The sequence below is a fragment of the Eulemur rufifrons genome, chromosome 1 (assembly GCF_041146395.1).
Source record: "Eulemur rufifrons isolate Redbay chromosome 1, OSU_ERuf_1, whole genome shotgun sequence".
NCBI classification, from domain to species: domain Eukaryota; kingdom Metazoa; phylum Chordata; class Mammalia; order Primates; family Lemuridae; genus Eulemur; species Eulemur rufifrons.
Genome location: NC_090983.1, coordinates 51,512,052 through 51,635,000, shown reverse-complemented (window position 1 = coordinate 51,635,000; position 122,949 = coordinate 51,512,052). Strand labels below are relative to the sequence as shown.

Here is a 122,949-nt window from a genome sequence, read left to right as displayed (position 1 = left end):
ACCAAATAAGATACTTTAAATCTTTTGTGGAACAGGGTGGCAGAATAGCTTGGTTGACTGATTGATAGACCAATACAGAAATAAATGGTTTGGATAGAAGAGGTGATGTCACGTTCCTGGAGGGTTTTAGAAACAAGGCAATTTCCTGACTGTGGAGTGGCTTTAGCCAGGCAAACCAGAGCCGCACCAACAGTCCCATACTCACCCGGTCACATGCCACCTCTTCAGCTCTGCTCCTAGTGGCTCAGCAGTTTCTAGTTATTGATTTTCCAAATGATTCAGTTACAGTATCAGTTGTGGGACCTGTTCTCATAGACAAAACTGTCAGTGGGAACAGGCAAAGCTATGTGGCCAGAAGTAACTAAAAGCTACACTTGGTGGGGGAGAAAAGGAAGGGATGATGCTAAGAATTCTTGATGAAAATTAGAGAAGGCCCTGAAATTTACAAAAAGAATAATCATAAATTTTAACAATAGGTGCATCATTGCTGATACAATCCCCAAAATATTGAAACTATCTATTGGGAAAATAGGGGGGTTTTAATATATTTAAAAATTTTGTTCTTATTTGGATTCCTCAATATGATATAATTATAGTCAAGGCTGTTTCACCAAAATCACCAATTGCTTTAGTCAATTTACATATGTCAATTAATACACATTTATTGAGCATTTACATAGCTAAATGTAAAGAACTAAGAATACAAGATGGATAGATGCATGAGACATGATACCTACCCTCAGGGTCCCCACATTCTAGCAGGAGACAGACACTAATAGTTACAACATAGTGTCTCTAACAAAGTACAAACCAAGCTTGATAAAAAGCACAATAGAGGGTGGGTTAGTTCCATCCTGGGCTTGGGGGAAGGGAGAATCATAAAAAGTTTCATAGAGGAGTTGAAATTTGAACTGGACCTTAGGAATAAGGAGTTCCTCAAGCATCAAAGCCAAGGAGGGCTCAGCTAGAGCAGAGGCCTAGAGTCATACAAGACATCTCAAGTTCAAGGACAGCCTGGCATTTGGCACAATTGAAGTTTAAATAGGGATGGGGAAGCCTTTACATACCCTTGCCATGTTTAGGGGTTTGGCCTTTATCCTATTCATGGTGAGGGGCCACTGGGCAATTTTAAGCAAGAAACTTACATAATTAGAATCATATTTTTAAAAACTAAGTTTTGGAGATATAGGGAATGGACAGCTAGAAGTACAAAGTTATGGGATCAGATGTTATTTGTGACCATCTAGGTTCTGGAAATACCAAATTTGGAGTTATGAGCATGGGAGTGCGCATGTTATAATTAAACCCATGGCAGTGGGTGAGTTCACCAGTAAAAGAGGCAAGAACAAGACAAAAAGCAGTGTCAACCACTAATGGTTAGGTGGCCAGAGGAAGGTGAGACATTGAATAAGACAGAGAAAAGACGCCAGGACTAGAAATGATCTTGAAAGAAGAACATGAAGTTGCAGATGGACCAGATGGAGCAGGAGTTGCCAACAGTGCCTAGCAGAGTAGGGCAGTAGAGAAAGGCCTTTGACCAGACATTAGATGGACATTGGTGACTTTTGCAAGTGCAATTGCAGTAAACAGTAAAGGCAGAAGCCGGACTCTGGACTTAAAGTGGAGAAAACAGGAAGAGAGGTTTTCTTTTACAGCAACTTAACTAGGAAGAAGCAGGAACCAGGTTGATGTAAGAGAGGCAAGGTAGAGGAAAAATTCTTTGGGGATGTTGAAAGTTTGAGTCTCTAGGCTGATGGGAAAGTACTAGTGAAGAGGAGAAAGTGGAAGGTAGAAGAGAGTGGAGAAGGCATTGGGAAGAGAAAAACAGATGAAACAAGGTCTTGGGAGTAGAGCTAGGAGATGCAATCAAATGAAAAGATCAGTTCTAGAAACCATCAGGTCACTGGGATAAAAGACCAGGCTAGCAAATTATTTGTCACTGAGAATACAAAAAAGAAACATGGCATGCCTGATTTTTTGAAACGTTTCAGCCAGTTCTGCTAAACTTTTGAAGACCCAGCCATGGTGACCTATTTCAAAGCCAGCCAAAAGAAAGAAATCATGGTTTAAAATATTTTGGGGGTTTTTTTGTTTTGTTTTGTCTTTAGTAAATCATCATGGAAAAATTCAGCAGTGCTTAGGGGAAATCTTCCTCCATCCTTTTTTAAAAATGTTTAATGGTTTTGATGTAGACATTGAAGTATTAAAAGCACACTGTTTTAAATACTTAGACATAACATCCCATTAATCAATGCTTACTACTTGTGGGATGGGAAAATAAAAGCTTGCCAACAATTAAACAGAAAACTTGGTACTTGTGAAGGAAGCTTCACAAGTGGCTCCCAGGCACACACTCCCAGATCCCATGCCTTCCAATCTGCACCAGACAGACAATATTTCCTCTTTATTTATGGAGACGAACTGGACTCTGTAGAGAGGACTCTGGGACTGGAACTAGAGCCAATTCCAAGTTCTTCCCATCACCATCAAATATGATGTCTCCTGTTGGGAAAAATGACCACCTGCACTTTCATACAGCTTCCATCCATAACTCCTCCATAACTAAGGGCACCTAGGACGTTGGCTATCCTCAGTTGTAATTCTCATTTCCAAAATTGGCAGCTGGGCTTTTTCTACAGATTGCTCACTATGTTTTAATCTGATCCCCAACACCTACAAGGAGATAGCACAAATCATAATTTATTCTTTTTGGCAAATTTTCTTTTGGCTTCTTAAGATTATTTGGCTTCTCTATGCATAACAATTTGAATTAAATTAAAATCTAATAGAGTCAGGAATGAGAATTTCCAATTTATCTTGTAATGGGATAAATCTTTTAATAGGCCCAATATTTTTTTTTTTTACCAAGAATACAGCAAGTTCTAAAATTAAGTATAAGAATTTAAGAAATAAGAGGACTCTCTGCTGGCTGTAAGGTATAGAGCTATGTTTAAAAGTACATTAAGCTTGGCCAGGCACGGTGGCTCACACCTATAATCCTAACACTCTGGGAGGCTGAGGCAGGCAGATTGTTTGAGCTCAGGAGTTCGAGACCAGCCTGAGCAAGAACAAGACTGGACAACTAAAAATATATAGAAAAAATTAGCCAGGCATGGTGGCACATGCCTGCAGTCCCAGCTACTTAGGAGGCTGAGACAGCAGGATTGCTTGAGCCCAGGAGTTTGAGGTTGCTGTGAGCTAGACTGATGCCATGGTACTCTAGCCCAGGCAACAGGGTGAGACTCTGTCTCAAAAAAAAAAAAAAAATACATTAAGCTGGTATTTTTAAGGCAAGCTTGGTTACATATACTCTACCTACAAGCAAAGAGGTTTGACTACATGAAGTTTCTTTCTACAACTATAAAGACAAAACCTCTACATCCCATTTATTTTTGGGAAAGCCAATATCTACAATGCACGACAGTGCCACATGACTGGGGAGGAAAGTGTGCTGAGAGTGTGGAGACCTGGATGGGTGGAGGGAATCCTTTGGTAAGGGATCTAAGAGGATGCCTTACCAAAAATATAGCATTTGAGCTGGGCTTTGAAAGGTTGTTAGGACTTCAGTAAGCCAAAGATTGAAGGAAGAAATTGTGGGTAGAGTAGCAGAGGTAATGCCAACAAGACAAAATTGAAATGTACATTCTCAGTTATCTCAGCAAAAAATTGATCTCCTCTTAGCTACTAAACTCTGAAAATATGGAAATGAACCAGACACGTCCATACTCTCATAGTTCTCACAGTACACAAGGAGAGTGGCATCAACAATCCAACACATGTCAGTGTTTTCTTCCTTTAGGATTCTTTGGGCAACCAAAGGAGCAAAGCTGGACCTATGGACTATCTGGAGCTTTGCATGTTGACAGAGTAGGAGAAGGGCCATCCCAGCAAAAGGAGCACCATATGCAGACACATGGGAATTTTTCCTGTAGAGTATCTTTTTCTAATTATATAACTATCAGAGTAATAATAATAACAATAGCTAACATTTATTAAGGTCTTAACGTTTTATCAGGTATGAATATTGAATCCTCATTGAATCCTCAGATATTCCTCTGAAGTAGGTACTATCTTTATTTAACAGATGAGAAAACTGAGGCACAAGGGCTTAAGCAACTTGCCCAAGGTCACTTGGCCCAAAGTATAGATTGCAATTCAGGAAGGCTGGCTCCAGGGCCCATATGTTTAACTTCAGTTTCATCACAGATAATTTATGAGCTGAGGTTAAGGACATGTAGGAGATTTTCTCCTACCAATTTTATAGTTTGGAGAATAGTTATATTTTTCAAGCCCTAAAAGTTATATGGAAGGCAGTCAGTGTCAAACATGCGTTGAGCATTCCAAACATTGTACTTGAAACACTACCACCTCTATTCCTGGGGCATTTGCATTTCTGGTTGGAAATTATGGTTGACTGCTTCATGTTTTCTGCCCCAAACCTCCCTTCTCTTGAGAACTTCTCTTGCCAACACCCTTCTTCTTCAACCATGTGATCCCAGTGGGAACTGCCATATTCGTGCATGCCCTCTTTGGCCACAGTTGATGGGTCCAGAGGTGTGCCTGGTTGAGCTGCATTGAACTAGAACTGGGAGATGACAATTTGGTGAATCTACTGGCAGGAGCTATGATTATTAGGCTTGGCATTATTGGCTGTGTGCTCTCCACCATGTCGAGTACATTGCACTACAGCTATATGGGGTAAATCCAACTGGCAGAGAGAAACACAGCTGAAAGTTGAAGACAGCAGTTCTAAGAGCATTTGAATGCCTAGATCCCGTTGCCCCTAAGGTCTAGCCCCATGCCTCCCCTGCCTAAATTCAGGTAACATGAGATAAACCTGTAGCCTTCCAAAATAGTTTTTCTTTCTTAAGCTAGTTGGGGTTCTACCACTTGGAGTCAAAAGGAGTCTTGACAAACACAAGCATAAAGGATTCGTACATATTAAAATACTCAAAAAAGGTTTATAAAATAACATGTGAACAAGAGCTGCTGTATCACTATTTTAAATATTATGTAAATATATATAGTAGACAGTTTGATCAGGGAACACTTCCCTGAAGGTAGTGAATGGCAACTGACAATTCAATTAACATTGCCAAATGCTTCAGTTTCATTCACAGTTCTTAAGAACATCCCTCTTCTCTGACCCCAGAAATTTTAGGTCTAGGTGATCCTATATGCCTTAAACCATGGCCATTTCCCAACAGTTTCCTGAGCTCTGAAAGAGATGTATTCTAAGTCAAAATGGTACACAAGATATGACTCCACAATAAAGCAATTGATTTTTCAATAAATATGGTAGAGTCTAAACCCCAAGTATGTGCTTTTCCCTTCAAAGCCATCAGTCTAGGACTGTACATTTAGCCCTATGAGGCTGGCATTTCTCAAGGCAACATTGGAACTCCATTTTGGGGATGGCCTTCACAGCTTACCACCTATTCCTCAAAATCTTCTCAATGGTACCAATTCTTTATCCTTGAAGATAAAAGTGTAGACTTTTGAAATAAGCCAAAATATTTGGAGCCAAGGTTGTGGATTAAAGTGAGTAATCAAGCTTAGAAAACCATTTGATGTCAAACATAATATTTGAATATGAATATGGAGACAGATGTTTCTGTTGTCATTTACAAACTGTCTCTAACAGGTGGTTTTGTTCAGTTATGTACTGTTATGATTTTATAATACAGTATAGTTTGCCTACAAAGTAAAAGTTAAACATCTTGTTTATATTATTTATCTAATAAGATTCATAAATGAAAAGGAAAACCTCTTCTCCCTAAATCCAAGATCTAACTATAAGAGCAAAAGATATGCTATCAAAATTGTTTGCTATATTATGCCAACTTATAAAAAAAAAATCAGGTTTGATATTACAGAATCTTCACTTCCAGCCTGGACAACACTGATTTATCTGGACCATCCTCTAGGCCAAGGGGGAGGGACATTTATTACCCAAGGGACGAGAAGTGACAATATGCGGAAATTCTTTACTCTAAATGGGATTATTTTCTCTTTGAAAAATATAGCAGTTAAAATATAAACGATGAGGTTTTTGGTTTTGGGGTTTTGTTTGTTTGTTTGCTTTGCTTTTTTAAAAATTTTCTTTCTCTGCAAGGCATTCTTTTGCCCACCCTATGAGACCAATGAGTCTGCTGAAGACACTCTAAGTCCCCAAGAGACAAGAACATTGGAGGACACCCTTAATATTTTCAGAAATGCTACCACCATAGAGAGCACTTCTGAAATCACCTTTTTACAGATTCTCTATGAAGTTATACAACACAAGTATTTCAAAGCAATCTGCCAAGTTTTCCAGAAAATAAATACATCTGATTCGAAAAATCTTACATCAGCAAGATTGTGCAAATATTATTTGTACCAGTTATTTCCTTAAATAAATAAATAACCCCCCAGAAAATCTTTTTAAACGTCATTCCGAACGCTACAAATAGCACCATGACATGCGTGGCAGGGCTGGCTGTTTTACTTGTACTGTTTTACTATTTCATATTCTGAGCAAACAGAGATTTTCCCCAAAGGGTTCAGGAGGGCATACGATTTCATTTCTTCAGAAAATTGTTTCTCAGGATTTCAATCTTCTTAGCTGAAGATGACAAAACATAATATCAGAAACACTTATGCTTTTTATCTGCTATATTTTCAAAGCATAAATAAAAGCTCAGTATACATGTAAGACAGGTGGATTCAAACTTAGGGATAAATCACATACATCTTGCAAAGTAGTTTTATAATGTAAGAATATTTTAATTTTAACGTGTTTAAGAGATGATCAATACTGAAACTAACCCCTTTGAAAATGTTTTGCATTGTCACTCTTATTTGACTCAGGTAGCATTTAATTGTCTAAATCTTGGAGTTAATGAGACAAGGAATAAAAAATTAAATTAGATTTTTAGAAAAAAGAATTCAAATGGGCACCATTCAGCCAAAGCTTCTTTTTTTCTATTTCTCTGCACAGTGGTGAGCACTATTTTGGTTTTCAGCCTCATTACACATCTATTTATAAAGCATGGTATAAAAACTTTCAACCTCAAATGTTTTAAGAATAAAACAAATCATGCATCTATGAAAAGATGAGCATAATGGCCTTTTTGTAGCATGCCTGGTGCACTTCTCAACTGGTCTTGCACAGCATTAGCTGAGCTACTAGCATTAGCATTAATATGCTCTTAAGTTTCTACTGTACTATCATTTAAGCAATAATTTGAGGATCAATTCAATTTCATGGGAATTTCACTATTCCAGGCTGCCTTTGTGGCTTTGTGACATAGGGAAATTTAGTTGTTGAGATCACTTAAGCTTTCATTGTCTTTTGTGGAGTAATTGAGCACATGCACACACACCCCCACAACATACCTGTCATTAAACAAATACCATGGATGAGACAAGTTACAAAATAAGGTAGCTTCTGAGGTATAGATGCCCATCAGTCTCCCACCCTTCCTCTTTCAGTTACCAGCTTGTTTGCAAACACCATAGCAAAAGGTTATCCAGCAAAATATCAGGGTTAGTCCCTTGAGGGGTTTAAGGGACACCCTATTCCATTATCACTGCTGTCTTGGGTTAAGGCATTGCTTCTAGGAAGTCTCTGGTCATACACCGATTTGTGATTTAGAACACTTAACATAGTATCTCATTAGCTGAGTTCTCTACATGTAGTAGGTGTTCAATATGTACTCACTGAATTAAAATAGCATTCATAAGATCATATCTGGGTACACCTTACCCTCGGATTCTCATGAACATTCTCACCTAGTCCACTTGGTTAAATGTTTCATGTCCGCTGACATGAGAAGGATCTGTTTATGGGAGTATCCAAGGCACTGGAAAAGTAGCTCTCTTAAAATAGTTTGGTCTCAATTCTCAGTAAAAGAGTAGTTGAAAGAAGAATCTCCTCCTGGACCTAAACTACCTTGTCCATTGCCCCTGCAAAAGTCCCGGGAAAATCTAGCCTACTTACTAATGCTTAGGTGCTCACAGATTATTTCTAGGGAATTCAAATATTTATTGCTGACCTATTGTCTTGCAGGTATTTGGAATATGGCAGGGAACAAAACACATCTGTGTAACTGCTTTGCCCAATTAGCTATGAGCAGAAGTGGCAGAGGACAGAACGAGAGCCTTGAGTGCTGGGTGAGGGTTGGGAAAGGGGCAGGAAATCAAATCTCACCTGAAAATCCAGAATTCTTATATAACTAAAAAACATTTAGAAAGCGGCTTCAGTGTATCTTCCTTTCCAATTCAGATGCCCTTTCTTTCTTTCTCCGGCCCAATTGCTCTGGCCCCACCAGTCTCCTCTTGACCTTCCTGGCAGGCCTGAGTCTCACAGCCTGGAACTGCTTCTTTATCTACCTTATCAAATACCTGCAATGACGTTGGACAGGAAAATGTGTTCGTAGAAGTCTGTAGAATGTATATTTTTTGTGAATAGGACTATCACAATGCAGGAATTACATATAATAGAGAAGAGTCATGGAAAAGCCATAAAGAACTAATAAAAATGTTGATACTGAGCCCAAATGCAATGAAAAGACATGCAAAGTATAGGAGATGAAGGCATCAGGTGAGCACAGGAGGGTCACAGAGGAAGGATGCACAGGGAAGGACAGGGTAAAGAGCCAGACAAGGCCGCTGACTTTTATGGGTAGAGGCAGTGCCTCTAAGTAAAGATTGAGTGGAAAAAGTCAGTTGGTTGTCAATGCCTGTGCCTCAGGGGATAGAGAGCCGCAGAGAGCAGAGTCCACACACCCGTCTCTCCCTGGCTTCTATGATGCCACAGTAGAAAACCTAGAGGCACAAAAACATCCAAAGTCAAGATTTCTTTGTTTGGGTCACGTGCCTCAAATTTCAGAGATGGTGAGAATCTGATACCAGGACACTTATCAGTATCCTGCTAAGAAAAAATTTAATTCAACAAACATGCGTGGAGGAACTTCTATTTGCCAAACACAGTTCTAAGTGGAGAGTTGAAGGTACCTGTGTGTGTGTGTGTGTGTGTGTGTGTGTGTGTATAAACTGGGTTTTGTCCCTGTTCCTGGATTATAACTCCCATAGCCCCTTGTTATTTCTTCCCAAGGCAGACCATAGAAACTAAAAATTTAAACTTCCTCTGCCTTTCTGTCTTGAAGCTGGCCATAAAGAAATTCTCTGACCTACCTGGTCTGATTGTAGGTCATAAGACCCTCATTTCAGAAGGGGTCCTGCCCCAGACCTGTGAGGAAGGAATGCTACAGAGAGAGGCCAAGAAGAATCTGAACAGTCAGGCCTTCCTGGTTCTGCACTCAATGTATTAGTATTAGGTCATACACTTTTTGTCTAGTCACAATTCTACAGGATTACCCATGCTTCAATCATGCCTATCCAATGAAGCCTCTATAAAAGCCCAAGAGGACTGGGTATGGAGAGCTTCCAGACAGCCAAACATACAGAGATTTCTATAAGGTAGCATCCAGGGAGGACGTGGAAGCTCCCACATCTTCCACCATACCCCACTCTCTGCATCTCTTCATCTGTATCCCTTGTAATATTCTTTATAATAAACCAATAAACATAAGTTTCTTTAAGTTCTATGAGCCGCTCTAGGAAATTAATCAAACCCAAAGAGGGGAAACCCCAACTTGAAGCCAGTCAGTCAGAAGTTCTGACAAGTCTGGAGAGCCAGACTTGTGTCTGATGTCTTGAGGGGTCAGTTTTGGGGACTAAGCCCTCACCCTGTGGGATCTTCAGGTAGATAGTGCCTGAATTGAATTAGAGGACACCCAGATGATGTCTGTTGTAGCACTGATTGCTTGCTTGGCAAAGGAGGAAAACCTCTCACATATTTGGTCACAGAAGCTTCTGTGTTGATTGCTATGGTGTGAGAGCATAGGAAAACAGTCTGTTTTTCTACTCAGCACCTGAGACGGTACCTTGGTGAACACCCGATCAAGGAAGAAGTCTGCAATCTTTTGTGTAAAATCAAACCAGCATTTGATGTGTACTTTGAACAAACATTTTGATAAACAAAAAACATTAGATTTTTTTTCAATGTTTTCAATGATAATCTCAGTGGAGAGACAATTTCTTAAATGGGACAAAAATCAAAGAAATTAGCTGTTGGTTTTAAAAATTCACTTAGTGCTGAGAATAGAAACGGAATTCATGCACATCTTTTCTGCTGTTGTTACAAATCAACTCCACTCTGCATGGTATCACAGAAGAACCACAGTCAATGGTGAAAGCAGAAAAAAATACACAGTGCTCCTTACTAAGTGGAGGAGAAGCCAGTAGGAAGTGTGATATTTTTTTTCAGGTTCTTAAATAATAGTAAAATCTCCAATAGTGTGTCATAAAATCAGGCCAACCTAAGAGAGGGTGATCTTACTAAAGGCATTTTTCAGGATAGTCTTCCTGAGGGTTGGGAAGGGGGCAGGAAATCAAAATATTGAACAAATATTACTATGAGACATTTTTACAGGATATTTTAATCACTTTAAAAGTACATATGGTAAAGTACATAAGATAAATGTTGCTGGTAAAAAGCCCACTTTAACAAATGCATAAGAATGTAGGTTGTGTGATACAGTGTAATGTTTATGGGCTTGACAATCAGATCAAGCTAGGTTCAAATCCTGCCTTTGCCATTTACTAGCTTAGTGACCTTGGATGAGTTACTGGACTTTGAATTTAAGCTTCCTTATCTACCATATCGGGATGAAAATCATCTATTTCAAAAATTCCTTCTAAGGATCAGATAACACTATTTATATAAACTGTCTTATAGCAGGCTGGTATACATTAAGCATTGGGTCAATTATGGTTTCTCCCATAGGAAACCAGCACATCAGAGTGGCCTCCACTTATGCTGCTGTTATTAGACATTTAAAATAACTACCATTTAAGTCAATATTTCTATAAAACCATATATATACTATAAATTTACCTGAATTCTAATCTTCTAATAGTGAAATTCATTCTCACATCTATTACAAATTATCACAAATCTCGATTTGTGAAGCTTGAATCAGATCTTGGTATAATTGGTGTCACAAGACAATTCTAGACCAAACTGCATTAACATGCATTACTGCATGCTGTATTCTGATCATTTTTAAATGTGTTTCAAAACCTTGGTTTAGGAAATTATTTGAACATCCATAAGAAGCAGTCTCAGTATGAACTTAGTTGTGAAATTTCCAAAGAAATATATTAAGGGAGGATCAAAGATTATAGTGCCATATTGACTATAACAAAGCAAGTACTTTTTGGAAGGCAAAAGCCTTGATTCATTTCTCTTAATTAAAGGAATTAATGATCTGTGTATGTCTATATATGTGCATATAAAGGGAGGTAGAGAAAATATGTAAATGTGTGCAGGGAGTTTTCATACTACTTTACAAGCTGAGAGAGCTTTATTTAAACTGCTGGAAGAAAAAAAAATTATCTAAGCTTCTCAGATTCCTCCCTAATTTTTAAGCCCATATCATTCATAAAGGATTCATTCTTCTTCTCTATTTCCAAGGCAACAGAGGTCCCTATATTTTGACTGCTCAGAAAAACTTTCTTCTTCTTTTTCTTCTCAGGCTTTGATTCTCCCGTTTGAAGCTAAATTTCAGTCAACTCTGTTCCAAAAGACTTTGCACATATGGAAATGTTCTGAATTTGGAAATAACTGAACTATTAACTTGAATTAGAAATCTTTCTGTAACATAGTGATTTGTTGTAAATTATTATTCTAGATTTTTGATTTTTTACTCTAAAAATTAGAATTTCTGAAAGTAATATACATCTCTGATATTCAATTTAGAAAGTACAGGGAAAAAAGTAACCCGTATTCTACAACTAAAATGTAATCAGTTAAAACATTGCCATGTTTCTAGTTCTTTATATATATGTATATATACATGTATATATTAAATACATGTGTGTATTATGGTCACATATAAGACCAGATTGTATATACTGTGTAATATTATATCCACTTTTCTCCTAATGTTAAATCATGAGCATTTTCACTTATTTTTTAAAACTTCAAAAATATTTTAAATGCATTATTTAAACACCCTCCTGCATTCCTGAACATTTTGATCACCTATTTTTTTCACTACCATTAGTAACACTGTGATGAACCTTATTTTACCATGCAACAGGTTTTGACCATGAAAACATGCAAACTCAAACTCAAAATCCATTCTGAGGAAGAAATTAATGAGGAAATATTAGAGAAAGGGGCAAGATTAGGCATCTAAGTCCTCAGCCTGACTGAGTATGAGGGTAAAAAACTCATTACCATTTGACAGCTGCTCTGTGTTCTATAAAAAGTAAGTTAAAGGGATCCAATCTCTTCCCAACGACCAGATGTTCACATGGCTTCAGATGATCCCAAGTAGTCAGTAATGAATGACTCGTGGGTTTGCTAACGGCAATTCATGTGAGAGGAGCTACGGGAAGCAAGTGTGATGATTCCACACACAGAGTGCCTCACTCAGACACAGTTTTGGCTTAAGAATACAATTGTGCACATATCAATTTATAAAGCATATAGGCTAAAAGGACTAAAGACTCAAAGGAAACCTAAGGAAGGGAAAACAATGTGTTACAATGATAGAATGCAGTAAAATAGCTTTTCGAAACTTTTATCATTGTGCTTTAGATTTTTTTTTTTTTTTTTTTTTGAGACAGAGTCTCACTCTGTTGCCCAGGCTAGAGTGAGTGCCGTGGCGTCAGCCTAGCTCACAGCAACCTCAAACTCCTAGGCTCAAGCGATCCTCCTGTCTCAGCCTCCCGAGTAGCTGGGACTACAGGCATGCACCACCATGCCCGGCTAATTTTTTCTATATATATATATTTTTTTAGCTGTCCATATAATTTCTTTCTATTTTTAGTAGAGATGGGGTCTCGCTCTTGCTCAGGCTGGTCTCGAACTCCTGAGCTCAAACGATCCGCCCACCTCGGCCTCCCAGAGTGCTAGGATTACAGGCGTGAGCCACCGCGCCCGGCCAAGATTTCTAATATTAAAAACCAAGAGAGAGAAAAATGGGCAGACATGGGTGAAAAAAAAACTAACTTTATGACACCATTACATAAGCAGGAGATTCCTGGGAGGGGGAAACTGGGAGACTAAGCTGGGGGGCAGAAATATAATATTGATAATATCAAATCCAGTATGATACATATGATTCCTTGCAATACTCTCATCTTATTTCCAAAATTTATCTTCACTAACTAGCATAAAAATTTTATGCTAGTTTCATGTTTGAAAGTTATCACTGATAAAGCTATCAGAAGTCTAAAAACACTCAATACTCATGCACTAAATGCACGTTTATATTAATTTTGCTAGTGTAGCATTGCTCCTTCTGTACCTGACAGTATGGCTTCTGGCCATGAGAATACTTTGAAAGATTCTTTAATGCCTGAAGAAAGGGTATTTGAGGTTCATTTGATTTTTTTTTACATCATCAGTCCAAATATTAGAGTAATGATAAGTGATACCTTTGATAGTTAGCTATTCTCCTAGAATAGAGCTACAACATTCCTCCTCTACTGATGGTCCCCTCTGAAAATTAGACGAGAGCTATATTTTCTCTTCCTGAAGAAATGTGCATGCGCACATACCAAATTCTGCAGACAATTTCCAGAGGCCCTTGGACTCCCAGAATCTCTGTTAACAATCTTTATACCAGAAAAAGAGCAATTTACGGAGAAATAGTAAACTATCAGACTGAGAGTTGCAGAGAGAGATAATGGAAGGATGGGAAGTAGAAAAGGAAGTTTCCCATCCTGGACCAGACATGGCCTAGACGTTCCCTCTCACTTTCTTTTCATAGCGGCTCTGTACGCTACATTATTTTTTTTATAGTCAAGGAAACTAAGGTTCAGAGAGATTATGTAACTTCCCCACAAGGTCATATTGCTGGAACGTGGCAGAGCCAAAATGTGAACCTGGTCTCCTGACTTTAAGTCCAATGGACACTTCACTTAGCACTTACTAAGTGAACTTACTAAGTGAACTTACTACGTTTTCCTCTTGGGTCTTTTCAAGATTGAACTGAACTATTAGACTAAACCATCTACTGTGAACTCCCTGAGAAGAGGGTCCATGTCTCAGTCATTTTATATCTTTAATGCCTGGCACATAGAAGACATTCATTAAAGAAGAAATGAATAAATGAACACACTGGGGCAACAATCCCATAGACAGTGGCAGAAGCTATATGTAGCTGTGTGTTGCCACAACATAACCACTAAGCACAGACGTTAGTATATTTTAAAACACAGATATTAAAACTCTTGTGTACTAGAACAGTGTTTACTCCTCTTGAAAAATAACCTATTCATAAAACACAAAGTAGCTTTACATCAATCTGCTTGATATTATCAGAACAATTAACATCCTTTGTTAGTGAAGTATTGTATCTTATGAAAACCAAACTTATGTTGAAAACAAATATGTAAATTAGGACTATTCCTAAAGATACATAATTTTACAAATTTCATAACTAGAACTTAAATGCACTTTTTTGTTTTTGCAATAATTGTTCTGAAGATGAAAACTAAAGCACCATTTCAACGTAGTAAAGGTAATTGCTGCATTTACTGCTCATGTCATGTTGATGTATGACTATGCATCAAAGGTCATCCTTCTGTACTCATACATTATCAAGTTTGAAAGCACAATATTTGATTCTGACCAACCTTTAAACTGCCCACAATGTGTTTGAAAAATAGATGGAGTTCTACCTTGGGTTGAAAAAAAAAAAAATGAACCCATGTTTCGGAAGCAGAAGGGTCAAGAAGCCAGTGGCAAGGTTAGATGTCAGCACTATGAATCTCTTACTGTCTTAGCTTATCAATGAGTTCTAGTACAATGATCACAAGCTAAAATTGCTGTACTAATGAAGACAAAGGTCTAAAAAATTAGATAGTGCAGGCCCTCTTTCAGAGGGCAGTACCTGGTGGACAATAATGCAGAAATAAGGACATAAATCACTCTTTAGAGATAATAAAACCTATAATGTACAAACTGAATTGTTCACATGCTTATTGAAGGCACTGTTAAAAACAGAAGGGTTGGCCACCAGATCTCTTGTTACTCATCTGGAACGAAGCAGCCCCAAATTCAGCTTCTTTACTGGTAGGCAAAGCATCTATCTGCTTCCCAGTCTCCTCTTCCAACTCCAAATACAGAGCACTACCGTGCCAACACACAATTTAGTAGTCTTGTGCCATCCTGACCTTAAATGAGAATTGGATATGTATGCACTGGCTTCAAACAATTGCTTACAATTGTTTTCTGGGTAGATAAATTGTTCTTATCAGAATCTACTAAAACATGAAGAACTGCTGTTCTCTCCTTTGGTGATCAGGATATGGGGGAGGCAGCGGAAAAGAAAACATTCCCCTTCTCCCTTTTTTCAGTAGTGATTGTGGTTGTTTTGAAATAAACAAAATACAATTTAATTTCATCAAGTCCAACTACAGGAGATTGCCTTATTGAAGAGAAGATCATACAGACTTGCAAAAAGAATCCAGGTCTTCAAAAATCAAAAGAAAAAGTTGTGCTGAAAAGGACCAGGAGGAATCCACAACATCCACCCAAAATGTATCTTCAGCATATCAATTTTATTTGTCTGTACTCAGTTTATAAAAATGACAGCATCTTATCTCAAAAATCCATGTATTCTTTGGCCATGTGAATACTCATATTGAGAATACAAGTTCATCTCAAATATATTTGATTCCTTTTTGTTGCTAGAAAAGAGTTTTTAAAAAGCCAACCACTGTAATTTAATAAAATATGTCAACTCTTAGAAGGTAGGCAAAGACTTTAAAATTCTTGCTATGGACAGTAAGGCACCAGTACCCAGTTTCATTTTTAGAAACACAGCAACTTGATTGACTATAATTCATAAAATATACCACACTAGTGTAAGTTCTAATTATATGATACTTGCCATGTACAGTACACATTTCCTTGAATGGTTTTTTGAGGCAAGTATTCAACTTTAAGGTCTGAATTCCTATGGCCTATATACTGAAAGAGAAAATATTCTTAAATTATATTGTTTGCATATATGTGTGTGCATGTGTGTTTATATCTAGGCCCCACAGATGTCAAGAAAAGCAGCAACTTTATCCAGCTGATTTCTAACTTAATGTCAATTATAACACTGCATGGATCAGAAATCAGACAATGAATAAAAATCAATACAAAAACATATTTTTAAATACCTCATTCCATACGTATCTATGGGAGCAGGGAGTGTGGGCTATTGGGAGCTTCAAGAATGGGAGTTTGTTAAACAAACACAAATTATTTTATGTACAATTTAGAAACTTTACCCAAATCGTGGATTTGTGAGAATTAGGGAAGAGCTCCTGCACTATAATCCCACCTGAGCACATGTGCTCCGAGGTCACTTCCAGTTCAGTTCATCCATGGTTACTGAGCTTCTCCTGTCAGGCACTGAGTACAAAACGAATGAATCCTCCCACCTGCTCACAGTTGCCATATTCTTACACCTTTAGCTAGTCCTTCTCACTTTCTAACACCAATTTCTTCTTTTGTAGGTGTTTCAGGTAGAAGTAGCACACCAACCACTGGTGCTGACAAAATCAGATCTAAAACTTATTCATATGAATCCACTCTCTAAACATACATGTAGCAGGCACCATGCCAGGATTTTTTTGTTGTTGTTTTATTTCATGTTTTGTTTGAGGACAGCAAGAGTTGGAAAATAAAAATTGAGAAAGATGGCCTATCTTCAGTGTTCACAGTCAAATGGGGGATAGACAGAACAAATAACAAGAGGTCAGGAGACCATAAGTTACACAAAAAGTGTGTAAAGTACCATGGGAACAAAGAAAGCAAGTAACTGTTTAGGAAAGTTGAGGAAGATGTCACTCAGATTACAGATAAAGCTGTGTCTTAAACGAGAATTTAACAAGAACAGCATCACATAAGGGCAGTGCATGACATCTCTGGCAAGTATGAAATACCCATCTGTGGCCAGAACACAAAAGAGAGTACTGGGAAACAGGATGGAAAGGCAGATTTTTGATTCTGAAGGGCTTCCTTGCAAGCTGCCTAAGGAGTCTGCAACACACAAATGAGCCTTAGACTATTTTTAAAGATTTATGTTTTAGAAAGCTCCAAGAGCAATGTGGAAAATGGATTAAAAAGAGACAGAGGAACCAATTGGACTTTGCTTAAACTGGGAGGAACAAGTTACCTGGCTTTCCCTACTCAATAGTTCAAAAATTTTGAGATTTGCAAAATTCCCCACACTATAATACCTGCACTAAGTCCATGTCAATATTTACCATTCTATGTGATCTGTGTGCGTGCACACTACCTATTCAACAGATATTAAGTGTCTTCTTTATGCTGGACACTGGGAATAAAATGATGAGCAAAACCAGATACGGTCCTGCCTTCAATGAGTTCATAGTTTGGTGCAGGAGGCAACATCATAAAGAAATTTCAAGGGCAGGGTGTGTGGGTGGAGAGTCTGGCAAGACTTAGGTTTAGGGAAAACTGCACTGAAGAAGTAACATTTGAGTTATCACAAAAAAACACGAGAAGCCCAAGAAAGCATTAATCTATGTTTTTTCAGCTACCAAAGGAGAGGGATCGTAGGTACTGAAAAGAACAGGGACTTAAAGATCCTAGCTTCAGATTCCATTCACAACATCCATAAATGAAACATTCATTAACTAAATAGTCTTGGGGAATGAATTTAATCTCTGATAGGATTCTGTTGTCACAACTGTGTGAAAGTACCTAGAGCACAGTGCCTGATCAAGAGAAGGTATTCAAAAAATGTTCATTTAATTTCCCTCTTTCTTCACCCTTCAAAATCAGACTAAGATAGAAATATTTCTTTTCATGAAAGTAAATGATTTTTCCCAGTTTTCCTAAATGAAGTGCCAGGGATCTGGTAAAAATCTTTGGCAGCTGAAAATTTGGCCTATTCTCACAGAATCCTGGACTAAGAACTTAAAAATCTAATTTACGAGGGAGATTTTTTAAGAACACCTTTTAATCTTCCCAGTGTACTTCCAACTTCTGTCAATACTGCTGCCAAAGAAAAAGGAAGATATAAATGCTTAAAAAAAAAAACTAGAGAAAAAGCAGAAAATATAGGTTTTAAAAAGCATCAAATAATATAGACCTGTATAACTGGACAGTGTTTTCTTCTGCTAATGTCCATGAGCAGTATAAATTGAACCACGTATAACAGGAGCGCTGGAGGAGAAAGAATAGAAATTAAATGGAATCTAAGTTTTACACAAACGCAAACTGATAAAAATGGTAATTGGGGGATACTTACTATCTAATAAATAAAACAATTTTTAAAAAGTCATTTTAAAATAGTATTAACGTAGAAATGTGCATTAGTTTCTCAGGAGGAAAAAATTAGGCTGAGAAATTAATAGTTTATGGATTGCTGTAACACAGCTTTAATTCTATACTCATTTTAATTTTTATTCTTATGTTTGTATTCTAACAAATGTACTTTTATTTATATATTTATCTGTCTAAATTCAGAGACTGAATATATGTACTTATTGACCAGTAGAATATATTTAGAACTTTAATAATTCAGAACAAGTCAAATTACAAAGCTATAAGATTTAGCAGATCATCAACTCAAAACCATCGTTACCTTGGTTCATTTTTACATAAGTACTTGAATTATTTTTAGTGGCCCTTTAGGAGTTCATTAACTGTATCTAGATCTATAATTTTTACAATGAATTGAAGTTATACTAAATAGGACCTCACTACATTATTTTCTCTCAATTTTCTAAAGCACCTCTGTTCTCCATGATCATTTCAAAACAGCTATCCATAATTCATAAATTATCATTTCTGACCCTTCAACTAGCTGATTTGCACACAAATACAAGTAATACTGTAAAGTAGTATAATATTGTGAAGTAATACTGTAAGAAAAAAGTTTTGAAAAAGTAGTTGCTGTCATCTGGAAATAGAAGTAAATTTGTATTTTTGAAATAATCTTAAACTCTAAACCAGTAGTGAGAGGCAGTATAAAATTAGTGGTTCAATATAAAGTATCCTGCATTAAAGAGTTGAGATCTGAGTTCCAGCTTGGCTCAGGTGTCTGCTACCCCTATGACTATATATAAGTCATTTAGCTTTTCTAAAACTCAGCATGCAATATTTAATGTAAATCGTATATTTAGAATCAGTTGGCTGGGTGTGGTAGCTCACACCTATAATCCTAGCACTTTGGGAGGCCAAGGGGGGAGGACTGCTTGAGGCCAGGAGTTTGAGACCAGTGTGAGCAACATAGTGAGACTTCATCTCTACAAAAAAATAGAAAAATTAGCTGTGCATGGAGATATGCACCTGTAGTCCCAGCTACATGGGAGGCTGAGGCGGGAGGATAACTTGGGCCTAGGAGTTTGAAATTGCTGTGAACTATGATGACACAACTGCACTCTAGCCTAGACGACAGATCAAGACCCTGTCTCAAAAAAGCAAAAACAAAAAAAAACAGCTTCTCTCTCCCACACACACCTCTCCCCAACACAAACAGAAAACTATAACTATCCTGATACAATTTCAAGAATAAAAGGCATAGTTTAACAAGTTGCAAAATTTCCAAACTTGGATTCTAACTGGAACTATTCCAATTCAATTCAACAACTATTTTTATTGAGTTAAAATAAAGTATCTTTGGGAGGATATCTCAGGCAGGTGAAGAGCTCAAGAAGGCTAGATTAGAAAAGACTTTGCATATGTGAAGCACAAAAATCATTAGTATAGATTAGTATAGCTACATTAAAAATGTGCTACATTAAAAATGCATCAAGGGGGAGGTGGCAGTGGCAGTGGCAATAGTTGTGGTGAGAAGATGCCAGAGGAACAAAATAATGCAGGGTTTTCTAGGCCATAATACTAAGTTTGACCTTCAGCTCAAGAACAGTGAGGAGTCATTAAGGGTCTAAGCAATGATGTGGCATAATTTGTTTTCCATTTTTGAAAACTTACTCAGGCTGCAATACACAGAATAGACAGCAAGTATGTAAGACTGGAGACAGGGAAACCAGATGAGACAGCTTTGTTAAGCTGAAATGATGGAGGCCCAAATTAGAAAGCAGTACAACAGCAATTTAGAGTAAGGTCTCTGCATTTGCCTGCATTCAAAATCCCAGATTTTCCACTTATCAAATGTACAACTTTGAGCAAGTTGCTTCCTGCTATAGTTTGAACGTGTCCCCCCCACAAAAAGCATGTTGGAAACTTAATCCCCAATGCAACAGAGTTGGGAGGTTGGGGCCTAATGGGAGAAGTTTAGGTCATGAGGGCTGGACTAATGTCAATTATAAAAGGGCCTGAGGCTGTAAATTCAATCTCTTGCTTGCTCTTCCCCTCTCTTGCCCTTCTGCCTTCTGCAACCAATGAGGCAGCACAAAGGCCCTCGCCAGATGCCAGCACCATGCTCTTGGACTTCCCAGTCTCCAGAACTGTGAGCCAAATAAATTTCTGTTCATTATAAATTATCCAGTCTGTGGCATTCTATTAAACCAGCATAAATGAATTAAGACACTTACTCTCTTCATCTCAGTTTTCTCTATGATCCAGATAAAAATCTTCACAGGATTCTTGCCAAAGAATAAAATATTAAATACATAGCAGTTGCTTGATACAGAGTAAGAATGCAAATTTTTATTATTATTAGTGCAATGGGAATGGGATGGAGAAATGATAATATATAACTGGAAGGTGTTTAGGAGACAGAAATTGACAGTTTGGATATAAGGAAAAGGATGAATTTACACACTCTAATTTCTGACTTGGATGAGATGGGAAACATAGAAGGTTTCAAGGTTCTGCAGCAGGTTTTAAGGAAAAGATAGTGTTCGTTCTTGAACATACTGACTGTGAGATATGCCAGTAGATGGGTGAATATATAGCTCTGAAGTTAAGGAAACAGATCAAGGCTGGAGATTTGAAATTCAGAGAGACAGATGGTAATTAAGTTCATAGGTACTGGTGAGAGTCCCTAAAGAATATGCAGAGTGAAGAAATGACACTAGGTAGAACCTAAGGAACACCAACATTTAAAGTATGGGCAGAGGAAGAGAAACCTACAAAGGATACTGAGAGCAAGAGGCCAGAAAAGTAAGAGAATAATAGTGTGAAATGTCAAAAGCCAAAAGAAAAAAAGTGTTTCAAAGAAGCGGAAGTACTCAACATCATCAATATTGCCAAGCAGTGAAACAAGAACTGAGTTTTCACTGGATTTAGCAACAAAGTTATTTATTCACATAATAAATATGTACCAAACATTGTGCTAGGCCCATGAGATACAGATGTGATAAGAAAAATAAGACACTTGCACACATAGACTTTATGTGGTGAAGATAGACAGTAAACACATAAAATACCAGCAAATTGTGAGAAGGACTGTGAGCAGAGACAGAGAGGCAGGATAGTACAAGGCAGAGGCCAGCTTTAGACAGGGAGTTTGGGAGAGCAGCTCTCTGAGGAAAGAAAATTTAAGCTGAAACCAAGGCAAGAAAGGGCTTAGAGAACTGGTCAGAGAATTGAAACAGGCCCATGTGGCTACAGCACAACAATGGAGGAGGGATGGAGAGAGAGAGAAGCTAGATCGTGTTTGTAGATCATGCTTAGGGTACAGTGAGAAGAGTTTAGATGATGACCTGTAAACATCTGAAAGTAAGGAAGTTCAGAGCACTCTAATAGTACTTAATAGTTTGGCATTCCTCATTTATACTAGTCTTAATAATCAGAAATAGGCAATTTTACTACTCTTTTAACAATTAACTACTCACTATAACAATATCAAAAAAAATTCTATTTAAAGGATACTACATGATTATAAGCATGTCACCTGTTGTAATAATTTTACTAATCCCCCTTTAAACTTCTTCCATAGATATTTCTCAAATCTGCTTGATTCTGACATTAAATTATATCTGAGGTACTCATTTTCCAGCAATGTACATCCGAATTTGAATGTTTTATAACAAGACTCTACAAGGTGTTAACTAAGATGTCTATGGGCCAATAACACAACCAAGAAAAGCTGATTAAATTCGTTTCTTTTAAAGATTATATTTCGTAGTTTCAGCTTCCTGTTTCCTTAACGTGTATTTATATACATACATATAATAAAGAAAAGCTGATGAGAAAAACTTGGGCTTGATTCTGAACAGCTGAATTACATGTTCATTTTATTTTTTTTAATTACGTGATCTGCAAGAGGAAGAATTCATGGCCCATATTTCACAAAGATGTCTATAATACCAAATGCTACCATTTACTTAGTATCTATTAGTTATCAAGCAGTGAGCTAGGCACATTACATGAATTATCCCTGAAAAATAGGTATTCTGCTTCCCATTTTACAGATGAGGAAACCATCTCAGACAGTTTAGGTGACTTGCCCAAGTCTGCAGACCTAGAATTTAAGCCCAATTCTGCATGCTCAGAAACTCTGGTCACTATACCAAGATGCCTGAGACTATTAATAGACTGGGTTCCTTAAAAATATCTATCGTATACAAGATACTAAATCATAAAAATGTTATTAAATGCTAAAAAATATTTTATTTGATTTTTAATAAACTATGTACAATGTTGAAACATTAGTCAGACACACCGTCTTACATAGGTATAATACAGTCCTCCCTTTGGCATAACTTGATTTCAATTTTTTTCAATATTGGAGAATAAAGATAAAAAGATGCTATAAAAGATAATCACACTGTATTTAAGGTCCAAGAATTACCATTCTGGTTCAAAATTTTTTCCCAGTTATTCCTTAGTACAAACATTAAATCCAATGAACTGCCAAAAACTGCCTGTTCTCACAAAACTTGTTTGTGAAAGTTAAAAATTACAAATTGGCCTAAGATGCTCCTGAATCAGAAAAACCTAACCTCTGATTAGAACCTCTAAATGTTACTATTTCTCTGAATTTGGAAGGCAATGAGTCTGAATAAAAGCATCAGAATTTGCTCTAAGCAAAATCTACAGGTTTATTGTATTGTGAGCTCTTTCTACTAAGGTTTGTCAAGTAGCCAAGTCATCCACCAAGATACTGTTTGAAGAAGTCTAGATATTTAACAAAAAGAAACTGCTTCCAGATTATCTTTATTTTCCTTAACAAAATACACACAAGAGCACAAAATTCACTTGTATATCATCATTTTACAAGTATAAATAATGTTCAGAATTCAAGTACAGTCAAGTGCAGAGATATTTCCTATGTTACTATGTAAACATAAACTAATTACATACATCATGTGCCTCTGGCCCAGCTGCAAAATAAAATATATCAAAAAGAAATATTGCACTTGACTGTACAATTGCATTCTTATTAAGAATTCATACCGATGTCTATGTAGTTACAGTTAGAACTTTCATACCACTTAGCTTAATGTAAACACCTAAAATAGACATCTCCCCCTGCTAGCAAATATCTTAAGAGTTAAAATTCTATCCATTTTTAATAATGAAGTATTCAAAATCTTAATTGGGTTTCATTTCTTAGAACAAACACTATTAGAGAACTTATTCCTAATCAAAGTTCTTCCTATGTCAAAATGGATATTTACAGGCTATACATATAGAAAACAAAAATGTTGTTATGTTTGTTTACTTTTAGAATGGACAAAAATATATCTAAAAGTTGTCTAAATAGTGTGGGTCTCTGTACATTGAAGAGGATCTTAGTTCACTGATACCACTTGCTTTTAATCTTAATACCCAGTAGATATAATTTTGACATGTTCAAATTAGCTAGGCAATCTGAATTCAAATGATAGCAAGCATATTCTTAGAGGGGCAGAAAAAAGAAAGAGTACCACTTAAAAAGCAATAACGGACATCAACAAGACTATAAATATCCAGTTGAAGGCACATAGAAGCATTTACTACTTTGCCATCAAAGAGTCTTCACTTGGTTCAGAATTAGGAATAGAGTCATCTCTGGAAACTGTTGATTTGGCTTCATTCATTGAGGTTTCCTCATTCTCGGTCTCTTCTTGTTTCTCCTCTGGTTCCTCTGAGCCAGATGCTTTTTCAATCACTTGGTTTGTCTGCTCTGTGGCTGACATTTTGTCATCTGTCTGCTCTGTACTATTATCAAGAACATCTTGTTCTTCTACAGATTCTGAAAAGATAAAGATTCAAAACTTTAGGAATACCTAAATATTAAAGCTGCTAAATAAGGCAAGCAAAAGATAAATACACACACATACATACACACACACGTGGACTAAGAAACAGCATTGTCTAATATTATCCTTAAAATCTTTAAAAATAAGTACCTAACTCCATATATAGCATACCATTTATGAGTTAGCATAATTGAAGAAAAAATTTGGAGGAAATAAACCCATAAACATACTTTTATCTAATTTCCCATACTTTTATACAAAATAAACTCTTAAAGACAAAGTCCCAACAGAATTATTAATATTTACTGTAAGAGAACAGTCCAGCATACAAAGCAAATGTATTAACTCCCAGATTATATTTTCCAAAGGAACTGTTTCCCTTGTGTCCTGGCCACCCCGTAAGCAATGTGTAAATGTATACTTTTGTGTGGAGGAGGCGAGGGGGACAGTGCTTTCTCACACGGATGTACATCTCTATTACCCAAGGACTTGGAAAGTCAGATTCCACCTTTCCTAAAGGCATGACAAGTCTCCCCTCATCCTTTTGTAACACAAGTCCTCTGTGTTTAACCTCTGGGTCAGAGTATGCTACATACCTAGCATCCTAGGGAAGGAAAAGGATGGGTCATTTTCCCCCATCTCCATAGAAGAAGCTAAGTAAGGGTCTTGGTCCCTATCTGAAAATTTACTCACTTTATACTCTCTTTTTGAGTTTTATTAAATTAAAATCTCTTATTAATAATTTAATAATAAGAATTTTATTAAGTAAACTGCCTTTAATTCTTTGAAATTTAAAGAACAGGATGGGGAAGGGAATGACAAGAGCAGACAAACTTTGAGTCACCCAATTTCCAAGTCAGAGATAAAAATCTAGCTTTGAGGTATTTGTTTTGTTTTTGTAAGAGATAGCAATTAATATCCTTGCTAAGAGAAATATGGCTAAACCATGTCAGCTAAGCAAAAAAGCAGATTTTCCTACCCTCATACAAGATCCCTTACGATATATTACAAATGTTACTGATTCAAAAAATCTGGAGGGAAGACCAGCCTACTTAGTAAAAAGTTCTAGTTAAGTTCCTTATACAGTACAGGCAAGAGTTTGCTAAATAAATAAAATTAATAGCTTTACAAAGAAATTATGGTTATATGCACACATGTTAACATGGAAGTCTTAGAAATTCATGGTTTTATCATACCAGTTTTAATAAATACAAATTATCTACAACCCACACATTCTATGCCAAGACTTTAAAAATATTTAAAGAGAACTACTTCCTTAGCAGATACCCTGGACTCTGGTTTGCAGAATTAATTATAACCACCTTCTTCCTTTTTATATGTAGAATAAAGGCCCAAAGTCTACAATTAGGGACATCCAACTTAATGAGGTTTTACTGTATAAAAACTTCATGTAATCACAAAGAGTAGTGAGGAATGTTTATAATCATATTTGTGCCAAATTTCATAAAAACCCTGCTTGTATCTTAATAAGGAACTTAAAATGGCATTGCTGCACAACTTGGAATCTTAAAAAAAAATCCAAGGTAGAAAAGCAGTTAAGTCACTCAAGTTTTGTTATTTCAATGTTCCAGGACACAAAGGAAAAGCAAAAAGGGCAAATAAAACTATGGACATGTACAAATCATTTCTGCTACAAGAGCAAGCAAGTTCTTCCATGGAAAACTTCAGGAGTCACCAACCATTTGTAATTCTACCCTCACAGAATATATCCAGGGTAGAATTTAAGAGTCATGGTTTTCCACAACTCTCTGGCCATAGAGCAATATTTACTTGGCAAGGACTTAACAATTTGTTATAGTTTAGTAAGCCTTCTGAAACAAACCAATAAAGCCACAAGAAATAGAAAAGCAAAAAGCTCAGAATCCAGAACTCAACTCACCAATAAACACGTTTAACTGAACAAAGGCCCACATAGTTTGTCATATTCTAACAGATTGCCTCAATACTGTACTGAAACAGGAGATGTATCAAAATTCAAGGCTTATCATATTAAAGTTTTGTGATGTTACTATTTGCCAAAATATACCCTTTACTACTCAAAGTCAATTTAATTTAAAAATTATGGGGTCTAAAGAAGCAGTTAGTGAAAAGAAGAGAACTATAACAGTGGAATTTTTAAATGCCTGTAATATAAGAATTCAATGTGCTGTTGTAATTAGAAAACAACAGGATATACAAAGTTTTCTGGTCAATATTGTACTGTATTTCAGAGAATATGTGGAAGACTAAAAAAATTGGTGAAATGGTGGGTGGAGCTTGAAAATAATCAAAGAGCCTATTAATGACTACTTTTCTTCCTGTGAGTTAATTTGCAGTAAAGCAATTTTAATAGCAGTAATGTATGTGACATGATGCCTATAATGCAGATATTAGCTAGTCTAAATAAGATAGGTACTTGAAGTTTGGATGCCAATGACATTTTGTGAGAAGTCATCAAACAAATTCTAAACAACTAAGTGTAAAAGATTAACAGAGAATTATATAACAATTTCATAACTAAAGCTGAGAGCTTTATAAGGTTATTTAACATATTCCAAAGTATTTATTTTATTTCTGTGGGAGAATATCATTTGCCTATTCTAACAGAAACAGTAAATTTTCTCTGTGAAGTCGTAGTTTAAAATACCTTGGTGGTATAAAATACATTTCAGAAGATGTTAATATTTGGGGATGAAATACTACAAAAGAAACTAGGCTTTGTGTTCACACTAATTAAACAGCCCTACTCTTCCCTGTATGGCCCAGTTTAAGATATGAAACAATTACCTGATCTAATTCCTTCTGTAAGAAAAATTTTAAAATCAGTTTTGGCATCTATAATGCCAAGAGAACAACATACCACAATGTGATAAAACAAAACTGGTCCATGGAATTTCTTTCCCTACTCCTTCCACCTGTCCCACCCCCATCCCAATATTCTTGAGAGAGAAGTTTTTCCTCCCAAATAATAACAATTATCTTCCAGTTGTTTGGGCAAAGTCTCACCTCAGCTAGAGAACTCAAACTCACAAAACTGAGTATAACTGTATAATGAATACCACTGCTTCACCTCTAAACCACATACATGCAAAAACATGTAAGAACACCACCACCTTACCTTTAGATTTTTATTCCAGCTCTTGAAAGAGTAATTTTGTAAGAAAATTAAAGAATAGTCTAGCAAAATAACTTTATATATTTTTGCCTTGCTAAAACATCAAAATTTTGCCTTAACATCTTAGTGCTCACTACATGTGTAGACTATAAACTTACCCAAAGGAACTTTGTTAAATTAAAATTCACAATGTATCTTTGAATGCACAAATTTTAAATAAGGCAGTTTTTACAAGATTTTCCTGCCTCAAAGAAAATGGTCAACTTATTAAGAAACAAAGGCATGAATTTTATCCCAATTCAACCCAATGACTCTGTGAATAAAATTCAATTAAATGATAACCACCCATGAGAAAATAGGTAGTATTCAACACAAAGAATACCATTTAATTATTTACCATTGTTAAACAAATCAATTAGGCAAGTTAAGAGTTTCTTTATTAAGCAATGATCTAAAACTAAACTATTAGGTGAAGGTGTTTTAGAAAAGGGAGTCAGAAAGCCAAAAGATCTCTATCTAAAACAAACACGCAAAAACATACTACAAGCAAGTTTACATCTTGAGTAAATATAAACAAAGATATAAGCTTTTTGGATCTGGTATATACACAGAATTCAACAAAATTTACGTTGTCAAATAGTTCAATTCCTAGAGCATCATAATGAAAATACTAAAAATAGAATTTTCCCTGGTTCTACACAATTTAATGGTAAAGTATTGTGTGTAAAAGAAAAGAAGGACAGAAAACAGATTAACAAGATAAATTTCACCTACTGTAAATTTTACTTGCTATTTTGATGGTATTGATTAGATGTCATGAGTTTTATTATTAGTGAGTTATTTCCAGTTGGATTATAAACTTATTTTATACTAAAATAATTATATAAGACCTAGACAAACACAATCAACCAATGAAAACATGATACTGACATTTTTTAAACATAAAAGACAAAATCACTGTACTAGTATATGAACAATGTAGAAATCTAGTACTTTAATGATTACCACATATGACAAAAAGAATGCTATATACCAGGTATTTCAGACAGCACATGTTGGTTTAAAAAAAGCAAAACTGATAAACCACTTTAATGTAACTTAGCGGAGATCCAGGTATTACTGTACTTTAATTTAATCATAAAAGAAACTGAGGAACCCAAAAGCAGTTCATTTCTTGGCATACCATATCTAATATGCTCTTAGAGAAAAAAAACAGTCCATATCCTTAATTTCTTGTGTTTTGCTAATAATCTATTACCAAAGCTTCTGGATACAAAGTTCTAGAAAAAATGATTGCTTCAGTTTTCAGCACTATGGAGTTATCAGACCCTCCCACAAGTTTTGTCTTTACCTATTAACATTACCTTATTGGGGTTGAGTTTGAGCCAGTTAGACTTCATTCTGGAGATTTCAGACAGAAAAGGAATTCAAATGAGCAATTAATGGGAAAAATTTCTTCTAGGTCTTCATCTTTGATAAAAACTTTCTAAGATTCCATATGTTTTTATGAAGAGTGGTCCAGAAATTATAAAAGCCTTGTGCCTCATCTTAAATGCAAAATCTTTTAGTATCAGAATCCAAACAAAACTTAATTTCCAGTCTTACATCATAGATTGAAAAAAATGCTTCTTCCATTAATTCTAGATTATTCATATAAATGGTTACTGATGCTTGTGGAAAGAAAAGTTCAAATGGAAGAAAGTTACCTTTTGGTTCCATCTGTAAATTCAATAACCTAATCTCTACAGTTCCTGTTAGTATCAAGGAGCTATTTCAATGTTTTTAATAATACATAGATTAAAGCAGGAAAGGTTTTTTTCAGATCTCAAGTTTCTGCATCATCTAATAATTTAGAAATCAGAAATCTAAAATCCCAGTTACGTTGGCTGTTAGCACAGAGTAGATGGTTGAGATGATACGGTCTTACTTATAAGTTCCTTTTAATCAAAAGAGTATGCCACCAGTGTTCAAAACAAATGCAGCTTCTTCTGTTCATCAGAAATATTTCTAGCAATTTACTAAAGGAATCCAGCTTGAAATCCATAACTCTGTGTCACAGTGTTGAGATAGGAGTCTTGAGAAAAATTTCAGTCTTCTGGAAAGCCAAAGAAGAAAAAGAAGCTCATGGCCACTTTGGTGAATCCAAAAAGAAGTATGAAAGTTACTACTCTAGAAACTATCTCAACCAAATGGAATGGTTGCTTCAGTTTTTAGCACTATGGAGTTATCAGACCCTGCCTCAAGTTTTGTCTTCACCTATTAACATTACCTTATTGGGGTTGAGTTTGACACAGTTAGACTTCATTCCGGAGATTTCAGACAGAAAATGAGACATCTGGGGTATTGCTCCTCCTAGATTAGATGAGAAGGAAAAGTATAGCTGGGTGTTGTTTGCTAACTATCCATCTTGACCTTAGCAGAAGATATAAAGCATGGGACTCATTATCAAGATTTTTATTTTGTTGGCCATTTTTTCCTTTTCTTTTCTTTTCGCCCCAACTATTGGCTTTCAAATATTCACTTTAGCTTTCATAAGCAAGGTTACTCATGGAAAGGACTTCAATTTTTTCCTTTAGGCATCTTCAGATGAAATCCTTTAGTTTTCAGTTCCAAGAGGCTGCAATGGCAAGGCAGGCAGTTTGCATGCGACAGCATGTGGCTCAGAGCATGACTTAAGCAAGAGAAAAAAACTTGACTATGTTTGGAGTTGATGTTGCAAACTTGGAGAAGATAAATGTACTGATTCAGTGTTGGAAGTATTACAGGCCTCTGTCATAGCTATCTGTATTCAAATTCATTTTCATATTTGTTAGTAAGCCAAAAGCCAAGCCCAATTCAACACACATATTTTAGGTTCATTCTTCCAAGTTTAAATAAAAAGATACTCAAATCTTATGCTAAATTTCTGATATCTGAAAATTCACTGCCTTACATAATATCCTCAGTTAAAGCAATTTTTGCAATATTCAATGTTTTTATGAAGAAGCAAATATATGTAAATAATTCCTAAAAATTAAAATAATGAATACTGACTGGAAAATAAATTGTACAAACTAAACTTCCAATATGCCATTTTTTTCTGTACCAGACATAACCCTGAAATATCATGGCTGTGTCATAATTTTAGCAATCTCCGTAATTCACAGCTGCTTAACAAAGAGTTCCTGACCAAATATTAATATTGTAGCAAGAAAAAGTTGGCAATTAATAGTCAAATCTTCCACCTTATCTTTTCCATTTTTTTCATGAAACTTCCCCCAAAATTCCTAAAACAGAATTGTAAGATGAATTCTAAAACCCAGTAAATTCTAATGAATTCAGTTTCTCTAAACTCATTACATCAAAGGCAATGTTAATCTTGTGGACCTATATAAATTGTTTGTTTCAGTGGAATACAAATTCTATTTATATAGTCATCCAAAAAAGGCAATGATGACTTTACAATTCCAAAGTTTCCTGCCTTCTGGTAATTTCTACCAATTCAAGTGGTAGATATAAACCTATTTTATCAATGTTAATCAAAAATCTTATAAGTATTTTATACTCTGAATGGCTGTTTCATAATTCCAATAATCTGCTTTACCTAGATGAATTGAAAAAATGATCCCATGAAAATACTGCTAATCAAATCGCCCAACAGTTTTTAGAAGAGATCATTCCTTAAATAATGTTTACCTAGCTTGTGCTAGATGCTGTTTATCACAATATAACCTGTATATTAAAAGTGAAACACATCATAGCAATCACACAGGAGGCTATAGTATCAGAACAATAGCTGATACATACATGCTGCAAAATCTGATAAATTAATCCATTCTTATCTAAAAGCATTAGGCTTTATTGTTAAATAGCGCACATTAAGAGTCAAAACTGTTTAAATATTCATACCTTCATTAGATTGGTTCTCTGATGAAAGCACACTTCCTGATGGCAAGGGACCAGCTGAACTTGAACCTTCCAAAGCCTGCCTCTTCTCAAAACTGAACTCTGGAAGTCTTGGAGCCTGGGGTCTGGTTTTTCTTGCAGGATTCAAGAAAAAACAGTAGGCACATCGAAAAGCTGCAAAGAATTTTTTTTAAAATAAGCAAAACCACAAACCAAAGAAAGTTCAAGGACTAACCAGATAACTCACATTATTACTTTTGCAGATGTTCAAAGAACACTTCAAAAGTTACTTATCCCTTGTGAAATTCACATGTTATTTTAATAATATTATGGTAGGTATTCTATCCAAAGCTAACTTTAAAGCATGCTTCCTAATTATTACTAGAATTACAATGTAAATTGTAAAGCAGAAAGGCAGAATAAGATATATAGTAGGTTAACTATGTAACAGGTTACATAGCAGGTTGACAGCAAAACAATATTAATTTAATATTAATATTACTAATTAATGAATTCATAATCACCAGAATCATTAGGTATTTTAAAATTCAGAACCTTGCTCATTTGCCCAAGAAAATGTAGTATGTCATATTTCAGACCATAAATAATTTACCACAGTTGTTTTTAATAGTGGCTACACGTAAGATCATCCATTGAGCTTTAAAAAAAAAGTTAATGCCTGGACCCCACCCCAGATCAATTAAAGCAGACTCTTTCCAGGTGGGTCCTGGGTACCATAATTTTTTTAAGCTCTTCAGGTGATTGTGATGCACAGTGAGATTTGGCCTAGAGATTATACATTATAATCTCTTATAATTATAATCACTTTGCTCTGTGTATTAAAATAAGGACAATATGCCTAACCAATACATAAAGAGACAGTATCTAAAATAAGATGATATTACATGGAAAGTGGCATAGAATAAGATATTTAAGAGTAAAATATTTAAATCTAACTACCCAATAATTCTTACCAATATATTCAAATTCTTCCTTCAAAGCCATGCCATTATGAGAAAAACACTGCTGACATATAAGGGCATACCTAAGGCGTAGGGGAAAAAAAAAAAGAAGAACATACCAGTTACAAATGCAAAGCTCGTGAAACTAATTTAGCCATCATGGCTAATTTATATTTTAACATAGTTAAATATGCCATAACAGATTAGATGTTACTTAGTAAACCATAAACAATACTCTTTAAATAAAAGCAACATTTCAACCATTTTAAAATATAATTTATAAATCAAATTTAAAATCATTTAAAATGAATATATCCTTACTAAGTTAGCAGAAACATATTTGGTAACAGAACACTTTAATTTTGGTGTTTTCCAATGTGTATTCCCGGGGATGAAATCCCCCAAATCTGTGGTTAGATAAGACTGGAAAAGATAGAACCCTTTTGGAGATTCACAATAAATATTATTAAAACCTGACTCTGAGAAGTCCTGCAGTAAAAAAAAAAAAAAACATTTAATTTTGTTTAGTCTGGTCCAAAGGTTAATTTCTATACATGATGATTCCTATACCTTTCCCAGTTATACTTAAACATCTTCCTCATTTTCTATTTATATACTTTCTCTGTTCTGTGTGTATGTATTCAACAAATATTTGGCTCTATCAAACATCAAGCTGTTTTTGAATAACATAATTATTATATTAACAATAAATTATAGTCTCTTCATTAAAATTATAATATTAACTGGTAAAGTTGTCAAATATCTACTATCCTATGAACTTTTTAAAAGTCTACACTTTGTCAATTGCTCTGCACATATCATACCTATCTTCCAAGAGTTATTGAAAGGATCAAATAAGGTAATAATTGGAAAAGCATTTTGAGAACTGTTAAGTGCTAAATACATTCAAATTGTTCTTAACATTATTAAAAGTATTACCATCACCAAGTCCAGTACTGATACCTATAAAACTCCATTTCTTACAACTCACCAGGTTTTTACTATTTTTGTGCCTTCAAGTTTAAAAGTTTCGTTTAAAAAATTCAATTTCTCTAAAAATAATCTTACAGCAGAGTTAATATTTCTTCCACATGGATTTTATCTAGACTATTTTGTCAAAATTCCTGCTATAAAACAACTGAATATGTACTCTTTTGCACAGCTATAAAATACTCTTATTATATTCTAAAATCAGGAAATAGAAGCCACAAAACTGTGGAACATATAGTACATACATGCACCGTGACCAATAAATCTTTTCATTTTCATTTATCTACCACCTTAGTAATCATTACCTGTTCTGTGGACCATCACCAACTAAATATTCAACAATTCTATCCAGAGCACCTCGTTCTCGGGGGAGAATGGGTCTTGCTAAAGGTGGACCTGGAGGATGAAGACCTATTAAATACACAAATACACACAAATTTACATGTATAAAACATATATATATAAATTAATTCAGCTACCAAGAACTACCTATGCTTGTTAGAACTCTTAAAAATTCTAACAGTAAAACATTAATTCTTAAAAATCTCTGTAGAACGTTCATATTTTCATTAAAAATACTGCCCTACGAAAATATATTTAAATATGTGCTATATCAGAACCACCAATATAATCTATTAGAAAATGAAACTACATTGGGTTCTGTAAAAACAAATTTTTTAAAATGCCCAACTCTTAAAAGCTTATGTAATACATTAGGGGACTTCCATTTTGGGCCATAATAAAGTAACAGGGGTCAGATTTACCTTCCCACAGAAAGCAACTAAAAAACTGTGCAGAACATATGAAGTAACAGTTTTAAACAGTGGATATCAGGCAATGTAGGTTAATGTTCCCTGAGAGACTAAACACAAAGCATGCCCTACAGTTGCCCCCAGCTTATTGCCTAGAGAGTGTTTGCAGGCATCTGCACAAGAATGGTAAACACAGGTGAAGTGTAGCAATCTCTCAGAGTAGCGGAGACAGAGCTGGAACTCTGGGGAGGCCAAGGTAGCTCAAGTTCACAGGAAAGAGTACCGAAGAAGAGAAAAGGCACAGAGAAAGAACACCATAGATCTGCAAAGAGTCTCCCATAGAATAAGCAGAATACTGATTGGCGCATGGATGTGATGAAATTATCTGAGGATCAAAACAGAACCACTCAAAAAGATTAAAGGAAACTGTTCACACAAGGGCAAGAATATTGCTTATTTCCACCGGCCAGAGTGGAAAACTTCTTAACATATATGTCATTGAGTCCAGTATTCAGAAGAATATCATGTAAGGGTTTAAAAAATCCAGCATTCAATAAGGTGAAATTCATAATGTCTGGCATTAGATAAAAAATTACTAGACATGCTAATATATGACAATACTACCTACAATAAGAAAAATCAGTTGAAATTGACCTAGAAATGATAGTGCTGATTGAATTAGTAGACAAAGATGTTAAGACATTTATTATATTAATAACTACATTTCATATGTTTTGAAAATCTAGAGGAAAGATTCAGTATTTTAAGTAGAGACATGGAAAAAATTTAAAACACCCAAATTGAATTTCTACACATAAAAACTATAATGTCTAAGATGAAAAATCCACAAATGATGTGAACAGCAGTTTAGACATTGCAGAAAAAAACATATTAGTGAACTTGAAGATATATCAATAGAAACCATACAAATGAAACACAGAAAAGATTTAAAATTTTTTTAATTGAAAAAATCATCAGCAAGCTATAGAACAACCTCAGGCAGCTTCATATACATGCAATTGGGGTCCATAAAGAAAAGGAGAGAAATGAAAAGAAAAAAATATTAGGACATAAATACACAAAAATTTTCCAAATTTGATGAAAGCCATAAAACTACAGATCCAAGAATATCAACAAATCCCAAGCATAAAAAACATAATTTTGCCACACAACAGAGCATCATCAAGTTGCTTAAAACCACTGATAAAATCTTAAAAGCAGCCAGAAAAAGATACATTATGTACAGAGAAACAGAGAAAAGAATGACAGCAGACTTCTCATCAGAAAGTATGTAAGCCAGAAGACAGTGAAACAATATTTTTAAAGTTATGAAAGGAAAAAACTGTCAAATGAGAATTCTCTATCCAGTGTAAACATCTTTGTCAAATAAAGGCAAAATGAAGACTTGTTCAGATATATAAAACTGAAAGAATTCATCACTAGCAGAACTGAATGCACTATAAGAAATATTAAAAGAAGTCCTTCAGGCAAAAGAAAAGTAACTGTAGACAGGAAGCAGGATCTACACAAAGGAATAGAGAATTTGAAATAGTTGCTATGTGAGTAAATATATGACTTTTTTTAATTCTTTAAATCACCTTAAAACATAATTGACTGCATTGTATTACGTATTATAAGTACTCTGCAGATAATTTAAAGTATACAGGAGGGGGGGCAGGTCAGTGGCTCACTCCTGCAATGCTAACACTCTGGGAGGCCAAGGTGGTAAGACAGCTTGAGGCCAGGAGTTCTAGACCAGCCTGAGCGAGAGCGAGATCCTGTCTCTACAAAAGTAGAAAAATTAGTCAGGTATGGTGCCACACACATGTAGTCCCAGCTACTCAGGAGGCTGAGGCAGGAAAATTGCTTGAGCCCAGGAATTTGAGGTTGCAGTGAGCTATGGTGACACCACAGCACTCTAGCCTGGGCAACAGAGCAAGACCTTGTCTCAAAAAAAAAAAAAAAAAAAAAAGTACATAGGATGATGTACATGGTTCATATGCAAGTAATACACCATTTTATATAAGGGACTTGAGAATCTGTGGATATTGGTATCTGCTTGGGTGGTCCTAGAACCAATCCCAATCCCCCATGAATATATGTTCTTTTTAAATGACCAGAAAACATTTACCAAGACATGGCATTCTGGGTCATAAAACAAGTCTCACTACATTTAGGAAGATTCACATAAGAAGAAGTATGTTTTCTAACCACAGTAAAATTAAACTAGAACACAGCAATAGAAAAAAATCTGAAAAATCTCCAAATATTTAGAGACTAAATCACGTACATCTTAAATAACCCAGGATTCGAAGAAAAATCAAACGGGAAATTAGAAAATATTTTGAATTGAATGAAAACAAAAAAAGCCTATCAAAATTTATGATATGCAGTAAAGCAGTACTCAGAAGAAAATATATAATACTAAACACCTATATTACGAAAGAAGATAGGTCTAAAATCCATAAACTTCAGCTTCTACTTTAAAAAACTAAAAAGAAATCCAAAATAAGCAAAAACAAAAATAAACAAAATAAAAGACATAATAAAGATCAAAGAGGAAATTAATAAAGTAGAAAATACAAAAATAATAGTGAAAAGCTGGTTCTTTGAGAAGATTAATAAAACTGATAAACCTCTAGACTGATAAACCTCAGACTAATCAGGAAAAAAAAAAGAAGATACAAAATACTAATATCAGAAATGAGAGAGACAGCATAACTCCAGATTATAAAGGTATTAAAAGGATAATAGGGAAGATTAGGAACAACTTTATGTCAATAAATTCTACAAGTTAGATGAAATGGACAAATTCCTTGAAAGACTACCAAACTACCAAAGATCACTCAAAAAGATAAAGATAACTATTTGATTTACTAAAATTTTGTTAAGAATTTTTATATCTATGTGTCATATTTGTCTATAGTTTTTCTTTAATGAAAGAAATTGAATCTTTAGTTAAAACAGCAAACAAACCTTTCCACAAAGAAAATACCAGGTCCAGACATTTCAAACCATAAATTCTACCAAACATTTAAATTAAGTAAGAAATAATACCAATTCTACACAAACTTGTCCAGAAAAATCAAAGATAGAATACTTACTCATAACATGAGGCCAACATAACTCTGATACCAAAACCAGACAAAGATATGACAAGAAAAAAAAATACTACAGACCAATATCCATAATAAGCATTGATGTAAACATTTTTAACAAAATGTTGGCAAATTGAATCCAACAATATACATATAAAACAATACATCATGATCAAGTGAGATTTATTCCAGGAAAGCAAGTTGGTTTAACATTTAAAAATCAATGTAATTCACTATATGAATAGAGGTTAAAACAAAGAAATAAACAAAACCCAATATGAACATCTCAATAGATTCAGAAAAGCATCTGACAAAATCCATCATCTATTACTGATAAAAATCTTCAGGCAACTAAGAATAGGAAGGCACTTTAACCTGATAAAGGGTATTTATTAAAAATAAAAACCAAAAACCCTAGAGCTAGCATCATGCTAAATGGTGAAAGAATAATAGCTTTCCAAAAAGATCAACAAATAGGCAAGGAAGTCTACTCCTATCACTTCTATTCAACATTGTACTGAAGGTTCTAGCTAGTGTAATACGGTAAGAAAAAGAAATAAAAGGAAACCAGATTGGAAAGGGGGAAGCAGAATTTTCTTTATTCACAGATAATGTGATTATCTATATAGAAAATATTATGTAATCTATAAAAAAGTTACCAGAACCAATAAATGAATTTAGCAAGGTTAGAGGATATAAGACCAATATACAAAAATCAATTGTATTTCTATATACACTAGCAATGAATAGTTAGAAATAGTTAATAACTTATAATAGCATCAAAAACATGAAATAATTAGATGTAAATTTAACCCCCAAATATGCAAAACCTATAAAGTGAACACCACAAAGCATTGCTGAGAGAAATTAACGACCTAAATAAATGGAGAGTTACACAGTACAGTACATCTAATATAAATTAGGCAACATCAGAAAAGACTAATGGGGATTGGAAAAAGAACATAGAATTCAGTTAATTCTAAAACAATTATCATATAAAAACAATAACAAAAATAAAGAGTTACACATTCAAACTTCATGAATTGTAACTCTATGACCCCTAAAAACCAAAAGAGAACTGTTTGCAGAAGAAGGCACTGAGAAGAAAGTAGTAAAATAAATAAAATACGATGCTTGCCTTTATAAAACAAGACAGAATGAACATAATAAAGTGGGCAGCAATGGAGGTTTACATGGAGACCTCACAGAAAACTGAAACAAAATGGAACCCCGTTGGAATATGTGACAGAAACTTTAAAACCTTCAAGTTTACTTTAGAACAGCAATACGATATTATGTTAAAGTATTAATGATTTAAAAAAGAGATTTGCTTTGTAAATAATCACAAACCTAAAAGGTCAACTGATATCAAAATTATAGCTATTAGTAAACAAAAGTTAGATTCTGGAACAAGTTGTTCATATTACAAATAAAGCATATTTTTAAGATTTCATCAGGTAAGTTATTGCTTTACTTGTGGTAAAAAGATTCAATTATTATCATTGAAAAATAAAGTTGAATCCAAACATTGTCATACCTCATTATCAAATTTTCAACTTGAATAAGCAAGCCACATTAGATTTTGAAAGCATTTAAGCCAACTTAACTTTTTGCTGGAGTATTTTACTTCTACATATTTAAAGTAAACATGCCCATAAAAGAATCTGTATACATAAAACAACAGAATCCAAAAAAATATCTTAAACTTCATGCACATTAATAACTTTCAAAATAATGCATCTTCATACCCATGCTGTTATGGACAACAGTAATTAATACAAACATCAAAAGCAAGCATTGTAGGAATACTGGTCATTTTTACACAGCTTGGCAAATTATCAAGTACCTGCTGGTTATTAATTTTCAGACATATGGGAGCCCTGTGGTAATACACATTAAATTGATTCTCTTCCACAAATATGGTATAATGAAAAAAATCAATAATAAATCACTTAACTCATTCATATTTTTGGCAATGTACAATTTAAACAGTCTTTCACACAGAAACTATTTAATAATTAAAAACTTCAGTAAAACAAGTTATATTTACATGATCATGAAATTTAGGCCATTGTTCCTTCTATAGCCCTATCCTTACATGTGCAATACAGTTTTTATTCCTATTATAAGTTGCTAAACTTTTATTTCTTTAAAATCATTTAGATACATAAATGTATGAGATTCATGCATTTTCTCCAAAAAAGGTTCTTTCATTAAACAAGCAGGAATTTAAATTTACAATCATGAGTATCTCAAATCAACCAGATAGCAACTGAAAGATGAGTCATTTTCAATTTAACTTTTCTCAATTTCATAAAATACATGCTACCTTACAGTGTTGTCATTATATGTCAAATTTAAAAGTATTTTTTAAAATAGCTACTTTAAAAGTTAATAAGATTTGTTTACATTTCTTTTGTAGTCAGATTTCTTAATTTGTTTATAAATTAAGTTTTCTAGTCTTCTAAAAACTTATGCTGCATTTTTAAAGGAAAACAAGAAAAAAATCTACCATAATAAGTAATATTTAAATTTCTTAGTGATTTTATTACATAAATGCTCTGATTACCTGACATCAACTAGCCTAGCCTCAAAATCATTATAATTTATGTTAGTAATTAGTCATGAAATAATAAATTATTCTAAATTATAATTAAATAACCTAAAACAAAATAAATAATTTACTATCATATGCAATAATCCAACACAGAAATCTACACAAAATAATGTGAACTGCTAAAGCAGTGGACTTCTATGCCCCAATCACACTCCAAAAGAAACCACAGGATAATAAAGTCTATTACACTCCAGAATGGGATCTTTCCCTAAAGAGCTACCAATAGAAAATAGAATCCAAGGAATAAAATAGTTAAGGAAATATGTTCATTTAATAAAACTTTATAAAGTATCTACCAGAAATACTAAGGTTCTATGCCTTAAAAAAAAAAAAGAAAAATGAAAAAAAATCTACCAACCCATATTAACAAAAGTAATACTGTACACTACAATGGCAGGAATATTCTTCCTGAAATATATGTGCAGGGTTTAGCAAAAAACATGAATACATTCCAAAAGTGTTCTCTCCCCGTTTTATATAAATCTGGAGTCATTCCAAAGTTGAATATAAAAAGATATGCTATACTGTTGACTACACAATACTACAAAGTTTTATTGCCATTTAAACAAAGAAGCCATAACAGCTAAATGAGCTCAAGAAATAGGTTTCAGTATCACAAGGTGCCAGCTGTAAAGAGTTATGGCTAATTGAATATGGAACTCCTGCTTAATCAGATAACTGCTCTGCTATTTCCAAATGAAATGCCATTTCCATACTGTCTGAAAATGGCCTGTTTTATTGGTAACCAGAGAAAACAATATAAACTGTAAATAACATTAAGTGCTCTGTTTACCCATTCCAGGCACTGAAGTAGCAGGGGATCCAAGATGTCTTGGTAACAGATTTGATGGTAGAGCTGGAGTAACAGTCCTTTCTGGGGGTCCACCAGGGGCTGAAGCATCCTTTTGTGGTCCAGGAGATACTGGAACTTGTGGAGGAGGGCCCTGGTTAGGGCTTGCTGGTGTTGGAGAAAGGTTTCTTTGAGCCGCAGTTCGCTGACGAATCTCTGCGAAGAATAAGTAGATACACTAGATTTAATATCCAATATACCATATTAGCCAATACCACAAATGACTTGTATTTATTAAAATTTTGTGGCACCAAAAGGCATTCCAGAGTCAAAACTGCTTGTAATAAGAAATCTATAAAATGTAACACTGAAAATAGAGTGCTACATTTCTTAACTTACAATTCAATTACACGTTTATACAAGCTTTTATCTATCTACTGGTATCATTTTTTTAAATAAATTTCATAAAATAAAATCATCACCAATTATGTGTCATGTCTTTTTACAGTAAACTTTCCTAATTATGATAAAGGAAAAAAATTATCAGAATTAGTGAAAACTCCAAATTGTAAATTTGTTTTTCAAGATTCAAAAAATTGACAAGTTTAAGAAATAAGTGAATAAGTATATTCTGGAATTATCAAATGATTTATAAAGTAATTAATCTAAGTAATCATAAAAATGCCAAAAAGGTATTCTTTACTATTAGGTACCAGTCCCATTCTCCTTTATGATATTGCTACTTTTTTTTTTTTTTTGAGACAGAGTCTCTCTCTGTTGCCCAGGCTAGAGTGAGTGCCGTGGCGTCAGCCTAGCTCACAGCAACCTCAAACTCCTGAGCTCAAGCGATCCTCCTGTCTCAGCCTCCCGAGTAGCTGGGACTACAGGCATGCGCCACTATGCCCGGCTAATTTTTTCTATATATATTTTTAGCTGTCCATATAATTTCTTTCTATTTTTAGTAGAGATGGGGTCTCGCTCTTGCTCAGGCTGGTCTCGAACTCCTGAGCTCAAACGATCCGCCCACCTCGGCCTCCCAGAGTGCTAGGATTACAGGCGTGAGCCACCGCGCCCGGCCATGATATTGCTACTTTTTTGGCAAATTTTTTTTTACCCAAACACCCAATAAAGGAAAACTTCCACTCTACATAAACAATGTTTCTTCATAAATAAATTAAAGTTTATAGTTGGAGAAATTACAAGATTCTCAATAACAGGGGTTGGCAAATGTGCCAACTCCAGGCTGCTGCCTGTTTTTGTAGTTTTATTGGAACACAGTTCCGCTCTTTTGTTTACATATTGTCTATGGCTGCTTTCAAAGAGTTGAGACCATATGACTCTCAAAGCCATTTACTATACTTACTACTTGGCCCTTGACTGAAAAGTTTCATGACTCATACTTGAGAATGTAAAATTTAATTCTATCAATCCTTATTCCCACCAATATCTTACTTGAATGTCAGTGGTAAAATTTCAAATAAAGAAGCCTTTATAACTTTGTTTTTTTTTTTTTTTTGGAGACAGGGTCTCGCCATGTTGTTCAAACTAGTCTATATTCACCAGCTCATCTCTTCACATCCTACTCATACTAAGCTCTTTCAAATTTGGCTTCTACCCTGTTTCTCTACTAAAATTTTTCTCTCAATAGGTCAATGGCTTTTTATTAACAAAAATGACTCTATAACCTCTTCCTTTGCATAGAGTCAAAGTTTTTAAAAAGGAAAAAAAAAATTCCTCCATATTTCACTTTTCAACCCAACTCACTCTGGATTTTGTCTTCCTTTTTAGCTATCACAGTATTACCCACTGAAAGTACCACTGCTTTGGTCACCAATAAACTTACAATGTCACCACTACTGTTATAATCATAGCTACTCTTTATCAAACCCCTGTACTCTGCTAGGAATGCCTAGCTTCGTGTAGTCCTTAGTATACTAAGATTGTTTATTTACATGCGTATACCCCTTTTATCCAGGAGCTAATAATAGGCAGGAACTGCATCTTGATAGCCTCAGGATGTGGCAAGGTAACTGGCAGAGTATGAGCTTAATAAAGGTCTAGGAAATGAATCTACTTTCCTCCTACATTTCAATATGAAATTTCCAACTATTACCTATTGTCTATTACCCAACTTACATGGTGTGATAAGCAGATTAATGGCCTCCCAAACATGTCCACATCCTCATCCCCAGAACCTATACACATGTTCTGTTACATGTAAGGTGAATAAAGACTGCAGATGGAATTAAGGTTACTAATCAGCCTGCTGCATTAAGAATCTCAGCCTTACTTCAGGAGACCATACAAAAAAGCTATCTTCAAACAGAAAATTTTCTAATAATATATACCATTTGCCAGCCTTTAGTTAAGTTTGCTATTTTGTTGTTCTATTTTTCAAATTAAGAATACACTTTGCTTTTTAGTACTTTATCTTAACATTTACTTTTTTTCATCACCTTGATGATTTATTTCTGGTCTGGTCTGTTTTCTAGCTCTTTCAACATTAAACAACCTGCACCATGCAGATCACCACAGTCCCATTTGGTAAATTACTATTTTATAACATTTAAATGAATACAGGAATTCTGTTATAAAATAAATATTTCCTTTTTTTCCTTCAACTCAACACATTTATTAAGCAACCACTCTGAGTAAAACACTAAAATAAGCATCACTGAAGAGGATTCAGAGTTGCATATAAAAGTGGCAAGCAAAGACAAGGCAAACTCACTAAATATTCTAATGCAAGCTAAGTGCCATAAAAAGGGAGCCAGCGAAGTATTACAGAGGGCACCAGAAGCAGGGATGAAAGAGTTAGTCATCTAGAGGGAAAAGGGTTCATGGTGATGGTGGCATTTGAGATAAACATTGAAAACGAGATGGGGATAGAAATGCCTTTGTTATCTACATTAAGGTACCTGTGGGAGTTTTAAAATAAGACTCCAAAATTCTATGATTCTCTTCCCAACAAATTCAAGTGGAGAGTGTCTATATACCCTCCCCTTGAATCTGTACTCTGTGACTGTTTGACCAAGAAAATACAGCTGTGCCAGTTTTCAGGACTCCTCCCTGTCTCCCAGGTTGTTTGGTCTGGCAACCATGTGAGGAGAAGGCCCAGATGGCCCCACAGAGAGGTCCATGTGGAGAGGAACCGACAGCCAGCACCAACTTGCCAGCCATGTAAGCCATCTTGATAGAACCCTACAGCTCCAATAAAGTAGCTCCAACTAGTATTGTGAGACAGAGATGAGCTGTCTTTGTCCCTGGCCAAACTGCAAATTCATCAACAAAATAGATGAATGTTATTTTAAGCCACTAAGTTTTGGGATGGTTTGTTATGCAATAGATAATTGCAACAGCACAGAATTGATACTTAAGTAAAGGTCACCCAAAAAAGTAAATTTATTATTTTATAAGGCATTTTCCAGATTCTCTTAAACACATACATCCCCAAAAAAAACCAAAATATGAAGTATCATTCTACTTGGAATGAAGATCAAAAAAATATTTATGATTTCCATAAGTCTTTAGTTTTCCATATATGCCATAGAACACAAGTGAGTGAACCCTAAAGCCTACTTAAATAGGAAGTTGTAACCCTTTTGCTAAAATCATTAAATTTTTCTGCAAAAATAACTGATTTCAAATTTAGCTATGGGTAGGACACAATTTTTCTTTCATAATTTTATTAATGAAGTTTCTAGGTTGTATACAAAGGCAAAAGAGAATGTATAGGTGATTTCCTTTTAAAAAAAAAGCATAGGAGCGTCTGTTAAGGATTCATTTTTAGCTATCAGATGGCAACCTCTAATAATCTGATCATTCTTCCTACTTCAATCATTCACTCCTACAGTCATAACCTATCCTAGAACGCTGCACTAACAATAACTGATCCCTCTCAAATTTAAGGATACTTTGCCTTATGAATTGATACAGCTCTCAAACCACACTTACCTCTCCGGCTTACTTCTTCCAACTCCAAGGGGAATCTATGATCCATTAATTATTAAGGTGTCAGTAAACTTTATTTGAGAAGAACCAAAAGTAAACATTTTAGGCTTTGCAGACCACACAAGTCTCTGTTACATGTTCTTATTCTTCTTTGCTATTTTTTAGAATGCTTTGAAAATGTAAAGCCATTCTAAGCTAAAAAGCCATAAAAAACAAGTCTTGGCCTACATTTGCAGATTTCTATATTAATATTACCAACACCTTTTAACTATCTACCACCTTTCATATTCTTATTTCCTTCATGATCATCCTAAATTCCATAATCCATTGTTATAATCACTCCCTTGCAACAACCTCACCTCTTGGCCCCTTTATCGCCTTATCTAATTCATGAGGCAAAACCCAACCTTGGTTAAAACCAACTATCTGCCTACTCCATGCCTGCACTCACGCAGGTGAACATAACTGGAAAACCACAAAGAATCATGCTTTAAACTCATGACTATTAATTTTAAGTGGGCTTTAGGGTCCTCTAGAATTCATATATTTCCCTAATTCATTTAGTCCCTCACTTTCCAAGAGAGTCATTTCATATCTTTCCTTCAAGCTCCCAACACCATCTCCCCTCAACCTCACCCTAACAAAACAGATACAATCAGAAGACAATTCCCACCATCTACCTCTATCTGCCCACGTTCTCAGACTTACTTTGTTATAGAGATGAACTGCCACACTCCTATCAAAAGCCAGCTTCTCCATTTGTACACTAGATTGCATCCCCTCTTGCCTACTCAGGGATAGTTTCAAATCAATTGCCCCTGCTGTCTCCCATTGATGTCTCCTATATCATCAACTATTCCATGTCTTCTGGGCCATTCCCAGTACCATACAAACATGCTATTATTTCTTTCATACAGTATGCTTGCCCATACACCCAAAATGTTCCCCCCTCCAGCCACCCATTTCTTTACTCCTTTTTACTCAAAAGAGTAGTATCTTCTCATTGTCTCTTTTTTACCCACATCCTTTCTAATCAGGATTTTGCACCCATCCCTCCACCAAAACTGTGTTTTTTTTTTTTTTTTTTTTTTGAGACAGAGTCTCACTCTGTTGCCCAGGCTAGAATGCTGTGGTGTCAGCCTCGCTCACAGCAACCTCAAACTCCTGGGCCTAAGCAATCCTCCTGCCTCAGCCTCCTGAGTACCTGGGACTACAAGCATGTGCCACCATCCCTGGCTAATTTTTTATATATATATTTTTAGTTGTCTATGTAATTTCTATTTTTAGTAGAGATGGGGTCTCACTCTTGCTCAGGCTAGTCTCGAACTCCTGAGCTCAAACGATCCACCCACCTCGGCCTCCCAGAGTGCTAGGATTACAGGCGTGAGCCACGGTGCCTGGCCCAAAACTGTTCTTTTCAGTGTCACTAAGGACCTCTACTTGCTACAATCAGTGATCAATATTCAACCCTCAATTTACTTGGCAGTAGTATTTGTCACATATGATCACTACCTTGAAACATTCTCTTTACTTACCATCCCAGGCTCCATACTCTCCTGCATTTCCTATCTCACTATTTCTTCTCAGTTTATTTTTCTGATTCCTCTTCATTACCCTAACATCTTAATGTTAGAGAGCATGCCCCTTGGTCCTCTTATCTTCTTCCTCTATACTTCCTTGGTAACCTCATCCAGTCTCATGGTTTTAATACCATCCACATACTAATGACACCCAAACTTGTATCTCCAGCCCAGATAATTCCTGTTTGCCAAACTCATGTTCAAATACTTTCTTGAAATCTCTAGTGGATGTCTGGCTAATAGGCATCTCAAACATAACATGTCCCAAATCAAGACCTGTTCTTCACCACCCTATCTAAGGCCCCCTCCCTTGCAATTTCCATCATCTCAGTAAATGGCAACTCCCTTTTTCCAGTTAACTCAGGCCAAAATCTTTGAGGTCATCCTGACTCCTCCTTCTTTAACTCCATATCCAATCCATCAAGAAATCTTTTGGTTTCTACCTTCAAAATATATGCTTGTAAAATAAGCACATCACAATTAGATTCATTTTGGAGGGCAGATACAGGTATACAGGTATATACCTATATCTTTAAGTACTTTTTCCCCAGTTTCTATTGTTTAAGTTCAGAAACAGACTAAATTCAAAAAACAAAATTAGAAAGAGAGAGAAAGAAAGAACAAATGAACAAACAGTGGTTCAGAAATGAAATAAAGACTTTAAACTCACAGAAACACAAAACAAATAAAATTAATGACTAAGTCACCTATAAAAATGATAGGAAACTAATAAACAAGATTAAATAAAACAACAGAAGTATAATTCTCAATAAGTAGAATAAAGCTGGGATATAATCTAGAATTTTTAAAAAGAAAATGCCAAAAAGCAATTAATTACTTACACACTTGGAAAAGCAAGAAATACTAGAATACTGTACCATAGAAGAAATATTTTTTAAAAGAAAAAAATTTAAGTCATAAGCTTCTTAAGGTCAAAAACTATGTTACATTCATCTCTTTATTCCCCATGGTGTCTGCACGTAACTGTTACTCAATAAATTTTTTTAAATGAACTATTCATTTATCTTATAGCTAAATGTTAATTCTCCCTAAAAGAATAATCAAAAGCAATGCTACAGGAATCCAAAGCAGAGACCAGGAATCGTTTTCCTGTAATTTCAACATGACATCAGACGGAAAAAATTTATTTGGGTTTCAAAAGTTACTAAGAAAAGATAAGTTTAGATTCTTAAAATAACTTATGTTGCCTAAATATTAATAAATACTTAAGAATATTAGTAAAAGAGGTCTTTTCTTTTTTAATAAGACAGAATATATTTTTTTAAAAAGTAATAGCTGTTACTTTAAAATATCACGTTTTAAATATATGTTCACTAAAGTTAATTTAAAAGTATTTTATACATTGTGAAATGATTACTAGTCAAGTAATTAACATGTGTATCAACTCACAGTTACTTGTGTGTGTGTGGTGTGAACACTTAAGATCTACTCTCTCAGCAAATTTCAAGTATACGATACAGCATTACTGTTTTCACCATGCTGTACATTAGATCTTTATAAGTTATTCACCTACATAACTGAAACTTTGTACCCTTTGACCAAAACTTCATTTCCTCCATCCCTACCCCAGCACTCCTAGAAACAGGCATTCTATTCTCTGCTTCTATGAGTTCAACTAAAAACATTTTTGAAAAATTAGTACCAGTTATACAAAATGCTTTATAAATTATAGAAACCTGGTCATTAGGCAAAAAAAAAAATTTTTATTTTTTATTATTTCTAGAAAGAAGCATAAATTGTAGAAAAATTTAAACTTGTTATAAAAGTAGGCATTTCATTGCAAGTATATATGCCTAACTTAATCATATGTGAGCATACTTATTTTAATCATGTGTAATCATCAAAAGAGCAGGCTAAAAAAACATAAAAGAACAGGTTAATATTTCTGTATTTCCATAAACCAAAATCCTATTTATGGAGGATGTGGAAGTGGAGAGGTTCATCACACATAGCCCTGCAAATGAGAAAAACCTAAAACCGTTATAATTTAATATCCACGGTCTTTGTGGAGGATCTTTATAAAAGGATAAAAGAATTTTGTAGTGTAGTGGAGTGGCCTAATCACAGCTCACCGTAACCTCAAATTCCTGGGCTTAAGTGATCCTCCCACCTTAGCCTCCTGAATACATGGGACTACAGGGGTGTGCCACCATGCCCAGCTAATTTTTAAGTTTTTTTTAGAGATGAGGTCTTACTATGTTGCCCAGGCTGGTCTGGAACTCCTGGCTTCAAGTGATCCTCCTGCCTCGGCGTGCCAAAGTTCTAGGATTACAGGCATGAGCCACCACACCTGGCCAAGGATTTCCTTTTGAAAGTTTAAATGTCATCCTAACTTTACAAACAGGCTAGAATTCTGATGAATTGAGAAAATTGACATTAAATTTTTAAAAGCAGTATATTCTACATTGCAATAAAAGCCTCACAAATTATATTATTAGATAGAGACAAGAACAAAGACAAAAGCCTTGCAAACTCAAAAATATCTTTTCATATACCAATCTTGGGAATATTTTATGTAACCACTTAAAATAATGGCTTTTAAAATTTTACATAATACTTAATGATGTAATAGTGATGGCTTTATTAATAATGGTAATGCAACCTCAAAAAGCATTAACATTATTATATAGCAGTAATTCAATTTTCTTTTTTCTTATTTCTAAATTATTTTATTCTTTTCCTAAATAAATGTCATTTTAGAAGAAACTTCAAATTTAACAGAAATCTTCATTACATTTCTCAAAAACAAACATAAAAATGTAAGGATTTTTGTGATAACAGATATTCCAAGAGATTATTATTTGAAAGGGGAAAAAAATCTTATAAAATATTAGTGAAATTCCTTAAATTTCAAAAGATTAAAGCCAATTATACATATAAAACCAATCAACAGATATTTGATATCCTAGCTTATCAACATATTCCTACATGTTCCCAAATTCCATAACATATTCCCAAATCAAAATGAAAAAAAAATTATTGCCATCTACCCCAAGTCAATCCCAAATTACCAAATATAAGCTAACATAAAACCATTCTATGTAAGTTTTTACACACCTCCAACACACTTTTGAACTCACTTGAGTAAATATGGATCTTTCCAACAGCAGCAGGAGTTTCTACAAAGTTATTTACCTTGTCCAGGTCTTGCAGTTACAGCTGCTCCAGCAGATGGCGGCTCAAACTCCTGTCAATTACAATCATGTTATTACAGTGACCTATTACAATGTGCAATTTATAATAAAATAGTAGTGATATCACAGCCTTACCTTTGCTTTCTTTGAGTCTGGATCAAACCTTTCAAGAATTAATTTAGCCGTCTTATAAGTTTCTTTTTCCATGACTTCTTCAAGCTATGAACAAAAATTTCCACAAATTGTCACATTTTAAAACACACATACTACTTATTTTTATAAGTCCTATTCAAAAAGCAGTCAAGTACAAGGCTTAAAATAAATAACACATAATATATCCAGATAGAATGAAAGATTTCCTGTATTCAAATAATTAAAATCCAGATTTTAAAATGGTTTCTAACCTCTAATATGTTACTTGTATTTAACAGCTTTACTGCAAGGAAATACCAAATATTGCTAATTGTTTACATATAATGAGGAGAATAATTACATGCACCAACTTCAATAATGGAATGTGCAAAAATCTATCAGCCATCATTATTGGAAGTTATTAGACATGACAAGCAAATGACAGGCAATTCCTCAGATTTATTTCCTCATAGCACTTAATGCTATTAATTTAAAGAAGGTCGTTAGCCAAGAGCTTTACAAAATAAAATCTCTGTGCCAATTAACTGCTGTCAGCATCGATTTTAGATTATTTATTAGCATAAGCAATTAGCTTGCTGTAAATGCAATGAAAACTCACTAACTGGGAGAACAGCCATGGAATTTGCTCAAATGACTTCAAAAGATAAAGCTCCCCCCCTTTTTTTTACTTAGATTCAAGCAAATTTAGAGGAAAAAACTGAAGGCAGTATTTAAGTAAAAATTTTACTGAGTTTTACACTCATACTAAGGACTGTAATTAAAACACTTTATTATTACAGCATTTTATTTACAATGTAATCAAATCACTTTATAGCTTAATACATGGGTTTAACTTAAAATATAATCACTAGTAAAGTATCATTTTAGCAGTTATGGCCTAACATCAGAAAAAGTTGAACTGTAGTACAAGACAGTCATAGTTATGACAAATTACCTAACATGTAGAATAAAGTGCTTTTACGAAAATTGGAACAGAACCTTTTCCTTCTCAGTGACCACTGATGGTCACTTAGATACATTAAATGTCATATTCATCCCAAAGGACTTTTATTTTAAAATGTAACCCAGAATACATTTACTGAGTTAAAAATATAGTTTAAAATATTAATATGCTGCCACAATAGCAGTTAACAGTCTCCTCATTAAACACTCAATTCAACATACAAGATGCTAGGTGCTTAGATGAATCATTTTTTAACCTTAGTTTAGTGAAACTAAAATATTTTCCTAATTATTTCAAAATTATGATAAATTCTCCAAATAAGTAAGTTGACTTTTCTGATGTAAAGAAAATGTTTACAGTATCACTTTAGAGCTGGGGGGAAAAAAAAAAAATCTAGGAGGAGGTAGAGAGAGGGCATGACAGAATACATCTCCAAATCACCACAATCTACATGAAATATCAAAATACCAAATCCCTGATCCCCACAAATTAGATGTTTGATGTTTTATACCCGTGTTGTGCAATAAAACTTTACATAATGATGGAAATGGTCTATATCAGCATAACAGTAGCCACTGGGCTACATGTGATAAATGAGCACTTAAAATGTTGCTTGTGAAACTGAGGAACTGAATTTGTAGTTTTATTTCATTTTAAATAAGGTAAATTTAAACAACTACCTGGGGCTAGTGGCCACTGATTTGGAAAGCAAAGCTCTAGACTAAGACTACCACTAGGTTTTAAAAGAAGATTAGACGCAACTGTGATCTTTAAAACAACACCCAAAACTCAAAACCAAAATGCTACCTCATCAAATGATTGCAATTTCTGGTAGATTATTCATGTGTCTATGTTTTATTTATTTATCTTAAATCAAATTTCTAAAAGCACTAAGAGATGCAAATCTATTCCCCTTTTCTTTTGCATTTACTTATGACAAAATGTTTTCACATAACAGCTTAATTAACACACTTATCCATACAAAATTTTAAGTTAATAACATATTTTAAACAGATGCTCTGATTAAGGGAAAGAACATGAACTTGAAATTTCAAAGTCAGAAAAGATCTAGGTTCAAAGCACATTTCCATTCTCAGAAAGATCGTGGGCACATTTGTTAGCCTCAGTTTCTCCTTTTGTAAGACAGATATATTAATATTTTCTTCATAACACTATTGAGCAATTTAAATAAAATAGTATACGAGAAAGAGTCCACAACAGCTGCTAAAACACTAACATAATTTTCAATGACATCTCAATTATTCAGAGTGGGTCTGAAACAAATAGTATTTCTTAATACTCAATATATTAATCACAAGATTCAGGAATGGAAATTAGAATTCTCAGGAATTCCCTAAGTCATGAGTCATTCTGTATTTTTTATAATATTGTATTTTAAACATAATGGGTGAATTATTTTTACACAAAGTGAATTATTTTCCTGTAGTATGATTATACTAAAAGTTTCAGGGCCCTTTTATTTAAAAAGCTAGAATAATAAATAAATGGTTGAGTATTACAAATCAGCATTATTATGATGAGATTATATATTTCAATAACATGTAAAAAATTATTTCTACTTGAAAATATCCATTTCATCATAGAAAATATTAAAAGAAAGGAACACTAACACAAAATAAATTTCAAAAAAATCTTTTAAATTTTTAGTAAGTCTATGAATTTTGATACTGAAATTATCATTCTTCAAATAAAATTTTAAAACACACAAAACATTAATTGTCCTATCCAATATCCAATATTTGTTCATGACAAATATTCCAGATATAGAAGACTTTCTTTCATTTTGCACTGACATTCATCAAATTATTAAGAGTGCATCCAAAAGCATCTTCAATTCAGAGTATTAGGGAACATGTTATATCATATAAACTCATTCTTTTATCATGCTGAAATATTTTCTGCTTACCCTGATTTTGGTTTTGCTGTTGAAATTGATAATGTTTTTACTAATTCAGATTTTATATCATTTTCTGATTTCATATAGGAGTATTCCTCAATAATAGTTACATCGTTCCTCTTTGCATTTCTTCTGTTACTCTATAGCCTATATCACTATATTCAAACACCAGAAAAAGCCAGCAACTATTACTGGCTTGTCATAAAAGTATAGTATTTGAAACTGCTAGTAAGGTTAACAGCCCTACAAAGAATCACATGCTAAAATTGCCAATTTAAAAACTTCTTTTGATTCTAAAACTTATTTCATGGAATATCATTCATAGGATTTGTATAAAGTATACTTTATAAATTTATATAAATTACAGTATGTGTATAAACGTACTAACGTTTATTTGCATGAATGACTCACCATTAATAAGAGAGAGGGCCATAAAAACACACTTGTAACATGGCCACAAAAGCAAGACTAACTGATTAGATTTTACCACTTCCCTTCTGCATGCTTCTGTCCTGTTCCCAGAAATGTCAACATTAACCTGTAGCTCAGCACGCCGGCATTCGTACTCTTGCTTTCAACTGACATGAGTGGCTTCCTTTGAACCAGTAACATCTGTAGTTGATTGTTAAGCTTTAATTCTCAGAGAATTACAACACTTTTCTCCATATTCCCAGATTCTCAACTGATTTTTCTCAGGATTCACAAAAATATAAATTTCCTGAGAAATGCCAGAAAGGAATTATCACATAGAAATACTACTCTGGAAAAACCACAGAATTTTCATGAAAGCACTTAAAGAGGTAATTTTGATTTGTGCATTTGGAAGGAGCTTGATTTTAAACTGTTTTGAAGGAATGCTCATGGATGCAGAGGGATTATCTATTGCACAGATTACTCAATGATTTTTCAAAGGACCATAAAATATGTGAGTGGTAAAATCTATACATCCAGTCTTGGAAATTTCTTAGATAACTAAAGATTCATTCCTAACTTTATTTTAATAAGTATATACTTATAGTAAGCTTTTAAAATTTACAACATTGTTAAGATGCTACTCATTTTCCTAATTCAATTTTTAAACAATTGATTAATTCATATTCATCATTATAAATTATAATTTTACAAATCTCAAATTATTTTACAAATCTATTCAAATCAAAGAGATGCATGCCTAAGGAAACCACATATAACAAAATAGTAGTAGTATTAATTGTATTAATTTTGTTAGTGAAAGACAAAGGTTGGGACTTAGATAATTTTAGACTGTTAAGAATTATTTTTCTTGCAGTCATTTCAATAATGACAGCATTTTAAAACTACAACTGTAGCATTTAAACCTAAACATCAATGAACAAGATCAGTTTTGATTATGTTTGGCTGTTCCTCAAAAGTAATGTCTTTTCTTTTGCTTCTCACTACTAGCATGATCATTAGTTAGCACTGTGCTCCTTACTAATTTATCCTCAACGCCTATTTTTCCCAAAGTGTAAAGCTACTCAAACAAAGCAGCTCTGTTAAGGGACTGAGTAGTAAGGACCAGGGACCAGTTCCAATAGCAACAGTATTATAACCAACAACAATCAAGTCAATGCAAATTGTGTTCTCTAATTAATAAAGTGAATTAGAGCCAATACATTTTTCTTTACTGCAAGAGAAATGCTATACTGAATTATCCTATAATACTGATGCCTCATGAATCATTTAGATATACAGAGCTACTGAACCTTGAACTGAATTTACCAACAGTTGTCAGACTTAGATGGAGCATCTTTTATGTTGTGATTCCTTCAAGGGCTATTAAAAAGTAGTAAATAGCTTGGGCTGCCCTTTCACAGAATATTCCAAGTCTTCTCTGTTACTCTATTGAGAGATTTTCCCCAATCATATGTTTTTCCACATTCTGTTTTCTGGTCATGTGATGTCACTAACATGGAGCTGCTCCTCATCACTTAAATTTTTTTTCTTTTTTTTTTTTTTCTTTTGTCTTCCTCTTTGTCTTTTCCACTTTAACCAATATTTTTCCATTTTGATACAACCAGGGCTTGGCTCTGGTCACCACTACAAGATCTTCTTTTTATTAATATCTCATCAGCAAACCAAACCAATCATATCACAACTTCTATATCACTAAGACCATCAGTACTCCCTCAATTTGAATTTATGGCTGTTCCGTAATGTGTAGAATGATAGAAACACAATAAGGTATTTCTATGTTTCAATTTAGGACTATCAAAATTGCCAATATAATTTTGACAAATACCTCACGGAATATCAAGGAAGGATCAAACAAACAAAGCTAAGGAATCCCTCCAGAATTAAAGTTCCTTTACTTTTCAGGTACTTAAAACTTTCAAGACCAGTGTCTTTTATCACCAATTTGCAGTACAATTTTTAACATTAGTCTTAACTGTCATAATTTTTATTACTTTCATACATAATTACTTGTTACATACTAGACTAAAATATATTGAATTGATCACTTGCATCTGATTTTCATTAAGTTTCCATATAATACTCTCAGCAATTATCATTTTCACATTTCAAAAATAATCATATCAAAAACATAAGTAATTCTAAGACCAATTCACTTATTATAAACTATTATACATCAACCTCTAAACATCTACAGCCCTTTCTCTCTGTCTCTCTCTCTTTTTTTTTTTTTTTTTAAGAGACTGGGTTTTGCTATGTTGCCCAGGTTGGCCTTGAATTTCTGAGTTCAAGGATCCTCCCACCTCAGCCTCCTAAGTGGCTAGGAGCACCACTGCACCCAGCCTGGGCCCTTCCTCTCTTACTGTTGGCCCTCTTTCCAAGGCATCCGATGGATGCATTTAACTAGCCCCGCAGTAGACATCCATGTGATCAGAGCTGCTGATAGAAAGTGGAAGACACTGAAGAAAAAAATTCTCTCTCCCCCTTTCCTCAATCTTTTCATGTTGAATTTGTCTCTTACAATCAATCTTCCTGATTCCCTCTCTCTTGGCCTTATGGTATCAAGAAAACCTGAGAACTGACATATATAGATATTTGGTCCTTTTTTTGGCTCTAATAAACAATCTAGGTACCCACACTTTTACGCTCTCTGCCTCATTTAGTCCTCCAATATGATTCATTTACTTACTTCCCAGCTTCCAACTGACACAGAGCCTCAGAATCTCAAAAGTCCAAATAAACTACTTTTTCCTGTCAATCATTATTAACTAGCAAAAATATTCATAATTTAGTTTCATCATTAAAATGCTATCTAAAAGTATACTTGTTCCTTGGACAGTCATTAACTTACAACATATAAACATTAATTATTCAGTTCTTATTAGTTTTATATAAATTAACTTTAAATAAAAGCTAACTTACTATTTTTTTCTTCTGGGATTTTAAATCATCCAATGCTTCATCTAGAAAACAAGATTTAAATCAAATATTAAGATTCTTAGATATAAGAAAAATCATGCCAAATCCTATAAATTAAGCAAACACAAGAAGACTTTCTCATTTTAGGATTTCTCTAAATTTAACTAATGTGTAAAGACAAAAATTATCTCAACCTTTAGCCACATACAGTTCATATTTTCGCCGTATTATATATTACAAACCATTTAGGAAAAAATAAATAGACCATATAGAATAACACACTTTTCCAAATTTAAAAATATATTTTTAAATGTTTCCAAGAACATTACCTTCTATTACTTCTCTTTCAATACCCTACCCACATTAATTTACAAAATTAATACCAAATCTATTTTTATATTTTATACATTGGTAGTAAAATGTTCTCTGTTTATAAGAAAAGAAATACATACTTTGTTGAGTTAGTCAACCCTCAAGATATTGAGCACTTAATAAAGAAAACCTTTTGAAAATCTATATTATTGTACCTGAGGCAGGGCTTGGAAAGTAATACTAATAACTTTTCTTTCTTTCTTTATTTATTTGAGACAGAGTCTCACTCTGTTGCCCGGGCGAGAGTGCTATGGCGTCAGCCTAGCTCATAGCAACCTCAAACTCCTGGGCTCAAGCAATCCTTCTGCCTCAGCCTCCCGAGTAGCGGGGACTACAGGCATGCGCCACCATGCCCGGCTAATTTTTTCTATATATTTTTAGTTGTCCAGATAATTTCTTTCTATCTTTAATAGAGACAGGGTCTCGCTCTTGCTCAGGCTGGTCTCGAACTGTGCTCAAACGATCCGCCCGCCTCACCCTCCCAGAGTGCTAGGATTACAGGTGTGAGCCACCGTGCCCGTCCCTAATAACTTTTCAAAATCAAACATTTCTAAGATTTGTCTGCTGCTATAGGTTGGCATAGTGGAACACTGATTTCAGAGGATACCATTTATGAATGTCAATGTCTGCTTTACAAATTTATTTAGGTTTCTGGGTTTTATCTAAAAATATTTAATACAAATAGGAATACTATTTCATATAGAAATAAAAAAAGTTATAACCTGATTTAAACATGTCAACACTCAAAAAGTTTTAGATTTTGCAGCATTTCAGATTTTCAGATTTGGGATGCTCAACCTGTTTAATAATACTACTTAAGTTCAATTTTTTGTAATTTAGGTCTACCAGTGAAAAGAATGGAATATTTTGGGGGATGGATAATATTTCACTTAATTGAGGGTCAAAGTTAAGGGTTCTCCATCATCAAAATTGATTGCAAATGATAATCCATTAATGCTGATCTGTAATGAGAATTTATACATTTGATTTTTTAAAATGTCTTTTCACACAGGTAAACACTGCCAAATATTGGTATCAATCCATGAGCAATGATTTTAACTGAGCAGATTCATCATTTGGAAGACATTTATAAAACTCTATTAGAGTCTTCTCTTGATATTTGCCTTTTAGATTGTCATTACATTGCAAATTAATCACTTCCAAAGATTGAAGCTCCTCAATTATATAATTAAATGGTTTAGAAATATGAAAAATTCCTTTGCACTTGCACTGAGGTCTAAAAAATGCTGCTGAGACTGTATTTTGAGCTCAGATAATACATCTGCTGCAAATTTGGGTGGGAATGGTGATCCTGCTTCTTGTTTTAACTTTTCATAGCACTTTTTTTAAGTTACTTTTTGTCATTACAATGTTAGTTGTTCTCCATATGACTTTATCACAGTATAGGTTTTGCATATACACATTGCTTTGTATTACAATTTTAGGTTGGATTCATTAAGAACCATTTTCAAGTCTGTAGCAGAAGCCAATTTCCAAGGCCAGTTGGTATTCAAATACAGTGGTTGAAGGTGGTTCTCATTCAGAAATATTTCAGTCTGGGCTTCTTTTTTTTTTTTTTTTTTTTGATGTGAAAGCATCTATTGATCCTTGGTCTTAAACAGTTAATTAAGATGAATACAAATCAAACAATTTTGGTTTTGTGTCTGTATTTTTTAACCACTGATTTTTGTCACATATAAGTTTTTACAGAATGAAATTTTTTGTTTCGTTTTGTTTTATTTCAGCTCATTATGGGGGGTACAAATGTTCAGGTTATATATATTGCCCATGCCTCCCCATCCCCCCGAGTCTGAGCTTCAAGTGTGTCCATTCCCTAGACAGTGCACATCGCACTCATCATATAGGTATGCACCCATCCCCTCCCCCCACCCCCATCCCCCCCAGTCAGAACTTCAAGCGTGTCCATTCCCCAGGCAGTGCGCATCGCATTCAGCAAATAGGTATACACCAATCCCTTCCCCCCAGCCCCCACCTCTGTCCAATACCCAATTGGTGTTATTCCCAAATGTGCACTCTTGGAAACCAGTTTGCTGGTGAGTACATGTGGTGCTTATTTTTCCATTCTTGGGATACTTCACTTAATAGAATGGGTTCCAACTCTCTCCAGGAGAACCAAAGAGATGCCATATCACCATTATTTCTAATAGCTGAGTAATATTCCATGGTATACATATACCACATTTTGCTAATTCACTGGATTAGCAGTCTGGGCTCTTGAGCTCTAAATATTATTATACAATAAAACTTTACTACTGCTAAGCCATCAAACTGCTGTGTGGTAGGGCTAGTCAAGATATTCAACTTCTAATTTCTGATAAAAGTTCACGTAACTGACAATGGTTAAGGTCCATGAGAGTAAATTAAGTTCCCCTTGATACTACTAGTTCAAAAACACAATGACAGATTCAAATATGCTCTGCAAAGTACATGGTGTTGAATCGTACAATGAATAACCATAGAATTTAACACCTTACAGTTTCATGAGCTTTGTAAATTTGTCCAACTAAGCCTTTTTCTGCTACACATACATTCTTACCACCAATAGTTATAACACATCTTTGCAGTTCCACTTCAGGTTGTAGTAAATTGGTGTTTTCTCAACTTCTTTAAAAATATTCTCACCTGATGGGGTTCCACATAGACTTTTAATAGTGGCTAATTCTTCAGTCACTTCAAGCTCAGAGTTGATGCCTCAAATAAACTATAATTGAGTGGTATCAGTAACATGTCAACCCATTAAGAGACAGGAAGATCACTTGAAATCATCTGCCTTGTTTTTTAATTGACTATTCACCTTGCTCCCAATTTTCTCAATTCATCAAGCAACTGTTCTTGCTGAAAGGCTACTAGTGTTAAATAAGTATACTTCTCTGAATGTTTTCTACTGCTGCAGCAATCACACACAATTTAATTAATTCACCATTGGTAAATGGCTTTCCTAAACTTCACAAACAAGCCACTCAGAAACTTACTTTGGCTAAAGCCCCATTTTCACTTTTTATGAAGAAATTCTGCAATGATGAGATATTTCATTTTAAATTTTCTAATTTTTATGACCATTGCTTTTCTGTGAGTTGGGAATATAATGATGAGAACTTACTTTGGTAATGTCGATATATATTGTATTCTTTTAGCACAGCTATAATGTCACTGCATAATAAACACAATGATTTACATTTTGATAACAAAACAGTACACACTCCATTGTGCCCTAAAATTGCAACATGCAAACTTCACTCTTCTCTTTTTTTCTTGTTTTTATATGATGGATCTGTACTGAGAATAAAAAAATAAAATAAAATTGTCACAGTTCAATACTCATGGCACTTAAAATGCTGTCAAGTTACAACAGCATCACTGTGATTGGTCGTGCAACAGTCTGAAGTGATGAGATGTGATTTGTCCAACAAGAGTCTGAACTGATAAGAGCATCACATACAGTCTGTCACAACTACTCAATTCTGCCATTGTAGAATGAAAGCAGCTGAAGACAACACATATGGGCGTCGTTGTGTTCCAATAAAAATTCAAATTTAAATTTCATATAAATTTTACATGTCACAAAATATTATTCTTTTTAATTATTTCAATAATTAAAAAATGTAGAAGCCATTCTTAGACCACAAGCTGTACAAAGCAGTGGGCAGCACTTGCTCACAGGCTGTAGTTTACCAACCCCTGCTTTAATTTATACTGGGTCCAACTTGCAAAACAGAAGAACTAAAACTAATAATGAACAAAGAGCAAGGAAAACACCAATAGCTTCAGGCTTTAAAAAAATACTTTTATGCTTAAAAAAGTATAAGACTAAAAGATAATCTTTTATAAAGTCTACTTTGAATGTATATACAATGCCTATTCAAATCAATTAGTAAGATTTTAAAAATAAAAAGGACCTCTAACAAATTTAAAGCAAAAAATCCCTTTATATAATAACCACATCTAGATCTGCCTATAAATTGAAATATTCATACACTTGATTTTCTTAAAGAAGTGTGCCAGACGACTCTTTGAAATAAGTCTTCTTACATCTTCTACTATTTTGTTATCCTTGACATCAGAGAGCATATTTGTCATAAACTTCTTATCCTCCCACCATCTGCCATCTTACTAAATATCACTGAAAACAATACCATAAGCTTAATTTCCTTAATCTGATAAAGTGTTAATATCTGTAAAAACCACAGCAAGCTTTTCTACTGAAATGAGGAACCAGACAAGGATATCTGCTATTCCCACTTCTAGTGAATATTGTACTGGGTCCCAATTTATTTAAGCAAGCAAAATGAAAGAATAAGGATTGGAAAAGAAGAATCAGTACCATCAGCTCACATTTGTATAACACTTTGCAACTTTTATGTTTTCACATATAGTTACATTTAATACCTGTAAGAGTCCTACTAAAACAAATATTTCTGTTCCTATTTTATAAATTAGGAAACTGAGGTTCAAAGAACTTGTTTGCAGGATGTAAAGATGGCCAGTGGTGTGGCTGGAGCAAAAGTGAAAAAAAGGAGGGTGGAAGAAGATGAAGTCAGAGAAATAAGCATAAGCCAGAAGTCAGGGTAAGAATTCAGATTTCATTCTGGCTGCAATGGGAAGCCATTAGAGAATTTCAAGCAAAAGACACGTAAGATCTGATTTATGCCTTAAAAATACATAGGTTGGGATGACAGTGCAGTTATAAAGCAAGAGATGACAATGACCTGAATTAGAACGGTAGTAGTAAAGAAGACGAGAACTGGTCAGACTCAAGATAATTCTGGAAGTAAAGATGACATGACTTGCTCGTAAAGTGGATGAATATGAAAGGAAAATCAAAAACGGCTCTCAGGTTTTTGGTCTGTGATGGTTAACTTTATGTGTTAACTTGACTGGGCCACAGGGTGTCCAGATACTTGATCAAAAATTGTTCTGGGTCAAACACTCTGTGAGGGTGTTTTGGTGTGAGATTAACATTTGAATCAGTAGACTAAGTAAAGCAGATTGCTCTCCCTAGTAAGGTAGCCTTCAATCCGTTGAAGGCCTGAATAGAACAAGAAGGCTAATCCCCCTTCAAGTAAGAGGAAACTCCCCATGCCTGCCTGCCTTGAGTTAGGACATCCATCTTTTCCTGTCTTCAGACTCAAACTGAAACATCAGCTCTTTCTGGGTCTTGAACCTGTCAGATTTCAGACTAGAACTTACACCATTGGCTCTGCTTGTTCTCAGGCCTTCAGATTCAGACTGGAACTAAACCATTAGCTCTCCTGGGTCTCCAGCTTGCTGACTATATGTCTTGGGACTTTTCAGCCTCCATAACTACATGGGCCAATTCCTAATAATAATAATAAAAATAATATCTCCTATTTCTGTTTCTCTGGAGAACCTCACAAGTCTTAACAGTTAGTTGTATAGGATTAACTATTTATAGAAATGGGGATGACACAAGGAGGAGCAGGTATGAGGGAGTAAGGGTAAAGTGGAGAAGCAACAATAATTCTATTTTAGCCATGTGAAGTATGAGATGTCTACTAAACTCCCAAGTGGAAATTTCAATTACACAGGTATACAAACCTGTAGCTGAAGGGAAGAGTCTTGGCTGGAGATTTAGATTTGGAAAACACTAACAAATACACAATATTTAAATCTGTGGGAATAGACAAAATCACCTAGAGATATACTGTCCAATACAATAGACACTGGCTACATGGGGCTATTTAAATTTAAACTAATTAATATTAAATAGAAGTTAAAATCCAGTTCTTCAGTTGCACTAGTCACATTTCAAGAGCTCAGTAGCCACAAACAGCTAGCAAATACCGTATTGGACAGTAGATACAGATTATTTTCTTCATCACATAAGATTTTATTACATAGCATAGACCTAAACAAATTATCAAAAAGAGAAAGCCATGGACAAACTTCTAGTAGAGGAAGTATATGCAAACAAAACTAAAAAGAAATGACCAGTGAAGTGCTGTCAAAGAAGCTTAAATATAAAAATGTCTCAAGAAAAAGAGCAGATAACTGAATTAATTCAAAGGCTATTAAGAAATCAAGCTGGATGAAAAAAGAGAACTGACTACTGGCTTTGACAAGACACTGATCATTGATGACCCAGAAATGAGCAACTACAGTAAAAAGTAGTGGAAACAAAATCAAACAAAGTAGTTTGAGAAGGAATAGGTGAGGGAAAAAAGAGATACTAATTATAGACAGTTTTTTAAGAAATTTTATTTTGAAGAGGAAAGAGAAACGAGTGGTAACTTAAAAGGAATATGGGGTCAAGATTGGTCCCCCTCAGATGGTTTATAGAGGCAGGATTGTATGCCAATAGGAATAATACAATAGAAACAGATGATGCTAAAGGGAAGATAACTGCAAAAGATAACCATAAGAACAAAGTTCTTGAGATAGCCAGAGTATTTAGAATTCAGAGCATAAATAAGGATGGCCATAGATGAGATCAAGGCTAGTCTTCCAGAATACAATGAATGATGAGAACATACTGAGTATGGTACTTTATTGATGCACAGTCAGCCCTTCCATATGGGAGAGTTCTACATCTGCAGATTCAACCAACCACGGATCAAAAATATTCAGAAAAACGAATAACAATACAACAATAAAAAATAATACAAATTTTAAAACAATAAAGTATAGCCACTATTTACATAGCATTTATATTATAATAGGGATTATAAGTAATCTAGAGATGATTTAAAATATACTGCAGGATATGCATAGGTTATATGCAAATACTATGCCACTTTTATATACGGGACTTGAGCATCTTCATATTTTGGTATCCTTAGGGGTCCTGGAACCAGTCCCCTGCAGATACTGAGGGATGATGGATTTGGTGGTAGAGGTAGCTCTCATCTGTTTACATCCATTTGATGTATAAAGTGAGACTATCAGTTAAGAGTGGCTATGTAGATGGTAGATTTTGTGGAGTTTTGCTTGTTTGTGGCTTTTCATTTTTTTATTAATACTTAGTTATTGGCTGGTTTGGTAAGATTTGATTTTTGGTTTTTGTTGGGGAGGTAGGTATTAGTGAAATGACGAGAAATACAATATCAAACAATGCGCTCAAACAGGAAATAAAAGTGAATTTACTAAGTAACTATAATAAGATCATACAGCCATATTGAATGTTCATTTGGTATCTGCAATCATAGATTTAAAACAAGTCTGGTCAGCATGTTGTATGGATTTTCCTCTAACAAATTTAGTTGTTCTGGTAAAATTAAGCATATAAATGTATTTCACTAAAATAGTGTTTTGCCAGCCATAGGTCAAGCATATAATTGTATTTAACACATTGACTGCCACACTAGAAAAAAAAATTTTTGCCCTAGGGCCACAGTGTTTTATTAAACAAAATGATCCTTTCTAATTTGTTATTTTTTATTGTTTTCTGTTCATAATTTTTTTTTGAGACAGAGTCTCGCTCTGTTGCCCAGGCTAGAGTGCCGTGTTGTCAGCCTAGCTCACAGCAACCTCAAACTCCTGGGCTCAAGCGATCCTTCTGCCTCAGCCTCCCGAGTAGCATGTGCCACCATGCCCAGCTAATTTTTTCTACATATATATTTTAGTTGTCCAGATAATTTCTTTCTATTTTTAGTAGAGACGGGGTCTTGCTCTTGCTCAGGCTAGTCTCGAACTCCTGACCTTGAGCAATCCTCCCGCCTTGGCCTCCCAGAGTAGTAGGATTACAGGCATGAGCCACTGCGCCCGGCCTGTTTGTGAGTTACATGTAACGCAATCCACATTTTTAGAATTAAATCGTCAATACTAACTGTAACAATAAGAACATCAACAAGTAAGATTTTCATGAACCAATGCAGGGTTTTGCTTCATGAGGCCCCAGGCTCAAAACTAGCCTAAGTTAAATACAACTCACATGGTAGTCAATGTGTTAAACAGGGTAGGCTTTGCCAGATTAAGTAGGATGGGAAGAACGGGCAAAAGAGTCAAGCAAATGGTCACTGGGTTAGAGCATAGGGCCTAAACTCAGTAGAAGAAAAGAGTGATCATGAGTAAGGAGGGCAATTTGAAAGTTATATATTTATACAAACTTTATTTGGATCCTGAGTCAAACAAATTATTTTTTAAAACAAATGATATTCATGAGATAATTGAAAATGTAGTATTTTTATATTTGTTATTTTATGATATTAAAAATTCTTTTCTAGGTATGAAAATGTATATTATAGACAGATATATCTGGCCTATACTTCAAAATAATACAGGGTCTGAAGAAGTGGGAGGTGGTAAAAATGAAACAAGATTGATCATGAGCTGATAATTGTTTAGGTTGGGTAAGAGATACAGGAAGGTTCATTAGACTATTTAGTCTACTTCTGTATATGTTTGAAATTTTCAATAAAAAATTAAAACAAGAAAAAACAAGTTATACATAAAATTTATTTAAAATGAAATGTGTATATGTCTGGTTAGTTATAATTCATAGTTTTAAGACCTGAAAATCTTTAAAACTTGTACATATATTAAACAAATACAGAAGGAGATTTTATCAAAATTTTCAATAAAAAAAAGAGGCCAATGGGCTGTGAGGTTAAAGAGAATGATGCAATTAATGGAACAAATCAAAAGATGTGTAACTGTATTCTACTCTATAATAAAACAAGTTTTCTATAAGGATTAGTTTAACAAATATAATTTCTCTTGATTTAAAGAAATGTTTGTTTTGTGTAAGAAAAATTCTAAATGAAAAAGATGGAAATAACACAAATTAAAAATAGAACCATTTTGATCATTCAAAACCTTTCTTATGTTTTACAATAAACAACTCTTCGTTATTTAACGACATTGTCATTTCAATATATTTTACAACCTGTCTTTATAAACCAACATACTATAAGATAGTTTTCTTTAATATTTATAAAAACTTGGAAATTAAACTTACTATTTCTTTCTGTTCTCTTGGAAAAGAAGAAAATAAGTACTGTTCTTATGCTCCAGATGCTAAAGGGGAAGCAAAATTCAGAAACAAAAACCATCATTAGGACGAGTGAATTAGAAGCCATATAAAATGAAAGCAAATATATTATGTATTTCCAATTAGAGTTAGGTACATTGTTTCCTTTTATATATCGAAAACCAAAAAATACTTCTGTCAGAAAACATCAGAAGTCTACCTGTGCTTTGAAAAGAGGAATTCTCAACATCAAATCCATGACCTTCTGAGCGTCCCCTTAAATTGTAAAATTGTCTTTGTGTACGTAAGTTCATTCCCCTAGAGAGAAGATTGCTTTCATCAATCTGAAGGGAGTCTATGAACCCTCCAAAAGATTGAGAACAATATAATAAAATTCCTTCTTACTAAGTAAGCATCAACGCCAAAAATTTATCTTTTCTATTCTTATACATTAAGGGAAAAGCACATTTTGCTTTTATAAACCTGAGAGCATTATACTAACCAACATAAGTTGCTACTTCTTCCCTATTATTTAATATTACAGAGATCTTCTCTACTCAATAGAATAAACTATGGGAGGGTGGGGGGACAAAAAACCTTACCTTTAAATAAATACTTGCTAAGTAAACTTAGCTACACACCTCCTCCCAAAGATTTTACAAGGATAATTCTTTAGGCCTTGCATTAAGACATCAAATGGTATGAAAAGTATTAAAAGAAATTCAAAGAATGACCCTAATCACAAACTTGTCAATTTCTTAAATTCAATGTAAAAATAGCAAAACAGCTCTTTCTCCATACAACATGGCAGAAGTAAGTATACAAACATTATTCATCATTTATAAAAGAAATACATTATATCAGGATATAAGTTCAGAATATAGGTATGAAAGTTAATTCTTCACTCTAAAATATGGCATTACCATTCTGGGGGCTCAACCTGCAAGGCAGTCACCAGTGATCCCTGTCTCCTGGTATTCATACCACTGTATAGTCCCCTCACCAGTGTTGATCTGTGTGACCAACAGCATATGGCAGAAGTCATAGTATGTAACTTCAAGCTTAAGTTATAAAAGACTGCAGCTTCCATTTTGGGCCTCCTCTTTCACTTGCTGCCTTTCTCTCTCTCTCAGATTACTTGCTCTGAAAGCAGCCAGCTGTCATGACATGAGAACAGTAAGGAAAGTCTATGGAAAGGCCCATGTGATGAGGAACAGAGGTCTGTGGTACACACTCAACAAAGAACTGATGCCTGCTAACTACTATTAGGAGTTAGCATGTGTGACCTTAGAAGTGGGTTAGGGAAAAATTAGCCAAAATATACAAGACCACACCAGATGTCATCTTTGTATTTGGATTCAGAACCCATTTTGGTGGTGGCAAGACAATTGGCTTTGGCATGATTTACAATTTCTTGGATTATACAAAAAAAAAAAATGAAGCCAAATACTGACTCGCAAGAAACAGCCTATATGAATAGAAAAAGACCTCAAGGAAACAGCAAAAGGAATATTAGAACAGAATGAAGAAAGTCAGGAGGGTTGCAAAAGCCACTGTTGATGGCAGCAAAAAGAAATAAAGTGTCTAGCCATGAACTGGAGATTGAGTAACAGCAGAAGGAGTAAAGATTCTACAATGATTTTATCTGCAGTGATTGTGTGGATTTAGTTAAGGCTTGAGATGACTGTAGCCCCAGCCAATAGCTTAACTGTAATTATATAAGACCTTAGGCCAGAACTACCCAGCTAAGCTGCTCCCAACATTCCTGCCCCTCAGGAGCTGTGAGACATAATAAACATTTGTTGTTTTAAGCTACCAAGTTCGGGGGGTAATTTGTTACACAGCAATAGATAATACACATTTTTTATATTATAATTTATTTTTATGATATGAAAACACCAAAATAACTAGCACTAGATTCCTACATGGTACTTGGACAATTACCTCCTAGTAAAAAAGACACTGAGCATTGTCCTTAACACGGGTAGGGAGGTAAGGAGAGAGGAAAGTTAAGCATAGTACCCATAACCCTTTAAGGATCCTACGATAGTAGAAAAGGCCTATACTATTTTTCCACTGCAAACCCACTGAAATAGTAGCAACCTGAGTGAGAAGTTTTAGCAAGGGACTACAGAGAAAGAAAATAGGGGACAAGAGAGAAGGAATTGCAGAGATACTGGCTAGAATTCTAGTGTAGGAAATTAGTATAGTGAGCTTCTTCTAGTTTTAAAGCTTTTTTTTTTTAATTCAGTCTTTGGGATATTAAGATCACAACTCTTATTTTATTTGCCTTTGCCCATTGTTTTATTTTCAACCTTAAAAAACACTTAGTTTTAAATGTGTTATTTTACATTATAGTGTTGGGTTTTATTTCATGCTACAGTCTGAAAGTCTTTTCTTTCTAGAAAAAAGTCACTAATGATAGTATAGGAAATTAGTACATTTTCTTGAGTCAATGCTTTTTAAAAAGTATATATAATTTTCAAAGTATAAAAACTACAATTGAAATATACTCCCTTCAAAATAAAACTCACTAAATCTCCCTTTGTGGACAATAAACTATTGGTTTTTATCAGAACTACTCCTGGGGAAAATGAGCTATCAAACAATAAATACACATTTCCATGTGTTAAGTCTTCAATAATTGAAAAGGTAGAACATACAGAATTTGTTATTCTTTAGAGCTATATTAAATTCTTCCATATTTTTAAAATAAAATTTAGAGAAATAACTAAAGTACTTCAGGAATCTTATGTTCTAGTTATCCCAACAAAGGTTTTGCTATCCCAATAATTAAATATAATTTATTAAAATGTAGCAACCTGTTTTGTGAAGATATTAAAGATACTATTACTAACTTCTAATTTAAAAAGTGGCATAATCTCCATTTCCCCCTTCTGTTCTTAAAAATCATCCAAACAACAAAGAAAACAAAAACAAAAATGCAAACTCCCCTCTGGTAAAACTGAGATATAGCTAAAATCCAACCATCAAAATATGTGCAAGGGCTCTCAAAATCAATGGAGATCACAGAGGGGAAAGCTCAATAGAGTGGAAGCAGAAAAAGAAAACTGCATTTCTCACAAGGAGATAACAAAGTAAACTTTTCCAAGTATAAAGCCTAAAACCCACGTTCGTAACAGTAAGAACAAGATGCACAGCTACGGGCAGAAATTCCTTAATTTGGTTCCAATAAGGAAAGAGAGAAGGAAGACATTAAAAAGAAATCATTCAGAAATACCCTATTTATAAAGAGCATCCTGTTTCTATGGCGGGGGGGGGGGGGAGGGGAGAAAAGAAGTTTTGTACTATGAAAAAGTATAGTTGCCTAACTCCACTGGCTAGAGAAAGATAAAAGCTAAACAAACTCATAAAATCTTGAATCATAAGGAAAATTCTAGTTAGCCTGGAACATAGGAAGACATACGTTCATACCCACATAAATCTACAAATCATTGGCCCAAAGTAAAGTTAACATACAACACAGAAAAAGGTTTTTATTAATTATAAAAAGCAAAATATAAAATTATGCTTCAAAACTTGGACCAATTTCTTTCATATTAATAAATATAAGTGGACTAAACTTACTAGAGTAAAAGAAAAAAGACTTTCAGATTGGATCATGAAACAAAACCCAACTCTATAATGTAAGCTGATACATCTAAAACTAAGTGTTTTTTAAGACTGAAAACAAAACAATGGGCAAAGGTATACCAATCAAATGCAGATAAAATAAGCGCTATGATCCTAATACCTAAAAAGCTGAATTAAAAAAAAAAAAAGCTTTAAACTAGAAAAAGGTCACTTTATAGAGTTAAAAAAGGATGTGATTCCTTTCCAACAAATGGTGCTGGAGCAACTAGGCATCCACAGGCAAAACAAGGCAAAACAAAACAAAACTACAACAAAAAAAAATTAAAACCTCAACCTCAACTTCACCTGATATAAAAATACAAAAATTAACACAAAATGAATGATGAACTTAAATGTAAAATGTTTTGTTTAAAGGCATAGGAAGAAGAAATGAAAGAAAACCTTCATGACCTATAGCTAGGTAAGGGGTTTTCATACTTGACAAGAAAAACATAATTGATAAAGGGAAAAATTAATAACTTGGACCTCATCAAAATTCAAAACTTTTGCTCTGCAAAATCCTGTATTAAGAGAATGAAAAGACAAGCTAAAGACCAGGAAAAAATATTTGTAAACCATATATCCAACAAACAACTTGTATCTAGAATATATAAAGAATTCTCAAAACTCAGCAGTAGCCAGGTATGCTGGCACATGCCTGTACTCACAGCTATTCAGGGAGGCTGAGGCAGGATGATCAATTGAGCTTAGGAGTTTAAGTCCAGCCTGGGCAAGTGAATTTTTTTTTAAACATACACACACACACACACACACACACACACGCTCAACAGCAAAAAACTAATAATCCAATCAGAAAATTGGGGAAAAGACATTAACAGATATTTCACTGAAGAAGATACATAAATGATAAATAAACACATGAAACATCAGTAGCCATTAGGAAAATACAAATTAAAACCACAATGAGATATCACTATCAGGGAGTCAAAACAGAAAATAGTGATAACACCAAATGCTGGCAAGGATGCAGAGAAACCAAATCACTCATATGTATCTAGTGGAAAAGTAAGATGGTACAGAGACTTTAAAAAAGAGTTTAGCAATTTCTTACAAAACTAAACATGTACTTACCATACACCCAGGCATTTCCACTCTTGGGCATATACCGCAGAAAAATAAAAACTTATGTTCATATAAAAACCTTTACACAAATGTTCATTATAGCCTTATTTGTAATAGCCAAAAACTGGAAACAATCCAAATGTCCTTTCAGCAAGTGAACAAACTGTGGCATATTATTAAAATCATGAAATACTACTCAATAAGAAAAAAGGAAGAAACTAATGATACACTGAACAACTTGGATGGATCTCAACAATATACTGAGTTAAAAAAGCCAATTTAAAAAAGTTACATACTATGTGAGTCCATTTTATAACATTCTTTGAAAAAATTATAGAGATGGAAAACAGATTAGTGGATGGCAGGGGCAGGTGGAGGAAGAGGGGTATTGCTATAAAGGGGTAGCAAAAAAAAGCCTTATGGTGATAGCACAGTTCTGGATTTTAATTGTGGGGTGGTTACAAAAAGCTACACATGTGATAAAATTGCATAACATACACACAAATAAATGTATATAAAACTGGTGCAATCTGAATAGGCTCTGTGGATTGAACCAATGTCAATTTCCTGGTTGTGGTAATTTACTACAGTAGTCCTCCCTTATCCACTGGCAATCAGTTCCAAGATCCCCATTGGATGCCTGGAACTGGAACTATATATACTATGTTTTTTCTTATATATACATATAGGTAGAAATTTAATTTATAAGTTAGGCACTGTAAGAGATTAACAACAACTAACAATAAAACAGAACAATTATAACAATATACTGTATTAAAAGTTATATGAATCTAATTTCTCTCTTTATCAAAAGACTATTTTCAGACTGCTGTTGATCCCAGGTAACCAAAACCACAAAAAGAAAAACAGTGGATAAGGTGGTACTACCGTATAGTCATGCTATATTAGGGGAGGCTGGGTGAGGCAACACGGCACCTGCTTATACCTTTTTTTGTAACTTCCTGTTAATCTATAATGTTTTCAAAATTAGAAGTTCTTTTAAAAAGATGTGTTTACAGCCGAGTGCAGTGGCTCACACCTGTAATCCTAGCATTCTGGGAGGCCAAGGCAGGAGGATCGCTTGAGCTTAGGAGTTCAAGAGAAGCCTGAGCAAGAGCGAGATCCTGTCTCTACAAAAAACAAAAAAAAGATAGAAAAAATTAGCCAGGTGTGGTGGCATGCACCTATAGTCCCAGCTACTGGGGAGGCTGAAGCAGGAGGATGGTTTGAGCCCAGGAGTTTGAGGCTGTAGTGAGCTACTATGATGCCACATGATGCCACTGCACTGTGGCTGGAGCAACAGAGCAAGACTCTGTCTCAAAAAAAAAAAAAAAAAAAAAACCAAAAAAAAGGTTTACAATGAAAATATAACAGAAATATCTATGCATCAAAGAGCAAAGCATCAACATTCATAAAGCAAAACTAAAAGAAATATAGGGAAAAGTAGAAATACATTAGGACACAGAAGATCTATATAGTATAGTAAGGTAATTCTCATTGATAATATTAAACTCTGTGTACCTGAAAAAAGAGAATACATCTTCAAGTGTTCATTAAACACTTATAACATTGGCCAAATAGCATACCATACAAAAAAAAAAACTCAATAAATTCAAAGTAGACATATTATTTAACAACATTCTCTGAAAGTAATGCAATAAAACTAGAAACAGTAACTAATGCAAAAACAAACACAGAAACATACACTTGCCACCTGAAAATAACTCCTATATTACAACCCCCTCAAAAAAAATCATAATATCTTGAAAAAAAACAAATTAAATCACCACATATTAAGATCTGTGGCATAAAACTAAAGCAGTGATCAGAAAATGTCAGTTCCAAATACATGTACAGTATATTGTGTTAATAAATAAGAATAAAAATAAATGAATTAAACATCCAATTTAAGTTACAAGAATAAAATAAGCCTAAGGAAAAGAATAAGAGAATTAATAAAAAGCAACAATTTTTTTAAAGCTGATTCTTTGGAGAAAAAGGATATGTAAACAGCTAATAAAAACAAACAAGAAAGAAACATATAGATACACAAAATAAACAGTAAGGAAGCAATAATCATAGATACAAAGAAAATTTTTTAAATCGTGAGAAGATGACTACTACTATTATACTTATGCAAATATACTTTAAAACTATAGAATGGGTAATTTTATATATAATATATATATTATATATATATATAATTTTTAACAAAACTAACCTTGGAAGAAACAAAAAAACCTAAAAGATTAACTACTATTTAATTTTAAAAGTAGTCAAAAGCTACCTTCTATAAGAAACACCAAGCCCAAAAGGTTTCTAAGGGAATTCTATTAATACCAAGCCTGTAAAGGACAGATCATGTCAGGACTATTTCAACTGTTCCAGGGCATTAAAAAATAAAGCTTTTAAATGTTTTTATAAAATGATCACAACATTGAAAATAGCAATTTTCCTGGAATTCAAGAATGATTCAATATTTAATATAATCCCCTCATATCAAGAGATGTAAGATGAAAAATCATATGGCTATCTCCATAGATGATGAAACTACATTAACAAAATTCAACAACCTTTCTTGATTTAAAAAAAAAAAAAAAACCTAAAATAAAAATAGATAGAAAATTCCTAAACATGATCAAATATATCTGTCTCAACTCAAAAGTCAGAATAATGCCCAATGGGAAAACATTAGAAGCACTTCCAAAAAACATGTCAAGGATGTCCACTATTTTCTCTGTAATTTAACATTGTTCTGAAGGTATTAGCTAACACAATTAGCCAAGAGAAAAAAAAAATCAAAAAACCAAAGGAGGTGGCAAAATTATTGCTATTTATAGATGATATGATTGCATATACTTGAAAACTCTCAAAGAATCAACCAAAAAAGTACTATGAATAAGACAATTATTATAGTTGAATATAAAATTAGTATAGAAAATCGCTACATTCATGTATACAATCATTTCTAAGATACAGAAAACTCAACTCACATTCATCAAAGCATTCTAGTTCTTTTCTGAATGAAATTGATGTTATTTGAAACATTAGTAAAGCATGAATTTTTGTTAAATATTATCTAGTAACTTGAAATAAAAAAATATAAATGTGTTCCAGCAGGAAATACTTGGAACCTCAATATAACAGAATCACACAAAGGATACAGTAAACATTTTAAAGCTTTAATATTCAGTGTTTTACTATACTCAAACTAAAAATGCTAAAAGTTGAAATACAGCAGAATATCTAAAATTCAATCAATATAATCAAACCTTCCTCATTTTTACTAAATAATTAACATTCTATAAACCTGATGGTTTTTCACCAACCTTCAGATTTGAAACATATTTTTACCTATATTTTACCCTTTCTGCCAAACTTAAGTGTTCTCTTTCAAACAACCACATAAGTTCTATCCAATTTACCAAAATGCTTTTAGATGAGATTTAGTAATATAGCTAAAAATGAATTGATATACAGGTCTCAATATTTATAACTATGTTAACTATTTTATCAGTTTATTTAATTGACAAATGCATCAGCAAGAATTACCTTCACATTCAGGCAAACTAATCATGATTTATTCTGGTGTAAGGAATAAGGTAGGAATCACATTTTTCTTGTTTTTTGTTTGTTTTTCTTTGTTTGGCACATAACTCAACAACAGTTTCCCCCATTGACTTGAAATGTCATATTTACCATATATAAATAAAAACCATATCTAAACATTCCTTTTATTTCTGAATTCTCATATCTCTTTCTATGGTCTGTGCGCCTCTTTATACATTGTGCCAAATAATTTCAATTAATGAAGTATTATAAAACATTTGATGCATGGTAGACCTCTGCTTCTCATTTCTCTCGTTTTTCAGAATTACCATGGCTATTCCTATGTGCTATTTTTCTACTAAAAACTATGGAATATGTGTGCCTAGATTTTTTAAATATTGTTGGTATTTTTATTGTGATCACATTTTTTTAGATTTAGAGAGAACTGATCTCATTACAGTACTGAGTCCTCCCACCCAAGAACAAGATACAAAATGTCCAGAAAGTTATAATTTGTAAAAAAATAAGGTATCTAGGAGTAAAAGTCTACATAAGATTGCTTGTGGAGTTAGTTAATGGTAGAAACAAAACTTAATGGTTATTCACTTAGAAAATGAACCAATTCCAAGGTAATGTAGATCTACCAGCATAATGCAGAAACACCAAACTGTAACTGTAACCCAAACCTTCCCTCACTATAGAAGCCTTAATGACTCCTACGAAATAAATTTGGCATTCAGATTATAATTTAAGTTTCAATAATAGATGAAAAGATCAGAGAGAGGTATAAATATACTATTGAATCTGAAAGACAGAAAAACAATGCATGGAATTATACCAAGTTCCTCCATATTATATCCTGCAGTGAATATAGTAACATTTGAAAGTTTCTTATTATAGAATATTGATATTTTACCATAAAGGATTATTTTGGAATAGTTATACAATATATGCTCAGTCCTGATCCATGACCTCTCTGGTAAAAGCATTTGGCAAACTAGAAATGTGGTGACAGCAGTCAATTCTTGCAGGTATCAGGTAGATTTCTAAGCTATATAATCAACGTAAACAGTGATGAGCAAACAATACACCTTATTGCTCCTTCTGCCTCCAATTGTTTAAGTAAATCCTAATCCAGCCCTCAAAACTATTTGCTGTCATTTAGATATTTGCCCCTCCAAACCTTATGCTGAAATCTGATCCCCAATGTTGGAAGTGGGGCCTCATGGGAGATGTTTGGGTCATGGGGGTGAATCCCTCATAAATAGACTAATGCCCTACCTTGAGGAGGTAATTGAGTCCTGGCTGTATTAGTTCCCAAGAGAGTTGGTTGTTTTAAAAAACAAAAAGCCAGGCACCTCCCACTTTTGTTTCCTCTCTTTTATCAGGTGATCTCTGCACACGCTGGCTCCCCTTCTCCTTCCTCCATGAGTGGAAGCAGCCTAAAGTGCTCACCAGAGGCAGATGCTGGTGCCATGCCTCTTGTACAGCCTGCAGAACGATGAGCCAAATAAACCTCTTTTCTTTATAAATTACCTAGCCTCACGTATTCCTTTATAGCTACACTGAATGGACTAAGACACTGGTTCCAAAACAAAAAAGTCCAGGGATAAGCTTGGGCCATAGCTCACATGACACACAAAAGAAAATGTCATGTAGTAAGCCTTCTTTCTATTTACCTCAACATCCATTTTCACATTGTTGTGTTTTATTTCATGCTTTTTTGATTGTCATAGATCAGAAGGACAATTCTATTCTTTGTTGGATAAGCAGTCTATGCTTCCAAGAGTGAAAAGCTCATTGAAATAGAAACTACAACATTTGAGGACGAGGTCACAAATGTGAATGACACAAAGTGAAAAATGGCTCGGAAGCTTAACAAGCCAAGAAATATGAGATGCAGGTGATGCAGAACAGTCAAAGGGATACAGTAAGGATAATAAAAGCTTTGTACTCAAAATAGCAGAAAGATCAAACTGAAGAAATTACATTTTTCTTTCATTATTTTTACTGTAAGAAATATTTTTAAAGAAGTAAAGTTTTTCTACTTTTAAAGAACAATTAGCATATGATTTATTTGCCAAAAAAATTTCTTATGAGTCATAACAGCAGACCTAGTAGATCACAATTTGTGGATATCCATTAGAATTAGAGCAGTAGAGTTCCCTATCAGACATTTTTTGCAACTACATACAAATCTTTTATAATCAGAAAAATCAATCTCTATATGGAAACAAATATAAAGTGGGTTTTTTTTAAGCATTTAAAAATACTTCAGTCAACTAAACATCTCATATTTATTCCCTTTCTAAATTTCTTTTCTCTCCTCTTATGAAAAAATATAAGGGAAACCAGGTAAAGGGGCTCAGCATTATAAAATTCATTACTACATCCAGGATAAAAAGCATTCCAAAAATTTTCAAAAAAGAAAGAAAATAAATTAGCAGAGACAATTATTAATATTTTGCAATATTGTGCATGTACTCAATTCTAGCTCTTATATCTACACACAAAGTTAAATTTTCATGAACTATAGCTCCAATTTGAAAATATGCCCTGCACTAAAGAGTAAACAAAAATTTTATGGTAGTCTCAAAGAAAAAAATTCTACCTCCACTAAATCTCAAATCAAAAACCAAAGTATCACCCTTGATTCCTTCTTTTCCAATTTTTTCCTATCAAATTGTACCAGTTTTACCTCCAAAATATCTCCAAATCATCTATTCACCCCAGTGTCACTGGGCAGTCTAATCCATCTTCATCTTTAGATTAAATTTCTATAACAGCACCCTCTTTCTACTCTTGTCCTCCTCTTACCTAATCTCCACATGGTGGAATGCATAATCCTCCTAAATCTCATTATGTCATTCTTCCACTAAACCTTTACAAGCTTCCCATTACACCCAAAATGAAATTCAAACTCCTAACCCAGAACCTCCATGATCTGGAACCTGCCTGATTCTGCAAGCTCACCTCCTATCACTCTACCTTTCAATCACACATTCCAGATATACCTATCTTTTTGACCCTCACGTAAGTCATATTTGCTCCTAGTGCAGAGCCTTTGCATTTTCTGTTCTCTCTTCTTGGAAAGATCTCCCTCAAATCCTGGACTCTGGTTTTTGTTTTTAGGATTTGAAGAACATGTTAGTATAAAAAATTCAAACAATACCAGAAAGCATATGGAAAAAAATAACTACTTGAAATTCTACCACCTAGAGAGAATTACCATTAATATTTTGAGTATAATGCTTTCATATTATCTATGATTATATGTGCCCTATATATTATATGGATAAATAATCTTCCATAAATTCTAGCTCTTTCCACACTGGTTCTTCCTCGTACTTTGGTTCTCAACCCAAATACCAATTCCTCAAAAGGGGCCTTCCAAGACTATATTCAAAGTAGCCTATTTCTATCATATCACCCTGTTTATTGTCTTCATTGCACTTCTCTCTCTCTAAATTGTTTACTCGTCTCTGTGTTTTCTCTTTCCAAACCCAGTGGAATGTGAACTCCCACAGGGCACTATTTTTTCTATCACTAGGGTCTAGCCTAATACCTAACATATTGCAGGTACCCGGTATCTAATGAATGACGAGATGATAGTTTTGATTAACATTTATAAGCTACCAAATCCTAAATTTATATCTCCCATTCAAATTTCTCTACTGAGTTTCACACTCATACTTAACTGTACCCTGGCAGCTCCATCTGGAAAGCACACGGGTATTTTAATCTCAGTGGGTCACCAAACCTGCCCCTCCTCATGTCACTCCATATTTAGATGAATGACACTACCATCAATCAAACTTCCTGAGTTTTATCCTTGATGTGATTCTTCCTCCTCACCCCATATCCAATTAGTCACCAAAAGTCTCTCCATATTACTTCAACTCTACCTCCTAAATCTCTTCAATCCGTCTATTTCATTCATTCCATCTGCTTCTCAACTCCACCACTCCAGTGCAAATCACCATCCATCATTTCCCTCCTAGACAACTATAACAACCTTCTCACTGCTCCCCACTGTAGCCCCCCAGTGGCTACAATGGCTTCCCACTATTCTTAGAACAAAGCCTAAAGCCCTTATCATGGACTACAAGGCTCACATGAAATATCCATTGACTACCCAGCCTTTTATCTATAATCCAGTCTTTTCCTTCTTTCAATTCTTTAAATCTACTTTGCTCTAGCCCACCTCAGGGTCTTCAAGTGTGCTGTTTCTTCCACCTAAACACTCTATCCACCACATCACACCACCCTAGACACACATACTCATCATTCAGGTCTCAAACTCAAACATCACTTCCTTGGGTAGTCTCTGGCATGCAGAAATCTAAAGAAATCCTTACCCTTATTCCAAAGATTTCCATCCTCTGGTTACACAATCAAATAGTAATGTAGATACTGCTATGAAGGGATCAAGCAGATGTAACTAAGGTTATTACTCAGTTGATTTTTAAGATAAGGATATTATCCCGGATTATCCTGGTGGGTCTAACATAATCACTTAAGCTCTCAAAAGCAGAGCTTTCTCCCAGCTAAGGGTAGAACAGTAAGTCAGAGAGATGCAGCAGAATTCAGACAACAACCTGATTGATCCTGGAAGCAGATTCTCCTAGAGAGTCCAGATAAGACTCCAAGCCAGCCAATACCTTGATTTAGGCCTGTAAGACTCTAAGCACAGAACCCAGTCAAGCCACTGAACTTCTGACATACAGAACTTTGATATAATAAATGGGTATTGTTTTAAGGTACTAAATTTGTGGCAGCAATGGAAAACTAATACAGAGGCTCTTCCTTGATCCCCACCCAGGCTGGGTTAGTGCCCCTATTAAATGCTCCCATAATATTTTGCACTTCTCATTCACAACATTCATCATAGTTATTATTTAATGTATGCAGTCTAAGATCTGTAGAGGTTTTGTATTTTTGTGTACCATATACCATAAATGTTTGTTGATTGAATGAACAAACTTTTTATTCAACTCTCAAAATGTTTAATTATGATATACTCCCTGTACAGTGTTATATTATAAAATATTTCTCTAATAAGGGTCAATTGCTTTATAGCAGTGATTAAAAACAGGGCAAGAGAGTTGGGATGAATGGAATATATTCAGAAGCATTTGAGCAGTTATTCTTTTGGTTTCACTCACTCCATGTCCAATGCCCCTAGGATGCATGGCTATCTATTAGAAAATCACAAAACACTGCCATATAGAGCCATTACTACTAATATCACTAAGTGAGATTCCTCAGGTATGTTGAATTATAAATAAAAGTTTAAAACAATTGTTCTACTGTTTTTTTTTTTTTTTTTTTTTTTTTTTTTTGAGACAGAGTCTCACTCTGTTGCCCAGGCTAGAGTGAGTGCCGTGGCATCAGCCTAGCTCACAGCAACCTCAAACTCCTGAGCTCAAGCGATCCTCCTGTCTCAGCCTCCCGAATAGCTGGGACCTCAGGTATGCGCCACCATGCCCGGCTAATTTTTTCTATATATATTTTTAGCTGTCCATATAATTTCTTTCTATTTTTAGTAGAGGTGGGGTCTCGCTCTTGCTCAGGCTGGTCTCGAACTCCTGAGCTCAAACGATCCGCCCACCTCGGCCTCCCAGAGTGCTAGGATTACAGGCGTGAGCCACCGCGCCCAGCCGTGTTCTACTGTTTTAAAAAAAAATTTTCAAACTGTAAAAAAAAAAATCCAAATTTATTTAATCTGAGACATTACCATTTAATAATAAAAAGAGACTGAATATATTATGTAAGTTAAATATATATTCAAATTATCTTGTCAGAAAGGGGAAAAATGAATAAAAAGAAAAATTTACTTACATCAATGGAAAAGCAAAAAACGGGAGCGTCATGGCAAGTCTTGCTGTAAATTCATCAGGAAGATACCACAAGTATACAATTAAGCATGTAAACAGATAGAGAACTGAAGAATACAGAATTAATCTTCCAACCCATAATTTTTGTAATCTCTGATTTTTTTCCCTAAATTCTTCCAAAGCTTGAATTTCCTGTTAAAAGAAAATTATTCCATATTATTAAAGCTCAAACTTTATAAAGAAATTAAAATGTTAAAAAATTTTAACATGACCAAAAGGTTACAAGAAAGAACCCTTAAAACTCAAAAAAATATAACTCTGTTTAAAATAAAGCATAACATGAAAATGAAAACTAAAACTAAAAAATGGAGTTAAAAATGTATAATGCCTATTCCTGACAAATCACTTTTTACAATGCAAAATTTAATACTATTTTTAACCTACCAAATTGGCAAAGATTAGAGGAATGAAATTGGTATCAGTAAATACTTATTGAGTCAAACAAGTAATAACTCTCCCTACATAGGCCTCAACAAAGAAAAATCTAGCAATAAAAAACAGAATTGATAAAAATTAAACAGTAACCCATACTAGATTCTTTCACTCTATTCATTACTATCAATATTTCCAGGGAATAACCATTTTTGGTAATGATAGAAAATATAAAAAGCTGTGAAACTTTAGAGACTAATAAAAATCATTGCAGACTATCTTATAATCTATTTTATCCTATCGGTAACATTGATTTACACAATGCTATAGATCTAATTTCATTCTAACAGGCTCTGTTACTTGATACAGACTTCTTAAGTCACTGACAGACTTCTGATATTTTGAGATCATGTAACATACCAGATCTGGTCTCCAAAATAATATTTACTAAAATAATATTTACTTAAATAATATTTACTTAATACCTAAAATAAATTAAAATACCTCACAGCCAAAGAACATACCTTATCTATACTTTCTAGAACTTCTACAGTTGAAGGTTTTGTCTGTTATGGAAATAGAAACAAGAGATGGCATTAAAACTTGTTACTGCAAACTTAGAAATATTTTGGTTTCTATAATCATAAAAAACCACTTTAATTCAAAATTTAGTCTTTTCAAATGTTGTCAAGCAACATGTATTTCTATTTATATATAACTAAGATTTATTTAAATAAGAATTGTAATTATAAACAGAACTACATAAGAGTAAAGAAATAAGCATTTTCCTACTTACTTTATTTTTAGTCCTAGAAGGACTTTTAATTTCTACCTCAACTTTTACCATTCTTAACCTCAATTGAACATAATTTTATAGAGGGAAACAAATTTTCCTCCAAGAAAAATTTTCTTAGATTATTTAAAAGAATTTGCAGTCTAAAAATGGTCTGATCTGCTATTGCTAAGAGTTCCCTTAGGACTCTGGAGGTCAAAATCAACAGGCTACCCTTCATTCTGAATTCCTAAAGTACTTTTTTAAAGATCAGATTTTAAAATGGCATCTAGAATACCTCATTATAGCAAAGCTTATTTGCCAAAGTTATTTTTTACACACCTAAAATAAAAACCAGCCAAAATGGCTCATGTAACACTTGAGAAAATATTTACCAACTACATCCTCAACAATCCAAGAAGGTAATAAAGATCAATTCATTGTAGTTCCCGTAAGAGTTGTTAACATTGGGCTAAACCATATGAAATTACCATTTTTGTAAGTCAAAGTAGTTTAATATTAGCAATTTCATATAGTTCAACCTAGGAAGGAAGACAAAGAAGAGATAAATTTGAACCGCAGGCAGACTATCATAAGGTCATAAGAAGGGAGTCATTAAAACACCAATCCAAAACAAGGCTGTTCCAGCAAGAGTCCAAGAACTACATTATGTACCAAGTATAGCTGGACTCCATTCTTATGGTCATAAGGAGTTAAAAATTTATCCTAGACTACCTTATCTCCTCTTAGATTACAAAAGAGCATTTATCAATACAATTTATATTTTCTAGCTATAAATTTGAGTTAGTCCTCTAAGGACTTATCCAATAAAATCAAACTACATTTCTTATTTTGTTTAACCTAAAATTCCTAAAAGCATATGCAGTGTGATTTTAGTCAATATTTGTGACAAGCTTTAAGTAAAAAGATAGAGTCTATAAAAAAACCTAAGTATGGTATAGAATACTTATATTCAACTACCTTCCAAATAAGTTTGAAATTTAGGCAGTATAAGAAGAAAACAAAAAAAGATAACCATTTGCACACAAATACATAAATATAAAAATAATAATTCTGTGAAAGTGAAATAATTCAGTTAAACAGAGCTATCAGACACCTATAGAACAAGAACTTTTCCAAATAGAAAAGTAATTCAGAAGAGAAGAAAGAAAGAAATTACATAGAGTTAAGGGTAATATCAAACTACTATTCAAGGCTATACCACCAAAGGAGACTTTTACAAATAGCTTTATGTCACTTTTACATTAGATTTAGGAACCAACTCTAAAGAAAAGTAACTTACCCTCCATCGAGAAAATAATCCACCCATCTTTTACTTGTAGAAACTGGGCACAATGATAAATATCATCAGTTGTTCAAAGGAATTCACAGCTAGAAATAAGGCAAGTATTTTAAAAATTTAAGTTAAACATGCAACATACCTGCTATAAAATTTAAATATTGCAATACTAAAAATACTATGAAATAGTATTAATTTCTTATTACTATTAATTAATAGTATTAATTTCTTTAGACTCTACTTATATGAAATGCAAATTCACACAGTCATTTAGATAGAGTCCACCTTTTTAAAATCCATTCTTCAAAGCCAGAACATATTTAAGAGTGAAAATAAAGCTGGAAAGACTTTTTAAATGACAAAGCATTTTAGAAGTGTACATTCATACCACTTTGTGATTTTCTGTTCTTTAAAGTAGGTTCTCTATATTGTTCTTGCAACAAAAGTTTTACTATACTACTTTCATTCTACATACTTAAATAAAACCATTTCTGTCATTCAGTTGTCTCCCAACTAAACTATTTATTTGAAATTAGGAATCTTTTACAATGTTCAGAATAACATCACCTTACAAGTAATAACATAAAGCCAACTGGATTTTGAACAAGAAAATAAGAATTGGCTGGGCATAGTGGCTCACTCCTGTAATCCTAGCACTCTGGGACGCCGAAGCGGGAGGATCGCTTGAGCTCAGGAGTTCAAGACCAGCCTGAGCAAGAGCAAGACCCCATCTCTACTTAAAATAGAAAGAAATTAGCAAAACAACTAAAAATAGAAAAAAAAAAAAAAATCAGCCAGGCATGGTGGCGTGTGCCTGTAGTCCCAGCTACCCAGGAGGCTGAGCCAGGAGGATCACTTGAGCCCAGGAGTTTGAGGTTGCTGTGAGCTAGGCTGACGCCATGGCACTCTAGCCCAGGCAAGAGAGTAAGACTCTGTCTCAAAAAAAAAAAAAAAGAAAAGAAGAATTACAAGGCTACCTGTGACCTTGAACAAATCATTCAATGATTCTGAGCCTTAATTTTCTTTTCTGTACATTAGAGTTAATAGTACCACCACTTTCTCACAGGACAGTCTTTATTATTATCATCTTATAAATAAAAAAACTAAGGGCAAAGAGGGTTTAGTGATTCCCAGTAGTTCAGAAGAAACATGGCCTAAAGCCCCTTTATCTCCAAGACTTCTAATCTCTATTACTAAACACTACTATTCAACACCCAAATAAACAATTCTCTCTGAAATTTTGTCTGAGTCCCTCAAAATAGCTGGTCTTCATTTCAGCTAGCTGTATAGTCCCTCCCTTTAGTTGTTTTTCTGTGACTCTCAAGTGTTTTATAATAGACTCAGCAATATTATATTCTAAATCAATTATCATCAATAATTACATAAATTGTTATTCTTTTAAGTTGAAATGGCAAAAGTATACTTCCATACTAACATTTTTAACAGGTTATAGTTAGATACTTGCCAATATGTGAAACTACTTCATTTCTACATACGTGGGAAAAATTATCTAGGCCACACTTCTCACATTTTTTAACCATAATCACAAAATACCAGTATCAAGAACATTTACTCTGCAACACAATTTATATATTAGACTTAACATAAGGCATTCCTATCTTGGAGTTACTTAATTAAAAAGGTAACAAAGGGCCTAACTATAAAATACTTTCACCTACAAAGTGATTTCTAAGGACAGAAATAACTTTAATATGTCCTGAAAAATTCTGAAGTTTATAAATGAAATGAATGTTACAAGTCACATTTAAGTTGCAATCTAAATATTATTAATCATTTAGAATCAGCTCAGTATTTGAATTTCTAAAATGTGGTTGCAGGAAATCTAGGCATTTTAATGAATAAAAGTTTAAATTTCTATCTGAGTCAGGACGTTAAATCTAAAAACCTTCTTGAGATGCTAAAAATAATCATCAAGAAAGATGGGTAGAGGGGAGAGAGATTCATATAAACCACTTGTTATTCTCAAAATACATATACATCATTTCACTATTTTAGAACTAGTTTATGGTATGTAGCACAGTATTCTGTACACAACTGACCTACACATTTTGGTTTGAAACAGAATTATATCCCTCCAAGTCAAGTTTGTAACCATCACACCCTGAGACTCTGATCGGAGTTTTTAATATTTGAAATTAATGGCAACAACAATATAAACACTTGATAAGTTCTTCATTTCTAGCAGGCCCTAAAACAAATGCTTTACATGAATTTTATCATTTAGCTGCTGCTATCCCTCCCTTTTACAAATGAGAAACCTGAGGCTAGAGAATTGAAAAGATTTGCTAAGTAGGTCCCAAAGACATTAAGTAGCAGAGCCAGATATAACATTTTAGTTTTGATTTTTTTAAAAAAGCACCCAGTTATTCCCAATAAAACAACATCAGAAATAAAGTTGGCTTTATATAGATTAGACTGGAATATTTTATATAAAATATATGCAAGCACCTCTGATGTTCTCAAATAGTTGATACACAGAACTACTGAAATGGAAAGTAATAAACACAACACAGTATTAATACAATGTATCATGTAGCCCAATTCCTTTATTTGATTAAATGTGAATGCTTGAATCTACATTAAAGAGAAGTTAAATGATTTGCCAAAATCATGTAGCTCCAGCTGGGGCAGAACTAGTACTAGATGTCTGCAACCACAGCCTTTTTTACTGCATATCACTTTAAAATAAGTATAATATGAAATATATGCATAGTATCACAATTAATACTAACTTTGACACTAATTATTGACATGTTGGAGTGTTGCTTAGAGAATTGTGTTGTATTAATGAAACAATCTACTGCTTAGGCTCTAAGATCCCTGAAGCAGGGATTGTGCTTTTAAATTTGGCCTCTAAAACAATATTAGAGTGATAGTCATTAAATGCCATAGCCATGCTTTCAGGTTCATAATTAAAGAAACAGTCAACCCTCATTGTTTCAGTATTTTTTTCCCATCAAATCCTGGTATGAAAGAAACTGATATACTACAATGCACATGTAATGGATGGTACTCTCCAGCAAACATGAAAACATAACAAAATTAAGTAACTAAATCACATATTTCTCTATAACTGTAATTTCTTTTTTTCTTAGGATCAGACTGATCTAAATATAACTTTAATTTCATACTGCTTCTATATTCAACCACTGGTTCTCTCCTTTCCACCCAAACATCTAAACTCCAATTCCTGTGGCCCATCACTTACTATGAAATCTTAGACAAATAAGTTATTTAACTTGTTTGTTACTCAATTTCCTCAACTGCAAAAGAGGGATATGTAGTTAAGGAACCTGTTAAATGTTGAAAGGCTTAAATGACATAATGTATTCTACACTATTTACAACAGTGCCTGATACATAGTAATTGCTCTGTACAACTTAACTGTTTTTATTTCTGTGGTCCTTGCTGTTTTCTAATCCATCTCTGCTTCCTTTCAAATACATGGGAACCAAATAACCCTAGCATTCCCTTCTGAAGTATAAATCAATTCGCTTGCCTTTGATTGGACAGATGGTTCAACCCCAAGTGGCTTATCTCCAAGAACTCTTCCATGAACGTGTACAGAGAGTCTTTTTCCACTGTGATATCACAATGGGACTTGTCATGACCTTAAGTGATGGGTGCATCTAAATATGTTTTGCAATAAACAGTAATGTTCACCATATTATTTGAGTATTTTCTACTAATTGCTATTCACACTCAGGTTTGGGTGTCAGAATTTAAAATCTTGGGAAATGTTTTTCTTAAATTTCAGCTCATTTGAAGTCACATTAAAATAATGAATTAAAATTGAGCTGGATCCAAAATATGGTTCAACCACATACTAGCTATGTGATCTTGGGCAAATTACTTAAACTCTCTGTTACTGCATTTGTAAAATTGTAAAAAACGGCCGGGCACAGTGGCTCACGCCTGTAATCCTAGCACTCTGGGAGGCCGAGGCGGGTGGATCGCTTGAGGTCAGGAGTTCAAGACCAGCCTGAGCAAGAGCGAGACCCTGTCTCTACTAAAAATAGAAAGAAATTATATGGCCAACTAAAAATCTATATAGAAAAAATTAGCCGGGCATGGTGGCACATGCCTGTAGTCCCAGCTACTCAGGAGGCTGAGGCAGTAGGATTGCTTAAGCCCAGGAGTTTGAGGTTGCTGTGAGCTAGGCTGACGCCACGGCACTCATTCTAGCCAGGGCAACAAAGCGACACTCTGTCTCAAAAAAAAAAAAAAAAAATTGTAAAAAACATTTACACTTCATAGACTTGTATGAATTAAATGAAATTATATATCACTTGGTACAGTGTCCAACACATAGTAAGTGCTTAATAAGTTATAGCCATTATTACTTTACCAGAAAACTGATGTATTTATATGGAACACATTTCTAACTTCCCATAAAGAAAACACCTATTTCATAATTTTAAAAATAGAAAATAAAATTACAGTTTATATTTTTACTGAAATTGTATTGCTCTCATTTTCTCTAGCATTAAAAATAAAGCAAAATAAAAATATTCTGCACTCCTCCATTTAAAAACCTTGTAGGCATTTGGAGAGAAAAAAACAAAGGAAGTATAGCTTTATGTTTATCAAGTCCCAAACTTAAGTATAAACTATTTAATCACCATCAACAGTAACTCCATAACACATTGTACTATACAACTTAAGATTAAAGGTGATTTGTTCTAGAACTCTCCCAAATGAAAGATAATTCTGAAATATCCCAAACCACATTTATTGCCCCCAACAAAAAATATTAATAAAAAGAAGTACACTTCTAACAGCACTTTTAATAGATGATGATTAAGTGCTTCCCTTCGTGGTAAGTGAATTTTCATTCTGAACTACCAAACAATGACTATTTGATTAGAAAGATTTCTATTATGAAATCCTACCTTTTTAATAGCCATATAAGTCTCCCTTTTCTTATATTCTTTCAAGTTAATATGTAAACACTATATAAAGTTATTAAGAGCATTACTGAGCTGATCTCAATATCTGACAGAGAACCTGAGAATTCTAATTTTAAATGCACCACTCCTGTTTAAGAAAATGTGTTCAAAATCAACTTGGTCTTCCTAAGAACAAACTATGGGGGCTGCTGAGGACAAGGGATTGGCATTCCCTGCCAGTTTGAACATATTCCTGAAACAAAGTTTACTCACACCCACCAAACCGCTGTTAAATAGGGTCGATTTTGTCAATGTGACATCTAGGCCACAGAAAGAGGAGAAAACAGTAGACACTAAGCACCACAAACCATAGGCCAAGTGGGAAAAGCAGAACGTGGAAAACTGAGTGACTCACAGGTCCTGCTTGGTACTGTGACAGTAACATCAGCAAAACTGAGTTCACCAATTCTCACTCTCTCTCTACCCGCAAATACAATATTAAAGAATTAAACTACGTATTGATGTAGTTTAGACCTGCTTTTCTCCATCAGCCACTCCCATGACACTGCGCATCTTCGCCCTTCCCCTCCACCCTTCACACCGCCCACCATTCTTCAAATAAGGACAATGGGTGTAGAGCTGCTTCTCTAAGTAGCACATAATCCACGCCCACACGCCAGAGCCGAGCAGCATGACACTGACAGTTTTCAGTCCCTTCTGATCTTTCCAGTTCTTGGAGCTTCCGCACAACCCAGAAAAAGAAGAGATGGACAGAACACTCAAAGCGGACAGTTTAGTGTAGGATCTGATAGTTTGGAGACCTTCTGATCCTTTTCCTCGACACAGGTGGACCAAAGAGCTGGGGCTCAAGCCAGTCATCACCTAGAATCTCTGAGAACAGAGCTGGGGAAACTACCAGCGCTTGGCGGGGCAAAACCGGGTCTCCAGCACTCCAGAACCACCTCTGCCACTGTGCTAGGCAATCAAGGGGACTAGGCGGCAGGACCGGGTCAGCGCGCTCCATAACGGGAGTCTGCCCGGCCGCCGCTGCAGAGCTCTTAGGCCACTTGGCATGCGGCGGAGGCACCCGGGAGAAGCAAGCAGGGGAACCGGGAGCTTATTTCCCTCGGGGAAAGCTCAGCGCCGCCTCCCCGCTGCAAAGCCCTCCCAACCGCCCTCATCTTGAGCGCTCTACCTGCGAGAAGCGGGCACAGCCTGGCCCTGGCGTCCGCCCCTGCCAGCCTCGGCGGCCACCGCGCAGCCTGCCTCCAAAGCAGGCAGCAGTCGCCGCGGACAGAACGCTGGGCCCGGCCAGCTCTTTCCCATCAAACCCCGCGCTCCCGCCGCCCGCCAATTGGCGCCGCGGCCGGCGCGCGTCGCTCCCCCGTCACGTGACTGGGAGCGGGGTGGGCAGTTGGGGCGGGGCAGGCCGGGCGGTTGGCCTAGGAACGCCAGCCGGTGTGTGCCCCGAAACCCCCTTACCGTGCTCGTCTTCTCAGGGGTGTAGTGCCATTTGTCATGACTTTTACAATACAGTTATTTGTTACTCTTCCTTTGCCTCCTTTTCTTTTATTTCAGAATATTACGGGGGTACAAACGTTTAGGTTACATATATTGCCTTTCATGCCTCCTTTTCTTTTAATGCCTGTTCTGCCAAGTCTCGCTGGAGGAAGAAAACCCCGAAACTGGTCCTGGTGATCCCAGAATGCAGTCAGAGAAAAGAGGGAAGGGGGGAACAAAGGTTGGGGAGCTGAGGAGGGTGGAGATGGGTGCGTCTGGAAAGGAGTGCTGCTGAAGTCCCGGGAGAGCTGCCAGGCAGCGAGCTGCGGCGCTAGTTAAGACTGCACAGCTTGGAAGAGGCCAATTCCCAAACAAGCCGGTGGAGAAAATTCAGCTTGGACCCCGCGAGTGCTGGAGGCTTTTGTCACTCATGGACGTCAGAAAGGGTCCTTTGATGACTGGACGCTTACCTCACAAGCTTCAGACGCCAAATGATGTTTATTTCAAACCGGTGAATAAGAACTCAAGCTGAGTTTTTGGTGTGAAAACTTTTAACATCAGAAATACTCTCCAGAGGCCCTGATGCGTGGGCCCATGAAAAACCACCCAGGCTATATTTGAGATTTGAAACATTGACTAAACGATGTTAAGTTTCCTAGTCAACAAGAAAAGATAAATACTAAATAACAAACGATTCTTGAATGAGAAAAATTACTAGAGATGTGCACATGGTAAGGCGGATAAGGGTAGGGAAACTTCAGCGAAGATTTTTATCATGTTTTACACCTTTGACATGTTTTATCCCGTGTGCAAACATTTTTCATGGTTTTTTTCCTACTTCAGTTGCATGCACACATTATAAAATAAAAAGTTCCTTTGATTTTTAAAGAGTATAATAGTTTTAAAATGTTGTGTTTAAATTTTGACAACACAAGTAAAGTAAGAAACACTGAGCATAGTATCTAGTTGGTAAGAATAATTTTTTATATTAGAAGCTACCAAATAATTCACTGTTGGAGTTCCTTACCCTAAATGCTAAAATCTTTAGTTACAGCTCTGTAAACTTGAAAGGATGAAGGCAACAGAACTAAAGTTTAGTGTGTTACTGTGGATCGGGCGCTTTACAAATGTAGAAGAAAATGTACAGAAATATTTCACCTGTTTTAATATAAACATTTAACCATTTTGTTTTTCAACCTTTGCTCTTTCAAACTATTAAAGTCCTATGCAGCTATGTAAGTACATCTCACCCAGGAAGATCTCCTTTCCTAAGAGAACCAGGAAGAATGATTTTCCACTGGCTAATGATTGTCCTGTCGTTTTAATTGAGCCATCAATGTCTATTGTAAAGAAAAGGAAAAACAGGAGACAGGGGAGACAGAACTACCTGGATGCAAGAGATTCCAAAAACCTAATCTTGAGTTAAAATTCCCTAGAGAATTGCTCTAAGAAGAGAAGAGATTTGACCTGGCAAGGGGAGGGAGAGTAGTATTTAATCATTAACTCTTTTAATCTTCCCAACAACCTTTTAAGGTTAGCGTCATTTTTCAAATGAGAAAAGTGGAAAGATTATGTACATTGTTGAAGGAACTGTAAACCACTGCCTCTCTATATCAAGAAGTAAGAGTTTGTCAAGCAAGTAAAGTTAGGGAAAGACGTTACAAGCAGAGAAATCAACTTACGTCCCATGTGGCTGGACTACAGGGTGATTCCAAATATTTATTGCCAAGGCCCTGTGTTAAGTGCTGAAGATACAGAGATAAAAACAACTGTCCTAAAGCAGCTGACATTAGTGGAAGAAACCTTTAAAAAAAAAAAAAGGAAAGAAAAATATAATACAGAGTAAGTGCTGTGATGGAGGCTATGTTCAAGGTATTGGAAAATAAGGCAACAGCAAGCAGTCAAAGGGGATGTGCGAAAGCCAATGAAGGTGCTGCTTTAGCAGAGTCCAAGTGTCAAGAGTTATCCCCTACTAATCCTAAAATTGTTCTAGGATAGAATCTAAGGAATTGAAATCAGAAGAACACCAGAGAATACTTTGAGAGAGGAAAGAAACTGCTCAAGCCAATGGAATTCTAAGTGGTCTAAACAAGTTGAATTTATCTAGGTGCTATGAGAACTTACAGTAGGGGCATTCATTAATCTGATTGGAGAGATTAGGGAAGGCATCCTTGAGGAAGTCACACTCAAATAGAGATCTGAAGGATGAGAAACTGAAGAAGGGAGAAAAGGAAACAGAGGGAATATCATGTGTAAAGGGCTTTTGTCAGTGGGGAACATTGCAAGCCTGAGGGCCTGAAAGGAGGCCATTGTGGCTGGAGCACAAGTTACAGAATGCTGCAGTATAAAGCTGGAGACCAGACTAAACAGGGTCTTAAAGGCCATACTGAGAACCTTAATATGTTTCTTAAGAGCAAAGGGAGAGAGAATATTTGACACGATCAGATTTGTGTTTTGAAAAGATCATTCCAGGTACAGTGTGGGAATACAAGCAGAGCCAGCATTGGACCAATTAGATCTATGAGTGGTGGTTAGTTTTGGTAGGGGTTCAAGTAAATTGGGGTAGGAACAAGGAGATGGAGACAAGTGGGGTAAATGGAACAATGTAGGAAGTAAAATGGGAAGTCGTGGTGATGGATTCAGATATGGTGGGGTGGGATGGGGACTTCATGAAGGAGAGGGAGAAGTCAGATGATTTAGGATTTCTGGTGGGTCCAGTGGGTGGCTAGTCATGCTATCACTGAGATATGGGGATACTGAAAGAGCCAGGTTTGAGGGAAAACGGTGATTTCAATTTAAACATGTTGAATTTAAGATGTTTTGGGGACTCCGAGGGCAGGTGGAAACAGTTGGATCTATGAGTTTGCAGCACTGAAAAGTCTGAGCTGGAAAAAAAAATATTATGGTTTGTAATCTGTTCTTTTCTGCAGGGTATTTATTTTTTCAAAATGTAAATATCCTTATTTATTATAAGTAAGATGCTTTTAAATATATTGAGAAGAATAGAATTAAAAAGTAAAAGTCTCTAGAGCAGTTTGCCAGACTTCTCTGAGAATCACCAGGAGCCCTTATTAAAAATCCAAATTCTCAGACCTCTCCCCTAGAGATTCTGATTTCACTTGTCTGGTATGGGGCCTAGAAATTTGGATTTTTAACCAGTACTACTGGTGGTTCTTCTTATCACTGAGTTTCTCTGGGCAGTGACACAGCAGTACCAAAGGCTACCTACATGACAGTCACATGAGAGAGTTGCTTATTAAAATGTAGATCCTTGGGCCCTGCAGACTAAAATCTCTAGGGATAGAAGGGTTGGGAGGAATGGAAAAAAGGAAAACGGTACCATACTAGGTAGTCTAAGACTTCACCCTTCATCTTTGACAGAGGTGTCCTAAGCTCTCCACTGGGCAGCTCAGAGGAAAGTAGCTATCCTTTGCTGGATGAGGTATTATTTAGGCAGCAGGCAGCCCTCACAGTTGGCAGTGATAACAGCTTTCCTGGCTCTTAGTCCAGGCCTCCTGCCCTGTCCAGTGAAATGGCATTCAGCCCACTCAGATACTCTCCTTTTCCACCATGCCCATCAAGGCCCATCCTTCCCTCCCTTTCCCCCCGCCCAGTCTTCTTCAGTGTTTGGCTCCAAAACCCTGTACTTCTACTGCCTCCAGTTCAGATGTTTTTGAGCAAGTCTTCAGGGGCAAGTATGAGAGGGAAATAGGGTCAAATGCTATGTTTGACTTTTGGCAAGGCTTTTTTATTCTTTTTGTTGCTGCTGCTGTTGTTGTTGTTGTTGTTGTTGTAAGAGACCAGATCTCACTCTGTTGCCTAGGCTAGAGTGCAGTGGCACAATCATAGCTCACTGCAACCTCAAACTGCTGGGTATAAGCAATCCTCCTGCCTCACCCTTTTGAGTAGCTGGGACTACAGGCGCGTGCCACCATGCTTGACTAATATTTTTATTTTTTGTGATGAGAGAGCCTTGCTATGCTTTCCAGGCTGGTCTCAAACCCCTGGCCTCAAGCAATCCTCCCACATCAGCTTCCCAAAGTACTGGGATTATAGGCATGAGCCACCATGCCCTGCCAAGTCTTTTTTATTCTCGATAACCAACTTTGGAAGTGCTTTTAAATCCTGAGCTGTGTCAGGAAGGAAAAACTTTTCCACTGCCCTCTTATATTCTCCCTTTGGGGGCCTGCAAATCAAAATGACAAAGACAGATAGCAGGAGAAAAAAAACATATTTAATTACATATGTACACACACATGAAAATTCACCAATAAATGTGACTCAGGGTGGTCAGAATTTGGAGCTTATATCCCGTCTTAGTAGGACGTGAAGAGGCAGAGGGGCACTTCTGGGAGAACATATGACTTCTTCAAAGGAGGGGAGGGAAAGGAAAAGCACTAAGGGAAAAACAAATGCCATTTGGAAAAATACATGGGCCTTTAGGAGAATAGCTGAAAGTTATAATAGTTTTATAACAATGTCTGGGTATGGTGCCACTTCTCTACAGAAGAGAATATTAGAGTTGCTCCCCTGGAAGGATTTATAACAATTGAGTTCTTTGGAGAAGCTTTGCTTTTGGGCAGGTAAGGTATTTCAAGAATTCAAATGCTTTCAGTTTAAAATAATTTTTATGCCATGGTGGCTTATTCTGGACCCCTATAATTCTTAGTTCTCTTTGTAGTCTTGCTGTAACACTCCAAGTCTCTGTGAGACACCATAGATGCTTCTGAAAAGGGGAAGAATCAGGAAGTATGGAGAAAAAATGAGAAGATTAGATTATATTAATAATTTTATGATGGCAAACATACTGAAAAGTTTATAAAACTGGAGTGTGTACTACTTAAGACTAATAACACAAACATTCATGTAACCCCATCTGGGTCAAGTAGAACAGCAGTCCCTAACCTTTTTGGCACCAGGGACCTGTTTCATGAAAGACAATTTTTCCATGAATGGGGAGGGGCAGAACTCAGGTGGTGATCAAAGCAATGAGGAGCGGCTGTAAATACAGATGAAGCTTCACTCACTTGCGCACACCACTCACCTCCTGCTGTGCAGCCTGGTTCCTAATAGGCCACAGACCAATATAGGTCCACAAGCCTGGGGTTGGGGACCACAGAACAACATTACCAATACCCCAAAAGGCCCCAAAGTGCTCCTTCCCTTATAGCCCTCAAGTGCCTAGAGATGACCACTATCATGATTATTATCATTCACTTCTTGCTTTTCTTTAAATTTTACTGCCTAATTACTCATCTTTAAACAGTATAGTTTAATTATGCCTGTTTTTTAGTTCTATGTAAATGGAATCATAGAGTAAGTGTTTTGCTAACACATCTTGAATATTTTTGTTCAACCTATGTCTTTAAGATTTATCCATGTTGATATGGCTGTAGTTTATTCATTTTATTGCTGTAGGTTACTATATTGCATGGATATACCATAATTTATCTACTCTACTGTTGAGGGATGGACATACAGGCTATTTCTATTATAGCTTTAGGCTATTATCAGCAATGCTTCTTTGAAAGTTTGTGTACATACACACACACTATATATTTATATATACATATCTTAGAACACATAAACACATATTTCTTTGGAGTCTTTATCTTGATATGTAATTGCTGGTTTATAGGACATATATATCTCCAGATTTGTAAGATCGTGCCAAAATTTTTCAAAATGATTGTACCAATTTATATAACCAACAACAATATATAAAGTTTCTGTTGTTCCATGTCCTCACCAATACTTGATATTGTCAGACATTTTAATTTTTGTCAATTTAAGGGACGTATAATGCCAATTTATTGTGGCTTTGTTTTGCATTTCCCTGATTTTCAATGAAGAATAATAGCACCTTTTCATGTGAGCATTGTCTCATTGTTCAGGTCTTTTCCCATTTTTCTGTTGGGTTGTTTGCATTTTTCTTGTTTATTTGTATTCATTATATAATGTGGAAACAAGTCTTTATTGATTATATGTACTACAAATTTTTTCCCACTTTGTGGCATATCTTTTCACTCAATAATGTCTTTTGATGAAAAAAAGTTCTTAATGGAGTCAAATTTATCACTTTTTCCCTTATAATTAGTGGTATCCATATCTTATTTAAGAAATCTTTTCCTACCCTGAAGTCATTAAGATTTTTATATTGTCTTCTAAAATTTTGTTGCCTTGCTTTTCAAATTTTATTCAAGGAAAAAGTGAAATTAATTTTTTTATATATGGAGAAAGGGATGCATCTATAGTTCCCTATCCCCCTCCATGTGGAAAACTAAACCAGCACCATTTATTGAAAGACAGTCCTTTTTCAAAAAATGGTGCAGGGTCATCTTGGTCATAAGCCAGATGGTCGTGTATGCATGGATTTGTTTGTGACCTCGGTATTCTTTTCCATTGACCTATTATTTTTTTAATATATTGATGGATTTAATATGCTAATATTTTCTTTAAGATTTAGAGGGCTCTCACGAATGAGACTGACCTATAATTTGTCTTTCTGGTAATGTCTTTCTCTGAATTTGGTACCAAAGTTATGCTAGCTAGCCCCATAAAATGAGTTGGTGAATATACTTTCTTTTTTCTAGACAATTGTTATTACTTTAAACCATTTGTTCTTCTTGTCTTTGGAGTGAAGTCATCAAGAACCCCCCAAAAACCCATTTGGATTTTTATTAAAATTTCTTTGTGTAAATATTAATTTCAGGGAAAATAATATCTTTCCACATGAGCTTTTCCTTTCTGGAATATGGTATGAGTCAACATTTGTTCAAGTGTCTTCATATGTTCTCCAAAAAATTTTCTCATTTTCATTATATAGGTCTCCTTTCTCTTTATATTAATAGTAGGCAGAATTCTGAAGTCTCTCTAAAATTTCCACTCTTAGTAAAACACTAATCCAGGCACTGCTATGAAGGAAATTTACAGATGTAATTAAAGTTAAGGACCTTAAAATAGGAAGATTATCCTGGATAATCTGGGTGGGCCCAATCTAACCACTTGAGTCCTTGGAAGAAGAAAAATTTCTCCAGCTGGAGTCAGTCAGAGAGATGTGGCAGAGGAGAGAAGCTGAGAAAAGATGAAGCAGAAAGGGAGGTCAGAGGAATTCAAATCTTATGGAAGACTGGACACATCGTTGCTGACTTTGAAAGTAGAAGAAAAGGGCCTTGAGCCAAGGAACGCAGGTACCTCCTAAAAGCTGAGAATGCTTCCTGTTTGGCAGCTAGCAAGCAAATGGAGAAGTCAGTCCTACAAGCTCGTGGAATTAAATTCTGTCAACAACCTGAATGAGCCTGGAAACAGATTCTCCTTTAGAGCCTCCAGGAAGGAACACAGCTTGCTGATACGACTGCAACCTTAAGAAACCTAGAGCAGAGAACTAGCTGAGCCACTCTGTGCCTGGATTTCTGACCTACAGAACTGTGAGATAATAAATGGGTGCCATTTTAAGCTACGAAATTTATGTTGATATGTTACAGCAGGAAAAGAAAACTAACACCCACCTTTCTTAGTAAGCAAAAATATTTTGGGGAGTTCATCAGGTAGGCCTTTACTCTAAGCAGAATGATTCCAGAAAGGTCACACTGCTCAAATCCTGTGGCTAAGATTTTCACGTGTTGCAGTCCACACTAAAAATGCAGATTCTGTATTTCTAAGGGAGGTGGCACTTGAAGGTGCTATCGGCTACCTCCTGAAGGTGGGTTTGGTAGACAAGACACTACTTGGAAGGAGAGGGACAGCAAATAGAGGCGTAGCACCAAAAGCCAAGAGCATGGGGTACAGCAGAATGAATAGCGTGGCTCTTCAGCCTCTGTTTGCTCACTTCAGATTTGGGCTTTTCTATCACATTCTCCTGAATCAAATGTGTGCTAAATGTGGTTCCCCATGTTCTAATAAAAAATGACAAAATAAAGTCTAGACTTCCATGAAGTAACTCAGAAAATATCCAATGTATCTTAATATTGACATATATCAAGTCTAACATTAATGATTTCTGTTATCATGAATTGTGCATAATTCCAGAGACCATCTGTGTCTGAAAGGCATGATTTAAAATTAGAACACAAGGTATCCTGGCATGCAGAACTGTTTCAAAACTCCATGTAAGCTCAATCTAGCTATTGAAAGAGAGAAACATTTCTTTCTTACAATTAAAAAAAAAGAAACTTCCTCATTCTGGAAAAATATATATATAAGCTAGGCAGATTAAAAAAATACATTCTTGGGTTGGTGCCCAGTAACTTCAGAAGGTGGCATTCTAACGCCTCCTGTGAAATAAATGATACACGAGACAAATCTGGTGAAACTAGAATCTGCTCCAATGTGCATGTAATGCTTACACATAAAATGAGGAAGATGTAGCTTTAGCTAATTCATGCTGAGATTTATTGTTAATAGGAGTCATAAGAGTGCATAGTGTTTCACAAAGCATAAAATATGGAAGACAGGTTCCCTGCCCTGAGGAGCTTAGTAAAACACGTGCAGGCAGTAGGTAACAGGAAAAATATTAAGTCATGATGATTTACAAAGTGGTCACCAATGGAAGACTGGATATACGAAAGATGCCTTACAGAGAATAGGAAAATGTCTTGGATTTTAAAAAAGATGTTATTGCAAAAGCTTGAAGGAAGAATGAAAAAGAGATGACAGAACAAAGTTCTAAGAAATGATGAAGGAGGAGAAATTGGAGAAAGAACGGACAGAAGAATGGACAAAAAGACTCGGGGTACTGTGAGACATAAACCAATATATGAATTATAGAATGTAGGATTGAGTTATTTAATAAACTTCTAAAATTAGACAGCTGGAAGTTATATAACTCATTTCTTACAAAATTTAAGAGGCAGTTTTCCCAAATAATAGACACTATATGAAATTTTTTGTTCAAGCCATAATCCATCTATAACAGTAAATATAGATAAAATTTCATACAGATCTGTATATAGCCGAATTGTAAAGAACTTTAAATGTTTAAGAATTTTTTGAGCTATAGTGTAAAAGAAACTTCACTTTAGAAGATATATTCAAAGGCAGTAGTTTTTTTAAATATATACATATGCTATAGAAAATTCCCAATGCTGCAGCAATGCTGAAATCAGTCCCACTATTTCCCTACTAGATGAAAACCAACTTTCTGTACAGTATATTCAGGTTCTGTGTCATCTCCAGGCTTTACCTCTGTGGACACAGCAGCTGCATCAGACTTCTCTTTATTCCTGAAGTAGGTCACACTCAGGGAATTGTCTGTCCAAATAATTTGCCTATTTTAATTGGATTGTTTGTCTTAATGAGTTTTGAACATTCTTTACATAGTCTGAATATTAGTTCTTTTTCAGACATGTGATTTTCAAATATTTCTCTCAGTCTGCGGCTTGTCTATTCGTTCACTTAACATTGTCTTTCAAATAGCAAAAGGTCTTAGCTTTGATGAAAGGAATTTAACATTTTTTTCTTTTATTGGTTGTGCATATGGTGTCATGTCTAAGAAATATTTATCTAACCCAAAATCACAAACATTTCCTCCTATGTTTTCTTATACAAGTTGTTTTGTACCTTAAGATTTTGCTTTTAGGTCTTATGGCTCATTTTGAATTAGTTTTATATAAGGTGTGAGGTTTGGATTAAGGTTTTGTTTTTTTGTTTTTTGTTTTCTGTTTTTTATTTTTTGCATATGGATGTCAAACTGTTTCAGCACCATCTGTTGAAAAGGTTATCCTTTTTTTATTGAATTGCCTTTATACCTTTGTCGAAAATCAATTGACTGTGTATTCTTGAGTCTATTTCTGGGCTCGCTATTCTTTCCATTGAGCCTATGTTCCATATTTTTGCCATTTGCCACACTGTGTAGACTATTATACCTTCACAGTAAGTCTTGAAATGAGGCAGTTCGAGTCCTCCAACTTTGTTCTTTGATCTTGCCAGCACTTCCAACCTCCAGAATTGTGAGAAGATAAATTTCTGTTGTTTAAGTCACCCATTCTGTTGTATTTTGTTATGGCAGCCCCAGCAGACTAATATGCCCATTTTACATTGTTTGACTCCATATAAATATAATTGGAATCATAACTTTGAAGAAAAAAATTGTTAACTAAAGTGTTAAGTGATATTATTACTTTTTGTAACAGGCCATAATGAAAGACCATAATCCTTATAAAAGTCAATGAAGTCATCAGTGCAGAGGTGCTGCTGATCTTTTTTGAGCGTGCAGATTATGTTTTGCTTTACAATTGCTTTTATATTTCTTCTGCTCTTTCATTTCTTCTTTGGGAGTGTCTTCATTCTTCTAATCTTTACTCTTGTCATTTTAATATCTATATTTTCTTGGCTATCATGAATGTTTTCTTCGCAATTTTGACAATCAGAATTTTAGTGTACATTTCAATATAATCAGATAGTTTCCAGTATTTTGAAGCTTTTGTGAATCTTTTTAATTTCAGTTTAAATTTTTGGCTTCCAAAAGGGTACTTTGTTTCAGGTAAATTTGAATCTTAGTATAAACCAATAATTCTGAAAAGATATATAAAACGAGCCTGAAATTAAAACATGCAAAGGAACAATTCAAATTCATTTTTAAAATTTGCTACAAGATGTGATGAGCTAGAAAATTGGGTAACCAGATCACCCATATTATATACATTGGTTTATTGATGAATATGTGGAGGAATTTTGTCACTGGATCACTTCTCTGGCTATTTCACTGTGTTGGTGGTAATTTTGTTTGCCTTGTCCCCTGAACTGCCAGACTTTTTCAGGATAAGATATATCAGATAGGCTAAGGTGCCTTATAATACATTGGGATGCATAAAACATGTATCTTCTTGCATGGAACACTCATTATTTTATTGTATGGGCCCTACAAACACAAGAATTCTAATAAACTCTATTTTGCACGATTCCTATGAAAAAAGAAAAATATGTGAGGCACATATAGTTGCATAGGCTACATTATCGAGTATATTCTTGATAGGAAAGAATTTTTAATTTCACTGTATGTTAATGAAAACTCAACCTACAGCTTACAATTTTACTCATCTAATGACTGAAAATTTTTTCTATAGACTAGCTTCTGGCTTTGTACATTGCAACCCTTGTTTCCACTCCACTGCCAACCTATTCCTACTATCCAGGTATCATTCATATAAGGATACTTCTTGTGCTTTCATACCACAATGCCAGGTGAGTTGGCACAATGAGCAATTGGAATATCCCTAGAAGTTATTCTTACCCTGAAAAGGCTAGCAATGACCACAAGAGTGGCTGTTAACCACGTAAATATATCCCACTAGACCCAGAATAGCATATCTCCACATCAGCTACCTCCTAGCTGGATCCCCAAAATAACTGAGCAATTCCAAAGCCACCCAACATAAGGGGAAATGTGATGAAGGGACAGCCAGAATGGAGACAGCAGTTGTCACTAATTGGAGTTAAAATATCTTATTTGGGTGAATTTTGCAAAAATGCAGGACCTTATAAATACATCATTAGAGTCCCTGCCAAGAAGCTTTGTAAGAGCTTCTACTAAGTGGCCCTGACATTTCAACCACTTTCAGGCTTTATTCACAATTTCCCTCACTGCATGGAATGTCCTGTCCCTTTTTCTCCTTCTGGCAAATCCAGACTCTTCTTTCAGAGGTTGATTCAAATGTAAATAATTCCCTGAGAAGGGACCTCTTGTATTTTGGGGCTTTGATAAAAGACAGATTTGGGTTTCAACCTTGGTTGTGTGACATACACAACCTTGGTTTGTGTGTAAGAAGCAAATTACTAACTTCTCTGAGTCTCAATTTCTTCACCTATAAAATATGGATAGAATATGTACCTTGCTGAGTTGTCAGAATTTTTTAAAATGTAGTATTTAATCAATTCTATTTTTTGGTTTTAATATCTCTCAATAGAATATTTGAAATATTGAGAAAATTGTGCATAGGAGAGAGGCTTTAAAATATTTCTTTTTCTCCTTCTAACATAATTTTTTTTTTTTTTTTTTTTAGACAGGGTCTTGCTCTATTGCCTGGGCTAGAGTGCAGTGGCATCATCATAACTCACTGTAGTTTTGAACTCCAGGGCTCAAGCAATCCTCCTGCCTCAGCTTCCCAGTAGCTGGGACTACAGATTTGCGCCACCATGCCCATCTCCTTATAACATAATTTTATTCTTTGAGTGATCAATAGGATTGGAACTAGGAACTAGGATTAAGCCAGGGGCATTTGCCTCAGGTACAAAATATAAGAGGCTGTCAAAAAACTCAGTAATCAATATAAATAATATTTTAATTCAATATTTTTAAAATCAGTGCAAAAAATCCATGATGAACAAAATATCAAAATTCTAAATAAAGACAGGATCAGTACTACTGATTTTTCCTTTTTCCTCAGGCTCTGCTTGGTACTGGTAATCAAAACTTGATGGAAGAATTTGGAATATGATTTCTCCTTATAATTATTTCATAGAAAACTTCAATTATTCTCTTTATATTTAGTTGTTTTATGTATATGCCATCTTTTAACACCTCCAATATTAATTTTTCTAACATTGAAGTTCAATCTTTTTCAACAGATGAATATAAGAAAGTTGTCTTTATTTTATTTTAGAATAATTTTTGTGCTACTGAAAAGTAGCTTCTTGCTTTGGAAATCTTTTAACAATTTCTATTGGCAATAACTTCACTCTAGAATGATTTAGTCTACTTTTATCTACACTGAAGCAATTTAAGTTTCTCAACCTTTTTCAAAATGGCTCATTTCATAGTACTTTAGACACTTGGTACTTTCTTTAGGAGTTCCACCTATGTATCAATAATTTCTTATTTTCCTTCTAAATTATTTAGCCAAAATTTATTTTTGTCCATTTCTCTGAGATGATGAAGTAAAATATTTCACATATTCTACTTAAGATATGCTCTGTTAGGAGTACTCTCATGTACAGTTGATGGAAGTATAAACTGATACTTGCTTTAGGTCAATTTGAAAATAACTATAAATTTTAACTAACATAACACATATTATTTTAATAATTAAAACAATTTTTTTAAGAAGTCATTTTTCCTGTTCTATCGTGCTAGGTGAAAGGGTACAGAGTTCTTAGCTTCGAGGACCTCATACTTTAAAGATAAAGGACAAATGAATGATAACTTGTGATTTTTACATAAGGAAATATTTTAATGCTGTTTCATATTTTAAATATCAATCATAACCCATACAGAAAGTGTGAGCAGAGTCTAAAAGATTTAGAATAGTCTTAACTCTACACTTTGAAATTAAAGATAAATTTATATTAAATGTAAATAAATCCTCAAATGAAGAATAAATGAGCTGTTATCCAATTCACAATATTTTTCTCTTTTTTAATTATTTGGTTTATTTTCTGAATGAATGATACATGTATGTGATACAAAATTCAAAAGTTGCAAAAAAGTGGACAGTGAGAATTAGGTCTCTCTCCCACTCATCCACAGGATTCAGAGTTTCTCTCCCTGAAAGCAACCAGTGTTACCAGTTCTTGGGTAGCTTTTCAGATATATTTTGTGCATATGTGTATATGTTCTTCTATTTTTTAAGACAAAGAGACTAATTTCTTAAGAATTAGTCTCACTCATTTTTGTGGCTGTATTATATTCAATTGAAAGGATGTAGCATTCTTTAACTAGTCTCCTTTTGGTGGACATTTAGGTTGTTTCTGGTCTTTTAAACAATACAGCAGTATATAACATTGTACATGTGCCATCTCTTTGTGCATCAATATACATCTGTAGCAAAGAATTTCTAGAAGTAGAATTGTTGGGTTAAAGGATTATATGCAATTATAATTTCAATAGATATTGCCAAATTGCCCTCCACAGAGGTTGTACAAAATTACATTTTCACCAGGAAGGTACCTCTTTCCCCATCCTGGACAGCACAGTATATGATCAAATTTTTTGATTTTTGACAATATGATAGATTTAAAAAATGGCATCTCATTGTAGTTTTAATTTTTATCTTTCTACTCATGAATGAGGCAGATCATCACTTTGTATTGTGAGCAATATTTACTTTCCAGCTTCATTACTTGAGGAGTAGTAAATGATTTCCTTCTGAATCTGACTAGATTTTCCCCCTCGATGAAAAAAAGAATCTCCACCAAGTTTTAACTTTATTGCATCTACTTTTATACCATTAAAATAAATACATAAATAGAACACTGCACCATCCTAGAATATAAAAGCAGGATCTTTCCACCTTTTTTGTAAGAATTAAAAAAATTTATCTTTGGACTTGTAACAAACATGTAAAGTTTCACTAAAATCATTTATTAATAAATTTGGAAGTCCCCAAAATATATAAATTCTCAATTTTAATTGTTTTACACAATACCATGAGAAAATGCAAAATATATATATATATATATATATATATATATACAAGTCAAAAATGAAGCTGGAAAGTATTTACCTTTAAAACAATAGCTGTAATATTATTTAGTAATAAAAAAATGAACTGATTTAAATCTCTCTTCTAATGAAAGATTGTCTTTAGGGAACTTCTGACATGATTATTTATGAATAATATAAAAATAGTATAAATTTTAATGCAGTTTCCATAAATAGCATTATTACATTGTTGCTAGTATTGCAACACTAGTGTAAATAAATAGTTATAAATGGACATCAATGATAATACTTTTTTTCGTTCTGTGGAATTTCACTGTCAACATTACACTATTATCTTTCATCATTGCTATATAAGTTAATCTTACTAAGTAAAACATAGTACTTGAAATCTACTAAAAAGTCTTAGGACTTTTCCAGTTAGTTTGTATTGATTGTGTAGAAATTACTTAGTATCTTTGAGTTCTAGTTACAAAATGTTCTTTTTAATATCGTTATTTTGGGAGGTTAGTCTTTCTACACCCTACACCTCAGTCCACTAGCATTCCCCAGAGAAATAACTCTCCCAAGTTACAGATAAGAGATGCCAAGTAATCTGCCAGACTGGTCAATGGAGTGAAAGATGTCACTGCCAGATCCCCTGCGTACCCTGAATAGTGGCACTGACTCCTGGAATTGAAAGGGAGCTAGCTCAAGGAGTCATTTAATCCAGACCTCTCACTTCCTGCAAGGCTCTGCCTGAAATGTCTAAGACAGATGGTTTGTCCTTAAATTCACCAGGGACAGAGATTCTACAATATTACTCTGGAGCCTTTTCTAATGTTTAATCACTATTACTGTCAGGTCAGTTTAAGCTCTTTCCTGCTAGTTTTTCCTCTGCAGACATGGAAAACAGTTGGGCAGCAACCTCTTTATAATCACCTTTCCAATACACAAAGACAGTTACCAAGGTGCCCTTCAACCTTGTTTTTTCAAAGGTATATAATTTATCTTCTCTCCATTTTTAATACATCAATATTTTACCTCAATCATTTGGGTTACTTTTTATTAAACTCTTCCTATTTGTTATATATAACTTCTAACATGGCATTATAATAAGTTCTTTAATTGTAATGTGTTTTATTTTAATTATTATAGGACAAAGTAAAACTACACTTATATTTATTCACTAAATAAATACTTACTATTTGTGCCAACAAGAAAAAGATAGGCAAATCTCCTCTCTTATATATTAATATATATTCTAGTAGAAGAAATCAACAATAAACTATAAAAATGGATCTATAATACCATAAAATGTTATAAGAAGAATAAAACATCTTGTATTAACTAGAAAAGGCTAGGCTGCTGTGATAAAGAGACTCAACAATAATTCAGTGGTTTGAAAAAGCGGTGTGTTTCTCTTACCTAATAGTCCAAAGTGAATGTCCTGCATCATCAAGAAAGTGCTCCATGAAGTCATTCAGAGACCCTACTTCTATCATGTTGCATCACCATTCCTAAGGTCATTTTCATCATCGCTATACATAAGCTGAGTCATCCTGAGGCCCAGCCAGCAGGGAGGAGAAAGATATTAATAGTATGGATGAGGCTATTCTAGGCACTGAAGTGACACACATCACTTCCACTCCACTCTACTGGAAAGGACATAGTTTCATGGCCACACTTGGCAAGGGAGGCTGAGAAATGCAGTCCAACCATGTGGCCAGGAAGAAGAGAATGGATCTGGGGAGACCAGGTAGAGTTTTGCAAACACTATCAATATTTCTCCCCAATATCCTCAGTTCCCCTTTTCCGTCCTTTTGTGTTTCTGCTTCCAACAGAAAACACTCGACTGTTTTTCAGAAGACACTGGATTCCACTTTGCCAATACTGGAAAGTACCTGAGAATTTACTGTCCCCCATTCCACCTCATCCCCAAGGGAGCTGGTCAGAACAATTTGAGGCATAACTTACATTCCAGAATTCTCCTGCAGACACAGGATGAAGTGACCATCTACAAAAGTTAGCCTGAGATTCATCCTTGCTTGGCTGGCTTCTCTTTTCTGTCCTGCTTTCCACATTCTCTTACTGGTTTCCCCCAGGGGGACTTTCTTAACAAATCACTTGCCCATGAATCCAAATCTGATGGTCTGCTTCTAGGAAACCTAATCAGACACAGGAGAAAGTGTGATGGAAGATGATGACTTAGCTCACCACGACTATAAGAAAAAACCTTAAAATGTGTATTTTCATTGTTTTGCTAGGGTCAAATTTGTCTTTTGTAATGTGTATAACTAATCCTGCTCCAAATGTGGATGCAGTAGATCCTCTACTGTGGAGGGCAAGGGCCACCACTCCAATGACATGGATGTAGCATGTGGTCACCCAGGGCTCCTCGCCCTTCCAACAGCACACCTTCCTGCTCTACTTCAGCCACACTCAGGCGTCCTTCCTTAATGTGGTGCCAACATTTGTAGTGTTTTATCTTGTCTACACATGGGAGAGCCAGGAGTTCGAGAAATCCAAGAGGAAGAATCCTGCTACCCAAGAAAATGACAAATGAGCAACTCATCTGAAAGACCCGTCTCTGGGAGAGGAGTCTGCATTGTCATTGCAATGTCTTGAAGACACAGTAAACTTATGCGCCGCACTGTTGTGATTTTAGAAATAAAAAATGAATGCATCTGTTTCATATTCGACATTATCAAATTAGGCTTCATAAAAGCAGTTATCTTCCAACTAAATCTTTGATGATGAAGGGAATGCAGTTTGTTTGTTTGTTTTTTTGAGACGGAGTCTCGCTCTGTTGCCTGGGCTAGAGTGCCGTAGTGTTAAGCTCACAGCAACCTCAAACTCCTGGGCTTAAGCAATCCTTCTGTCTCAGAGTCCCAAGTAGCTGGAACTACAGGCATGTGCCACCATGCCCGGCTAATTTTTTTCTGTATATATTTTTAGTTGTCCAGATCATTTCTTTCTATTTTTAGTAGAGACGGGGTCTCGCTCTTGCTCAGGCTGGTCTCGAACTCCTGACCTCGAGTGATCCTCCTGCCTCGGCCTTCCAGGGTGCCAGGATTACAGGGGGAATACAGTTAAATGAATGGAGTGAGTGGGCAAGAAGACAGCTCAGTAATACTCAGCACTGCATCACCCAACACAGACTGAGTGTTGCAAAACACAGGACAACGTGGATTCTGAAACAACTAAAACACCGAAGAGTGCAAATACATCACACTTCATTTTTTGCACAAGGGTACTTGCTGCAGAACCATAATGAAGTCGGGGTTGGGGGTAGGCAGGTAAGACTCCAGAAGGAGCAATTGGTAAAAGATTAGCTGACTTAATTTTGACTCTACTAATTTTAACCAACTGTGATTTCCTTCTCTGGTCCTAACAAATAAATTATTAATAATATAGAAGTTTATGGAGGGTAGGAGGAGAATGAGGGATGAAAAATTATCTATTGGGTACAAGGTACACTGTTAGGGTGACAGGTACGCTAAAAGCCCAGGCTTCCCTACACAGCAATATATCCTTGCAACAAGACTGCACTTGTACTCCCTAAATGTATAAAAATAAAACAATTAAAAAGTTTATATTACACAGTATTTTTTAGGGTAGGATTGAAGTATGTAAATATTAGACTCATTTGTTGCTACAGGATTACTAGGTTTTATATGAGTAATTGATTCAGTAAGAGGATTTTTTAAAAATAGGTTTTTAAAGTATCACTTTTGATAAATATAAAAATCAGGAAATATAGATGCTACTTAAAGTAAAATTAACTTACATTAAGATTACCTTATACAAATTTGGCCCTCTCAGAGATCTGCAGACCGTTTGTGGCTCTGATCACAGTTACCATTGTACATTTATTTTTGTAGTCATTTGATTAATGTCTGTTTCCCTCACTAAACTGTAGACCTATGAAGGAGGGCTGTTTTTGATCACCAGCACTAAATACGGTACCTGACACATAGTAGGTTCTCAAAAAACATTTGGCTGGAAAACATTAATGAATATATAAATACAGAATAAATCATATTAATGCTCAAAATGATAGTCTTTACCATCTAAAATACATGGTGCAAGTATTATTTATGACTCTGTAAATTATAGAAAATGGATAATACAAATGATTCTTGTCTGTAGAAATACAAATAATTGTACCCAGTAGAACGCAATTGATTATTGCTGTATGGATAGATCAATTTTACATCTATTTGTAAATGTATTTGCATCTATTTTGAGCACTCCTTATTGCCCTTATATATGTAGCTCTTTGAATTCTTTTTTGAATTGGTTCTAACATCTTACTGTTTCCCTTATTAATTATGCATTAAATAAAATATTTGATATGGGTTCACTTTATATTTGTATGACAGTCATGATTTTATCTTTTTATAAAATAACCTTTAATAGCTTAATAATACCTTCATAATACCTTAAATAATGCTAATAGGTTACTGTATCTATATACACAAAAGCATGTTGAGAATGAACTACAGGGAGAATACTGTGCTATGCCTGCACAATGTGGTGATGGAGGCTGGTATATAAACCCAAAGCAGGAAGTAAATATCTTCATCACATTTCTTTAAATAATTTTCACTAATCAAACTGCAAAGAGGTTAGTAAAAGAATTGTTCATACATATTTTTCTTTTCATCATTATTATTAGTTTATGCCACCACAAAGTACTAGCACTGCACTGTAGCAGTGGTACTCTGCCTCAGCTTTCTGGGATTTGCATGCCAGGGAAATATTTTATCCAGACCATCCATGCGAATGTTTCAAAATGTTCCAGTTTGCAGTTAAATTCATTCTTTTATTTTGTTTCCTTTTGTCATCATTTTGTTTCATTTTTCATACTTTATAACTGAAGGAGAATTACTTAAAATTGGAAAAAGAGATAGCTCAAGCATTGAAATTTCAACTCCATACATGTTTCAAAGAGTGCAAAAGGTTATACTTCAGGGGGTACTAAAATTACTTAAGACTTTTTTTTTTTTTCCAAACAAATGCCAAGAACTGTATCTGCTAATAAGTTTTGCTCAGCTTGGAAACCAAACTCAGCCACAAAGTATGAGAATGCCAGATATACGACAATAAATATTTTTGGCATAGTTTCAAAGCTACATAATGCCAGACATAGACATGTAAAAGTAATGGCAAGAACTACAAAGATTATAAAAGAAATAAAGTCACAGTTCGTAATTCATATGATTATGTTCAATAGCAGGCTTAGACGGCTATTCACATAATAAGATCCACATGTAAAAGCATCAGCTTATTTTACTCAATAAAAGATAACAAATATTAAAATGGCTTTTAAAAGTAAAATTTTGTTGAGAGCTTGTAAATATATTTTTGCAAGCTGGAGATTAATTTAAATTGTTTTTTTGTTTCTATGTAGATACCCAACTTCGGCTTCCCTTTTCAACACACACAGAAAAATTAAGTAAAATATAAAAGAAAATGCAATCTCAAAGATTGAAACATCTTTTAAATATTGTTGCTATAATCTGTGTATTAAAACTGGAGTTTAGGGGATAAAAACATTTCCCTAAAATTAAATTATGTGTTGCATTTAGAGAAAGGATGAGGGAAATACAGTTGTCTGATGTTCAAACTTTGATTTGACTATTGGGCACAGATTATGGGGCTCAAAGCCAAAGTGAATAAAATAGTCCAAAGCAATTCCATTGTATCCTCCACTGCAAGGTGAATATATAAGACTTGTTTTTAAGGGCAGAGAATCTAGCAATATTTTTTTGCTACTTAGAATGTTTTATTTTACACCCAAGAAAAATTAAGTTTGTGATAGGTTTGATTTTCACAGATAAAAGAAGCATGCTTTTGTGTTTTCTGTCTGTTTAATTTATGGATTAGAAGTGGTCAACCATCAGGGTGGGCTAATGAAAAGCAAGACTAAGGGGAAAAGCTAGTGAAAGAAGAATGGAAGAAACTATAGAATCTGAAGTAAACTGTCAGTCCCTTAGGCAAGATAAGCCAGTGCCAAGAACAGCTAGCATGAGTTTGGTTCTCAGTTGGTTCTCAAGCAATACTGTAAATTTTGGTTCATTTTTTAAAAATAAACTGTACCAAAATAAAAAATAATAATTCAGTAGGTGAACCAGAAATAGTCATATTTTAAGATTTTATATTAAGTACAATAAAATATGTTTCTTAGTGGTGTAGGACTATACTGTATTAAATTTTATTTTTGCTTCTTTTCAGCCAGATGACAATTTATGATGTAGGATAAGTTACACAGCTTCTCTTATCTGGCAACTATTATAAAAGAAAAACAATAATATTTTGCGAACACATTTTTCCTGGTTCAAAGTTTTGCAGGAAATTTTTAAATAGCCCTCTAGCAAAGCACTGTTAGTGTTGAACACATTTGTAATGCATTGCTGGTGATATACACTTTTTCTTAGTTGTGAGTGAAAATGTTTGTTACAAAAAGTACACTTTCCAATTGAGTTCAATCTCCATTTACATGTGGATCTCTTTAATAGATGTTGAGAGTGTTGATTTAGAACTTTCAATAGGCTCGTTTACATTTTGCAAATCTCTACCTTTGAAATAAAAATGCAGTGATCCACCCATCTGCAGACAATTAAGACCAGCAGCCAAGTATAAAAGGGTGGAGAACTTTTAATGGGTGTTTATAGATTGGAAGCACCGACCCCCTTTTAAATGAAAGAGGCCTAAGAAGAAATAGTAAGTGTTAAGGATAACCACGAAATTCATTTAACCCCCCAAGCAGAAGATCTGTTATCAAAGAATTGGCAGGATTCTACACCTTCCAACTTAAGGTTCTCGGCTTAAGTACTTAGCAAAAGTACTTAGAAAAGAAATAACTTATTTAGAAGTGTTTTGATTATAATTTCTTAGCTGCTTTAAGGTCAAAACACAAGGCAGCAGGAAGACCAACACTAAGGTATGTGATATAAAAACAAATATTTCTATAAAATCTTTGCCCTAGCAAAAAGAGAAATTCTTAGTATGTTCAAGGTGGGAATTTAGGGAATAGTATTTTTTTACAGGAAATACTGGTTAGGCGTTTTATATAGGGGGTTCTGCATTTGTGAAGGGATAATTTGCTCTAAAATATGTGGGCAACCAGCCTAAATTCTCTAATTGAGTAGTTTGCTCATAACCTGAGGCCATTAGGTGAATGTAAACTGTTACAGGCTTAGTAAGAAAATAGTCCCATTAGGATTTTTGTATTTGTATGTGGTTGTGGGTTAGAGTAACTGTTTCCAAAATCATGGATTAATGAAAAGCTCTTTTTTTCTGAGTTTGCAAATACCAGCTTTGAAATGCTCAAACTCAAATTAAGCCAAGGATTCGTTTTTTCATTTTTTTTATAGTTAAAAAAAAGTTTTACAAGATTAAGTCTCAACTATAAGTTCCATTGTAAGTTATCTAAGGAAAAATGGAGATATTTCATTGACTGGTTGTTAATAATAAAGGAAAACAGCCACATTTTCTTTGATGTTACCATTCAAATACTCTGCTTATGTCCTAAAATTTCTTGTACTGGCAACTGTCAAAGACCTTGATGTACAGAAAATCGGTATGACTTTTAGACTCATGCAGAAATTCAAGAAATGTGTACATGTATTCCATTTGGTAATGTTCACATGCCACACGTGCTACGTATATGCTCATATTTCTGTAAAAGAGAAGACAACTTTATGTGCTGCTGCTTGTATTCAATGTTGGACTCCTCTCTCATAATGGATCTCCTCAGTTAAACAGTATACTTCCTTTCCTGTTCTCCAATTCCTATTAACTCATCATGTTGTGCTTTTTACTAAGTATGGTATACTTGTACATCCCAGAGCAGGGCAACGAAGGAACACAAAATAGACTACATAATATTTCTTAAAGTCAATAGCTGTAAATGCAAAAGAAATTCAGCCAGAGAAGGAAAATATCTGACCAAATATGTCAGATAAATTTAATAGACATACTCAAAATTAAAATAATTCATGAGGGTTTTTGTGTGTGTGTGTCTCTATTTGTCCTTTGAAATTGGCTCCAGCCCTAGTATGGATGCTAGTACTATATCAAATATTCTTTTAAAAATTGAATAACACAAGAACTTTCCTTAGCAACTAAATAAAAAAAAATCACCAATCTCTTCCTCACCTGGGGCACTGCTAGCTGTTTTCATCAGCTGTTTAACTTTTTACTCTGTCAGATTTTCTATTTTTCATTTAAAAATGTCTCCTTTCAAAACATTACAGCATTACAGAAATACACTAAATATATATTTGCCCAATGATTTAGTTAAAAAAAATCAGAATAATAATAATATGATATGGGAGAAACTCCTTTAAAGAACAGAAATTTAAGAAATCAGATACAAAAGCAGAATTGTTCTGAAATAATTTGCAAGAAGTGGAGAATTAAACTCTCAGATATAGGAGCACAGGAAGAAAGAAGGGGTTTTAAGAGAGACTTGCTCTACAGCAAAGGTATGTCTAAACTGTATACCTTGAAAGCAAGGTACAAAAGATTTCCAGAACCATTCAATAGTTTTCAAAACTTTCTGAAAGATAATAGAAAAGAGAATGTATTTATTCTCTTCTTTGGATTGAAATTGAAGGTAGAATTCTCAAATCATAAACTCTGGAAGAGTTGAAAGATGAGATTTGCTAAAAGGACTGATGATAAAGGAAATACAAATTGACTCTGGTAGCAACCAAATGGAGAAAAAGAATTTGTCATCTAAATTCTTCCCTTAATTTCTCATTTTCAAAAATATAAAATAATACTACAGAAAGGAAAGGTAGTGATTTATTAGATTCTTTCACATACCACCTTACCAATATTTTTAATATCAGACATAACTATGAATTGTGTGAAGAGCAAAATGAAAATGGATATTTCCATGGAAATCAATCACACTTAAAGTGAAAAAAATTTTATTGATATAATTTTTAAAATCCCTTCATGTAAACATAAAATTAGAAACTATTTGCATATAAAAGACTTCAAAATGATCCTAGATGGTTTCTCAGAAGAGACATGGGTGGAATTTTGAAAGGATAAATATCCCATCCCTCTTACATTCCATCTTGCACGTACAACAACTATAATAAATTTTTTAGATGAATGAGAAAAAAGGAGAAAAGCAAGCTGGTCATAACATAATATCTATCTTGTGAGAAAAGAAATATCATAAGTCTAAATATTTGCTCTTTCAAGTTTAATAAAATATGGTTTAAAATAGGTTCCTGGTAGATAACTGTTGAAGTCAGATAAGGGAGTTTCATTATAGCATTCTCTCTTTTGTATATGTTTGAAATTTTCCATAGTAAAAAAGTTTTTTTAAAAAAGCAGATTCCTTAAGGTTTGGAGAATAGATATATTGACATTTTGCAAAGTTCGTATTTAGTAATCAAAACTTGGAGAATCATTGTGGAAATTTTCTCCAGGAAAGATCTGTTGGGGGAATGGAACTAAGGTGGCATCTGCTCTGTCTAGCAATAATAAAATAAGAAGGTAGAATGGGGCAGAAAGGGAAGCCAGAAGGGAGGGGCAGGGCAGCCGCTTTAAGCATGGTGGCTATTTTAATATTACAAGACTTTGTTCTTCTGATGCTTCACCACCTCATTAACCTATGTGTCATTCTGAAGTATTTTGCCATGCTCTGATGATTAGAGACTTGCTCGCTAACAACACAACATTTTAAATGCAAGCTCTTCCCTGGAGTCATGGTGAATTAATTTTCAATTAGTTTTCATTAATGAACTTCATTTTTGTGGTCCTAATTGCTGTCCCAGCTTCAGGAAATTCAGCAAGCACTTTGGTGGGGTGTCGGGTGGGAGGCAGCTATAAGAGTCAGGAATATGCTGAGCCCTTTTCAGAAGACCTTACTTCAATCATTGTCCAAAACAGAAAATTATGTCTAAATTATAAATCAAACACCCACCAGTAGAACTCATGCATCTTTTCTGTGGTCTTGAGAGGTGTATTTTATTGCTAGCTGCACCTGGTGTTTATCTTGTGCCCCAAAGCCAGGCTCAAGGACGGAAAGGATCAGATTTATGCAGAGAAAAAGGGCTACTGGAAATTCCAGAGAAATTAACTAGGAAAAGAGAGTCATTTCGTCTTCCAGTGAAAAAGGGACCAAGGATGTCAATGATGGTCTTCCTGTCATAATTTTGTATATATTTTCAGTGAGCAAATGAAATTCCAACAACCAGGTCACTTTGACTTCTTTCTTTGGTGAAAAGAGTGGATACCAACCTATTAAGAATCTTCTTGCTTCTATAGAGGAAGTAATCACCACTTACTTCTATAAGCATCACTCTTAAAATCATAGTAGGCTATATCAATACCTTGGGAAATAGTGAGTAATAATTACATACTGTTTAAAATAATTTCCTCCATTTGTTGATATTTTTTAATCTATCTGGCAAGTGGAAATTCTATTCTGAATTGCTTCTGTGTGGTACTAATGCTAAATTTCTTCATAGTTGGATAATTTTAACTCACCATAAACTAATATCACTGGAAAGAACTTTACTTAGATGTTTTACAAGTGTAATACATACAAATAACATAAAGAATGAGAGAGGGATGAGTTCGTACCTGATAGAGTTCTGCTCCCAATTCTACAGCTCTGGGCAAGTCACTCATTCTTTCTATGACTTAGTTTCCTCTCAGGCACAAAAGTTTAGTCCAGATTTTCCAGATCTAAATATTGAATCTACAATAGTTTGCAAATAATCCTAAATAAATCTAATATATAAAGACAAACTACGTAGTAAAACCAGTGTTAATGAAGGACTAACAGCCTCAGTAACATACCCACAAATCAATGCTTTAACAACATCTCAGGAAGCCAGCGTGCTGCTCTTTGCCACAAGACAAGACAATAAGATGTTTGTATTCATTCCATTTCCACTTAAAAAACTCTGTATCTGAGGCCCATGAAATACTTATCACCTGCAGCGTGAGGCTTCACCTTCATAAAAATTAATAAATGTTTTTATTCCTCATGATTTTGTCATGGAAAACTAGGTTTGTTGATAGCTTTAATTCCTTTTTGTTCTTGTACATTTTAAAGTACATAGGGATTTCAGATTACAAAAAGGTATTTAATTCCATCTTGTTACTTTGACTTGAAAATAAAGGCTATTTCTTAATTAGTGGTGTCAGTTCTTCCCTTCTCACAGAAATGATTATTTCAATATTCCTTCAGTCAGCAATTATGGAGTGCTGATTTACCCATAATACTGAAATCTTCAGGATCATATCTAAAAAACAAAACTTGCAGATCGGATCCTGCTCTGTTGCAATTATGAAGTAGTTGAGATGACAAAAGAGGAATGTATGAAACTACAGAACAGTGACAAAGTAACAGATGAATAAGTAGAAAATTAAGCAGCAGAAATTATACATAGAAGTGTCCAGGGCATGTAGAATACAGTAAATTATGATGGTCATAAACTGTAGCTGGTGTTTTATTGTCTTCATTTACTTCCATCATCAGAAGCTGTTTCACCATATTACTGATCATTTCATTGTGAAAACAAACTCAGATTTTAATTCTTTTCAAATTAATGGTGTCTTATAGACAGAAGCATTTCCTGGAATTCATTTTTTCTATGGAAAAGCATAACAATGAAATCGGGGTCTTCTGTGATGATGTAAAGACAATGACTCCCACAAAAATCAGCAACAAACTACAAAGGAGAAATATTTTATTGTGTAAGTAATTTTTAAAGATCTGAAACATCACTGTACAGATTAGGTACAGATTAGAGTGTAAAAAATAAAAAGAACTATAAATAATAAACCTGAATTTATATTGAACAGGAACATAAACCCTCAGAAGAAATAGATAGTACATTAGTTAATGCAAGTAACTAAGGACAATGTGTCAAAGCATTTAAAGATGTTTAATCTTTACTAAATTTTGGATTTTTAAAAAAATATTGTCTAATCAGTTATGAATTTAAGGTCTAGAGTCTGACAATGGATTAGTAGAAAGAATTCAGGTTTTAGAATCAGACAGATCTGAATCAATTCCACTTCTGACATTCATGAACAGGTCCTTGGGCAGGATCTTCACATCTCTGAGTCTCAGTTTCCTTATAAATAATAATATAATTATTAATAATGATGCCTACATTATAAGGCTTTTGTGAGGATAACTCATGTAAAATGTTTTACACATGGTTAACATTCTACAGAAATAAATATTGCTATGCTATATACTCAGCTAAACATTCAGATGCAAGCAAAACTCCCTAGGAGGATAAAGGACATTATCTTACAAAGTCATCTCATTAGTGAAGTTAATAAAATATTTTTATTTAGAACTACTAATAAATTTGTAGAAATAACCAAATAAGTTATTATGTGACTACCATTTCTTAGGCTGCCTGGTGGCCAATTCCAAAAATTAAGGAGATGTCACCAGTTTCCAAATCTCAATTTCTAGCCCAAAAATCAAGTATTTAATATCTTTTTGCCTTCATAATTTCACTGAAACACCAGATTATTGGTTCTACCTTTTGCCCTAAACTATGCTGAGTTAAAATCAGCAATAATATATATATACATATATATGTATGTATATGTCCTTTGTCTTCCCATGAATACAACATAAGTGGATATGTATGGTTTTATTAGGTCACCTGGGAAAATAAACTCCTCTACATTCATGCACCTGTTTCTACATATTCCAATGTGGAAAATGCCGACTCCCTTAAGAGGACCACTGTGAAACTGGCCTCTAAGTACATTTTCCCAAACACCACATAATAACGTTTTTTTCTGATGTTATGTGTTTTTTCCAAAACATTAAAGGACTTTTTTAGGATTCTCTAATCTTAGTCATAATGTTCTTATAAAATGGATGATTTTTATTATAAATTATAATAGTTAAAAGTGAAATAGCATTACCAGTAAAAAGCAATGAGAGAGAATAGAGTAAAATTATAATTCTGATTCTGAATGATACTTTTTAAAATAAGCCATCTTACCTGTGGTGAGGGAGAATGTGGTAATAGAATATTATTGCACCATTCTAGCCTAACAAAATGTTAATTATCTTGTTTTCATTGTTTAAAGCACTAATATAAATACATGTACTTAGTATCAAAAGTTGAAAAGTTCTAAAGGATATACCAATTAAACTTGTCTCTTAACTTTGAGGCATTATTCTGTCATACACATTATAAATGTAATTTCACGTTGATTTACCTGATGCCAAAACAGATAGATTAGATAGATAGATAGAAACTTTTATTTCTGATTTAATATTTATAGTACTATTATGTATTATATTTAATGTTATAATATTGGGTAAAACAATATATTAAATCAGAAGTACATTAACAAATAGGATATAAGTTACTAAGATTTTTAATTTGTGATTTTTAGTTTTGAGTAAATTAACCCTAGAAGAGTCTGTTATACTATAAATAGACCATTAAGAGAAGCTCTGAAAACCATTTTACTGAAAGTACTATATATATGAAGTCAAAAAGAGAATTGAAGCAAATACTAGAAGTTCCTAATCTAACTAGATTCAAATAACCAGAATTCTTTGTAGCCATAGACAAGGATAATTTATGTTCCTGTGGATGGCCCTAAGACTCTGTAAGATGAAAGTGCCCCCTGAACTACAAAGCAGTCCAACTGTTTGATTTAGTCTAATATTAAAGTCATCTTGTTATATTCTGTTTTCTTGAAATTTATGATACAGAACCAAAAGTTTCATATGTGTAGCAATTTTGTTGCCCACAATTTTAATGAAATCATAATATTTCATTATCCTCAAATTCTTTAAAAAGAGTTTTCTTTAAATTTAATATGGAAATAAGAGGACCTGTGGAGAGAAGAAAAGACAATCTTTGCTTATAGGGCTTTATAAGGAGGAAGTCTGTTTGTCCTCATTCCTGAGTGAATTAGTATTAATATTGGTTTAAAGTATACTAAGCAATTTTATCAGTTTTTCCCAAAAACAAATTACCAAATTACATATAAACAAATATTTGGATACTTTCTTAATAGATTTTGATTCTTTTTTTTTTTTTTTAGATTTTGATTCTTAATACATATGAGGAACATAGCATCTTATATGCATATAAATATATTTCAAATGATTAAAGTGCAGTTATTTAGATATTTTGTACAAGGTAAATACTCCTTAGTAAATACAAATAATTATGCTGAGATATCATAAACATATATTGAACATTTATGGCACTCAGTTTTATGAGTTAAAAATTTAATTCACCACTTTTTACATATTATTACTAATTTTTTCAGAGCTGGTTCTATTTTTTATATCAATTTTAATAAATGATGTATTGCACATGGTTTGAATAACCACCTTAAAACCTCTCTCCCTAAATCTAATTTGGAAGGTAAATTATTACATAGAAAACTGTTTTTAGAGGTTCTAACTGATAATTTTAAAAACATTTTAAGCATGCTTTGCTTTGTGTTTTAAAAATATTTCAACATATTAAATTATTCCATTATTAACTATTAATTTTTTAATATGTATGCAACAACATTAGAATGTCTCTGTTTTGACGGACAGAAACCAAAGGAAGCAAGAAAATGCACAATTAAACCAGAACAATACTGTACCATCCAATACTCAAACACCACAGGATATGTTAAGAGAGCCATTAAAGTAGCATTATGTTGTGTTATGATGACATATGGTAGGCTTCCAAAATTAACAGAGTATTTTGCTGCCTACTGGCTTGTATCACAGTCTTAATATAGTTTTCCTGAAGAGTAGGGGGGAATTAAAAATGCCTTATGTTTTCATAAGTACTTTTGAGAATTTATAAAGCATTAATCACTTTTAGATATGTGATCTGGGGTAAGAAAACACTCAAAAATCATGTTTCTTCTGTTACAGTTCTTTTCTCTATGTCTATCCCATCCTCCTTGTTTATTGGGGGAGCTTATCTGTTCTCCTCCTCCCAGACACTCTGCATTTTTTAAAGGCTACTTGAAAAACAAATTGTTGAAGATATAAACTTGTTCAATTGTGATATCTGCTTCTCATGCCTGACCTAATAGGTTGGCAGTTCCCCTTGGCCTTTGACACATGCAGCAGCACCTCCAATTTCGTTCAAGACACATGGGTTTAACTCTGCCTCAGCATACCCTTGACACCCACGATGGAACTGGAGTCACTCTCACTTAACTTCAGCTTCATACAATATTCAGGTTGTGCCCTAGAATTGTTCACTATATAAATAAGATTTCAATATGATTCCAAAATATGGAATTTAAGGAAGAACATAGAATCTCATCTCAAACTCCACATAGGCAGGTCACTACATGGCACTGAATGTTTTCAAAATGAAATGAAGGTTTCAGAGGTATATAAACTCAACTTCAGTGTCCGTGCATACACTTTCTAAATATTAATTAGGATACCATCTGTGGCTTCAAGAAACTGTAGTGGGACCTCCTCCTCCAGGCTTCCAACCACTGCCATAGGAGTATGAAGCACCCATGGACCATTTGTTTCATCAGGTGTCAAATATCTCTTTGAGAGTGTTATATTTAGATTTCTGAATGAGATGGCAGTAATATTTAGCTCTATGCCCCTCACTTACCCCCAAAGAGGTCAAAGGGCAGTACATATTTTAAGGTCAATTACTCTGTCTCTTTGGTTTAGAAGGACCATAGTTATGCACTCTTCAAGACACAAAAGGTAAAGTAGTTTTCCTGCATCCAAGATTATGGACACCACAAAGTGAGAGATTCCAGCCCTGCTGAGTTCTCTTTTCACATGGTGTGACATGACAAAGCACAGACACAAGTTCATCAAGCAAAGAATAGCTGGGGTGTTAGTTGCCTTTAGCTGACTTTCTCTTCCTGGAGCTAGGAGCAAGACTCAAACATAGCATGTTTAAGAGCCCTGGCACTGGATTTAGAAAGCCTGGTTCAAATCTCACACATTGCTAGCTGGTGACTTTGGGAAAGTTAGTTAATAACAGTATTGGCTTTATAGGCTTAAGTGAGATAATGCCGGTAAAGTGCCCAGTACATGGTTAGCACTCAGTAAGTGTTGGTTGTTATTATTTCTTTCATTCATTCCACAAACATAAAGCACGTACTGCAAAGCATTTTATGGGTGGATAAACCGAGGCACAGAAACGGTGGGCAGTTATTCAAAGTTACTATTAAAATAGGACTGGGACACTGATGTCCTAATGTCAATTTTTATCTCACCAGGCTAAGCTGGTTTTCTTAATGGGTTATTAAAAACCTACCTTAGATTTAGAAAACATCCAGGAGCTTCTCAAAATATGAAACAATTTAAAGAAAAGTCAATTTCTTGCTTTGGTTTCATGAAGGTTGTAATAATTTCAAACATATCTTACTTTGTTTTCGTGAGCAAAACAAAGTAAGATTGTGATGTAAATGTGATTCACAACACAAAGGCCAACAAATCCTTAAGCCACACAAACATCCACCTCACTGCTTTACCTATGTCTTCCAAAATCTAAAAAAATAAAAACTTTATTGTCAAGTAAGGGCCTGGGATTTTTGTTTCTTTAATTGTACATATTGTCTCTATTTCTTCATATAATCGGATTCTTATAAATTTTTTTTTGAAAAAAGAAAAAATGTCTATTTATTTAAAATTTTTTTTTTTTATTTCAGCTTATTATGGGGGTACAAAAGTTCAGGTTACATACGTTGCCCATGTACCGCCTATCCCCCCGAGTCAGAGCTCCATGTGTGCCCATTCCCCAGACAGTGCGCATTGCACTCATCATGTAGGTATACACCCATCCCCTCCCCTCCGCCCCCCCCCCACCCTAAGTCAGCACCTTCAAGCATAACCATTCCCCAGACGGTGCGCAATGCACTCATCATGTAGGCAATTTTAATCAATACTAAGGACAAAGAGTGGGTGAAGGGCAGGAGGAGAAAGGGTTCATCTGGATGATTATTTTCTCAAATTAGCAGTTATGCCCAAAGATTGCCTAACAGATAAAGAAACAGTCACGAGAATAAACAGACAACCTAGAGAATGGGAAAAAATTTTCGCATACTACACATCAGATAAAGGATTGATAACAAGAATCTATTTAGAACTCAGGAAAATCAGTAAGAAAAAATCAAACAACTCTATCAAAAAGTGGGCGAAGGACATGAATAGAAATTTTTCAAAAGAAGATATAAGATTGGCTAACAAACATATGAAAAAAATGGTCAACATCTCTAATCATCAGGGAAATGCAAATCAAAACCACAATGAGATATCAATATCACCTAACTCCAGTGAGAATGGCCTTTATCAAAAAGTCCCAAAACAATACATGTTGGCGTGGATGCAGAGAAACAGGAACACTCATACACTGCTGGTGGGACTGTAAACTAGTGCAACCCCTGTGGAAAGCAATATGGAGATACCTTAAACAGATTCAAGTAGACTTACCATTTGATCCAGCAATCCCATTATTGGGCATCTATCCAAAAGAACAAAAGTCATTCTATAAAAAAGACACCTGCATCCAAATGTTTATAGCAGCACAATTCACAATTGCAAAGATGTGGAAACAAACCAAATGCCCATCAATAAATAAGTGGAATAGTAAAATGTGGTATATGTATACCATGGAGTGTTACTCAGCTATAAGAAATAATGGTGATATAGAATCTCTTTTGTTCTCCTGGAGAGAGTTGGAACCCGTTATATTAAGTGAAGTATCCCAAGAATGGAAAAATAAGCACCACATGTACTCACCAGCAAATTGGTTTCCCTGATCATCACCTAAGTGCACATTTGGGAATAATACCAATTGGGTGTCGGACAGATGTGGGGGGTGTGGGGAGGGGATGGGTGTATACCTACATAATGAGTGCGATGCGCACTGTCTGGGGAATGGACATGCTTGAAGCTCTGACTCGGGGGTGATGGGGGGGGCATGGGCAATATACATAACCTGAACTTTTGTACCCCCATAATAAGCTGAAATAAAAAAAAAGATTGCCTAACAAAGTAATTATATTAAATAGATTAGCCCACATCCACCATAGTAAATGGTGAATGTAGATTCCTTATGGAAGAAATATCACTGAGATCTTTAGTTTCCATATCATTACTACTGAACTGGAAATTTTAGCCTCTATAAACACAAAACAATATAAGACAAGATAAAAGACTATAAGGTGAAATAGAAGTCAATATAAATTTCTTCACATATTCTAATAGAAATCTAACCATATAATACTTTGGATGTTTCTGAATAACAGCACAAATATATGTATATATGAAAAAGTAACAAAATCAATAAATAGTGGTCATTAAAACACTTCATTGTTTATTCAGGACCAATCCAACAATGAAACTTTTTCCCACTGAAAGAACAGAAAGTAATTACATTAAGGCTGTCCAAATAATTTGACAAGATTTAATTGATGCTCTGTAAGTGGAATTTCCAAACATCATTAACCAGAATGCTGAGGTTTGGTGGGATAAAGTAGATCTACATTTGATGACATAAATGTTGCAAGATGTTGAAACTTGATTTTTCCTAAAGTCCTCTATTTGAAAACGACTAAAATAGATACAAAAATAAAATTTAAAACAGCAGGAGTCAAATGCATATTTTGAATTTGACAGAAGTTCCACTGGCTTATAATCATTTCTTTAGCCTCTTTTGAAACCTCTTTATAGCCTCGGTTCCATGATTGTGCATTTCTGATACAGATAATTTATTATAAGAAAAGTAAGACAGTCCTGGTCTGTGTAAGTGCATTTAAAATTTACTCTGCTATGAGATATAACCTTGATAATAAAAGAGAGTGGGAATGAATATTATTACAAATGACAAGATTTTTTATGCAGAACTGGCATTTGACAGTGTCATTTACAATAACTGAGTTTTTTAATCCATGTCATTCCTGGAGCATCTTTCTGTTTTGCATGGTACTTACCAGTTTTTGGTCACATTGTAACACAGCTTTGAGCTTAGTATTCACTTTTATATTCCCCTCCCCTAGTACCATGCCAATTTTGAAGCTGATTGAAGTAAAATTTTTCATTATTGAATAGAAGTTGAGGTGAATCCAATTATTTATTTCACACATTTTTATAGTGTGTCTATTAGGTGGAGAAAAAGTCATGGTCCCTGCTCTCATATAGCTTAGAGTCTAGTGGAAGAACAAGACTTTTAACAAATAATCACACAAGTAAGCATATACAGTAGTCCCTCCTTAGCTGAGTTTTCACTTTCCACAGTTGCAGTTACCCATGGTCAACTGTGGTCTGAAAATAGATGAGTACAGTACAATAAGATATTTTGAGAGAGAGAGAGACCAGATTCACATAACTTTCATAACAGTATATTGTTATGATGGTTCCATTTTATTATTAGTTGTTAATCTTTTACTGCACCTAATTTATAAATTTAACTTTATTATAGGTATGTATGTATAGCAAAAAACATAGTATACATATGGAGCTAGTAGAAACCAGAAATGTTGTTCATGTGGTTAAGCACTAAATTTTGGTAGATAGCATTTAAAGAGCAAATAGCTTCAACTATAAATACTGGACTAAAAGAACCCTACACCAACGTTTACTTCCTTCTATGAAATGCTCTTTTACAATAGACATTTACAGTGAGAGTATCTTTCACTGGATCAAACTGGAAACCTAACTGCTTTATCCTTCTTCTTTAGAATAGGCAGCGTCAGCTTTTTAAGTTAGGATTTTGGGTGCCACTCATACAATGTTGGTGGGAATATAATTGGTAAAGACTTTTTAAGGACAATTTGACATTATCTATCAAAATATAGGATATATATAACCTTGACCTATTAACTCCACTTCTAGAAACCCATCCAAAATAAAAGCTCACACTAGAGCACAAGGAAATACGCACAAAAATGTTTGATGCAATATTATTATTGGTGGAAGACAACCTAAATAGCTACCAATATGGGAATGGTTATAAAAGCCATAGTATTTTGATACTATACATTACCATACCCCTGCTAAAAAGAATGAAATGGATCTGTATGTGGTGATATCAAGGAATGTCAAGGATAAATTGTTGCAAAAGCTGAGTGGTGAATATTTACTCTTCTCTCTGCCTTTTAGAATGTTTGAAAATTTTCATAATAGAAAGGGGTTTTTGTTTTTATTTTTTATTTTATTTTATTTTTTTAGAGACAGGGTCTTGCTCTGTCACTCTGGTTGAAGTGCAGTGGCACAATCATATCTCACTGCAGCCTCCAACTCCTGGGCTCAAGCAATCTACCTGCCTGAGCCTCCTGAGTAGCTGGGAGTATACGCATGCACCACCATGCCTGGCTAATTTTTCATATTTTTTATAGAGATGGGATCTTGCTATGCTACCCAGGTTGATCTCAAACTCCTGGCCTCAAGCAATCCTCCCATCTCAGTCTCCCAATGTATTGGGACTATAGGCATGAGCCACCAGCCTGGCCTAAAAAGGGTTTTTAAAATATCATCTAGAGTTCCACTTCTGCTTAAGATCTAGAATGCTTCAAGACAACATCACTTCCATTCTAACAACAAGCCAAAGCCAGATAATCTACAAAATCATAATTTTTCTTGAACCCATTAGAGACCCTGAAGACACAAGGCAACTAAATGAACTGAATTCCAAAGAGTGACAAACCCCTCTAGGAGAAAAAAAGAACAAATAATTTTTTTACCTTTGGCACAGCATGGAAGGAAGGGGTGACCACCATTTAAGGAAGGTAAGAAGAAAACAGCTAAACTTTTAACAAATTCTTAAAGACTGGATGTGGGCTAGTGTAT

General features: G+C 34.6%; 1 protein-coding gene across 2 annotated transcripts; it reads right to left on the bottom strand.

The window, feature by feature from the left end:
- Positions 1–23,544: 23,544 nt before the first annotated feature.
- LNPK (lunapark, ER junction formation factor) lies at positions 23,545–87,560 on the bottom strand. Of its 2 annotated transcripts, XM_069470608.1 has the most exons (13): positions 87,474–87,560; positions 81,372–81,460; positions 79,821–79,862; positions 78,869–79,056; positions 64,751–64,809; positions 55,447–55,487; positions 49,214–49,297; positions 49,080–49,131; positions 40,396–40,608; positions 33,441–33,546; positions 32,158–32,228; positions 31,187–31,357; positions 23,545–24,176 (listed from the first exon to the last, which is right to left on the bottom strand). In XM_069470608.1, the coding sequence occupies exons 2-13, from the start codon at positions 81,396–81,398 to the stop codon at positions 23,938–23,940; spliced, it is 1,293 nt and encodes a 430-aa protein (XP_069326709.1). In that variant the 5' UTR covers positions 81,399–81,460; positions 87,474–87,560; the 3' UTR covers positions 23,545–23,937. The 2 variants fall into 2 exon arrangements, with proteins under 2 accessions (XP_069326709.1, XP_069326715.1); XM_069470614.1 differs by lacking the exons at positions 64,751–64,809; positions 79,821–79,862; positions 81,372–81,460; positions 87,474–87,560 and having other exon boundaries at positions 78,869–78,908.
- Positions 87,561–122,949: the final 35,389 nt, after the last annotated feature.

Excerpts from the sequence above, each read along its gene's own strand:
- LNPK (XM_069470608.1), bottom strand. The coding sequence starts at position 81,398 with ATGGGTGGATTATTTTCTCGATGGAGG. Across the intron at positions 33,547-40,395 it reads TACTTCAGTGCCTGGAATGG|GTCTTCATCCTCCAGGTCCA; the intron begins GTAAACAGAGCA and ends TGTATTTAATAG. Across the intron at positions 32,229-33,440 it reads GGTGATGGTCCACAGAACAG|GTATGCCCTTATATGTCAGC; the intron begins GTAATGATTACT and ends CCTACGCCTTAG.